The sequence below is a fragment of the Balaenoptera musculus genome, chromosome 7, assembly GCF_009873245.2.
Source record: "Balaenoptera musculus isolate JJ_BM4_2016_0621 chromosome 7, mBalMus1.pri.v3, whole genome shotgun sequence".
NCBI lineage: Eukaryota > Metazoa > Chordata > Mammalia > Artiodactyla > Balaenopteridae > Balaenoptera > Balaenoptera musculus.
Genome location: NC_045791.1, coordinates 90,768,461 through 90,912,639, shown reverse-complemented (window position 1 = coordinate 90,912,639; position 144,179 = coordinate 90,768,461). Strand labels below are relative to the sequence as shown.

At 38.1% G+C, this 144,179-nt stretch overlaps 1 protein-coding gene across 1 annotated transcript; it reads left to right on the top strand.

Moving 5' to 3' along the window:
- Nucleotides 1-54,466: 54,466 nt before the first annotated feature.
- BARD1 (BRCA1 associated RING domain 1) lies at nt 54,467-129,909 on the top strand. The gene is made up of 11 exons (XM_036856924.1): nt 54,467-54,748; nt 65,902-65,958; nt 69,834-69,982; nt 82,978-83,939; nt 93,516-93,596; nt 95,295-95,467; nt 110,358-110,466; nt 115,960-116,092; nt 116,698-116,790; nt 126,370-126,467; nt 127,507-129,909. The coding sequence occupies exons 1-11, from the start codon at nt 54,606-54,608 to the stop codon at nt 127,837-127,839; spliced, it is 2,331 nt and encodes a 776-aa protein (XP_036712819.1). The 5' UTR covers nt 54,467-54,605; the 3' UTR covers nt 127,840-129,909.
- Nucleotides 129,910-144,179: the final 14,270 nt, after the last annotated feature.

Genomic DNA, 144,179 nt, shown 5'->3' with positions numbered 1-144,179 from the left:
ACCCCACATCCAAAGACAAAGAAGAAGCTGCAATGAGATGTTAGGAGGGGTGCAATCACAATAAAATCAAATCCCATAACCGCTGGGTGGGTGACACACAAACTGGAGAACACTTATATCACAGAGGTCCACCCACTGGAGTGAAGGTTCTCAGCCCCATGTCAGGCTTCCCACCTGGGGGTCCAGCAACAGGACAAGGAATTCCCAGAGAATCAGACTTTGAAGGCTAGTGAGATTTGATTGCAGGACTTCAACAGGACTGGGGGAAACAGAGACTCCACTCTTGGAGGGCACACACAAAGTAGTGTGCGCATCAGGACTCAGGGGGAAGGAGCAGTGACCCCATAGGAGTCTGAACCAGACCTACCTGCTCGTGTTGGAGGGTCTCCTGTGGGGGAGGTGGGGTGTGGCTATGGTTCACCGAGGGGACAAGGACACTGGCAGCAGAAGTTCTGGGAAGAACTCCTTGGTGTGAGCCCTCCCAGAGTCCACCATTAGCCCCACCAAAGAGCCTGTAGGCTCCAGTGCTGGGTCACCTCAGGCCAAACAACCAACAGGGAGGGAACTCAGCCCCACCCATCAGCACAGAAGTGGACTAAAGTTTTACTGAGCACTGCCCACCAGAGCAACACCCAGCTCTACCCACCACCAGTCCCTCCCATCAGGAAGCTTGCATAAGCCTCTTAGATAGCCTTATCTAAGCCTTATCCACCAGAGGGCAGACAGCAGAAGCAAGAAGAACTACATTCCTGCAGCCTGTGGAACCAAAACCACATTCACAAAAAGATAGACAAAATGAAAAGGCAGAGGGCTATGTACCAGAAGAAGGAACAAGATAAAAACCCAGAAAAACAACTAAATGAAGTGGAGATAGGCAACCTTCCAGAAAAAGAATTCAGAATAATGATAGTGAAGATGATCCAGGACCTCGGAATAAGAATGGAGGCAAAGATGGAAAAGATGCAAGAAATGTTTAACAAAGACATAGAAGAATTAAAGAAAAAAGACCTAGAAGAATTAAAGAACAAACAGAGATGAACAATACAGTAACTGAAATGAAAACTACACTAGAAGGAATCAATAGCAGAATAACTGAAGCAGAAGAACCAATAAGTGACCTGGAAGACAAATTGGTGGAATTCACTGCCATGGAACAGAATAAAGAAAAAAGAATGAAAGGAAATGAAGACAACCTAAGAGACTTCTGGGACATTAAATGCACCAACATTCTCATTATAGGGGTTGCAGAAGGAGAAGAGAGAGAGAAAGGACCCGAGAAAATATTTGAAGACATTATAGTAGAAAACTTCCCTAACATGGGAAAGGAAATAGCCACCCAAGTCCAGGAAGTGCAGAGAGTCCCAGGCAGCATAAACCCAAGGAGACACACACCGAGACACACAGTAATCAAATCGACACAAATTAAAGACAAAGAAAAATTATTAAAAGCAGCAAGGAAAAACGACAAATAACATACAAAGGAACTCCCATAAGGTTAACAGCTGATTTCTCAGCAGAAACTCTACAAGTCAGAAGGGAGTGTCACGATATATTTAAAGTGGTGAAAGGGAAGAACCTACAACCAAGATGACTCTACCCAGCAAGGATCTCATTCAGATTCGACAGAGAAATCAGAAGCTTTACAGACAAGCAAAAGATAAGAGAATTCAGCACCACCAAACCAGCTCTACAACAAATGGCTAAAGGAACTTCTCTAAGTGGGAAACACAAGAGAAGAAAAGGACCTACAAAAACAAACCCAAAACAATTAAGAAAATGGTAATAGGGACATACATATTGATAATTACCTTAAATGAATATGAATGAATATGAAATGAATATGAATATGAATGGATTAAATGCCCCAACCAAAAGACACAGGCTCGCTGAATGGATACAAAAACAAGACCCATATATATGCTGTCTACAAGAGACCCACTTCAGACCTAGGGACACATACAGACTGAAAGTGAGGGGTGGAAAAAGATATTCCATGCAAATGGAAATCAAAAGAAAGCTGGAGTAGCAATATTCATATCAGATAATGTAGACTTTAAAGAATGTTACAAGAGACAAAGAAGGACACTATATAATGATCAAGGGATCAATCCAAGAAGAAGATATAACAATTATATATGTACCCAACATAGGAGCACCTCAATACATAAGGCAAATGCTAACAGCTATAAAAGAGGAAATCAACAGTAACACAATATTAGTGGGGGATTTAACACCTCACACCAATGGACAGATCATCCAGACAGAAAATCAATAAGGAAACACAAGCTTTAAATGACACAATAGACCAGGTAGATTTAATTGATGTTTATAGGACATTCCATCCGAAAACAGCAGATTACACTTTCTTCTCAAGTGCACACGGAACATTCTCCAGGATAGATCACATCTTGGGTCACAAATCAAGCCTCATTAAATTTAAGAAAATTTAAGTCATATCAAGCATCTTTTCTGACCACAATGCTATGAGATTAGAAATGAATTACAGGGAAAAAAACGTAAAAAACACAAACATGTGGAGGCCAAAAAATACATTACTAAATAACCAAGAGATCACTGAAGAAATCAAAAAATACCTAGAGACAAATGACAATGAAAACACGATGATCCAAAACCTATGGGACGCAGCAAAAGCCATTCTAAGAGGGAAGTTTATAGCAGTACAGTCCTACCTCAGAAACAAGAAAAATCTCAAATAAACAATCTAACCTGACACCTAAAGGAACTAGAGAAAGAAGAAAAAACAAAACCCAAAGTTAGTAGAAGGCAAGAAATCATAAAGATCAGACCAGAAATAAATGAAATAGAAACAAAGAAAACAATAGCAAAGATCAATAAAACTAAAAGCTGGTTCTCTGAGAAGATAAACAAAATTGATAAACCCTTAGCCAGACTCATCAAGAAAAAGAGGGAGAGGACTCAAATCAATACAATTAGAAATAAAAAAAAGGAGAAATCACAATGGGCACCACAGAAATACAAAGGTCATGAGACATTACTACAAGCAACTCTATGCCAATAAAATGGACAACCTGGAAGAAATGGACAAATTCTTAGAAAGGTATAACCTTCCAAGACTGAACCAGGAAGAAATAGAAAGTATGAACAGACCAATCACAAGTAATGAAATTGAAACTGTGATTAAAAGTCTTCCAACAAACAAAAGTCCAGGATCAGATGGCTTCACAGGTGAATTCTATCAAACATTTAGAGAAGAGCTAACACCCATCCTTCTCAAACTCTTCCAAAAAATTGCAGAGGAAGGAACACTCCCAAACTCATTCTATGAGACCACCATCACCCTGATACCAAAACCAGACAGAGAAACTACAAAAAAAGAAAATTACAGGCCAATATCACCGATGAATATAGACATAAGAATCCTTAACAAAATACTAGCAAACAGAATCCAACAACACATTAAAAGGATCATACACCATGATCAAGTGAGATTTGTCCCAGGGAATGCAAGGATTCTTCAATATATGCAAATCAATCAATGTGATACACCATATTAACAAATTGAAGAATAAAAAACTTATGATCATCTCAATAGATGCAGAAAAAGCTTTTGACAAAATTCAACACCCATTTATGATAAAAACTCTCCAGAAAGTGGGCATAGAGGGAGCTTACCTCAACATAATAAATGCCATATATGACAAACCCACAGCAAACACCATTCTCAATGGCGAAAAACTGAAAGCATTTCCTCTAAGATCAGGAACAGGACAAGGATGTCCACCTTGTATTCCTTGCCACTATTATTCAACATAGTTTTGGAAGTCCTAGCCACGGCAATCAGAGAAGAAAAAGAAAAGGAATACAAATTGGAAAAGAGGAAGTAAAACTGTCACTGTTTGCAGATGACATGATACTGTACATAGATAAACCTAAATATGCCACCAGAAAACTACTAGAGCTAATCAACTAATCTGGTAAAGTTGTAGGATACAAAATTAATGCACAGAAATCTCTTGCATTCCTATACACTAACAATGAAAGGTCAGAAAGAGAAATTAAGGAAACAGTCCCATTCGCCACTGTAACAAAAAGAATAAAATACCTAGGAATAAACCTACCTAAGGAGGTAAAATACCTGTACTCAGAAAACTGTAAGACACTGATGAAAGAAATCAAAGATGACACAAACAGATGGAGAGATATACCATGGTCTTGGATTGAAAGAATCAGTATTGTGAAAAAGACTGTACTACCCAAAGCAATCTACAGATTCAATGCAATCCCTATCAAATTGCCAATGGTGTTTTTTACCAAACTAGAACAAAAAATCTTTAGATTTGTATGGAGACACAAAAGACCCCAAATAGACAAAGCAATCTTGAGGGAAAAAACGGAGCTGGAGGGCTTCCCTGGTGGTGCAGTGGTTAAGAATCCACCTGCTAATGTAGGGGACATGGGTTCGATCCCTGGCCTGGAAAGATCCCACATGCCGCAGAGCAACTAAGCCCATGTGCCACAACAACTGAGCCTGTGCTCTAGAGCCCGCGAGCCACAAGTACTGAGCCTGTGTGCCACAACTACTGAGCCCATGTGCCTAGAGCCTGTGCTCTGCAACAAGAGAAGCCACCTCAATGAGAAGCCTGCACACAACAAAGAAGAGTAGCCCCCACTCATCGCAACTAGAGAAAGCCTGTGTGCAGCAGCAAAGACCCACTGCAGCCAAAAATAAATAAATTAAATAAATTAAAAAAAAAAAAAAACGGAGCTGGAGGAATCAGACTCCCTGACTTCAGCCTAAACTACAAAGCTACAGTAATCAAGACAATATGGTACTGGCACAAAAACAGAAATATAGATCAATGGAACAGGACAGAAAGCCCAGAGATAAACCCACGCACCTATGGTCAACTAATCTATGACAAAGGAGGCAAGGATGTACAATGGAGAAAAAGCAGTCTCTTCAATAAGTGGTGCTGGGAAAACTGGACAGCTACATGTAAAAGAATGAAACTAGAACACTCCCTAACACCATACACAAAAATAAACTCAAAATTGATTAAAGACCTAAATGTAAGACCGGACACTATAAAACTCTTAGAGGAAAACATAGGAAGAACATTCTTTGACATAAATCACAGCAAGATATTTTTGACCCACCCCCTCGAGTAATGGAAATAAAAACAAAAATAAACAAATGGGACCTAATGAAACTTCAAAGCTTTTGCACAGCAAAGGAAACCGTAAACAAGATGAAGACATAACCCTCAGAATGGGAGAAAATATTTGCAAGCGAAGCAACTGACAAAGGATTAATCTTCAAAATATATAAACAGCTCATGCAGCTCTATATTAAAAAAACAACCTAATCAAAAATGGGCAGAAAACTTAAACAGATATTTCTCCAAAGAAGACATACAGATGGCCAAGAGGCACATGAAACGCTGCTCAACCTCACTAATTATTAGAGAAATGCAAATCAAAACTACAATGAGGTATCACCTCACACCAGTCAGAATGGCCATCATCAGAAAATCTACAAACAACAAATGCTGGAGAGGGTGTGGAGAAAAGGGAACCCTCTTGCACTGTTGGTGGGAACGTAAATACAGCCACTATGGAGAACAGTATGGAAGTTCCTTTAAACACTAAATATAGAATTACCATATAAGTCAGCAATCCCACTACTGGGCATATACCCAGAGAAAACCATAATTCAGAAAGACACATGCACCCCAATGTTCATTACAGCACTATTTACAATAGCCAGTTCATGGAAGCAACCTAAATGCCCATTGACAGACGAATAGATAAAGAAGATGTGGTACATATATACAGTGGAATATTACTCAGCCATAAAAAGGAAGGAAATTTGGTCTTTTTTAGAGACGTGGATGGACCTAGAGACTGTCATACAGAATGAAGTAAGTCAGAAAGAGAAAAACAAATATTGTATATTAACGCATATATGTGGAATCTAGAAAAATGGTACAGATGAACCAGCTTGCAAGGCAGAAATAGAGACACAGATGTAGAGAGCAAACCTATGGACACCAAGGAGGGAAAGCGGTGAGGAGGGCGGGGGGTGAGATGAATTGGGAGATTGGGATTGACATATATACACTAATATGTGTAAAATAGATAACTAATAAGAACCTGCTATATAAAAAAATAAAGAGTCTTAAAAATAATAAAATAAAATAAACCAAAGCAGGTCAAGCATTTCTAATACATTCATTCTGGGGCATCTTTTGGTCCATGTTTCAGCCAACTAACAACAACAACAACAACAACAAAAAATCCTGGAAAGATATATATTAGCAGAACTGACCCAAAATCCATTAAAGAAATTGAATCCATAGTTAAAATCTTTCCACAAAGAAAACTCCAAGCCCTGATGGCTTCACTAGTGAATTCCTCCTAACATTTAAGGGAGGAATAATCCTAATCTCACATGAGCTCATTCAGAAAATAGAGGTGATAGGAGCACTTCTAATCCTGTATGATTGGACATATATACATCCATAAACAACTCATTTTATACAGCCACTATTACACTGATACCGAAAATATAAGGTAAAATAACATAAACCTCCTAATTCAGCTTTTTCAATCAAAAAGGAATTAAAGAACTTTCAGTAGATAATAATTAACTCTAAACTCAGTTCATTTTGACAATCATTGAGCTTTTCATGTGTACAAAACATTGTGCTAGATACTGGAAACATTCAGAGCCTCTAAAAAAGCTTCTCTCTCTCTCTCTCTTGCTCTTCCTTTCTTTCTCTCTCTCTCCCTCCCGTCTTGTTTTCGTTAACAGAAGTTCTCCATACTAGCTATGAAGATGAAAGTGATCACTGACTTTAAAATGTGGCATTACTGTTCTACTTCATGGACACTATTTGATTTTGTAACTGCGAGATCAAATGGAGGAGTTGCTATTGTTTGAATATTGAAGGAAGCATTAAAGTGGCCCAAAATAATTTAAAAAATGTAAGAACCACCTGGTGCAGTTTCTTTAGTATAGTTTTGTGACAAGATGTTGGTCATCATAGCCAGTAACCAATTTACTTATTTATTTTTTTTGCCAGTAACCAAATTTTTTAACAATCTGTCTTACAGGTATACTTAAACCTAACTGTAAGATTTAATAACCACTTCATTTTGCTTTTGCATAAATCTTATTAATAAAATCAAACATAAGACTGAAGAAAATAGAAGGGACTCTTCCTCTCTTTTGTGAACATTTCTGAGCAGCAGCAGACAGTCTGCAGAATGATGCCATTTGCTCAGAATTATTTACAATACATACAGCCTGTCTAAACTCATGCAAATGCTGCCATGCAATTTTCTTAGTTACAATTCCTATCCCTATAAATTAAAACCATAAAAAGTAATATAGCAGCTGATAATTGGGTAAATGAATAATTATTTTAATAAATCATATCAAATATATAAACTCTAGAAAAACCAGTAGAAATGTGGAATTAATACAGAAATAGCACTTTAGGGAGTAATTAAAACATGTACTTTTTATTCTATTTTTAAATTCTGTCTTAATTAATAATGTTGCCCTCAAGCAATGATTTGAAGTTAAATACAGGGTGTTGGGAGATGAATAAAAAGTGGCACACTTTATGCTACTGAATGTCACCAAGAGGAGAAAGGATTCCATAAGTCACTCTTTGACATCACAACTTCCCTTTTAAACCTGTAATTTCCCTATATTAGCGTCTCTTCTACTTACTGATGATAACAAAATCTAGGAGTTATGCACTTGTATGGGAGAAATCGTTGCTCTCACACCTCCAAGAAAGGCTGACGTGCCCCCTGAAACTTCAAAGCTGTCTGTAGTGAGTCATGTTCTGGCCTCATGCCTTTACCATTACTCTCCTTGGTCTGCCAGGTCCTGTCTCTTCTGCTACTGCATCTCCCAACACTGCCATTGTTTGGGTCTCAGCTACAGACTAAGAAAGTGGCAGTCTTAGTGTGTCATTAGTGCTGCTCACCAAATATTTTTATTTTTTCCTCCCAGGTATACTGTAGTATTGTACTTTCTCATCCCCCTGCAGTAATTAGTGGCCTTGGACTTGCTTTGGCAATAAAGTGTGAGCAAAAAGGATGTGTATTACCCTGGACGTAGCTTTAAAACCCAGTGTGCAGTTCATCACGCTCTCTGCTCACTTTGGGTGATTGGCAGTGTTTCAGGCAATGGTTTCTTATTCAGCTGGCGTCCTGGAGTCAGGACAATGGGGAGCAGAGACCACAGCCAACTTGCAGCGGGCGTATAATGTGAGCCAGAAATAAGCTTAGTGGTTTTAAGTCATTGAGATTTCCAGATTGTTTGTTTGTTTTAACTTCAGAACAACCTAGTCTGTTCTAACTGATATGTGTACTGATAGTTTTCACCACATCTCTCGCTTATATCCTCTGTGAACGATGTCGCTCCTCTGTCTTCGAACCGACGCTTATATTTTAAAAAAGGGTTGTTATTTTTCTTTCTGCATGTACTGATTTTCTGTGTCTCCAGGTCAGTGGTTTAACAAAATATTAGTCATGAATATTTATCTTTCTTTGATCAGTTTAGTAGAGGTTCAGTGGGTTACTTCTCTACTGAAGGAATGAAAACCAAATTCTCAGGCTTAGCATAATAAGAAGCAGCACAGCCTTCTTCTGACTCCACCCCCTCACCTACCTTTTTGAATCAGTTATATCAGCAATATTTGGATGCCCATACTCAATCAACATTACATGCTACAACCTTGGTATAACTTGGTATAATGAGTGTGTATTTCAGCCTATAAAAGTGATATGAGCTTGTCTATAAGTTCACAGTTTTGATCTCACCTAAAACTGCATGTAGGCATTTTGGGTTCTGCAAATGAGCCTGTTGATAGGGAAATCAAATGCCATAGCATACTACATTTGTCTTAGATTCTTTTTTATGACAGATGATAGCATGTTTTTGAACACTTTGGCATGGAAATTAAGTTATCTGTAACCTTTCCTGGCTCTACTTATAGCAATTGTATCTCAACTCTCACAAGAAAACTGATATAAAATACAGTTTCCAATTTCATCAAGATCCCCTAATGTGCCTTAAAGCAATAATATGTGACTTATATTCTTGCTTTGGAAGCTTAAATGTAAATGATATATCATTACCCAAAAGATTGTCTTTTGAATCTGACAGATATTACCTTTCTAAAATCTTATATGGCCTACATCAGTTTTAATAAAAATAGTAAATTTTCCCATGTAGAAGCTAATATGTAATTATTAGGTTGATCTATTTGAAATTGCCAGTATTTGACAGTTTGTGACCTATAAAAATGGCAATTTCATATGATTCAGCCTAATAACTTTATACATATTATATTGTTGGATTTTCCTTTATATACATGATGAAAATGTACCAGAAAAAATTGGTCATTTTCCCCCTCAAATTCTCTCCTATTTCTATATTCCTTATCTTGGTGAATGTACCACTGACTACCCAGTTGTCCAAGTAAACCTAGAAATTATAATTAAGTCTTCCATCTTCCCTTCCTTTTACATCCAATTGACAATGAACTCTATTTTTCCTTAAAATATTCTAAAATTGCTATGCAGGCTTTATTGCTATTGCAACTGCCTTGGCTCAATTTATAATCTGTCACAGATGGGGTTCCCGAGGAAGCAGACTGAGATAGAGGTTATATGCAAGCGATTTATTGGGGAGTGTTCTTGAGATTGCAAGGGCTGGAGAGAAGAGGTGGAAGTGATGGTAAATGGGCCACTCTGTTTCTTACTCATGGGTCTCAGACCAATGTAATTCAACTCCAGGGAAACTGCACCCTATAAAAGTCATCAATTTAAAGTAAGATTTCTCAGTGTTGGTACTGTTGTCGTTTGGGGCTGGATAGTATTTTGTGGAGCTATCCTGTGTAATATAAGATGTTTAAGAGTATCTTTGGCCTCCATCCACTAGATGCCAGTAGCAGCCCCCAATTGTGACAACTAAAATTGTCTCTAGACTTTGCCAAAGGTCTCTCAGGGGGAAAATTTGCCCCAGTTTGAGAAGCACTGATTAAAATACATACCGGAGGCATACACTGGAGGATGGTAGCCATCATTGCAAAGTATTGCCTCTGGGCTGCCGTTCAGCTGTGTTGTCAGCTTTCTGGGTGGTGTAGAGTGTGACATGCCCAGTGGATCCATTAGTCACGTACTCACTCCCACACTTTGTCATCAAATGGGTTCCTTAGTCTAGCACAGTGTATGTAGGATGCCACATGAATGGAGGAAACACTATATAAACCTGAGGCCTTGTGGGCAAGAAATGTAAATCAATACCTGAAATTATCTCTCTCTTTCTGTCAAAAAAACCAGCTGCTTCTTTCATGGTAAAGATGATCTTATGTAATCAACTTGCTATCAAATAACTGATTGTTCTCCTTGAGGGATGGTGTCATATTGAGGAACTCATTAGTTTCTGCTGCTGGAAAATTGGACATTTGGTAGCATCAGTAACTACATCAGTCTTAATAAGTGAGAGTCTGTGCAGTTGGGTCCATGCGTAGCCTCCAAGCTTGCCATCATAGCTGTTCATTCATATGCCCATTGAGACAGCACTGTTGAAGGTGAAGAAGAGACTGGCTGATATCAACTGGATGAGTTTTTGGTCTACGTGATTGTTTAATGCCTCTTCCTTGCTGAATGTTTGCTGAGTACATTACACGTGATGCAAATATTTTCACACTCTGTGCCTACATGCATATATCCACTCATACGTCTCTACTCCAGATCTTCCAGGTCCCTATCCAGTTAGCCAAGGCATGAGCTTGTATATGTTCTAGCTTCAGAATATGTCTCCTTTTACATAAAGTAATGACTCAGTGCACCATCCAAAGTTCCATTCATTAGAAGCATTTGCCTCACTGTTTTCTTTCAAGGCCCCCTCTGAGTGGGGCCCTGGTATAGCTGCCATCCATATCAGCTTGCATCTATATAACAACCCAACCCATCCATGAACCAAGATTGAATGTTTTTCTCTTCCGTTACCTGGTCATCGGGGAACCAGTATGCAGTCATAGGTGTGAACTGAGGGAGAGGTGCTGATGAAACTGTGATGGATGTTAAACAGATCTAGGCTTGTGCATCATACATGTGCTTCCAGTCTTTTCATGCTTAATATCGAATGTGCCACCTCCATCTTATCCTACACTACCTGATTTTTATCACGTGTAGAGTCTCTCAGCTCATGATGAGCAGCTCTGGCTACATGATCAATTGATACGACATGGTCAGGCATTTAGTACCCACAAGGGCCTAATAGCATGCCAGATATTATTTTTGAAAGGTGTATAATTCTCCACTGAAGATGCTATAGTTTTGCTCTAGGACCCTAGGGATCTATGTCGTGATTCTTCCATTGGGACTTGACATAAATGCCAAAGAGCATCTCTTCCTACCACCGATACCTCTAATACAATAGGAAACCCAAGGCTGTATGGCCAAAGAAGCAGGGCCACTTTCTGTCACCTGATACATAGCTTAGAGTAGTAGAATAGTATTCCTAAGTGTGGAATCTTCTGCCTCAAAAATAAAAAACCAGGCATTGTGTTGCCTTCTTCATCATAGCAAGTTCAAAATATGATCATTTGTCTTTGATGCCCCAGATGTCTGAACCTCTACCAAATGTACTGATGTGTTGGGTCCAAGAATCTTTGTATTGTAGATTTATTTCCCACATCTGGATGGCTTCTGTCTTACAAAGACCCCCTACCTGACAAGCTGGTATCCAGAGAGTGAGTGAATCAATGTGATGTTCTGTGGAAAATCCAGCCAGTCCTGGTCTGTTCTGACCGTATTATAACAGGAGACAGAAAAGTTGCCATAGTCCGAGGGCAAAGCTGTAAATGTATACATTTGTCTGTTCTAAGTGAATGAAAAGTTTTCTGATCCTGTTTTTGAAAGGGATGGAAAAATAATGCAATTGGCAGCTCATTGGCTATCTACCATTTACCTGTGGCCATGTTCATACACTCTGGTAAAGATCCCACAGATCTTTGATGCAGAAGCTGCAACTGGGAATACTATTTGGTTGAGTTTGTGGTAGACCACCATAACCTCCAGAATCTGTCTAGTTTCTGCAGGAGCCAAACTGGTGAACTAAGTGGAGATACGAAAGGGAGCATCACCCCTGCATCCTTTAGATCTTAGAGGGTTGCACTAATCTCTGCCATTTGTTTGGAATGCAGTATTGGTTTTAAGTTACTGTATTGCCTGGAGAAGGGAGCCGTTTCAGAGCATGTTCAATTCTCTGAGTCTTTTTAATCCTTTCTTCCACTGTCTGCTATGGCAATTCTGATACTTAATACCTCATTTATTGTGGGTTACCACTCTTTCCATGCTTCTAGGAAAAACACCATAACCTGTGGTCTTTTTCAAGTATTAAATGTGATAAAGAGAGCTCTCAAATCAATAAACAACACTGTGTTTTGCTCCCTTTGATCCAGCATTCTCAGAATCCAGTCCTGTGGGTACTCCCCAAATTTGCCAGTATATTTTGGCTAAGTCCTATAGCAATGTGTGGGTCGTATTAGTTTTTATTTGCTGCAGAACAAATTATTACCAGCTTAGTGGCTTAAAGCAATACCCATTTCTTAACGCATAGTTCTGCTGATCAGAAGTCCAGCGCGGTGTGGCTGGGTTTTCTGCTCAGAGTAGCACAAGTCTGAAATCAGGGTGTCAGCCAGGCTAGGTTCTCATCTGGAGGCTCTGAGGAAACTCAAGGCCTCCAAGATCATTCTTACTGTTGGCAGGGTTTAGTTCCTTGCAGTGATAGGATTGAGGTCCTGATTTTCTTACTGGCTGTCCAGCAGGATTTTCCCTTAGCAATTAGAGGCCTACTGCATTCCTACACATGTGGGCACCTACATCTTGCAAGCCAGCATCCTTCTGTGTCTGATCTCTCTCCTTCTTCAAATCTCTGGCTTCCTCTTCCCAAACCATGTTGGAGAAAAGATTCATCTGAATAGGTCAGACATATATAGATAATCTCACTACTTCAAGGTCAACTGCTGTAGCACCTTAATTATATCTGAAAAATCCCTTCATAGCAATACTTAGATTCATGTTTGATTGAGTAACTGGGAGAAAGTAGTAATATTTCTATTTTTTTGTATCCTTTAGATTGGGAGCTACTTAAAGGCAGAGAATTTTTTGTGTCCTCATCACATCTCTAAATCTTTTCATCCATCCCTGTGCTTGCTACTTATTAGACACTCATTAAGCACAAAGGTAAATAGATTTTCTATGATCCCATTTTTGTTTCAACAAATATCAGTAGAATACCCCCAAAAGACAAATATCAAGATATTAATACTGATTATCTCAAGATAGTGGGGTTATGTGATTTTTATTTTTGGCTTAAGTTGCATTTCCAAATTTATGAGTAGTAACCAGAAAACACTACTATAAAAATTAAGACCAATCACAACATCTACCCACCTTCCTGTCTAGGATTCTTTTACATAACAGAAAACATATCTTTTTGAAGGTATTTCCATCATGGTGCTAAAAAACAAGGGTGCCATCAGTGGAACAGAAAGTCCCAAGTTTTAGAAAACAGATAGGAGCATATCAACAGAAAAACAGACTGAAAGAAGGAAATGCACAAGAGGAAATGACTGGACAGATAAGAGAAAGTCCAGATATATCCCAAACTCAAAGAAACAAGAGAGACTGAGAGGTATCAAAATATCATCAGGGTATTAATTAATTGTGTTTGAAACATGAATATTGGTGCATGGATATTGCTCTCCAGCTAACACTTTGATAACTGCTTTTTTTTAAAAAATTTATTTATTTTACTTATTTATTTTTGGCTGCGTTGGGTCTGTTGCTGCATGTGGGCTTTCTCTAGTGCGGTGAGCGGGGGATACTCTTTGCTGTGGTGCACGGGCTTCTCACTGCGGTGGCTTCTCTTGTTGCAGAGCACGGGCTGTAGGCGTGTGGGCTTCAGTAGTTGTGGCACAGGGGCTCAGCAGTTGTGGCACATGGGCTTAGTTGGTCTGCAGCATGTGGCATCTTCCCCGACTAGGGCTCGAACCCGTGTCCCCTACATTGGCAGGTGGATTCTTAACCCACTGCGCCACCAGGGGAGTCCCTGATAACTGCTTTCTAAACCTAGGAAACTGTCTGCCTAGAAGTTCTCCTGACATGAGTGCTAGGGCTGGGGAGAGATGCAGAGCAGGCTCTGAGTTCTCTATAGATCCCCTTAAGAGCAGCAGGACTGAAGAAAAGGCAAGAGAGAATCTGACTCATCCCTAGACTGACCTGAACCATGAGTATTATTTTCTAAAGTAGAAATTCTCATATGGGAGGCACACAGAGTGGGTGCTTGAGCTGGAGGAGGCTGGCCAGCGCCCTAGTCACTTAAGTTCTCTGGGAGGAATGAGGACGCAAATGCCCTGATGCCAAACCATCCCATGTACCCTGGCTTCACGTACTCCCCCTCATGTAATTGCCAGGGACAAGCTGCTCTAAACAGAGCCTAGGGTCACCAAGAGAGAAAGAAGAATTTTCAAATAGTTACATGACAAAAAAACAAAATCACCAAACACTGAAGGAAAAGCTGTGAAATAGAGGCACCAAACTCAACAGAAAATTCACATCAAAGGAGACATTTAATAGAAAAACAAGAATAAGTGACTATGCAAAGAACAAGGAGGGATTATAGAAATGAAAAATATGACCCCTTCCCCAAAACAGTCAGTAGGTCGACGGACCAGGAACAAACCAAGGCTGACTTAGTGAGGGGCCAGCGGAGCTAAGTGGATTTCTGAGAATGCGGCTCAGGAGAAGACGCAGAAAGTACAACAGAAAAGATAAGACTGGATAATTCATTTAGACGTTCCCACAGGCAGTACGAAAGAGAGAGCAAAGGAAATGAGAGGAAGGAAATTATAAACAGAGGAGAAGGAAGAGGAAAGGAAGGAGACAGGAAGGTGAAGGAGGAAATTCACCAGAGCTAAAAGGCTCAACACGTGCTGAAGCTCTGATGTAAAAAGACCCACGTACAGACACATCCTACAAGTATTTCAGAGCCCTAAGAATAAAGAGAAAATCTCAAGACTTTCAGAAAGAAAACAAAAAACATATTCCTATGAAGGAATGAAAATCGAATAAGTGTCAGGCTCAGGGCCCCCAGGAATTTACATCCCCTGTGGGAACAGCTCTCACTGTGCCCCCGAGGGACCAGTCACATAAGACCGCGGCACAGACGGTGCTGCCTGCAGTTGGTAATACAGCACCCTGGCCAGGCCTGTCACTACTAGCAAGAAAAGCTAGAAAATGGTGAGGCAAGCACTTCAAAGTTCTGAGGGAATATTGGCTCAAATCTAGAATTCTATATCCAGTCGATTTAGTGTGAGAGCAAAATAAAGACATTTTTCAGACATGCAAGGCACAAAAAGTTACCATCTATGAGTTCTTTCTGAAAGAATTCCCAGGGATAAACTCCAGTGAAAGGAGAAAAAAATCCAATTAGCAGAAGGAAGCAGAGATATCTGACTTGTCAGTGTACAACATTTAAGAAAAGCTAATGTGACAATGGGAACTGCTGAGAAAGGAATGCAGGATGTAACCGAAAGCAAACTATTGTTGTCTTGTTCAGGGGAAGGCTATACAGTTAAGAAACGCATTCAGCTTCAAGTAATAGAGAAATCCAACTCACGGAGGGATATATTTTTCTCAGAACAATTCTGGGGGAAAGAAGCTGCTGGCTCTCAGTCCAGTGGCTTGACGATATGTCAGGCTAAAGCCTCTACAATTCTCTCAGCCTTTCCTTCAGATTAGCATCTCATGGTGGCAAAGATGCTGGCTGCAGCTTCTAGTGGTACAGCCATGTTGAGAGTAACAATGAGTAGAGTAGACGGCAAGTCATAGCTGTCCTCTTATTAAGTTAGAGGTTTCTAGTATGTCTTATTGACCACCCCCAGCTGGAGGGGAACCTGGGAAAAGAATATTTAGCTTTTACCACCCTTATATGGCAGAAGGCAAAGGAGAAAGCATTTGGGAATAGCAATGACTCATCTGACCGAGTGTTTGCCTCAGAGGCTGAAGATGCTGACTCACTATAGATGTTGATAGTGAAGGGGATTGGATATGACACCCCAAAATATGCCACATTGGCATAAAGATTATTTTGAGCTGAAGGCAATTAAGAATCAACAAATAAAGGAAGAGTTCTTTGCCCTCCCTTTATCTGCCTAAAAACAAGACATAAGTTTCCCACCATCCTATACCAGGATGAGTGACCCCTATCACCAGAGAACCAGCACCAAGATGAATCTGCATTTAAAAAGCTTACTAGGGCTTCCCTGGTGGCGCAGTGGTTGAGAATCTGCCTGCCAATGCAGGAGACACGGGTTCGAGCCCTGGTCTGGGAAGATCCCACATGCTGCGGAGCAACTGGGCCCGTGAGCCACAATTGCTGAGCCTGCGCGTCTGGAGCCTGTGCTCCACAACAAGAGAGGCCGCGACAGTGAGAGGCCCGCGCACCGCAATGAAGAGTGGCCCCCACTTGCCGCAACTAGAGAAAGCCCTCGCACAGAAACGAAGACCCAACACAGCCATAAATAAATAAATAAATAAATAAATAAAATTACAAAAAAAAAAAAAGGAAACATTTAAAAAAAAAAAAAAAAGCTTAGTAAAGTGACCCATATTGTCCATTAGTTTTCCCATATATTTCCTAATCACTTCCCCACAATTTATCATACCTTGAAGCTCAAACCATCTTTCCTTTGTTAAAAAGGGTACATAAGCTCCTGTGTCTAACTGCTTCTTTGAGTTTCACTTCTTTTCTGTGAACTCCCGTGAATATAAAAATATTAATAAATTTGTTCTTTTTCTCCTATTAATCTGTTTTTTGTCAGTTACATTTGCAGGCCCCCAGCACTGTATCCAAGAGTGTAGCGGGAAAGTTTTTCCTTCCTGACAATAGAAAAATATAAATTCAAACACTTGTATTTACAAATCAAGGATAACTACAAATGTAAACATATAGAAAAAATTTTACTAGCAACAGGATGCCAAATATCTACCTTCTAACCCCTAAAGAGGAGACTAAATAGTTTGCTTTGCCACTTGGAGGTGTGTATGAGATTCCGAAGATGCAGGAATATAGTCTCTGAACTAATTCTTCACTTGGGTAGAGTAATTTAAGTCTAGGACTTCTGTTTTGCTGAATGTCATACTCAGAGCTGAATTGTTCAGAATTTTGATAACCAGGAGGACAAGGGGAAAAAAAGATAAATTAGAAGTTGTTAAAAGACAAAACTCAACTGGAGATCTCTTAAGTATTTCACCATTCATCAAATAAATGTTTTCTGGTGCTCTAAACAAGTATACTCCAAATATGTGAGCAACAGTCCTATCTGTAAAAAATATATCAGCATGCACCCTTCATGTAGGTGTAGACCAGTGCTCTCGACACCAGATTTGGAAACAACTTTAATTTCCATTTGGAAAAATAGACCTGCCTGATGGAAAAGCCCAGGCATAGCACAATGCGCTCTGTCTGCTCCAAGGAGGTGTTCTGATCCCAGCAATACAAGGCATTAAGATGGTGAGGCTGCCTGAAAATAAGATTGCTTAGGGATTTCTTTGCACTGTGATTGTTCACCCTGGTGATTGTGAATAGAATTCAAATCATTTTAAGCAAGCAGAGGAGTTGCTGAATCACCTTGACTGTAGGCTTGTAAACCAGCAGCAACAACCAGAAGGGGCAAGAGTTTAAAAACTCTGTTGAAATTTTTAATTATAAAAATGCAAAATTATACTTAAAATCTTTAATCATAATGAATTATAAGTGAAAGAATTATTACTTGCTGTTCTTATGGCTTGTAATAATTCACAGGCAAAAATTATTAAAATCTATTTACAGTACTAATATGTTTAAAGAAAGAGCCCCTCTTTTTTTAACACATAAGATAAAAGCCCTTTTAATTTTCCCTATACGGTGTTATCATTTGAGTTTACCATTTTGGTAGCATGAAACAAACATATAACCTTTACCTGAAGCGTGTTTAAAGGATGTCAAAATCTAATAAAATTTACGGCCCAATTCTTTGCAATTGCTCCAATATATATTTCCTTTCTTAAACCAAAGTTATAAGTAAAAATACCATTTCTTTTTAAATGACTTCACATAATAAAAACATGAAGTCTAGATTAAATTGATCTTTTTACTACTGTTTATTCTGCTATATTCTCTTTACAAAATTGATATTTCGTGTTCAAATGTTTAATTTCAACTAAAATTAGAAGACCAAAGCAACTTAGGCTATATAATAACAAAATTGCCTCACACTGGTACAGTTTAATATTTTTCAAAGCACTTTCTTATTATTGAATTTTGTCTCACAACAAATCTAGTTATTATTTCCCTTTTGATATATGAGGGAAACGAGGCACCAAAAGGTTAAGTGACTTGTTTTTAGTTACACCATTTAATTAGTGGTGGAGCTAAGGCTGGCACCGAGTGTTCCTGTGTCTGCTACAGAGTTCTTTTCCACTCTGACTATTCCAAGAGTCTTGATATTTTCATGGAACTGAGCCAGGAGTGTACCCTCACCAGCGGAACCCTGACCTCTTCAAAATAGAGTTCAAGGAGATTGTCAGTTCTTGGAACACCCTTCGAAATTCTGCAAGAGAATGTGGAAACTATGATGACATTGGCAATCTAGTCTTTGGGGAGATGACAAGGTTCAAGATTATATGGATCCTACTGGGAATCAGATAAATGCAGGATCAGGTGAATGGGTCATGGTTAAGTGCAAGAAACAAGCTCATGAAGTAGCGGGCTAGAAATTAATAGTTAACCCGGTCTCCATGGAAGTTTTTTAGAAGGTGGGAGTGTTCCTGGAGAAAGATCAGAATCTGAAGCTATGAGAAATGGGCTAATTCAGATCCTTTTCCATCCTTCAGCAGCTGACGTCGGACTATGTAGCAAGTGCCTATCAAGTGAGAGCTACATGTTTCTAGAAAATATAAGCATTTTCAAGGTACTCAGTGCCAGGAACTGGAGGGGATGATTTGGGGATGAAAATTAGAATTTCTAGGCCTGGCATTCAGAATTATTCAGGAGTTTAAGGCCTCGAATGTCTCTTGTGACCTTAAAACAAGTATCTGGGAATATATCAATAGATATTCAGGAATATAGGGATTTACCAGGGCCGGCGTTGATAGGTCAATTCTGACCATACAATTATAAGAAGACAAGGCCTCAGCCCCTGTACCAGGACTGGAGAGACTGTGTCGATACGAATTTAAACTAGATGCTCTGGGACAAAGTCAGAAAGATTTCTGTGGGTAGGTACAGGAACAATTTACAGTCAGATTTTTCTGAAGGAGCTCAGACAGCTAAGAGACAGAGGAAAGGTCAGAAAGAAATTTGCCAAAATTGGTGAAGATAATTTAGAAGAAGAAAGAAAAGGAGAGATCTGGCTGCTGTCAGGTGACAGGTAAACCAAAAAGGGAGTTTGCCCAGGTAAGTCCCAGTTCAAACTTGGGGAACTAGAGTCACTTGTTACAATTCAGTCTCCCAGCCCCAGTCCAGTTCCCCACAGGAAGATTCTCAAAAAGAGGAAAACCCAGCCCTCCACAGAAGGATGCACAGAAAAGCTCAGGTCCTGGTTAAGCTCCACCCACTAATGTACAGGTGGTTTAGGCTACCTATTCCCTGACAGGATAGGCACGACCACCTGAGCACCAGTCCTCTGGTATTCCTGTTGCAGGAAAAAATGGGGCCTGAGAGGACGGTCATGTCCCAGGTTTCAGGTGAGTCCTTGGGACGGGCCGCCAAGTGACGGTCCTTGGCTTTGTGCAGGAAAGAATTCAAGAGCGAACCACAGTAAAGTGAAAGTGAGTTTATTTAGAGAGATATGCATTCCATAGGCAGAATGTGGTCCATCTCAGAAGGCGAGAGCGGGCCCTAAAATATGGGGTGGTTAGTTTTTATGGGCTGGGTAATTTTATAGGCTAGTGAATGGGAGGATTATTCCAACTCTTTTGGGGAAGGGGGTGGGGATTTCCAGGAATTGGGCCACTGCCCACTTTTTGGCCTTTTATGGTCAGCCTCGAACTGTCATGGCACCTGTGGGTGTGTCATTTAGCATATCCTAATGTATTGTAATAGCACATAATGAGGCTCAAGGACCCCTGGAAGTGGAATCTTCCACCATCTTGGGCCTGATTGGTTCTAACCAGTTTATGTCATATCATCAATGGCTATGTCATTCTTTTAAAATTAGTGCTCTGACCCCTTCCCTCCTGTTTCATTCTGAGGAAGACAAAGGAGTGCTGGGAACTCTGTTGAGAGAAACAATCAGCTTTCTTTTTCTTTTTTCTTTTTTTCTATTTTGAGAAGAGTAGGCATCTTTTTTTTTTTTTTTTTTTTTTAAATTTATTTATTTATTTTTAGTTTTGGCTGTGTTGGGTCTTCCTTTCTGTGCGAGGGCTTTCTCTAGTTGCGGTGAGCGGGGGCTACTCTTCATCGCGATGCGCGGGCCTCTCATTATCGCAGCCTCTCTTGTTGCGGAGCACAGGCTCCAGACGCGCAGGCTCAGTAGTTGTGGCTCACGGGCCTAGTTGCTCGGTGGCATGTGGGATCTTCCCAGACCAGGGCTCGAACCTGTGTCCCTTGCCTTAGCAGGCAGATTCTCAACCACTGCGCCACCAGGGAAGCCCAGAGAAGAGTAGGCATCTTGAAGGAGTACATCTATGAGGCAAATTTTACCCTGGTCCTCCAGAAACTGAGACAAGAAAATAAGGCAGGGATGTATTCCAGCTTGTTAGGTATTTGTGAAGGTATTCTAGCTTGTTAGACTTACTACCTTCTCAGCCCCCTTTCCTCCCACTAGAGGCAGGGAGCCTGAAGGTGAGGCTGACACAAGCCAGGTGTAGCCCTCAGAGACAATGGGAGTGGGGGTCAGGGATGAAAGGCCAGAGATGATCCCTGGGCTCTGGGGTAATTGAGGACCCAGCGTGGGCTTCCCAGCTACTTTCCCAGGCAAATTTATATCCCCAAGCTCCTGTAATGAACCAATGAAATCCACTTCTGCATGAAGAACAGAGAATTCTCCAGAGTGGGAGGTGGGCTAGCGTGGGGAAGATGCCCTATGGGAAGAGATGAAAACATTTCCTGTATCCTGTACCCTCGCCCATCCTAGCACGAGTGGCTGAACCCTAAGGCTTGAGAACCACGTATAAATCTTGTGTTTCTCTTCTGTTCATTCAGCCTAAAGAGACAGAGTCTCTATAAATGATTTGTCAGGGAGGAAATATTTTCTCAGGGGAATATGTAGTGCCTGGGGAAAAATGCTTTTTTCTTTGCAGCTGGTAGGAGAATTCCTTTGTGGGAAAAGACACAGATTTTTGAAGAGATGCCAGTAGTGGGGTCTAAGGAAGCTTCCAGTTGGCCCCTACATTTCTTGAAAAAGGAAGGTAATTTGAATAATATGAAGGGAGAGGGGGAGGGGAGGACATAAGGGCTGGGAGGGGCAAGTTTCTGGAAAAAAGAGGAGGACACAGTTGCCCAACCTAACAGGTTTCAGAGGAAAAGAGAAATTTTTAAGAAGATATTATTAAATCATTGGCTAAGTGACATATGGAGTAAAGTTCCTCTGCTTCTCCTCTGAAATTACTTGTAAATCCTGTGTTTCTTACTAATACCTTTGTGGGGGACGTTATTTTTTTTTTGTTTTTTGTGGGAGTAGCTCAGAGCAACAAGTTGTCTGCTAGACACTTGAGTTACCCCAGGAGAAATAAAATGCTTTGAAATACAGCCGTTGATCCCTGTTTCATCAAGTTTTTATAGGATGACTTGTAGTTTTAATATGTTCTTATAAAATCATTATTTTCTGTAAATAAGGCAGTATCATAGTTTCCATTTTTGTGAATGAGCAACTGGGCTTCAAAGAGAATAAGTAACTTGTCCGAGTGAAAAGTAACTTGAAATTTGATTCCCTTTTTTTTTTTTTTTTCCTTGTTTAAGGTATCCGCTGGTATATTTTTTAAGGACTTTATTTTTTAGAGCAGTTTTAGGTTCACAGCAAAACTGAGAGGAGGGTAGAGATTTCCCATATACCCCTGTCGGGGAGGAAGAAATTTTCCTCTACGCTTCTAGGTTCTTTCGGCTGGTCTAAGAATTAAATTGACATGAGACAGATTAACAGGAAAAAAAATCAAACAAAAGTTTAGTAACATGTATACGTGGGAGAGACCCAGGAAAACTGAGTAATTCACCAAAAGGGCTGAAACCCTCACCTTAAATACCATCCTTTGATAAGTTTCTAGGAAATTGGTCACCCTCCTTTTCCTGGTACAGCAAGAGAGACACCATTACAAAGGGAGATTTCCCTTATAAATGTAAATGTTTCTTAGGAAAAGGTAACTTCTACTTGGTTTTCAGAGTTTTTCCCATGTCTGCTGTTTCTTTAAAAATAACCAGCTTAACATACTATTCCAAAGAGACACATTTTGGGGTGGCAGATTCTGCCCCCCTAAACACATTGCCCCCATCTCCCATTTCTTATTTGCAGGAAAAAGACTTCAGCCTCCTAGACCTTCTGGAATACCAAAGGGCAGATTCAAACAGTTGCTAATCAGGGAAGGGAGGGAATGCAGAAACAAAGGAAGAGCAGTCAAGAGACAATACTGCAGTGTTGGGGCAGGGTCCTGGTTCCTCCTCAAGGAACATACATAACAGTATCTCTGAGTTCTTCTGCAAGAACTAAGGCCCCCACCCACGTGGAAGAAGGTAACTACATGCTCAGACCCCAGACTGGTTAAAATCTGAAGGCTGATGATTGAGATTCCTGGAGTACTACCCTGTTACCTCACCACCAACCAATCAGAAGAAAGTCAATCACCCTGCAGACCTCACCACAAATTTTGCCTGTAAAAACTTCTCCCTGAAAATCATCAGGGAGTTCAGGGGATTTTGAGCACAAGCCACCTGTTCTCCTTGCTTGGCTCTGCAATAAACCTTTCTCTGCTCCAAGCTCTGACGTTTCAGTTTGTATGGCCTCATCGTGCCTTGGACACATGAACTTGCGTCTTCTTTCCTGGCGAGGACTTGGCCAGTGAAAAGCTGTGGACTTTTTGTTTACTATAGCCCTCCCACCATCCTCTCTCTCTATAAAAGTGCTCTCCTTCCCTTGCCATAGGGAAACTTGCGCATGGCTCATCATGGTTGTATACCCCAAATTTAAATTCTCTGCTGGTCCTGAATAAATCCCATGTTTGCTGGAGAAATATCTGGCAGTCTATTTGCTTTAGGTCAGCAATATCATACAGAGCATTTTCACTGCCCTATAAATTCTCTGTGCCCTCCTATACATCCCCCTCCCCATATAACCACTGATCTTTTTACTGTTTCCATAGTTTTACCTTTTCCAGAATGTCATATAATTGAAATCATACAGTATGTAGCCTTTTCAGATTGGCTTCTTTTACTTAGGAATAAGTATTTATGGTACCTCCATGTCTTTTCATGGCTTTGAACTTTGATTCCTGTCAGTGAGTTTGGGTGCAAGGAACCATATACTTGTTAAATAAAGGGTCTCAGTGGTATGCTGGTAAATGTCTCCATGGGGAAAAAAGGCCAGGATTTGTAGCATTTGCTAGATTTCCATGATGTAAATGCATTTTACTTATGGTTGGTTTCAAACTACCAGTGGTGATGTCACCAAGTGCAGAGCTGGGAAGACATGGGTATGACCAGCAAGAGCAGGGAAGAACCAGCTCCAGCACACCACAGGGTGTTTTACAGTAAGGACACAACAGACAACCCCAGGGACATCCAAGGACAAGAAACAAATTATTGCTAGATCTTCTTTTAAAGCATTTGATGAGGAATCTTGTAACTTTTTTGCTTTTCTTGGGACAGATTCACTGATTTTAATCATGCCACTGACATGTTTACCTTACTAAAGTACAACTTTCAGAGTCCAAACCAATAAAGGGAGCTAGTGTGTAGAGTCATTTACAAAAGTATCTTTCTCTTTACAGAGACTGAGTAGGGCCAGTCTGTATGCTGTTCATGGAGTACAGAGGTGGGAAATACCAATGCTCTCCTGTATAACTCAGTGGTGTGCCACAGGGGACAACCATCTGATGAAACACAGCTCTGAAACATGCAGCAAGAAAAACTAAGATTTATAGCAGACTATTCTCTTTTCTACATCCTGGAACTTCTATCACAGCCCAGTGACAATTCTCTAGAAGGAGCCTTCTGTAATCCACTGAATGGACAGTTTCCCTATGAGAATGATGCTGAGAAGAAAAACCAGGAATGGGATTAACTACCTTGGAAACTTCCACTGACAGCGATTATGAGAATTAATATCTTGTCTCTAGCACACTTTGGGACAAATAGTAGATTCTCAATAAATATTTTTGAATTGATAATTTTTCAAATACTAGCACATACAAGTATAAAGTTTATTTCATTTGACAGGATTTTAATGTGATCAATTAAAATATTTTAAAATTTCACATATAACTTGAAACAAATGGTTTTGTCTTTGTAATAGTTACCTTCCCAAATCTTGGAGAATGATTAATTTCTCTGGCCAGTGGTGATGTCACCATGAACCAGGTGTAAGGCTAGCTGCTGCAAGGGCAAGGATTGATAGAACACAGTCCTTTAGGAGCTCTAGACTAACTCAAACTTTCCAATTAAAACCAAAAACAAGATTATGAGATTTTGTTTTCAAAAATAAATTCAAATAAATCCAAAAGCCATGTTTTAGTCATCTTAATTTTCTGGTTTTTTTTTTTTTTTTTTTTTTTGGCTGTGTTGGGTCTTTGTTTCTGTGCAAGGGCTTTCTCTAGTTGTGGCAAGCGGGATCCACTCTTCATTGCGGTGCGCGGGCCTCTCACTATCGCGGCCTCTCTTATTGCAGAGCACAGGCTCCAGACGCGCAGGCTCAGTAGTTGTGGCTCACGGGCCCAGTTGCTCTGCGGCATGTGGGATCTTCCCAGACCAGGGCTCAAACCCGTGTTCCCTTCATTAGCAGGCAGATTCTCAACCACTGCACCACCAGGGAAACCCTAATTTTCTGTTTTTAGGAGCAAACATCTGATAGTAATGCACTTTGTATGGGCTTTCCTCCCTTTCTTACAAGAACAATAGGAGTACTTCTTGTTAAATGATTAGCACAGATGCCTGGCCTGTTATGCATCTGTGTATCTTTTATTTAACATTATGATGAGCAGGTTACCACGGTCAGTGACCAGAGCTCAATCTTGCTGCAGACTTTTTAAGAGAATGTGTGGAATACACTTCAGAATTGTGCCACTGAGTTGTGAGTCCCAGGCAAGCCCCTTCCGCTATTTGTTGAGAGTTGGGTCTCTACTACTGGCACTAACCCTCCAGCATCTCTGGGTGGCATGAGCACCTCCTTCCCTCTAGCTTCCCATTGCCTGGGGCTCATGCAAAGACCTCTCCTGAGGCAGATGCCTCACAAAATGATGTTTCTTCTCCTCAAGATCTGCCTTCACCTCCCCTCTTGGCTTCTAGACTAGTGACTGGGGTCAGGTCTCAGCATGGATCAAATGGGGGAAATACTGTCCCTGTTTTGTAGAAAACAGCTAATTTCCCCAGAGTTCTTCAGAACCTGGCTAGTATATATCAGCAAGAACCAGGAGGTTTGTATGATATGAATTTTGAGGGGTTGAATGGGGGCTGGGGGTAAGGTGGGGACAGAATATTAACTTACTAGGGAAGAGTTTATCAATATGGGGTGCTCTCCTGTGACTTAGAGTGCAACACCTTGACAAGGATGCCTGGAGTCGGTCTCAGTACGCTGCTAGAATGACGCCTTGAACTTGGAGATAAGGACGTCTACAGTGGAGATGGAGATGCCAGCACTGCCTCAGCAAAATTTTGAGAATGGAGTCCTGATACTCAAAGGGATGGGTTTATTACTTAAGTCCAGGGAACCCACTAGCTGACTCTGTTATCTAGAAGGGCCTGGGCAGGCACTCTTCAGGAAAACTCGAAGCACGCACTAGTGAGGGGGTGCCGGCATCATTGAAAAACTAAGTGATGGATGTCATCTCTAGGTCAGGGTTGACAATAGGGGAGACTGCTATGAAACTGAGCTTCCTGGTGATGAGGGAGATGAAAAGATTCTGGAATAACAGAGGCCAGGTGGCATCACTTAACTATTTCTATAACAGGCACAGACTGTAGTGGTAACCAAGGAAACTTGATCCACAAGGATCTGTGATGATGGTTAATTGACCAGGGTGTGCCTTGGAACTAGATAAGTAGGCAACCAATAACAATTGTTGCTTGATTTGTATAAGCAAAAACAATCAAAGCTGGAAAGCAAATAGTTGATGTCAGCCATTGCAATAGCAAATTATGATCACTTAACTTGTGTTCACATCTGAGTCAGTTATCAGACCCACGACTCATTAATTAAGAAGAGGAGACCAGGTTCCCTTCAAAAAGGGACTTGTAATGTCATAGCAAGTATATAAAATAAATATTTCACCAAATCTTCTCCAAAAGAACCTCAGGCCTTTTATCACATTAACTGTCCACTAGAGAAAGGGTAACACCCAGACCTTTCAAGGATTGCTTGAAATAGAGTCAAAGATGACACTGATGCTGAGGGACACAAAATGTCATCATGGCCCCTGTTCAAGTGGGAATACATGGAGGCCAGATGACAAATAAGGGTCCTGTCCCATGTCTATCTCACACTGAGTCCAGTGAGTCCCCAGGTAATTGATCATTTCTCCATTATAAATGCAAAATTGGATATTCCTTGCAGCTAGCAGAAACCTCCTATTGGCTCCTTGACTTGCTAAATAAGTGCCATGGTGATAGGAAAAACCAACAACAAGTCTCAGAAACTGGCCCTGCAAAATAGTAAATCAAAATCAATCTATATCTCAGTTGGAATGCCAGAGATTTTTGCCATCCTCAAAGTCTTAAAAGATAGACTCCATTGCGTTCTCATTTAATCCATTGGTATAGCCCCTATAAAAATTAGGTTGATGACTGCACATAATAGTGGACTACCATAAAACTGACCTTATTCACAGCTACTGTCATATGTGATATTGCTACTAGAACAAATCAACACAGCTGCTATTGACCTGAAAAATGAATTTTTAAAAATCATTATCAGGAAGGAGAATCAAAAGCACTTTACATCCATCTGGATGGAGAGCAGTATACATTTAGAGTCCTGCCCCAGGTCTTTGTAAACTTTCTTGCTTTCTCTTGCAGTAGAAGCTAAAGGAGCACTCCACAGAACATCATGCTGGTCCACTAGGTGAATAACATCATATTAATCAAACTAGTGAGCATGAAGTGGCAAATGCTCTGGAAAGTCATGTGTGAACTGGAAATTAAATAAACCCTAGGGACATCCCTGGTGGCACAGTGGTTAAGAATCCGCCTGCCAATGTAGAGGACATGCGTTCGAGCCCTGGTTCAGGAAGATCCCACATGCCACAGAGCAATTAAGCCCGTGCGCCACAACTACTGAGCCTGCGTGCCACAACTACTGAAGTCTGCGCACCTAGAGTCCGTGCTCCACAATAAGAGAAGCCACCGCAATGAGAAGTCCGTGCACCACAGTGAAGAGTAGCCCCTGCTCACCGCAACTGTAGAAAGACAGCATGCAGCAACGAAGACCCAACTCAGCCAAAAATAAATAAATAAATTTATAAAATAAATAAATAAACCCTAAAAAAATTCATAGTACATTAGTGATATTTTTATGACCCAATGTTTTGAGGAATGCCAGGACATCCCTTCAATACTGAAAAACAAGTTATTATACCCTTACCACAAAGAAAGAGGCACAGCACTTTAGTTCTCTTTGGATTTGGGAGATATCCTATCAGTAGGGTTAACTATCTGACATTCCTTGCTCCTTCGTGGTAAAATTCAGAGATATGTTTTTCTCAGTCTCTCAGAAGATCCCCAGCAGGATTGAGCCCCAGTTGTCCACAGTGGTGACTTCTCATTAACAGTAAATCTTTTATTGGCTTTTCTCCTTATCCTTCTCTCAGCACCACATCCTACAATGCTTCTCAGGAATACTTCCTAAATAAATTACACCCAAATTCGTGCTCAGGATCTGCTATTGGAGGCACCCAAGCCAAGACAGTTTATAAGGGTAGAGACTGGGAAAATAGCTACAAAGTTATTGCCAGTAATCCAACAGGAGATGATGATGGTTCAGTCAGGGTGGTAGCCCTGGAGATAATTGGAGTCATCAGGAGAGATTGAATTCTGGATGTATTTTGAAGTTAGATGTGTATAGTTGGATGTATGATATGAGGTAATGAAGGGGCCCAGGATGTTTCTAAAGATTTTCCTGGATTAACTGGAATGACTGAGTTTCTTTCAAGTAAGATGGAAAAGACTTCAAGAAGAGCAATTTTTCTGGAGTAGATACAGAGCTCAGTTTTGGTCAGCTGCACTTTGAGATGCCTACTAAATATTCCAGAGAGGCTTTCAAGTAGTTAGTTGGAAACATGAGTCTAGAGTTCAGGAGGAAGCTCCACCAAAGGGATACAATGGCAGTCATTGGTATATAGATGATATTTCCAGCAATGAGATCATCAGGAGAGTGAATACAGAGGGAAAGAGAAGACAACCAAAGCCTGAGCACTGCATCCCTCCAGTGTTAAAAGGCTAGAGGGAAGAGAAGGAACAACAGAGATCAAAAAGAAGCTAGCAGTAGAATAGGAAGAAAACCCAGGAAATGGGATGTCCAAATGGGAGGCCAACGGGGCAAAGAAAAATGATGTATCAAGGAAGAGTTATCAAATGCTGCTGCTAAGTTAGGTCAAATAAGGACTAAGCATTTATGAGTGGATTTAGCAATGGGAAGGTCAATTCAATCCTGATGACAAATTTTGGTTGTCTAAACACTTCATAAATCCAGTGAGCTTCAGTGGATATCTGAGCCTTCCTGGGACTAGATACAATCCATGCTTTCTCAAGAAGATGAAGAGGGTATGCATGAAAAGAAGGAAGGACTCTTAAAATGTACTTCGGCTGCTTTGCCATTTTGCCTAGGGTCAGACATGTCACTGACAGTAAAACACTGGGAATAATATGAAGGGCAGATGAACAAACTCCCCTCGGTGCTCTGGGGGAAAAATACTGGAACATTAGAATCTCCTGGCAATCAAGCCAGATTAATTTACTCAATGCTTTGTGATAGATTTTGCTGTAAAATAAATTGGATAGTAGATTCTTTTGAGCAATTCTGTACCTAAAATTTCCAATTTCAGAGTATTTTGGCTTATTACAATCAATGGGAGGCCCCTAGATGCCTGGAAATGATGGCTGGATCCAGGATGGTGCAGCCTCCTAATGATAATGCTGGAAATCACCCAACAGTAAGCCTTCATTGTTCAATGAAAACTCAAGAGGGATAATGCCAAAAAGCCTTATATACAAAAAGCAACTGACTCCCAGAAAGGAGGGGGCAAAATAAGTTCACATAATCACATCATCCATCCTCTATGTGGCAAAAGTTGTTCTGTGTCTGGTTTTAACGTTGGTAAAAATAATAGATTATTTTTCTCTCTTGATCGTATTTGATTTTGATCCAGGAATTACCTTTAGCTTTACTTCATTGGTGCTCAATATCATCTTCTCTCCTGATGGAAAATCCTACCTAGTCAGTGTTTGCATTTCTTCATCCACCATCCTTCTCATGGCAATAGTCACACTTGGGATAAAAATAATACCTATCTATAGGGTTGTTGAGAGTATCATGCAACTTAATCTAGCTCATTCACTTAAAACAGTACTTGGAAAAGAGCTTGTGCTGTGTGTATGAGTGTTTCCTCTTATTTTTACCTTTATGTGGTAAATGTTCTACCTTTGCATGGCCTATGTTCATATTGGTTTCTGTTCTTTGTGACGGTGACAATTGTAAAATACAGAGTTTATTAAATCATTGTGAAAATGAATATCTCTAATTCTAAATGTATGAATGTGCTGGAAATGATGATCCTGAGACCTTCAGAAACCCCACAAACTCTGGAGACAAGAGTAAATATGAGCCACTCATATTCCAAAGGCCTGGATCAGACCTCAGAGTCTGAAGGTCTCTGAGTCTGAGATAAGCAATCGACATATCCTAAATGAGTATTTACAGCAATTACATACTTCTAAGAAAACTAACACACCTATCCCTCTGCCAACCCACTCCACCCCACCTCAGATTCAGTAGGTCTTGTCTTTGGCCCAAATAGGTCACAATTTATTGTCCAAGCCTGGACTTTTCTTTGTAAAGAGGTATTATTGATTACATAAGCACTGAGACCCTTGCAGAGGCTGGGAACTTTGGTGATTGGATCCAGCCATTCTTCAAGCTCCTAACACCTCCTTGGGATGCACTGAAGAGGTAGAGTGCAGGTCTGCTACTCCCAGGACCCCTAATCACCACCCTCCTAGGACCCTCTTTCAGTTTTGTCATGTTCAGTTCCTGATTCTAGGGCCTCAAAGCCCATCCCCTTTCTTGGACTATTTTCTTTCACAAAACAAAATTTTCTTAACTCTGCAAGATAAGGTCCAGTTCTCCATTCAACCAAGAGCCTAACTGGGACGGACGGGTTTGAGGAGGAGAGAAAATTCTTGTGCTTCTGCTCTATCTATAGCTGTGCAAACAAAACATAAATGAATTCCTCAGTGAATGATTCTGGCACATAGTAGTAAAGAGGGCTGTACCACCTCTTGCCTCTGACTTTCACACATGCGGCTTTCTCTGCCTGGAATATTGCTGCTTTTCCTTCCTCCTTACCTGGCTAACTCCTACTCACTCTTCCCATCTTAGTCTAAACATCACTTAGCAAATTTAAACTATGCCTTGATTCATTATTTTAAAAAATCAGCACAGCTGAACATTTTCAAGAACATTAATACACTTTCACACACAATGTTCAGTAGCACAGCTGAAAGTGAGGACAGGGTGGCCTGAGATGACCTGTGAATAAGGCCAGGTTTCTCTTCAAGGGCTCCTACTTCCTTCTGGCAACCTCCTCACTAAAGGACGTCCACATTTTCTGGAGCTGAGTGCTCCCAGACTCTTGCACCTTTTCCTAAAATCTTCCCGCAGAAAAGGATCTGTAATCAGTCATTTGCATCTTAATGGAAATGTAAATTGCTGTGTTAAGTCTCCCAGGGCAGCTGCAGCTTAAACCTAGGTACTTTTGTGGAATAAGAAGCTTTGTTCCCAAGTAAAATGAAGTTAAGCTGCAGGGAGGATTTTGCTTATTTCAGTGACTTTGGGCCTGCCCTAAACTCTCCCTATCAGTTAAATATCACCAAACTTATTCTGATTTTCCCAAGGGTTATTTTGAAAACCAAATGAGATAATGTATTTGAAAGTGTCCATAAACTATAAAGTATTACACAAATGTTAGTGCTATTATTAGTAAGTTATGAATTTGACATTCATTGGCATTCAAAGCAAGTCTAGAGATTCCTTATTCATAATTCCCAGACCTCAGACAAAGTTACTGTATTCTGTTCTGCATTCAGTAGAGTTTGTAATTCCATGTAGATTTAGGGAGAGGTTCTGAGTATTGTCATAAAGCAAGAAAGCATTTTTCTTTAAGAATAAAATGATACATGTGTCTTGCAATGATTTTTTTAATCTTTTTGAATTCTGTCTTTTGTCTCAGTGGGAATCTTCCAGCCTTCCTTACTTTTATCCCGGAAGAGCATTTTATTTTCCTATATGACTTGATTTTTTTTTTCTGTCTGATCCAAGAGCTAAACTTTAATATTTATTAAAATAACTCACTTTTTCATTTTCAATAAAAATGGATCAGATCCTCTCCTAACTCCTAGTTAATTAGGAGAAAATATTATATTTATTACTTCTTATAAGCGAGTTACACAGAGCTATAGAAACATATCTTTTAAAAAACTACTTTTTTCTGCCTACCAAATGTGTGCAGTTCAAACATTAGCATATATTTCATATTTCCTGCATATCACTAAGCCACTAAATTTTTCCTTTAATCAAATGTTTTGAATTTGCATGAATAAAAATGATCACTGTCTATTCATATTGAAAGTTTGTGTAAAGATTGGTCTCTGTTTAAAGTGGTCTTTGTGAATCTGTCTTTCTCTGAAGCCAGAAAATCGTTTCAGAAAATAGGCAGTGAGTTATCCTAGGAAAATAGAAACCAAAGAATCTGTTAGTTTATTTTCTGTTAAAGTGATATCTGCTAGGTAAGAGAATGGCTGCTCCTGTTGCTACATCAGAGGCAATGCCCTCTCAACCCAAATCAAATGAGCCACTGAGCTTTACTGACCCTGATGCACAGTAAACAAACAAAGAAATCCATCTAGCCATCCTCAAACTCAAGTACCTACCTCATGGGACCATTTATGTAGATACATAGCTCTGAGTGTCAGAAAAGCGAACTGCAATGTCATGAGTCACATTGAGACTCTGAGTGTGTTGGCCTTTTAAAAAATTTTTTTTCATTCAAGTATTCATTTACTTACGCATGCAACAAGTACTTTTGGCCAACTATGTGCCCGGCAACCATTTAGGTGAACAAGTGCCTGATCCAGGCATTCAGATGAGTAAGAGAGAGAGGATCCCCTGGCTTCATGGAGATTACGATCAAGTGGGTAGAAGGAGACCATAAACAAATACATAAAACAAGATCATGAAGCCCTGCAATGAGGGAGACGGATTGGCAAACAAAGGGAAGGTGACTCATTTAGATTGGGTGTCCAGGAAGCCCTCTCTGAGAACATGAAATCTGTTTGAAGATCTGAAGAGCAAGAGGGAGCCAAACCCACAAAGAACTAGGGAAGAATGTTCTTGGCCCAGGGGATAGAAATGCAAAGGCCCTGAAGAAGGAAGAGACTTGGCCTTTTTAGTATTTCTGCAAGGAGCCAGAGTGGCTGCAGCTTAGTGAGCAGAGTGGAGAGTGACAGGACATGAAGTTAGAGACGGAAGTGGGGCCCACATCGTCAAGCTTATGAAGATTACAGAAAGGGGTTTGAGTTTTACTCCACGTGGAAGAAGAAGCCACAGAAGAGCTTTAAGTACTGGAGTTACAGGGTCTGTTTACATTTACAGCATCACTCTGGCTGCTGTGCAGGGAATGAATTGCAAAATTACAAGAGCAGAAATGGGAAAACTAATAGCAAAGTAATTGCAGTAGACTAGGTGAGAGATGGTGGTGGATCAGGTGAGAGCAGAGGGGATGGAGATAAGTTAATGGGTTTGTGGTACCTTTGAAGGTAAAGCCAATAGTTATCAAAATACTAGATTAGATACTGAGGAGGAGATGAGAGAAATCAAGGATAACTCCTAAATTTTTGAAATGAGGCACTGTGTTGATGGCCATGCCATTTACTGAGATAGGAAGGCTAAGGGAGGGATAAGTTATTGATAAATCAAGAGTTCCATGAAGAGTATGAAACCGGGCAGGAGAAGCTAACATACCAGAATACTATATCAGGTTAGACAAAAAATAAACCAATCACTGGTAGCAGAACTGCAATTAGGGAGGCATGAAACATGGTTCTTCCAGACTTATCTTTTTTTCTGCTTCAAAGACTAGACAATGGGCACAAATAATTTAATGGGCTCTATCTTGGGAGGGCTGTGATTGCGTTTAGCTGCAGAACACATAGATTCACGGTTCTACAAAACATTGATATATTTAATTTCATCATATAAGCTAGAAATATTTTACTAGCAGAAATATACATATAGAACTAGAAAAGTGCCTGGTATATAGTATATGCTCAAGAAATATTTGTTGAATGAATGCAAATATGTATAAAATATAAAATAATTATGAGTATGTGTGTTCATGAAAAACTAGACTAAGAATCATCAACTATTTATAGATGCATTCAGCAAAGTGGTGAGCATAGAGAAAGCCCGAGTGGACACAGATTAAGTGCAATTGTACTGTTGCTGATTCCACAGTTCCTATCGTTTCATTTTTTTCAAATAGGGAAAATCACTCAAAGAACATGTAATTTTAAAAATCAGCTTTCACCTGATGATACGATGAAATCTGCATCCACAAGGAAACGTGAGGATGTGGCCAGATGAAGGATATTCCTTCCTGGAAGCTGTAAGAACTGATGCTATAATTGATTTGGCTGGATTCTAGGGATGATTAAGTGGCCATAGATCATTGGGAAATAGAAGATTAACTAGAGAATATGTTCTTTGCTTTAGAGTAATAAAGCTGGGAGTTTATGGTTTTTGATAATTTCACTATCCACTTTACATTTTTATTAAATCTGTGTTATCGGAGTACAAGTTAGCTGACTTTAGATGTAGCCTGTTATTCGTTGCAAAACATAGCTTTCAAGGAAATGCTGATATGGCTTCTAAAGGTTAAAGTTTCCAGTGTCAGATTTTCCTAGGCAACAGTTTAAAAGGCTTGACATTTGCTGAATAGCCGCTGAGAAAGGGCCTCTTACTAAAAGTGTTCTTCTTCTTGGCACATAGCATTTGTAGGAACTAGACTCATTCAACAAACATTAATCGAGGGTCTACTATACACTAGGCATGCTGGTCTGAGGCCTTGAGACAGACCTTCTATCTAATACAGAGATTAAATAGACCAACACCTACCCCCTTCCCTTCTCCACTGTTTAGTGGGGAAACAGCACAGCAAGGACAGGTACCCTGAGAGTCTAGAGGAGCAGCACCAGGCCCATTGCTGGAGCCTGGTGGCCCAGGAAGCCTTTCTGGAGGGGAATGACAAAGCAGCTGAGTTTTCAGAGATGAGTAAGATCTAAGGAGTTCACATTTCTAACATCTATCACCATTGTCTATTAACTGTCCGTTGTTCCTTACTTGTGGAATTTATATCATGTAAACTGTCATCTAAGGAACAATATTATCTTAACTGAAACTTTGCATATTCAAACTACAAGAGTTCCAACCAGTGTGAGTATGTAGTTACTCTGAAAACTATGCTTAACTCACCTAATTGTTGAATTCATTATAAAGATTGAATTTAGCAAATTACATCCCAGAGCAAAGGTATCTAGGAATATCTTTAACAATAAGGTGCACATGTGTATGGGTGCTGTAAGTTTTCTTAGGCTTTGAGAGATATACTCTATTCCTGGAAGTTTGTTGGGCAAGTATGGAGGAATAGAAAGCCATTGCCTAGCTAAGCCTCACAGAAACTTTGGATAATGTTTCTGAGTCAAGTAGCTTTTAAAATAGCTTTAAAAATAGTGGCTTTTAAAGGGAAAAAAAAGTTTCTGATACTGAGGTTGACTTATATATGTATATATGTATATATATACAAAGGTAAGACTAAGCCTAAACTCCTTAAGCTAATAGCTCTTATAAACTAAAATAAATACATAAATAAAAAATAAAATCAACAAAATTGCAAATTAAATATAAATCAAAGTATAAGTCTAATGCAATTTAAATTGAAAACATTGGGGCTTACCTGGTGGCGCAGTGGTTGAGAGTCTGCCTACCAATGCAGGGGACGCGGGTTCGAGCCCTGGTCTGGGAAGATCGCACATGCTGCGGAGCAACTGGGCCCGTGAGCCACAATTACTGAGCCTGCGCGTCTGGAGCCTGTGCTCCGCAACAAGAGAGACCACGATAGTGAGAGGCCCGCGCACCGTGATGAAGAGTGGCCCCCACTTGCTGCAACTAGAGAAAGCCCTCGCACAGAAATGAAGACCCAACACAGCCATAAATAAATAAATAAATAAAATTAAAAAAGAAAATTGAAAATGTTAACTATGTCTCATGCTACTATTTCAGTAAAATTAAATAGAAAACTAAAAGACTGGATAAAATAATTAAATAATAGAAAGATTTGAAGGATACAGACTCAGGTCTTATATTTATGTATACTTTTTTTTTAACCACTGTGACAATCAAGGACCTTTATTCTATTTTTCTGTTTTCTACCATCTTTACCTGCCGCTTCTTACAGTATTATTTCAACCCCATCTTATAATGTTAAAATATATGTACATTTTTTAACCTCAATAATACTAATACGAATAATGCTAATTCACATTAGTATTAATAATTTCAAGAATTTGCTTGCTATTTGAAGATAATCAGATCTTGTAATTAACTAAATTTTGTCCAGAGCAACCCTTGATTGTCAATTTATTGAAATTTGCATTAAATAGGTACCTAACTCCAGTTAGTGGTGAGGAAAAGAAAACAAATTTCTAATGTGTATCTATGATTCTATTTACCAAATACAAAGCCGGAATATGCCCATACATCTCTGTATTAGTTTCTTATGGTTGATGCACAAATTACTATAAACTTGGTGGCATAAAACAACACGTATTTATTATCTTGCAGTTCTTGGAGTCAAAAGTCCAAAATCGGTTTCACTGGGTTGGATTAAAGTGTCGGCAGGGCCACACTCCCCCAGGAGGCTCTAGGGGAGAATTTGTTTCCTTGCCTTTTCCAGCTTCTAGAGCTGCATTGCTTGTGTTCCTTGGCTTATGGCTCCTTCCTCCATCTTTAGATCTGTCTTTGCTTCACCATCACACCACCTTCTCCTTTTCTGTCTCTGTAGTCAAGTCTCCCTCTACCTCCCTCTTATAAGCCCGCCGCAACCTCCTTGCAAGTGTGGTTGTACTGTGGTGAAGACTTTTTTGAACTCAGCATGTTGTGTGGTCACTCAATATTTCCAACACTTTTCTCAAGTTCCATTCCTGGGAAACTCACACTGATTTTAGTTGGCCTTTACTTGGTACATAAAATGTAAATGCAGTGTAGACACAAGCATGAGATTGGTGGCCATCCCAGTGATCCATGCATGAATCGGCTTATTTTTTCAGACTATCACATTTTTCAGCACATAAAATCTCTCTGGTCTGTTTGTCTACCATCATGGCAATTTAGCTCCTCTGAGCCTGAGTTTTGACTTCCCCAGGGTGAGGATTCAATTGGTTTGCCCAGCAGCATTTATAATAGGTTATCTCCTTTGGACAGAGCTTTTGTGCCAGACTGCCTAGCCTGGGCTAACAGTTATGGGATAAGCATCAGCAGGTCCAGTTATGCATAAAGCACTTTCTCTGGGGAGGGTAGGCAGTTTCTCAGAAGTGGGCAATCTAAATGCGAGTTTAATTGCATAATTTCTTTAGTAAAATTGGAATGGATTCCGTGATTCTAGAGCCTATGCAGTAATGAGGGTCACTAAATTGCTACAGTTGAGGAGATATGATAAATTCAAGGAAGAATACCCAAATTTATGAAATCTTTTTCACTATCAGTTACAGCTATATACAAGGCTAAAAGGATTGCTAAGTGCTTAGGGTGAAGAGGAAGGTGGGTTAAATTTGAGAAAACTGTCCAAGAGTTGTTATATCTTTATTGATTTCTTGCACGAAGAAAGGTTCTTCTCTTTGGAAGAAAGGAAAGGAAAAATACTTTCAGTGCAGGAATAAATACAGAAGAAAGTAAAAGTGTGAGAAACACATAGGAAAGATCAAGGTGCAATTTGTTTGACTTCAGCAGACAAATTAAGTTGGAGCAAAGCAGATGAGGGGATGCAATAGAAGCTTAAATGTATGGGTATTATGACTTCTCTAGTGAGTGAGAGACCCACAATTTAGGGTTCTTCTACCATAATTTGATGTCTGTCATTTATTTTGTCATGAATTTGAAAGCTTCAGAGAGGTAGAGTAAAATGACAGATGATGTTTATAGTTTCCGTAGAGATTGTTCGGCAGAAAGGCACGGCAGTTAACCATGGTCTAGCATTTTTATAATCTATTTTTTCTCATTCACCTCTCACAGTAATATATAATTTTTAGACCTCCTTGGGAAATTTAAATCATTTGGTAATTTTTATGTACTGCTAAGTTTCTAGGAACTTACTAAATTTTGATATGCATGAACTAAAATTACTGTGTGATTGAGTTTATTGAAGAATTTTATTCAAAACAAGACTAACAATAATTGAGAATCATCCTAAGACATCATTGTTGTTTATATTATTTCCCTGACCTATTCTTATAGGATGCTACTTCTTTGTTACTCATTGGAAAGTGCGAGAAATAGTGTATATGAGACAGAGTTCTTTTGCTCCTGCCATGGACCAAATTCTAAAAACAAATCTTATGGCCATTGTCCTAGGGAAATTGGTTGGTCATTTCTAATAATTACTAGAGCATGTTTGTGGCTGACAATGGGGGAAAAGTGGAATCAACAGTGTATTGTCAGAAGTGGTCCTCATTGTTTAAAGCAATGAGACGGTTCACAGGATTCTAAATAAAGAAATGACTGAAAAAAAAGGATGTTTCAAAAAGGGCAAGATACAGACCAAATTACTAGAATAGACAAGCATTAAAGATGGCAGAAAGGGGGTGCATCTCTACTGAATCTTTGCATTTACTGAATATCTGTTGGCCAATAATGGCTTGGTTTCTAATGCAACCAAATGCAAAACAATTTGGGCACTGAAAGTGCTTCTTCCAAAAGCAAATCTTTTTTTTGGAAAGCCAAAAAAGTGAATTTTGTGATGCATTATGATGATTTTTCCTAAATCACTAGTACAAATAGAATGTGTGGAGATTTAAAATTATATGTGGAATTTTGCCAGAATGCCCATTCTTATTTATTTTTTGAAAAGGATTGGATAGATTTAAGCTTGATTTACATTTTTTATCATCTTAGTTTCTTATGTAAACCTGATTTGAAAATTCACATTTATCCAGAGAAACTTTCAAAATGAATCAATACATCACTTTAAGTGAAAATTTCCAGAAATGCTAATTGGTAGAGAGAGCTTCATTTCCTAGCAACAAGTCTCATTCCAACGTTGTATTTTTCTGACTGTGAATATGCATTGTATCATAAGATTATAATTGCATTTCAAATTGTCATCATTTACAGTTATCTTTTCCCTACATATACAACTTAACAAAGTTAAAGACAAACCTAACACTCTGACTAATCATTTTTCTTACCAGTTTAAACTGCCACAGAGAAAAGCAATTAAAATAGAGAATCTTTTGTTTGTTAACAGCTCACCGGTCAGACAGTGGGTAAGCAATTATTTTTCTGCTTTTTTTTAAGTTAAATTTTGAGATGAACAATTAACTTGTTAAAGACTAGGCATATATTCCCAAAATATATTATTATGACATGAGAATAGCATAACAAGATTTCTAAGGGTGAAATAATATTTCTCAATTTATTTCTCAATGATTTGAGAAATCATTTCTCAATGATTACATTTCATTTATATAAAATGATATTTCTCAATGATTACATTTCATTTATATAAAAATCAAGTCATTTATACGATGTTTGGGAAGACAGGCCATTCTTGATTATTTAGAGATCAGAGAGGTCTTTCTTCTGAATTTTCATAATCAAATTCCTGGATTTATACAAGATTGTATAGGAAAGAAAATACAAAATACTTACAAATACATAATACAAAACTGGCCATTTATAAAATTAGTACTCACTCAACACAGAATTCTCTATGCCTAACACTAGATTGTATATCCCTGTTGCTTAAAGCATCGGCATCTGGACAATGTGATATAAATACGATGCAAATCAAATTCAAAGTAAAAATACAAATATTGCATAAGATGCAAACTTTCTTGAAGTCACTGAAAGTGACAGTGGACAGTTTCTAGAATCTTGAGCAAATGAGAATTTCACCACTCAACCACTGGAGAAGAGAAAAGAAAGCAGTAGCAATGATGACAAGGTAGGAGCTTCAAAAGAGAATTATTTGACTATCAAAGGATTAAGAGAGGCCCTTGGGAAAAGGTGGATTAATAATGCCATGTCCAACTATCAAAAACATTTCTTTGCCATGTTATACCTCAAAGCAATGAAGTTTTGGCTCATTCTTGGTTCATTCTAAAAATGAACACAAGGGCTTCCCCCTGGTGGCTCAGTGGTTGGGAGTCCTCCTGCCAATGCAGGGGACACGGGATCGAGCCGTGGTCCGGGAGGATCCCACATTAGCGGAGCAGCTAAGCCCATGAGCCACAGCTGCTGAGCCTGCGCTCTGGAGCCCACGAGCCACAGCTACTGAAGCCTGCGCGCCTAGAGCCCGTGCTCCGCAACAGGAGAGACCACCGCGCTGAGAAGCCCGCCCACCGCAACGAAGAGCAGCCCCGGCTCGCGGCAACTAGAGGAAGCCCGCACGCAGCAACAAAGACCCAACACAACCAAAAACAAATAAATAAATAAATTTATTTTTTAAAGAATGAACACATAATTGCAGTTATAACCTAAATGTTAAATAAGATAATTTATTTTCACAATTTAAATTTCATTTTTTAAGCTAAAGATCCATCAAATCTCTTTTATCTTCCTCTTCGTTCTTCTCCATCGCCTCTTCCTTCTCTTTTTTTTTTTTCGTTCTCCTACTTTAATATTTGTTATGAAATTTTGCCCGGGGGTTAAGAGGGCCAACCTCAAGTGGACCTTCCCCAGTACGAAATAGTGTCAGATCCCAGGGACCTACTGGGCAAAAACAGAAAAAGGAATGAGCCAGAGGCATTTCAGATCTCAATATTCTGAAAAAGATGAAAGAGCAGGCATTTTGGGACATAGGTAACAACACTTGTTCTGGAATGCCATCATCTTTTGGGGGTAGAATATCCAAAATCGGTGGCCTTTTCCCAGTTCTCAACCCTTGACCTCTCAGCGCTGGAGGAGAGTTTTTTAAAAAGAAGAATGCGATCGCGATGTTTTTCAGTCTCTTCCTCCCTGCACCCACCTTATTCACGTACAATCCCAAACTCTTCTTCAAAATAAGTTTTTTCAAACTTAAGTGATGCTTCCTCTATACCTGAATTTTTTCTTTTAATCTGCATCATCTTGCTTCTCCTGCCTCCTGATGTCATCAGTTCCCTAAGGTTCTTGTCCCTCTTCCTCAATACTTTCTCCTTGAATGTCCTGGATATCGAGAATCGGGTTTTTGAAATGCTTTATTTACCATGTGGTAAACAGGGACATTTTAGAGATCTTTCTAAATACTTGTCTGACCAAAAAAATTTTTTTCTAATGGAAATCAAGTTTCAACAGATCGAACAGGTACAACATGCACAGTCTCAGGAGGAGGCCATTCTGGTTGCATGACTATTCTGCAACGTGTGGAAACAAATCTCTCACATCCTTCCCTTTCATTCTGGACTTGAAACGGAATCTCTTTCTATTCAATGTATTCTTTTTGTTAATTCTAAGTATCAGAGAATACCATCACCAGAATAAATTTTCAGTCTCTCCCCGGCTTGAGTAATTGAAAAAGGGGATATGACTGAACAGCTTTGCTCATTATGATTCAGCCAAGAGCATCCATACAAGTGAGGAATAAGAACCATGGGTACCTACCCTCCCAGTGCTTTCTAATGAACCATAGGTCATTAGTACTGGGTCTTTTGGTCACCCCTAGTTCTAGTATAGATGCCCAATAAAAATATTAAGCATAAATTTTAGGTTGAGTTTGAATCTTAAGAGGCTGTCCATATTTGCAATTTATTTTCTTCAGATACCTTACAACTGATCTTAATAGATTATTTTAAAGAAAATCTCACCAGTGACATAGCTCCAATATAAAATGTGAAATCATTATGCCTTATAAAAACATGATTTATACAGGATTTTATTATATTTCATGTAAATAGTTATTAAGTAAAATGTAGTTCATTGACTGATTATAAACTTTTATAAATTGTTTCATGATATTCTTCATTTCATTTATGCAGAATATGAATAATATATCATAGAAAGGAGCTGTTATCCCCTCCGAAGTCATGTTGGAAAACTACAAAAGAAAGTTTATTATTTTAAAAACAAATTCACAATTGTAAAGTTTTTCTTCCTATACTTCATTTCAGTGAGTTAAAATATTGATTTTCACAAACATGAATATTTTTAACTTTTACTGTATTAAAAAACATGCCAAACCTTGTAAAATAATGAGTACTGTATTTGTATTCAAATTTTCATTAGGAATTTTAATAAATATACTCTATGTATTAAGTAGTATACAAAGAAGATAACAAGTGAAGCTCCTTTAAAATACAGAGGCTGCAGTACAGTCAACTTGGAATAAGATTGTACTTCGCTTCCAAAGAGCTTGGTGCCATTTTTCTCCTTAAATGTTTCCTTTAAGAAGCGCATTGTTTGAAATTCATATTGCTCTCTCTTAGCAAGGTTAGGTCCTTTGTTGCCTTGACAGGATATGGATGTCTTGATTCATGTTTGCACAGAACTAAACCATCACGGTGTATCACATGACTACTGAAACTATTTTATTGTCTTTCTGTCACATTACAAATTGATTTTAAAATACATTTGCCTTATAAAGACAAAAACTGCATTGCTTGTGCTTAAATATTGCATAAACCAAATTTAGTGATCTGTTTATTCTTTATGCTTGCTTGGGCCCAGTTGTTAGCACTTTGGAATGTCCAACTGTCTGCAATAATTTACTGCAGAATAAACTCTTTCCTATATTTCTAGAGTCTGCAACTCTTTAACCTTATGAATTTAAGAATGAGTCAGTTTAATCTTATATCCTACTACAATAATATATTTGTATGTATGTACTATTACATTTATATGCATTTGATCTTAGTTGTATATGTAGTGGTTTGTTCTGTGTTTACTTGGTTGTAAATTTAAGTAAAGCACAACAGAGAAATGAATACACATACTGATTTATTGACAAAGGCTGCAAACGTAGTTCAGTTTGTAGGAAAGAAGGTGATGTATTTATCTATTTTATTGTCTTATGGTAACCTTTATTTTCAAAAGTTAGTGGCGTCTTTATTTAGAAGATCAGTGGATCAAATACTGTTTAAAGTAGGTATTACCACTATTTCAAAACTGGTATGCTTGTCAGCAAGTAATACTTAAAATACAAGAAATACTCATTTCAAGTAATACTTAATTTTTGAATAATTATAACACACTTAAGCAGAGCTGAGCTTGTCAAGATTGCTCGACCTGTGACCATGTTAGTGCTGTAATTTTATTTAAAGAGATATAGCGCATGAATGAGAATAAGAGAGGATGTGGGGCTATGGTTCTGTTTGATTTGATATTAAATTTATTCTCTGAGTAAGCAAATTAAATTGTTACTTTAATTCAGTATTTTAAAAAATGATCTTTAGATTTTCTTTTTAAACTATGTTGTACTAATGTTGTGTAATTAAATACTACCTAAGTCTGAGGATATCTCTATTCAAATTATAGGATTTTCTTTTTTGTCTGTGGTTCAAATATCAGAACAGAATGAGTGCGATTTTGTGATTCTCCCCCAATGCTTCAGTCATTTATTCTGGCACCCTATAATTCAAGAAAAGAAATTTAATTCCTACTTAGAAATGAAATGAAGAGGAGACATTTCAAAGCAAGCCACATTGTCTATTGATCATAATGGGAGTTGCACAAAATCTTGATAGATTTTTTTAAAAGAAGGTATTTTTTTTCGGCAGAGGCCATTGTGCACTGATGATTGAAGTTTAAAACATTTGTTTTAATTTTAACAAATGTAGGGTTCGCTGAGTACCTCTTATTTTGAGTTTGGATAAAGAGAAATATAATGATAATCATTCACGTGTATAGTTTACAAACTGCTTTTTTTTTTTTAACATCTTTATTGGAGTATAATTGCTTTACAATGGTGTGTTAGTTTCTGCTTTATAACAAAGTGAGTCAGTTATATATATACATATGTTCCCATATCTCTTCCCTCTTGCGTCTCCCTCCCTCCCACCCTCCCTATCCCACCCCTCTAGGTGGTCACAAACCACGGAGCTGATCTCCCTGTGCTATGCGGCTGCTTCCCACTAGCTATCTATTTTACAAACAACTGCTTTTACGTAAGGTATTCTCATTTGATCGTCACAGAAACACTATGAGAAGGCAATTATTATTTTTCCCATTGTAGAGTTAATAAAAGGGAAGCAGAGATTGTAAACTCTGTGATGAGGGGGTCAGGTTGGGCTTCCAACACCTAAGATAGTGACTGATACGTAAGCACTCAAGAACCATCTGATGCGTGAGATAATTGGAAGAATGCATTAAATGGCTTAGGTAAAACAAATTAGCAAATGGCAGGGCCAGGGCTTGACCATGTATCTTACAGTTTCAAGGACAATGTCCTGTCTTTGTTTTTGTTTTGCCTATTCATTAGTTGTCATCCCACCTCTCCTGCTTTTTCCTGCCTGCTCCTTCCCCAAGAGATGCTCATGAATTCTCTTAAAAATATGTATACTTTTAAAGTATATTTCTCCTTTTAGTTTTAAATACTCTTAACCATTAAAAAGAGCTGGAAAACAAAGGGTCTTTTTCCTTTTCCTGTTCTTTCTGGGTTTTGATAATTACTGCTATCACAGCATCCACATTCACCTAAAGTAATAAGCCAGAAAGATGTGAAAATCTTTGACATCAAGTCACTGAGTGTGAAAATAGAACTCTATTGAGAAGATAATATGATCAGAAAAAATTTCAGGTAATATATTTTACCCACACGGACTGTCGTTTCTTGCCTGTGGCAGGATAAGCCTTCATTTGCTGGGCTGTTTGGACAGTTTTGAGAGTGAGACGATAAAAGCCTGAAACATCTTCCAGCACCACGGCCTTTGTCCATCTTGTTCTGGTAGCAAACCGTTTCCCCTTGGGGGCAGGAAGTATCTGATATTTAAAAAAAACACAAAAACCAGAAGCTTCTTACCCAGCCCTACTGAGATAAAACAAAAGATTAGATTTCAAACCAGACTGGTGCAAATCTGAGCTCTCACCATCTTTGCTAACAATTTCATACTTTCCTCATCATTTCAAGGTCCCGGATTGCCAGCCAGCTCCTACCTTTTTTTTTGTCCACATGATGATGTGCTCTGACTCTGATCTGTAAGCAATAATGTGTTCACCCAGTTCACTTGCACAAGAGACCTACCTGTTCAGACATGAAATATTATCACCTCTACAATCAGTGTACACAGCATCCATAGCATTTTCCAGGGAGCCAGGCACCATAAATCCATAGATTTCCGGTTTGTTTCCACAGTAATCCTACATCCAGCTAAAAGAGTTCCATAATTTAGGACTTGTTCTTAAGGTTCTCAGTCACCCAACTCCTGGGACTCTTCACTGGCTGCCTTTTCTTTTTGCAGTTCCCATCTCGTGACAATCTTGTCGCCTCCTCCTTCTGTCCCTCTCCCTCTCTTCCCCTTCCTCCTTCCCAAGCCCCAAACCTAATTTCTCTTGTCCATGGAAAGTAGTTTAAACACTGCCTGTTGCTGCTTTGGCTTTTGCTAATATCCCTCTTAGCCAAGCACCTTATCAAGAATTTTCCCAAACCATCTCACAAAAGAAATTCCAATCTGAACCATTAAGAAAATGCTTTTTTTTTTTTTTTAACATTCTGATTTAACACACTCATAGGTTTTATTTCTCTTCATTCAGTTAGATTACATTACAACGTTCCAGTTACAACTTCATGTATGACTGGGGAATGGTGTGCGGAGAGGAATCTAAGCAATACCCACCAAGGAGAATTTAATCATCTTTAGAGAACTTGGAGGGCACAAATGATTTAGGAATGTCTAGAGAAAACAACAACAACAACAAACTTATCTTAATTAAAGAGAAAGTAGAGCAAGTTTGGTCCAGAAATAATGCCCCCAGCATCAAAGGGCCAAGCTGATTCTGACTACAGCGTATCTGTCGCTTTGTCCTCATTCATTCACTCACTCATTCATGTAAATACCTACTAAGCTCCTGGTGCTGTTCTGTGTGCTGTGGTTATAGCAATGAGTAGACAAAAATCCCTGCTTTCCTGGAGCTTACATTCCATGAGGAAACACAGATACTAAATTAGATAAATATAAGTTAAATATATAATGTATTAGCTAGTGATACCCGCCAGAAGCACACGGAGAAGGTAAAATAGGGTAGGAAGTGTTCCACCAGTCCGGCCCCTCACAGGCATGTGATGTGAACATAAAAGCACAGCAAAACCAGAAGCGTCAACTTCATACATCCTTTTTGGGAGATACTGAAGGCACTAGGCAACATAATTAGTACAGAGTAGGTACGAGATTGGGGAAAGGGAAATCTCCCTATTCTAATAAAGCAATGTTGACCCAGAGTACCTTCCAAAGACAGCAGCTAGAGATGATTTTGAGCTGGAGGGGTTGTGGAGCCCAAAGGAGTAAGAATCTCACCATCTCAGAGCGTATCAGGCTTCTGAGCCGAGGCAGCAGAAATCACTGCAGGGCTCAGAATCAAAGCCTAGGAAGAGGGAAAATCTAGATGCCAATACTGTAGCCGATAGCACTGTGTGTGTGAGTAAACGTGAAATATAGCCTGAAGACTTCCACTGGGTTGGGGGTGGGGGGTGCGGGGGAGACACCAGATCCAACACAGCAGGAAGATGCGCTGGTGTACGGGTAAATGTTGAACAACTGGCTTTCTGAGAGTAATTCCCACACACGTTCACTGATATTTGTGTTCAATTCATGAGTAACATAAAAGTGAAACTTGTTTGTCAGTGATGTGAGTGAACTGTTTGCTCAATCAGTTTTGAATACTGGAAAAATAAATCATCAGTTTTTTGTACCTATTCACGATACAAGAGCTATAGACATGACATATTAACCTGTATTATTAACATAGATTTCGAGCTACCAAGGTGATGTTACTGAACGTGGAGTTGGCAAGAAATGTGCAAGGGCATACCATTATATACTATGGCATGTCCATTATAGACATTTTTTTAAAATGTAATTCACATTAAGAGGCTAGATAATAAAAAAAAAATGTAGTAAAACATTTAGGAAGTGATGAGTTTTAAATATTTATTACTTTTGTTTTAAGAAATTATTTAATTCTAAGTTTACACAATATGGTTTTTAATAATGGCTGTGTTTAACAAATAGCTAGTAAATTTCCTACAAATATAAGGTTGGCTCCTATGAGCCTGTATAAACCAGCTAGCACACATCACTGGTAGATGCCAAAACTATGTAAATGTAGATTGTTATTATTAATAATGTGACAATTTTTATTCTCAGGCTCAAGTTGCCCTGAAAGGGCAAGTTAAAAAAAAAATTCAGTCCTTTAATTTTACTCTATTTGCTTTGATTGGACTGGGGTTTTTCTTTGAATCTCTAAGCAACCTATTTCCAAATCTCTCTTACAATGCATAAATGAGCAAATAATAATCTCAACCATTATTTGTTGATTCCTGCTAGCTTCCCTCTCAAGAAGGTGACTTTTCACTAATTCCTCTCCAAATTCCAGAAGTTCCTTTTTGCGTTCAGCTATGTACTATATGTAATCACTACTATCTTATATGCATTAGGTTGAGCCAGATGAAATTGCTGTTATCTGACCATTTCTGACCTACAAAAACAGTAATTTCATATGCTTCAGTCTAATGTCTTTGCTGTAGTCAAACTGGTGCCGATGTTCCCCCATCATTTGTGTCTCTGTGTTTATATCATTTTGCCCATTTGAAATAATCTTCCTCCACCCTTCTACTACTTTAAACCTCTCTGTCTCTAAGACTTAACTTCTGCTTTCACTTCTTCCACAAAGATATCCACGATCACCCCAGTCTTCTTTTTTAATAAATAAATTTATTTATTTTAGGATCTGTTGGGTCTTTGTTGCTGCATGCAGGCTTTCTCTAGTTGCGGCGAGCGGGGGCTACTCTTCATTGCGGTACGCAGGCTTCTCATTGCGGTGGCTTGTCTTGTTGCGGAGCACCGGCTCTAGGCGTGTGGGCTTCAGTAGTTGCAGCACGCAGGCTCAGTAGTTGTGGCTCACGGGCTCCAGAGCGCAGGCTCAGTAGTTGTGGCATGCAGGCTTAGTTGCTCCACGGCATGTGGGATCTTCCCGGACCAGGGCTCAAAGCTGTGTCCCCTGCATTGGCAGGTGGATTCTTAACCACTGTGCCACCAGGGAAGTCCTCCCCAGTCTTCTGTAAGCAATTTTTTTTTTTTTTTTTTGGCCGGGCCACAAGGCTTGCAGAGTCTTAGTTCCCTGACGACCAGGGATCGAACCTGGGCCACAGCAGTGAAAGCGCTAAGTCCTAACCACTGGACCAACAGGACCCTGTAAGCAATTTTAAGCATTCTCTTCCCTGACCTTTTGTGATACTTACATGTGCACCACATAATTGAACACTTAATTATAACCTGTCTCATATCATATTATTTGTATTGTTTCTTATATTAATCTTGTCTGTAGACAGTAAATTCTCTGAGAGGAAAGACTATAAGTTAAACTTCTTCTGTAATCGTACAATGCATAGTTGTGCTGAAAATCAGTACGCACCCTCATATTTAAACTGACTTGGACTTAAAGTCCTTGGAAGTTAATTAAAACTAGGTTATGCAGGTGCTTAAAATCTGGGCTTTGAAGTCAGGCAGACCTGAATCTATTTCCCTACTCTGCCGCTTATAACCTGTGTGTCCTTGGGATGATTACTAAACAACCTGAAGCCCCTTTCCCCCTTCTGTCGATTGGATAGATAATGACCTCTTTACCTTCAGGTGATGGTTAGGATTATATGGTAAGTCTAAATTATATAGACTCTTTGTGGAAACTTAAAACCAACGGATACAGTTGACCCATGAACAACAGGGGTTTGAACTGCACAGGTCCACTTATACGTGGACTTTTTTCAATAAACACAGTTGGCCCTCCATATCTGTAGTTTCTGCATCCACGGATTCAACCAACCATGGATCCCAAACTTAATACATGATCTAAGGTTGGTTTAACCCTTGGATATGGAACCCCAGATACAGAGGGCTTACATGGGACTTGAGCAACCTTGGATTTTGGTATCGTGATAGGTCATGGAACCAACACCCCCTCCATACCCCCTGACCCCTGTCCCATTCTGAGGAATGACTGTATATTTTTCTCAATGATTTGATTAATTCATGTAAAGGAAAGACTATCATTGTGTATGTCTGGCTTAACAATGAAAAGTGTTGTTATAGTTATTTTTAAGATAAGGTTTATTCGTTGAGGTAACGTCCCAATCTCCCAATTAACACCTAAAACTTGCATATATATATATATGCAATTTATATATATATATTATTATATTATTTTGAGGCTGGGGGGAACAGATATTTTTAAAAGTTGAAATATACTGGATTGCAGTCTACCTGACTATCCAAGAGGATATTGTTCTTATTATCTAAGAATAAATTTCTTATCATTTTCTTTTTCTTTTTTTTTTTAATTTATTTTATTTATTTATTTTTGGCTGTGTTGGGTCTTCATTGCTGCACATGGGCTTTCTCTAGTTGCAGTGAGCAGGGGCTACTCGTCGTTGCAGTGCGCAGACTTCTCACTGCGGTGGCTTCTCTTGTCGTGGAGCATGGGCTCTAGGCGCTTGGGCTTCCGTAGTTGTGGCGCACGGGCTGAGTTGCTCCGCGGCATGTGGGATCTTCCTGGACCAGGGCTCGAACCCCTGTCCCCTGCATTGGCAGGCAGAATCTTAACCACTGCACCACCAGGGAAGCCCCATTTTATTATTCTTGAACCTAGAGTAGAGTAGGTTTGTAGAGTAATAAGTGACAGCATTTATTAAGAACTTACTGTGTGTCAAGAACTTTGCTAAGGTTATTAGCTTATTTTATCCATGCAACAGCAATGAGGTATTTTCTATTATCCCTACTTCACAGATGAAAAAATATATAAGCTATCTTTTGAGATAGCGAGAAAAGCAACTATAAATGAAGGCAATGCAAAAATATTGAGGAGAGATTTAATAAACTTTCTGTCACAGAGAGTGACTTTACAACAGTAGCTAAATTTTAATTCAATATTCTAAACTCCAAAATGTATTTCTAAAGGCCTATTAAGGGGTATTATCAATACTAGCAAAATGAATCCAGTATGAACAAGGCATAATTTCCAAAACAGTATATGTGAATGGAAAAAAAATAAAGCTGAAATGCACTTGGTAACTGGCCATTGCTTTCAGGGACAATGGTATACAGTCACTCACTCATTTCCCTATTTATCGAACATATACCGTGTCCAAGGCATACTTAAATATACTGGTTACCTTTTACGTGTCCTTGGAAAGAAATTTAAATTATTGTATGAATTTTGATTGCACTGATTACAAAATTTTGAAACACAGTGGAACCCAAACTAGGGTCAATGCTCATTTCCTAAATGAACATTTTATGTGCAAACAAACAGCTGCTGGAATTCAACAGAATTTAAAACAAGCTGTTTGTAAATTTTACAAACAGCTGTTTTTGGTGATTTTTGTCAACAGAATCTTCCTGCTTTGCATCACAACATTCTTTCATTATGGTGTCCCGTCAAAGAATAACTTGTTGGCTTTAATCACATTTACAGAGATTTATGACTTAATACTTATTCAGTGGTAGAGCTTCTCAACACAAAATGTCAGTGAGCCTGTTATAAATTGCTTCTGGCATTCCTACTCTATCTTTTATTTGGCTGGGAGTATTTCCACCTGAAAGTGATAAATTCCTGCTATAACCACTTTATGTGCTTCAGTAATTACACTGTACAGAAAAAGGGGGTTTCTACTGAGATCTCTCCTTAAAAACAGCAAGTGATAAAAGGCAGTGGAATGAGCTGAACTCTGAAGTCTGTTGAACCAGAAACAATGACCAGTGAAATATCTGTGTCAGACTGAATTTGATAAATGATCAGGAAATACAGAAGATACCAAAACCTTTAAAACCATTGCTGAAGGGACATAATAATATATCTATGTCCTTAGACTACATACTTTTGATTCTGTAACAGAAATTTGGCAGGTCAAGAATGGGGTTAACATCCTTTCAAAAACCATTTCAAAATATCTAGATGCTTCTAGTGACTTAGGTAATTTTTCAGTAAATGCCAAGGTCTACATGACACTGAGACTGTGTCTATATGTGCAACTCAGAGAGACTGTAGCCACTAACTTGATCAATACATGTATATACAACTACTGCCCAAGTAGGGGTCCACATTCATCATATGGTGTCTGTGGGTGGTAGGTACTGATTAGTTTTGGCCATACTGTTTTGTTTGCTTCATATAAGCTGTCTATAGTACATAGGGCAAAATTACTGTTTTTAATTGTTGAGGTTTCCTTGCTCTTAAAGGAAGAACAAAATAAATAAAAGATCTCCAAGTTAACTGAACAAAACTATAAGGGTTTGCCAAGGATGGTGTTAGGAATTCAGTAGATAACTTCATTTGCGATGATACTAAGAGAGATTATGGTCATTAAGCAAAATTCAAGCTTCCTTTCAGAGTTATTGCACCATATTTGCAAAGGAACTGCTACGGCAAGTATCTCTGTTCCATAGTCACGGAATTGAGCAGCTCCCTCTAGCTCAGAAGATGTACTCTTTCGTAAGAGAATTTTAAAGCAAGCATAACTGGCTTAGTGCAACTCAACAATGCTAAAACCAGTTCTAAAGATGGGAAAATGTGTTGTGCGCTGTGACTTAAGCTTCACTATATGTGTTAAAGTTCAGGACAGTCCATTGTGAAGGGATTTGCACTGGTTGTGCTGCATTCCTGGTTTAGACCAGTTTCATAGTTTGTAATTCCTTTCTCACAGCAACCCTGTGAGAGGTCAGTATACATTGATCTGACATATACAAAAGATGAAACTAAGTTCCAAGATAGGTTAAACAACGGGCCCATGGGCGCAATTCTAGGAAGTGGCAGGGGTCGGTTTATAACCCAGTTCTGCTTGACTCCAGAGCTCTATGGCACTTAATCATTATACCACATTGGATTCCAGAAAAAATGGCACAGAGCTTATGACTTTAACTTAGGTTAATGGCATTTTCACGTAGGAAGGCTAGCTCAGTCAAACGCAGAGAGCAGACACCACACTCCTCGATGCTGTGGAGGTTTGTTCCACTCCATCAATTACCACATTCAATTGTTCTTTATCAATTGTTTTCAAACTGCATTTTCTGGGGGTAACTCTAGGTTTCATAGAGGTCCTTGCAAACAAAATTTATATCTGTCAAAGAGAGTGCACTCAAAAGAATTGAGGTGGTCGATTTCACTGCATGACACCATAATTCAAAGCCAGAGAAGAATTAGTGTACGTGCTGAATTTGTGAGATAGCTTCACATTCCACGGGCTGAGAGTCTGGGTGTTACTCCTGTCCCATTTTGCTTGTTCTATATGTTTATCCAAGTGAATATGAGGAAGATTTACTACTTGTAAAATACTTCACAACACAACAGAAGAAAAAATAGCATTTAGACTGTTTTTAACAAACTGTTATATTGAGCCTAAAGATTGGGAAAGAGATCCAGGCTGGAGATGCCTTTGGAGTACAGTAGAATTACAGATGGTAATCAAAGTGATGCAGGGCAGGACATGGAAAGAGAAGAATGGGTAAATAGGCTAAAGCAAGCCAATTTGTATGCCTCAGAATCCCCCCTGGGACCAGAGAGTTACACTGGGGTAGGATGAATCATTTTGGAAGGGTTGAAGGTTCTAAGGTTCTGGGGAATACTGCTTAACTGGAAGAAGAGGAGGATAGACTAGGAGTGAAATGGAGCAACAAACCTAAACTTGATGGACTCAGGAGGTCCTTGCAGGGAAACGGAAAGGGAAATAGGATACCATTTATCCCTTTTTAAAGTGGAGAGGGGATATTATTAATGCCCTAAGCTAAGGCTTTACCAGGACCCTATAGCTGGACTGCATTTCCCTGGGGAACTTTTTTCTGGGAACAGAATTTCAGGATTTCACACATTGTTGGTGTACCTCATCCTGGGTAGGTCACCCATCTTTTACCTGCACACATAATGGACATGGGAGAAAGAATTGGCTCTTGAAATTCAGGATCCAGGCCTGCGAGGAAGAGTTGGTTCAAAAACACATACCCCATCTCCACTAAAAGCTAAGCATCAGTCACCTGAGCTGTAGCACTGCAGGGCTGGGAGGAAGCAAATGGAAGGGGAAGTGGCAGATGGAAGAGTAACCTTGCTTATTCTCTTGACCAGTGTACTATGGCCACCATGAAACAGCTGCCGAGAATTTCGTGAGTTTGAGGAGCGCTAATGGAGCAGTGGTAGAAGGAAGGAAGAGGAAACTAATAGGAGAAAGAAGTCATTGCACCTGCATCATAATTCATTTAATAGCCCTGTACGAACAGGCCAGTAACAATTGTTTGGTCCTCAAAGCATTTGACCAAAATGTGAAATTTTCATTTACTCTGATCACAGTTAAATTATGCCCTAATAAAAAAAAGCATCTGATAAAAATATTCAATGTCATTCTGTGGTAAGTAAAGCATTCACAGTACTGATCATCTTCACATTAGTTTTGAGTACTTATGATGTAGGTGCTTTTACATTTACTGTAATCCCACAAATCTACAGGATAAATACTATTATCCCGGTTTTGCAGATAAGGAAACAAATGCTCAGAGAACTTAAGGCTTGACTTAAATCACACAATTATTCAGTGGAGGAAGTGGGATTAGAAGTAGGACTTCCGGCTCCTGAAGTCTCCAGCTAACTCCATTATACACCATAGCATCTCTCCAAGTTCATTTAACATTTTAAGTTCTCTAGAGTTTGATTTCTCTGCAAAGGGTAAGCAATGGCTTAAAAAAATCAAGGATTAACTTCTTGGCTACCTGTGAGGTTAAATATATATATTTATATATATTTGGTTAATTTCATGTGCTATCATAGGTCAGGTAAAACACTCTGTAAGATCTTATTTAGTTTTACTCGTTCTGCCTCTACTAACCACGTGTTTATTTGGAAATGTTTTAGATGGCTGCCGTGTAGCTTAAAGACTGAGCGGGACTTGGGTGGACACCGGGTTATCAGCTAGAAGGCTATGGGAACACTCCAGGTGAAAATGATACAACTGGGCCTGTTGTGAAGGCAGAGAGAAGTGGAAAGATTTGAGAGTAAGGGGGAAAAAATGCAAGGGTTTGGCAGCGGACTGAATGGGGAGGGTGAAGGGGTGCGTAGTAGGTGTATCTGTATATATGGCCATCAATGAAAAGCCGGGGGTGGCGTGGGGAGAGAAAAGAAAGTTACTTTCTTAGGAATTAAGAGTGTCAATGTTACGAGCAAAGCGTTTCCAAGCTCAGCAGTAGTCGAAACAGCACTCCTTATAGACCATGCTCAACTAAAAAGTTTCTCGGTTTGTGACTTTCCATTGATTAAATTCGGCCAAGGGTCCCTAGAATCCGCGCTCTGGGAAAGCAAGGACTTGCTCATATTCTTACTTTTACGCCTCAGGGCAGCCTGTGGCCCCGCCCCCTTTCCCGCCGACAGCGGGGGTCCTACCGCAGCCGCGCCCGGCGCCGAGGCCCCGCCCCGCGCCGAGGCCCCGCCCTCCGGCCCGCGCGCCGGGACTTTTGGCGCGTTTTGGCCGTGCCCCGCCCACCCCGCGCGCCCCGTCCCCCTAGGCGTCCAGCCGGCACAGAAGCGGGAACAGCTGGGGCGGGGGGCCCGGGAATCAGGTCGCAGGCCTGCGCTGTCTGGGTGGTTGCCCGAGTTCGCCCTGCCTCCCGCTCTCCCAGGAGCCTTCTCCGCGAGGGCGGGGCGATGCGGGGGAACCGGCAGCCGAGGATCCGCTCCGGGAACGAGCCTCATCCCGCGCCCGCCATGGAGCCGGCAGGTCGCGGGGCCTGGGCCCACAGCCGCGCCGCGCTCTACCGGTTGGAGAAGCTGCTGCGCTGCTCGCGTTGGTAAAGACCGACCCTCGAGGGGGCTGCCGGGAGGGCCTCGGCGGGGGCAGGCGTCTTTTCAAACCTCCGGTTTCCTCCGTTCATTCCCGTCTCCCCACCTCCCCCAGCAGTTGGGCCGCCGAGCAGAGTTAGTACCTGACCAGGGATCTGGTGTTATTTATCCCCACTCCGGGCCCCCATTCAACCCTTTCTGGGCGGCTTTCTAGCCTTTCTTGCACCAAACCCAACTAAGATGGTAGTTTTCGAACTTTAGCGGGCCTAAGAGTCTAGAGGCGTGGCTGAAGATGCGGATCCCTGTTCCCGCCTCCAGAGTTTGAATCTGTAGCCCTGGGGCATCTGCACTGTTCACCGGACCCGCGATTCTTGTGACCAGGGTAATTCCAGAACCTTAGGCCGAGGGCTGTTAAGTTTGAAGAGGCCCACTAAATTTGAAGCAGCTGTCACTGTTTGCTGAGCTGGCCCCTTTGACCTTTTCTCCGTCGCAGCCTTATTTGGGGAGGGAGGAGAGTTTGGGGGACTTTTTTGGGGGGTAGATTGAAGATGGAGGTGTGATGGACACCGCCAATTTCTCATTCAATATCACATTTCCTTGGTTTGATCAAAGACTGTATGGCTTGGGGTTCCAGCTCTTAAGAGATGCTGTTTATTATTACTTTTTGCTTCTTATTTTCTTCATGCTGTTACACCATGGGAATCCTTTAAGTTCAAGGTTTTCCTTCCATCTGAAGACATCACTTTCTTGACTGGTCCTCCTTGCTTCTTCTTTTCCTGTAGCTCCTCCTAGTATAGAAATAAAGAAGATTTATAAAACCCAAGAAGGGCTTATCTCACTTTTCATTTCTTCCAAAAGCGTTTATTGAGCGCCTGCTGTGTGCACAGCTCAGTATTTCTGCATCAGTATCACTCTGGCAGGTTTTCTCTCTGCTCGTAGCCGTTCTACCCTATTTCTTTTTTGGACTTTGTTTTGATTTCTTTTTCCCCCCTCTGATGTCCAACTTGCGGAGCTTTGTTGTACGTAAAGCATAAGTAACATAGCAACTCTTTCTTTAAAAATGGAAAGGACGTAACTGTCAGAGTTTTGCACTTATATTTTGTTTTACAAAAACTTTAAACCTTGTGACAAAATGACATCATTACCCTCCTTAGAAAAGTGGCACTTTTGTCCATGAAGACATTCTGATGTTGTGTGTGTTTTCCCATAGCACAAGGGTCATCCATCAGAGACTAAGAAATTTAAAACTGGCTCTGCTGGTTGCTATAATAGAAGCAATTGTAGTCACACCTTAATAGGTCAACGAAAGTTAGACGTTCAGATGGCACATTTCTGTATGGAAGGCACTAGGGCGGCAGCGGGATGCCTCACGTAGACCGTAGCGTCAGACCGCTGGGGTCAGGTTCCAGCTTTGCTACTGCTGAATGGCCCTAGTCATCCAACATCTCTGTGCCTCAGTTTCCTTATCTGAGTGACGATAGTGCTCAGCTCATCCTCCTGTGAGGATTCATTAATAATAAAAAAAATATATTATTGAACACCTACCAAGTGCCAGACTACTCTAGGCATTGGAGATTCATTAGTAAGCAAAGCAGACAGAAACCCCAACCCTTATGAAGCTAACGTTCTATGGGAGGGAAGAAACTAAATGAAATTATACACGTAAAGTGGTGAATGTGGTGATTGTTATAGAATAAGTGATTAGCAGCAGGTGTTTTATGAAAATACAAAAATACAGTCTGCTTGCTGAATGGTTTGGGGGAGACAAAAGAGGAATAATTTATGGCTCGTCCTGAAATCTAATAAAGCCAGTTTCACTTTTATCCCCTACCAGTATTTTTCCAGTTTCTAACTGAAGTGAGCAGACAGTAAGAGCCAAAAGACTGAAAGTAGACATCAGTAACTAGGTCCAGACTTTTAATACAACCCGTTTTGGATGGTTAATGATACTGAACTCCAGTGATTTGTTTATTTATGAAAAAACATTTTTTTTTTTGGTCCGCAGCTCGCCATGCGGCTTGTGGGATCTTAGTTCCCCAACCAGGGATTGAATCCGGGCCCTTGGCAGTGAATGCGAGGAGTCCTAACCACTGGCCTGCCAGGGAATTCCCTCCAGTGATTAAAAAAAAAAAAATTAATATACGAACCACTGATGGGTTAACTAAATCTCAGCTGTTTCTTTTAGTGCGTATTTTAACATAGGGCTCTGCAAACTTTCTCTGTTAAGGGTCATATAGTATATATTTTAGGCTTTGCTGTCACAAACAGTGTCTGTTCTTGTTTTTTTTTACAACCCTTAAAAACATAAAAAAAAAATTCTTAGCTCAAGGGCTGTACAAAAACAGGCTACTGGCTTGATTTGGTGCATAGGCAGTAGTTTGCAAAACTGTTTTAACAGGTAAAACATCTTAAGGTTAAAAATCCTTTTTGGTGTAAAATTTAATGTCCCATGGGGTTTAGTGTTTAGAAATGATTAGTGTTCCTCTCCCTGTCACTGCACGTTTGGCATTGTCTGTAGTGAGTAAAGCATAGGAAAAAACCAACCCATTCTTCCCTCCTGTGCTTTGCCTAGTAGCTGCCTGACATCATTACTCCAAAGGAGCAACTCAGGATGGCCTGCTTCTTGCTTTTGCTACCCGTCGTTCAACACAGTGTCATATCATTTGAAATTGTGTGTCAGTGTGTCTGTCCTTTTTACAGAGCTTCCAAGTTTTCCCCAGTGGGCTAGTGACTACCCCAATTACCCTCACATTCAGCTTGCAGCTGTCACCCATCTCTCGCTCCCAGCTGTCAGCTGTCCTGTGTAGCACATTGGATCTGTTTTGCAGCAAGCGTTACTTGTGAGTGAGGGCGGATTGGCTCCATTCCAGGGCATCTTTTCTTGACCTTTAACATAAGTATGACTCCAAGGTGAAGCTGATGAAATTGTTCAAGAGGCCAGATGTGACATATGTGTTAGGTCCAAGCCTCACAACCAGATAGAAGCTATTTAAAGATTTGGGAAAATGAGACCGGAAGCATGAGAATAATGGGTTCCTAAAGGAAGCAGGAAATGGGAGCTGTAGTGAAAAAGCCCAGGTGTCGCATGACACTGTTTTGGGAATTTAAATAATTAGATACCTCTTGATCTGTTTTTTGGTGGGTGCTGGGGTTTAGCATCTACCACAATTTTAATTCGGAGTTCTGGTGACTTTTATTTATTTATTATTATTATTATTATTTTTTTTTTAATTTTTATTTATTTATTTATTTTTGGCTGCATTGGGTCCTCGTTGCTGCGCGTGGGCTTTCTCTAGTTGTGGTGAGTGGGGGCCATTCTTCATCGCGGTGGGCGGGCCTGTCACTATCGTGGCCTCTCTTATTGCGGAGCACAGGCTCCAGACGCGCAGGCTCAGTAGTTGTGGCTCACAGACCTAGTTGCTCCGTGGCATGTGGGATCCTCCCGGACCAGGGCGCGAACCCGTGTCCCCTGCATTAGCAGGCAGATTCTCAACCACTGCGCCACCAGGGAAGCCCCTGGCAGGCGTATTCTTAACCACTGCACCACCAGGGAAGTCCTCTAGTGACTTTTAAAATTGTAGTTGATTTACAATGTTGTGTTAGCTTCCGGTGTACAGCAAAGTGATTCAGTTATACATATATGTACATTTTTTTATATTGTTTTCCATTATGGTTTATTACAGGATATTGAATATTCTCTGTGCTATATTGTAGGACCTTGTTGTTCTAGTGATTTTTTAATCAACTTTTAGTAAAAAGTCAAAAAGCAGTCTTGTGATTTTTAAGATAGGTGATTTTATTTTTCTAAATTATCTCTTGTCGTTTTAGTAAAGGTGATTGAGATTGTTTTCTCTTATATTTTGAGGCTGCATAGTTTAGTGGTTAAGAGAATGGATTTTGGACCCTGGCTTCAAATCCTGGCTCAGTGATTTTGGGCAAATTATTTCATCTTTGTATGCTTCCTTTTCTTGACCTGCCGATGAGTTAGTAGTAGTTTACTACCAGTTAGTAGTAGTTTCTACTTTATAAGTTTGTTAGGGGAATTAAAAGAGTTAATTTGTAAGGTACTCAGAGCAGTGTGTGCTGTGTTCTAAGTGCTATATGAATGCTTGTAAAATAAAGGGTAGATTTCCTGACTCCAGCATTAGCCTTTGTCTTTCTTCATTAGTTTGGAATGTTGAGAGGCATTCTTATAGGCCATTCATCCTTTGATGGGATGATTGCTCCCTTCATTGTTAGGATGGCAAACAATCCCTGAGGCACTGTAAGTGGTGGAAGTGGTGATGCAGAGAGGCTTTCCACCCTGAAGGAGCGATCCTTAGTTATAAGGGATGAAGTGTACACACAGTTCAGGGTAAATCAGGATGACCAGTGGAGGAAAGATTCCTGGACTTTTGAATTGGGGCTTGGAGAGATTTTTATAGGGTTAGAGGGGTAGAGGGTTATAGCAAATAAAAATATGCTAAAAAGTATGTAGAATACAGGGGGAGTGAGTCAGGTGGGCAGTGTTAAAGACAAGGTCAGATCCTAGGGATTAGAAGTTTAACATTGTTTCACATAGTTACTCCCTGAGGAGAGCAATTTGTGTAACTTTCCCAGGACTCCGGTGTCCTCATATGTAAAATGAGGAAAATGGATGAATTGATTTTTCAGGCTGTCTCCAATTCACAGGTTCTGGAATTATTAGTGTCTTTTGGATGCAAAATATTGTTTAAAACTTTTTAGTGAAGTTTGACATACACATAGAAAAGGGCACAAATCATTGGTGTTCACGTATCATATGCCCTCCAAATTATGGGATTTATTTACTTTTGTGGTATTTTGATTCTTTGACACCTGTCTCCTTCAGTTATACTGTGCATTTCATAAAGACAGGCTCACATTTGCAGTCACAGTGCTGGACACATAGTTTCTTAGTGTTTGTTAGATTAAGACATGAAAATTTAGGTTAAGTTAGGATCACATTGCAGGTGGAAATACCAGAGGACCTGGTTAATTCATTTGAATTGCCAAGAATCCTCCATAGGTTCCTGGTAGTAAACAGTGAGTAAAGTTTCAGGGCAGATGTAGAAGGTGCAGGTCTTTCCCCCTGGGATTTAGAGCTAGAACCACGACATGCACAGTCCTGTTACAGGCTACACATGCCTGGTGTTATATAGGGCTTGTGACTGCCAGGGAGACTTAGCAGACACATTGAGCACCCTTTAGTACTGTTCTCCATAGCAGAGGAGATGGAATTACAAGTGAAGTTACTGTTATGCAGGTCTGGGGCCCAGAGGACAGTTTTCAGGCCGAGAGTACAAATTTGAAAGTTATCTGCGTATATGTGGCAATTGAAGGCATACTTCTGGAAGTGAGCTGGGAAGAGGGTATAAAGGTGAGTTCCTATGTCTAAGCCTGGAAACTCAATATTTGAACATCGGGTGGAGGAAGTGATGCTTTAAGGACAGGAATATCAGCAGTTACTTAGATACTGTTTTGCTTTGGAGGAAAGGGAATGTAGAAGACAAAATAACCAAAACTGTTTGAGCTGGGTATACATGATATTCTCTGTGGCTTATGTGTCTCCTAATAGTAGATTCTATTATAAATAGTCATTAATAGATAGAATTCTATTACCCCTTTGATTTTGGGGATATTTGACTCATTGATTTATTCAGTATTTATTGACACTGAACAATTAGACATGAGTTACTCTTTTTCCCATGTGATTTACTTTAATATGGCATACAAAATAACTATACAAAATAAGATACTTTCATGTCATTATCCATATCCCTTACTTGTTAACAAGTTTATTTATTCTCCTCAAGAAAAATAAAGCCAATTGTTTAATTGGCTTGGGGATCCTCTGCATTTTGGTGTTAAATGTGTTGGTCCACACCTAAAAATAGCATGGGAATTTTCTAAAACGCAAGAGCACTGTAGTAGCTATCTTGCCTAATATTAAATAGCAGTTGCTATCTCACGGAAGCTTAGGGAGTCATTCAGTTAAGAAATAGGTCTGCCTCTGTATTGTAATCTCAACTGAATTTACTTTCCTTTTCTTCTTTGCAAAGAAAATTTTCTCTCAATAGGACCTTTAAAAAGAAAAAAAAAAAGTTTGTTTTCCCTACTTAGTTCTTCCCTAAGTTATAATCCTCTGACTGTACCGGTCTTTCCAAATCAACTACATATAAAGTAGCAGACGTATGACTGCAGATGGAAAAAAATAAAGCAGCTGAATTTTCAAGGTACAGAAGTCCTGTTACCATGCAAATGTCTTTTGTTATTCTTCTGGATTTTTTTTCCTTCTAATATATATGTATATCAAACAAAAAATAGGGTAAGGATAAAATAGAATTGTTAATATAAATGCATTTTGTATGTAGTCTTCCACTTAGTTCGTTCACTAAGGATTTATTGAAATCCTGCTGTTCACATAGCACCATGCTAGGTAGGTAATGGTGTGTTGGGGAGCTCAGAAGAATTGAAAGTCAAGATCTCTTGTCTGTAGGACTACAATCTATTTGGAGACTTAAAAAAAAAAAAAAAAAGAAAAGAAAGAATCAGGCAGATAAAATACAAAATACTTAGTTTTCAATATTGATTTCCAGAGCCCCAGCTTGATGCCATCTCTGGAACTTTAGAGCATTTTATACTTAAGTCATATGTTAACTTGGCTTATAAAACTACCCAGCTAGATTATAAGCCCCTTAGGAAAGAGTGTAATGCAGTCAACTTTGTGTCCTTTGTATGTGTGTGCTGCAGGGTACAGATTCTGCACAAGTGATGGCATGGAAACTAAATTCCAAGAAATTCTGTGCTTCTTTGTTTAGTGTCATTTTTACTGTATCATCCTGGATGGTATTTGGAAAATGTGTTCAGCTTGAATAGTTTTGTGGGAGGAGGAAGTATATTCTAGGCTGGGGACAGTCTGAGCAGTACTAGGCTTGGAATTGGTCATAAGGTGTTTGACAAATGTTACAGACACTGACTGGCCTGATAAGAGCAGTTTTTGTTGAGGAGCAGTGAGAACAAAGGTTGCCTGGCTTTGGAGTAACCAGACTGTGAAGAACTTTTTAATATTAAGTTTTTAAAAATTGAAAGTAATACATCTATATGCCAAAGAATTAAAATGACATGGTATACGGTTATTAAATATTTGTTAAATGAATGACAAGTAAGTCTGAATCTTCTTCAAGAACCCACTCTGATCAGTTTCTTGTGTATCCTTTAAGAGATTCTCTGTGTTTGTACCTCAGATGAGAGGGTACCAGTCATCAGGTAGATGTATCATGATTTATTTAACCATTTCCTTGGTAGAAATTTAGATTGTTTCCAGTCTTGTGCTGTAATAAACACAAGACTTATGCTGGAGTGAATATCCTTGTCCATGTGCCTTTACATTAAAAATTTTTTATTAGAATTATACGTGAACACAGTTGACAAAGTCAGTAGGACAGAGATTATAATGAAAACATTCTTTTGCCTCATCCCTTATCATACCCTTGAGTTCTATACTCCAGATACAACCTCTTTCATCTCTTTAATTCTTTAATTTCCACATTACCAAATGTGTTTCTATTGCTAGTTCTAGATTTTTTTTTTCCATTTTAGACATTTTTTGTTAACTTCCTAACTTCCTACTCTGAGAGATGAGTTTTTTTTAATTACCAATGATCAACTTTCTACTATGGAAGATGACTGGATATAGAATTCAAAGTACAAAATAATTTTCAGTCATTACTGTGAAGGCCAAGTGTTTGTTCCTTGTCACCCATGAGATGTTTTATGCTATTCTGAATCCTTTAAAAAAATATATATATTTATATTTATATATATATATATATATATTTATATACACACACACACACATATGTATCTGACATTTTATTATTTCTTAGTTCCTGGAAGCTTTTGGTATTTTGTTTCGATAGATATCTTTAGTGTTCTGAAATTTCAATTTTTCAAGCACCTGAGATTATCTGAAGAATAAATTCCTTGCAGTAGGATAGTTGAGTTAAAGTTTGGTACATTTAAAATTTTGATAGATACTGTCTGGTTGTAATAATTCTTTTATTCCAGACTGTCTTCTCAGCTAAGCTCTAGACATTTTCAGAAAGTCTCGCTTTGACAAAGATCCGTGCCACCCTCTGTGCAGTGTATCTATTCTTTGAGCTGTTCCATTAAAATTCTTTTGAACTTGGCACTACCGTCTCCCACCTTTGGCTATAACACTCCTCTCTCTGCTCCTTCCCCCAACACATGCGTGCACATACTTTTCATTCCCTCTCCCAGTGTCTTTTCTCATCTATTAACAGCAATAAAAAGTATTTTCTTGGTCACTAATTAGAATAATTAGTACAGTTGATCAATTATTTGTAGTACTAGATTCATTGCTACTTGCACTGTAGCATCTTGTTGCTAGGGTGAAGGGTAAGAACTATAGATCAAGGGGTACAGAGTCATCTTAGGATGGAAATTTAAGTTTAGAAGTAGAATCAAGGCACTGAGTCAGGTATTGGCAGAGAAAGCCAGAAGGCTGTGGACTGCATCCTGGGGGTAAACCTACATGGAGAGATGGGAAAAGAAGCAGCTAAGGACGAGCTGAAATCAGCACATAAATGTGCTATAAGGAAATTAAAACTCAGTGGAAGGGAAGGTTTCAGGAAAGAAGGTGGGGTCGATGTTATTTCACAGAGGGTCAGGGAGAAAGAGGACCGCAAGATGCTTTGGTGAGCAGTTTGAGCAGAGTGGTGGGAATTAAAGCTAGGAAGAAAAGGAGATGGAGTTAGCTGGTACAGAGCACCTACAGAGAACTTACAAGAACTTACATCCGCAAGAAAGGGAGGAGCTGGGGCAGACGGTAGAGTGGGCGGCAGGGTATAAAGCAGGGGTCCCCAAGCCCCGGTCCGCGGCCTGTTAGGAACCAGGCCGCACAGCAGGAGCAAATGTTCATCTGCCTCGCTCCCCATCGCCTGCATTACCACCTGTACCATCGCCCCCATCACTGGCCTTACTGCCTGATTCTGTCCTGCCATGCCCACCCCGCCCCCCGTCCATGGAAAAATTGTGTTCCATGAAACCAGTCCCTGGTGCCAAAAAGGTTGGGGACTGCTGGTCTAAAGGGTTTTTTGTGTGTTTTAGTTTGCAGGAGAGATTACCTTTGCATGTTTAGATGCAGATGGAAGATGAAAGGTGACTGTAATTATGAGAATAGACTCTTAGAAAGCAGAGAAGGTAAGGGGTCTAAGGACAATAGAGCAGCACATTTTATGAAGGAAGAATGACTGAAGGAGTTCTTTTCCTCTGAGCCTGGAGGGAGGGGTAAGATTATGGGTGGAGAGGTAGGAATGAGTCTGGTGGTGAAAAGCTCACACTGCTTGGCTTCAGTTAATGGGATTTAGGGCCTGGGGATTGTTTTGTATAGCCGTCTATTCATTTGTTTACCCATAGAACATCTACTACATCACTTTGGTAGAGATACAGAGGTGAGGAAACTACCAAATGAGTTTATAGAGACAAGTTTGTGTATCTTCCTGTCTTTTTGTAATGGTTATTCAGAGCCTGAGAGCAGGCATGGGAGTGGACTGGGGAGCCTGTCTAGCATTGTATCAATAGATTGGCATCCTTGAGTGTCTAAGAGGTTAGTAGAATTAGGGTGGTGGTGAAGATGGCCCAGAACAAGTTAGCTCTGTGGCCTGGGCTGGTAGGGAATCCAAGGAGCTAATACTGAATGGAAGTCTTTCCATGTGGAAAGCAAACTGAATACGGAGGTTTGGTCAGGGTGATGGGATAAAAGAGAAGGGGGATATTATGATAGGAGGAAGTGAGATCACACCACTTTTGGAATCTTAGGGGCAGAGCTCGTAATGAAGTAGAATTCAGCACACTTGATTCGAGATCAGAGGTTAGGTTTGGTAGGTCAAGTAATGAACAAAAATTACAGGACCAGCATGAGCATTGTAGTAAGGATCCTCTGAACTGCCAGAGTCACAGAAGTGGCTGGCACATCGCAAGTCATAATTTTATCACCATGTTCTATGTAGTGTGATAGAAAAATCAGATATTCTGAGTTTTTAAAAAGTGATGGGTTTTATAATGTCAGTGAGCCCCATTTTCGATATCTTGAGTATAACATTGTGGGTGTGCTCTGTTTTTAGCACTCTTTCTGAAAGCTCAATTTCACTTTAATGTTCATATCTATTAAAATGTGCAGTGTGATACTTTTGATCTTTCAAGAAGTGTGGAAAACTGTTTTTATTGATATATGGTATGTGTACAGAGGTAATTGGATAATAATGGTGTAAATACCTACAGGTCCTAGGGTTAGTATAATAAACCAAGCACAAAAAATGTTCGTTCTTTAAAAGCTTTACTTCTCCTGTTTGCTCGTGCCTCATTACGCCCTCTGAATATAATGACTTGATATGTGTTTATTAGTTAAGTAGCATTACCTTCTTAGGATTATCAAACTTGGCAGGTGTTTTTTGATGGAAACGTTGGGAATACTTAATTGTCTGCAGACAGCCAACGTGATGATTCATTTCCATTTGCAGTTGCTTTAAAGAAAACAAACAACTTCATATAAAATGAAAGAATGGCTGCATTTTTGATAAGACATCTGTAAAAAAATTGGTGGGTACTTGGCAACAACCGGAAACCAAATTTTTAAAATTCTTCTGGTCAAAGTGACCAGATGTCCTATTTTTCTGTGGCAGCCCTGCTGTTCTATCTAGTTATCATTCCCCTTCACTCTCAGAAGTGTTCTCATTTGGACAATACACTACATAGTCATTCTACTTGTGGGTCTCATTTTGAGATTTACGGTCTACACTTTGAATCATTAGTTGAAAGAAGCAGCCAGTGGTTGGTTTTGCCTGTAAGAGGTTCAGAGATATTGAACAATGTTGCTTCTTTCTATGATTTCACAGTATATGCATTATAAAAAGTGTTACAATTTGAACTGAGTTTGGTAGTTGCTATTTGAATTCAGCAGGTGTGTGATGATACAATATTTAATCAGGGAGTAACGACCTTTCAAATGAATACATCCTTAATGTCTTCTGTTTTGAGAAAGAAATATGGTAGTGTGAGGCCTTGGACTTGTGAAATGTTGAGTAAAAAATGTTTATCTAACAACGACCTAAGTCTTGATTATTTTTCTTTCTTCAAACAGCACTAATATTCTGAGGGAGCCTGTGTGTTTAGGAGGGTGTGAGCACATCTTCTGTAGGTAAGTAATTATGGTTTATGATAGATACACACACATACACACAAATTTAGTGTAACTATGTTTTTTACTAGGTAATAGTCATGTAATCATGTTGATACTAGTATTACCTTATGTTGTGTAACTCTCATAGATTGCAAAGTGACTTACTGTACATTATCTCATTTTGGTCCTTTCAACTGTCTTAATTTACAAATCAGAAACTAAAAGCTCAAAGAGGGTGACTTGTTGACAGTTACAAAGCTTAGTAAGTGGCTTTGCTAAGTTTTGGGGAAAAATTAATATCTGTTGTATAATTCAAATATGTCTCTTATTTTTCCAGTTAGTTTTGAATCCAGACTTTGCAAATTGTGAAACTTTAGTTCTTATCGTTACTGGATTAGTTTCCTAGGGCTGCCATAACAAAGTACCAAAAACTGGGTGGCTTAGAGCAACAGAAATTATTGTCTCACAGTTCTGGAGGCTAGAAGTGTGACAGCGAGGTGTCAGGTAGGTTGGTTTCTTCTGAGGGCGATGAGAGAAAATCTGTGCCATGCCTCTCTCCTACCTTCTGGTGGAGAATCTTTGGATTCTGGCATTCTTTCCTTGGCTTATATAGATACATCACTCTGATCTTAGCCTTCATGTTCACATGGCAGTCTCCCTTGTATGCGTGTTTGTCTTTGTGTCCAAATTTCCTCTTTTTATAAAATACCAATTATATTGGATTAGGGTACTCACCCTGATGATCTCACCTTAACTTGATCATTTACAAAGACCCTATTTCCAAATAAGGTCACATTCACAGGTCCTAGGGTTTAAGACTTCAGCATCTTTTGGTGGGACACAATTTAAGCCATAACAGTTATTATAAAATTATATCCATTAAAGCCCTGGCTGAGAGGTTAGAATATTAGGTTTTCATCTCATCTTATTTCTTATTCAGGAGGAATCAATTAAAGGAGTGAATGTCATAGTTTAATTGTCTGAGACAGGGTTGATATATCCTCCTTTGAAACTTTTAATTATTTCAAGTTATGACTGTGATTATCTGGCATGCACAGACTGCAATATGAAGTTTAAGCACATGTGGAAGTAATTTACTGTATGACTTCAGTGGGCTGGGGATGTGTGGAGGGCAGCTATGCTTGGGGTCCCAATTTTGTTTCTAGAAACATAGGTCTGTTACATAGGGCATATCCAGCAGGAGGATGGGGTAGGAAATAGTATCTATTGCCTACCTGATGTCTCCATCTGGATGACGAAATGGATTTCAGACTTGATATGTTCAGAGCAGATCTGTTGATCATCCTCCCCTTTACCCTGTTCCTGCCTCGGTAATCTTCATAGCAGTAACTGGTGCCACTGGAATAAATGGAATAAATGGTATCAAAGTTGCTCAAAGCAAAAACCAGTAGTCATACCTGGTTGCTATTTTTCTTCCTTATCCCACGTCATTAAGTTCTGTCAGTTTCACCTCAAAATGTGCCCTAAATCTTGAATTTTCCCACTTTTCTCTATATTTACTACTGTTTATACTTTGGTCCAAGCCACCATCAAATTATCTCTCCTCAGACTATTGTCAAAAGTTCATAGCTGGTTCGCTTCCCCATTTTCTACGTTCTTGTGAGTGATCTCACAAGAGATCTTTTGGAAATGTAAATCACGTTCCTATCATTACGGCTCTTAAAGTCCTTCAGTGACTTCCTATTACAATCAGAGTGAAATCCAAACTCTGCACTGAGGCCCACGAGACCCTGCGCAGGGCCCAGTCCTTGCCTGCCTCTCGGACCGCACGTCCCTCTGGCTCACACTGTTCAGCCGCCTTCTCCTTTTAGTGCATTAACACATCAAACTCACTCCTGCCCCAGGACTTTTGCACTTACTATTCCTTCCATCTAGAATGTACTTCTGCCAGATTTTTGGGAGGCTAGCTTTTCATCAGTTCCATTTCAGCTCAAATATTACCTCCTCCAAGAGGCCTCCCATTATTCCTGTATAAAATTTTGGCCACTCCCTGTCTTCACTCTGGAGCAAGCAGATTTGTTTCAGGGGTTGTACTCACTGTATATGACAGATTAGTGACAAATCTGGAACATAACAAACTTGAAATTGTATGTAATGAAATTGTATGTAAAGCTTGTGTATGTGTGTGTGTTTCATACATTTAATTGGATTCTAAAGGGGTCTGTGACTTAAAATGGCCAATGAAAGATTAAGAGAGGCATGAGAACATCTTAAAAGAGAAAATGGTCATCTGTATATGAACAGAGGAAAGAATTGATTCAGTGTAGTTTTGGTTCATTTTCATTATATGATGCCAAGAATTAGGGTAGCTGTTTGTATTCTTTGCAGATTTGGAGATAACGTAAAGCTGCTGAGCAGTGCTATAAATGCCATGAAGTTTTGTTTTTATTCTTTTTTTGGGGGGGGGGGGGGCGCCGCGCTGTGCGGCTTGCGGGATCTCAGTTCCCCAACCAGGGATTGAACCCGGGCCATGGCAGTGAAAGCCCAGAATCCTAACTACTAGGCCACCAGGGAACTCCTGCCATGCAGTTTTAAAAGATGGTTTTGATATGTCGCAGTGCAACTGAAGCATTGGAGTCAAGGGGAGGTTGGAGGGAACACAGTTTTTTATCTTACTGACATGTTCTGCTAGCTTCAGAATACTTTCATGCCAATCCCTAATAAAAGTAGTCCATGAACTCTCTTTAAGACGTAAGTTTAAAAAAAGAAAGTCTTTAAGTCATGTGGCAGGGGGACCCAAACTTTTTGGTCTCAGACCACTTTACACTCTTGAAAATTGATGACCCCAAAGAGATTTTGTTTACTTGTGTGTGTATTTCCCATATAAAACTGAGACATTTAAAAAATACTAATTCATTTAAAAATAACAGTAAAAAACCCATTACATAATAACATAAATAACACTTTTTAAGGAGGAATAACTATTTTGCAAACTAAAAAAAAATAGAAGAGTGGCACTGTTTTTACATTTTTGCAGATTTCTTTATTTTGCTGAGTAGAAGACACGTTACATATTTGGAAGGGCGCTCCATTGTAAGAATCCTCTGGCCCTACAAACGAGAGGGTCACATGAAAAGGGATGTAGTGTTTGGAGTAGATGTGGCTTTTACGACTATTATATTACCCAGTCCTGCTAGAGCCCATCTGGTGAAGCTAAGGGAGGTGTGGATTTAGAGCTTTCTTATTTCAGGATTCACAGATAGGCTTCAGGGGGGATTGTGAACAAACGCTTGTGCACATCTTCATCAGAGTCACAAAGCGTTTGTAACCCCCAAAGTTAGGAGAAACCTTTCTAACTATGAGACTGTAACTCTTGGACATATAACCCAAGGTAATTTAATTGAGTCTACAGGTTATAAAAGTACCTGAAGGAACCAAACATCTTTTCTCAAAAACTAAAGCCTTTAGACACTTGTACAAAAATAAAAGAAAAAACACCTTTCCCCATTTCTTTGCAGTAATTTTAGGTATCTCCATGAAGCACAGTGTTAGGTTTAGAGTAGGAAAGGTTGAGATGCATGGCTTACATGCATTAGGTACTAAATATTTTTTTTATATCTCCCTCTGTACTCTCACTCTTTAGAAACTATAGATTTATTTGCAGGGAAAAATTATGCAGACTGTTGTCTGGCCAAGTGTAGTCTCTACATAGCAAATTACATAAGCAACTTTAGATTTAGATAGGGTGTGTGTGTGTTTGTGTGTCAGTGTCATACTCTTTCAAAAACACTGTTTTAACTAATATTTTATAATTGACCATTGTTTATTAGAACAGCCTCTGCTTCATTTACTTCAGTTCAAACTGTTTATTCTTTTCAATTCAGATCCTGCTGAATGTATTGATCTCTATATATTTTTTGATCCTTTTTAAGTAATTGTGTAAGTGACTGCATTGGAACCGCATGTCCAGTGTGTTACACCCCAGCCTGGATACAAGATGTGAAGATAAATAGACAATTGGACAGCATGATCCAGCTTTGCAGTAAGCTTCGAAATTTGCTACATGGCACTGATTTTTCAGGTGAGAAATTTCACTGTCTCTCTTAGTTAAATAACTGACAAATTCATATTGATTTCATAAAGTATGTAAAATATGAATGACATATTTCAGATGTTAAGATTTATAGTGTTAGGAATCATTTTGAGAGGTGACAGATACCTTAGAGGTAATTAGGTCTGACTCCCTTATTTTATAGATGAGAAACCAGGGTCCAGAGAGGTTAAATGATCTTGCCTGAAGTCACACATGCAGTTAGTACCAGGAGCAGGAGAAATAGAGCCCGTTTCTTCTGATTGTCAGTCCAGAGACTTTTTCACCACCTATACTACCTGCTTTTTACAGTTATAATAATTTCTGTATAATATCTATGGAATAGTGATTTTGTCCTTAAACTCAGTTAACTATTATTTCACAAGATAGAATACAACCTTTGGGGTATCACTTTTCTACAAATTAGTTAGATTAATTTTGCACATTTTTGAAAGAGCAAAAATCTAATATTCATTTTCTTTTCTATTTAAATGGAGGTTAATGTTTTTCAAATTGTTCTTACACTCTGTGTATTAACTATATATTTTCCCATTGTGCTTTCTGCTGAGAACTAATTAGCTGTGGAAAGCAAGTAAAGTGTTTTGAATCTTCATAATCAGATATTGAAATTGTCTTTTTGTTGACCAGATAACATCATTTTAGCTTGTGTTTATGGGAGAACCTTTTCTTGACTGGCAGGATGCCATGAATGATTGATAAAGCTTATATAAAATGGTTGAATTTCTGTTTTGAAAACTTTTGATCTTAGTTTTCCAACATGATGTGTTATTGTCAGCTACTAAAGGTGAAGTTGATTGGGCAAAATAAAGAAATAAGGCAACTACTTTGAGTCTTATTGACAAGGTCCATATTTCTGAGAAGAATTTAAATCGCAGTTTACCTAAGAAATGTTTTCTTCGTCTAGTTTTCTGATTATTGTATTAGACTCCATTCTTCCATGACAAAATGTGCTATGGTGATAAAGTTTTACTGATTTTCAGATGTAATTATATATGCACATGTTTTAAAAAGTACTTTAAAAAAATGATATGTAGTAAACCTCTTTAACAGCACAGTGAGGAAAAGTTTTATTAGTTCCTCTGTATTGTTTTCCTTCTTTATCAAAGACAGTGCTGATAGTGTTTTATTTTCTGTTTAAAACAGATTAGTGTATGATCCGTTCCCCCTCCCCGCACCCCCTTACCATCGATTAAAACAGGAGTTCTTAATTAAGAGTCCATGCATCTTTAGCAGTGAATTAGCTAAAGTCGGGGGGAATTAGCGAGTCTCTTGAGTTAAGTGTACAATATGAAAAATGTTCATGTCTATGTGAAAGTGGCTTTCCTCAGATTCTTTTTTTTTTTTTAACTTTTTTTTTTTTAATTATTATTTATTTATTTATTTTGGCTGTGTTGGGTCTTCGTCTCTGTGCGAGGGCCCTCTCCAGTTGCGGCAAGCGGGGACCACTCTTCATTGCCGTGCGCGGGCCCCTCACCATCGTGGCCTCTCTTGTTGCGGAGCACAGGCTCCAGATGCGCAGGCTCAGTAGTTGTGGCTCACGGGCCCAGTCGCTCCGCGGCATGTGGGATCCTCCCAGACCAGGGCTCGAACCCGCGTCCCCTCCACTAGCAGGCAGGTTCTCAACCACTGCGCCACCAGGGAAGCCCTTTCCTCAGATTCTTAAAGATGTGTGGTCTGTTAGGAATGTTGGCCATGCATTGACATTTGGGTGTTATCTATATTTTTTCTGTGGCTGTCATGATGTTTGATTCTTCTTCAGTTGCTGTAGAGTAATACATTAGCTTGCTAGGGCTGCTGTAAGAAAGTACCACAGACTGGGTAGCTTATCAACAGAAATTTATTGTCTCACAGTTCTGAAGGCGAGAAGTTCTAAATCAAGGGCTAGGTGAGTTTGGTTACTTTGAGGTCTGTGAGGGAGGCGTGTGTTCCAGACCTCTCCTTGACTTGTAGAAGGCGGTCTTCATGTTCACATGGCGTTCTCCATGTATGCGTGTTTGTGTCAAATTTCCCTTTTTTGTAGGAACACCATTCATATTGCATAGAGCCCCACTTTCCTCATCTTTACCAATTATATCTGTAATGACCCTGTTTCCAAATAAGGTCATGTTCTGAGGTAATGGGATTAGGACTTCAATATATGAATTTTGGGAGGGGCACAGTTTAACCCATAAACAAGTAATGTGACATTTTTAATGGTGATAATGGGGGAGCAGAATAACCTTCAGTGGGTTGATTGTAGTCAGTTACCACATGCCGGGGTACTGCGTACCATGTGGTGCAAAGAATTAGATGACTCCTCAAGAAATTTTGCTGTAGTTAGTGATGTTTGAATTATCAGTATGGTTTTCATATTTTGTGGACCATGGAATATGAAATGCCTTAATATTTCATCATTAAAAAAGATATTTAGGAAAATTGCTGAGTTGAGAACAAGTTTTTGTGTGGGACCTGAGGCCTTTTGGAATGCTGTCTTTCTCATCTCAGAGGAGAGGTGGAGTTTGGGGAGAGAATTATGGTGATTCACTTTCCAAAGGCCATTTTGTGTTCATTTTCCTTATTATAATGAATAATAATTACATTAGTCATTACCAGACTTTAGCTGTGCTGGCTTTAATATTTTACTTATTTTAAGATGAATTGAAATTTCACTGATTGCCTAACCTATAATCAGAATTTTAGGATCTTTATTCTGTAGGTGAGGAAATTGAGGGCCTAGGTTAAGCAGGGTGGTCATGCTGTCAGTTTCTTGCTTATTGTTTTATCATTTAACACGGTGCTTTTGTTAGAATTGTGGGCATTTGTTTTATTTGTTGAATTGTGTTGGAGAAAAATTGGCAGTGTTAAGACTAATTCGTATCCTAGAGACTAGACTTAATTAAAACAATTTTAAAACAAACTCTTAGGTTTTGGTTTCAGTAATCCATTTTATAATGGTGACATCATCCTTTGCTACATTTAGAGAAGATGAAATAAGTCTAGAGTATAAACATACACTCTTCTATCTGGATCTGTAATTTCCATGGTGCAAAGCGTTTTCTACTCGTTGTAAGTTGCATTGTTATCAACTTTTCCTCCTAAGGTCCCCCAAAACAAATTTAGCCTTGAAGGGCATTGGAGGTGTTTTCTTTCAGTATATCCCTTGGTTCCTTATAGTTTATCTGTTCAATATATTTCATGTATATATACCTTTATGTTAGTTTATTATCTAGCAAGTACTTCTAAAATTAAAGTATAAGGCAAACTAGGTGAATACGTAGAGGGAACTAATAGTTGGGGACGAATAACGGTTGATCCTCTTTATAATGAGGAAATTGGAAAATGATATCATTATAAAATAAAGGTATTAGATTAAGTGATTCCTGAGTTCTAGCTCCAAAATCATATGGTTCTGTTAAATAGTCAAGTGCTGAAGATGATGAATTAAGCGGAATGGTTGGACATCTCCCACATTTTCTATATTTATTTTTTTAAACCTGTAGTTCACAATTCGTCTTCCAAATGAACCTTGTTACTTTCATTTACTATAAAATATATAATTACTATAATTAAGATGGGTAATTAGGAAGAACTTGTTAAATCGTGGGCATAGTATATAGTATATTGGAGATAAAGAAGCTTGATTTATAGTAATACTTTCTCAAATGAACTTCTAAATACTTGAAGAAATTTTTGTTGGTTCAGTGTACTTTAAAGAGAAGAGGTTGTCTGTCATAAATTTTTCTGACAACCGTTCATGGATAATTTTACCTTATTCTTTAAAACGTAGTCTGCTTTCTACCAGTGGCGTTAAATTTAGAAGTTTTTATTTTCTCTTGCCCCCTATCATATTAAATCAGACCTTGCAGGTGCTGGTTAGGTTTTGTGAAGCATATGTTGGTGTTGGTGACATTAAAAAAAATGCTTTGATTATGCTTTCATAGGATCCCAACTTTCCTTTCTGTTTTCTGGTTTTGGGAGAGATCCTGGTCTTTCTGTAGCGAATTACATAGTGTTTCATATATGCTATGACTTTTTTATAATAGATGAAGATGAGCATTTGAATAGCTGTGTGGCTGTTGTTTTGTTTTAAATAGAACTGAATACTTCTTAACTTACAAAATAATCATTCTTTAGTGAAGGCGTTAATGTTGCACAGATGGTAGCAAAGTACTTTCCTTTGATTTTTAATAAGGGACTAGTCTGTCAAAGAGATTTCTCAACTTCTGTTGTGAAACCTATAATAGAGAATAATTTGAAAGGCACACAGTGTACATCATTATAATCCTTTGATGTAGATTAATGATAGCTAAATCACATTTTCTAATTGCCTCCCTTTTCTGTAGTTTATTACTAAATTTTAAGAAAAACACTTGGCCAAGCAGCTCCTTAGCAACATGTGTGTGTGTGTTCCTCGAAATTTTGTGGTATACTCAGAAATATTTAAATTCAGAGAGTAGAATTCTTTTAAAAATGTCATCATTAAGAAATTTACTATGTAGAGGAGGGACCAATATTTTTCTTCATGAAATGAGTATGATAATTTATCATGCTTAGAAGCATTCACCCGTAAAAACGGTTGTAGCTGTTAGTAGTATGATTTATGTTCCAGCAGTGGGGGTGTTTTTGCTTTTTACAGTCTTAACTTAGCTATACTGTGCAAAATCCAGAACTTAAAATCATGCTTGCTGTAGTGGTTCTTGCTAAGTTAGGACAAGATGCATAATCAAAATCTTCTTAAGTAAATTTATTACTGGATGATTAGTGAGATTATTGTGTACATGTAAACTACATAAATATATGCTCTCTGCATTTACTCCTTTGTAAGTTAGGAAATATGTGCTCCTGAGTTTGAAGTTTTGTTGTCTTTTTAGATTTAGATTTTTTAGTTGATTGAGTGTGTTGTTACTACCTACAAGCCTTAATTTTCCTTTAAAATGCCTAATTCTGCATTTTGAAAGTTTTATAAGTGTGGAGGACTTCAGAATTCGACATTGTTTTTAAATGAAAATGTCATCAGCTATGTTTAATAATAAATTTTAAAAAATCAAGTACGAGTTTTTACAGACTACCAGAGGATTAACCTTTAAGTCTTTGTAATCCTGAGTCTTTCTTAAAAAGTAATCCTGATAACATTTCATTTTGACCTTTTCTCTAGTCTCGAGATTATGTCGGAAAGGACTTGGTTTTGAAATCTACTTGTCACTGCAGAGAAAAGACCTTGTTGAATTTAGACATAAAGTCTGTGTGAATGGATCCTCATTCTGATTGTTTTTATTTCCAAGATCCTGTCCTAACAGCACTTTTCTGAGCAGGTGGTGTTCAGTTCGGATGTAAAAGGGTGACAGAGGGTCTGCTCTTATTCGGATACCCACTCCTCCTTCCAGCTGGGTTTATCATTTACTGACTTTTCAGTGCAGTGCTTTCCTTTTCCATTTCCAGGAGGAAGGGATAGCTTCTTTGAAGTGGAGTGGAGTTTGAATTCTTTTGCTTAGCAGGGATCATATCCCTGAAATTTCTACAGAGATAAATGCTAATTGTTTTTCAAAATCCACTGTTTCATTTTTTTCTTGTCTGTTTAAAGTGCTGTCTTTTACTTGGCAGATCTATTTATAAAGATAGGACTTTTGTACTTAAGAAACATGAGGTGAAAGAATAGGCAAAAGAGATTTTGAATTTTAGAGAAGACCTGAGATTTTAGTTTATTAATCTTCTTGTGTATTAATAATTTTAAACTGATAAAATAATAAAGTGTTCTGTGTGAATAAAGAATATCTAAAAGGAATTCAAAAAATAATATTTCATAACTTCCTTTTCTTTTGCTAATATTTTAAGACATGAGAAATGTTGAAATGTATTCCCAGAAACAATAAGAAAAATGAAATTAAAATTATGTTGTCTCTTTTAAGTATGAAAGCTTTGTAGGAAGAGCACACTTGACAATTTTATATAACACTGTAGTAACGTCAGACACGCTTATTCCCTACACAGTGGCTGTTACCAGTACTTAGGCGAAAGATGCACCGGTGGCTGTTGGTTTTCTTCTTAAAGTAACTTAGTGTTAGAACTTGGTTCATTAAGATTTTCCTCTTGATTCCATAATGTAAGAAAACTGTTATACAGAGTTCTCTTCAGCTTCAATGAGGAGTGACCTCTCAGGAGAAAAACATGATGCAAATAATGTCCTTTTTCCTTCTTTTTTAAAAAATAAGACAAATAAAACATATTTCAGTTGTCCTAGTTGGTTATAGGAGATTCAGTCTGTGTTAATTTGGAGAATGAGTATCAGGCAATATGAAATTATTTGTTAGTCACTGTCAATCCTGTCAGGTGGTGGTGGTCGTGGTGATGGAGTTTTTTCCAGTTTCCCTGCCTTTCTGGTGTTCTTTTTTGTACCTGAAATGGCCTCTTGATAATCCAGTTTGTGTGGAGAGAAGAGCACTGGATTGGGAGTTCGGAGACTCCCTTCCTCTCCTTTTTTAACTTTAATGCCTCATATTTAAAATGAGAGAATTGGACAGGTGATCCTCAAGATTTCTTCTAGCCCTTAAATTGAATTCTAACCTCCCTTGTATAAATACCTGTCAAGATTTAAGAGAGGATATCAGATAATTTATTCATCAGTTCATCAATGTTTTCTGAGCACGATTTATGTGCACACCTCTGTGCTGGGCTGACCTGGGTTGGTTTTACCTGCCTGTATGGGGCGAGAGAAGAGAATTTTAAGGGAATATTTTTTAAAGAAAAGTGAATGGGCTTAAAGGCAAAAACAAAGCAAGAGAACCTGAAGAGGGATCACTGCCAGAATCAGAAAGGGAAAACTGTACAGTTCAGCACTATTTCTGGAGCGTCTGTTAACAGGCAAGATCGGTAGGTCTGAAAAAATACAGTACATACAAAGATTATACTATATGTGTGTAGAGAAAGACTCACTTCTCCTTTGTGCCTCCTCTACTCACACTACTGTGTTACATACAGTACCATTTCACTTATGACACCAGATGTGTGGGTTTTCCACACATCATGCCATTCTGTGACATCAGCTGGGTGTCCTACAGTTTACTCAATTCTGACACTGTCCACCTGGAGATAGTGTCAGATCTTACAGGTTAAGAGTCCCACAAGACCGCCCCCCCCCCCCCCCCCCGCCTCCACTCCCCACCCCCACCCCCACCCCCAGGTGCAAATCTCAAGTCCAGGTTGTGCTTCTGACCAACTGGCTATAGATTGGAAGCTCCCATCAACTCCCCAGGTTTGAATAATTTGCTAGAGTGACTCACAGAATTCAGGAAAACGTTTTACTTACCAGATCACTGGTTTATTATAAAAGGCTATACCTCAGGAACAGCCAGACGGAAGAGATGCACAGGGCTAGGTGTGTTGAAGGCGCAAGGGGCTTCCATGCCCCCTCTGGGTGTGCCGCTCTCCCAGCAGCTTCGCACGTTCATCAACATGGACGCTCTCCAACCCTGTTTTGGGGGTTTTTTAATGGAGACTTCTTTACATAGGTATGATTGATTAAATCATTGGCCATTGGTGATTGGCTCAACCTCAATCCCTCCTCTCTTCCTGGAGGTCAGAGCTGGGACTGCAAGTTCTAACCCTATAATCCGGGTTGGTTCCCTTGGCAACAAGCCCCCATCATTAGGGGCTTTCCAAAAGTCACCTCATTAACATAAACTCAGGTGTGGTTGAAACGGGGCTTGTTCTGAATAATAAAAGACACCCATTTCACCTTTTTCATTGGAGCTATTTTGGGAACTGGGAACACAACTAAGTATAACAAAAGATGCCCCTGTGGTTCATAAAGGAAATTACAAGGGTTTTAGGAACTATGTGCCTGGGACAGTGGACAAAGACCAAATATATATTTCTTGTAAATCACAATATCACATATAGTGTGTACTTAGTGAAACTTTTGAATGTTTACTTAGTGAAAACATGTGAATTCAGTTCATATGAATTGCCAGCTCTATCACCAATTAGGTATATAACTTCATGAAAGTTTTATTTTCTATTTGTTTAATTTACCTAAGAAATATAAGAGAACATTCTCTTAGCAACTGATTAAGCAATATAAAAGTGTATAAAGTGTGAAAGTCCCCCCATCACCCTTTATCCCCCACCAAAAAACACAAAATCTTTTTCAGAGGTACTGTTTTCATTGTTTAACCTTCCTAGTCTTTCTTTTACGAATTTATGAAAATATTTGGACATAAACACAATAGAATTTTTAAAATGTAAATAGGGTTGTGCTACACTTAAAGTGTCTTGGGGATGTTTGCATGTTAATTGACATGTATCACGGCTACATAAGATTTTGTAATATAAATGCTCCGTAGTTAACTGATTTCCAGTGAGTGAACACTGACTTTTTTCCTAATCTGGGCTATTACAAATATGGCTGCAATTAACACACATCTATGTTTGCAGGCAGGCACATGTATGAATATTTTGTATATTTTGTAAGATAGGTTACTGGAGGTAAAGTTGCTTTGTGAAAGAGCATGTGCATGTAAAATTTGCAAATATTTTATCACATTGCCCCTGAAATTCCTTAGTGCAGTGCTGCATCTTTGATGATACTTGGCAAAGAGCCTATCATGGCTTCCTGCACGTACAGGGGGTTGCAATACAGGAAAGGAGCTCTGAGCTTTGGGGAACTGACTGTTTTTATAGTAAGCAGAAATAGGCGTGCTTTTTTTCCCCTGGGGAGACGCTACTGCATCCCTCACGGTGGCTTGCTGCAAACACAGCCCTGAGAAATGGCCTGGGTAAAAAGCAGCCAGGGCCTTGCCTTCTTGGTACATCCTGCAAGAGTGTGTAAGGATGTTTAGGAGCCCGGGCGGCCTGTCTCTTCCAGCATCAGTGTTTTTTCTCTAGGTGCCTTCAGTGGTGTAAGCCAGAAACATATGAATTGTTTTTGTCACCTTCTCCTTTATTCATTTCATCACCAAATCCTGTAAATCTTATCTCCTAAATATTTTTCAAATAATTCTACTTCTTTCTTTTTCTACTATCACCTCCCCAGGCTGTCATCTTCTACTTAGACTCCTATTTCGGCCTCTTAATGATTATTCTTGCATCCACTCTTGCCTTCTTCCGACCTATTCTCCCACACTCAAGCCAAGCGGGATCTTTTAAAAACACAGGTGTAGTCATGCCACCTGATTCATATAAAGCAATTTATTGGTTTTGTATTGCTCTTAGCATAGGATCGAAGTCTTTAACATTGCCAGCAAGAACCTGCACGGTCTGGCTATTGCTTTATAGTCTTCATCTTTAAACCACTTTCTTCCTTGGTCTCTCTGCAAGGCCAGTATACTGGTTGTCTTTTAGTTACTGAAATATATCATACGCCCTCTTGCTACTGGGCTTTAAGCATTTTATCATCTCTCCCCTGCCTATTTGTTTAGTTAATTAGTAGCCTTTTAGGTTTTGTATTTTACCATTTCTACTGCTACAGTGCTTGTTAGAGCCACTGTGATCTTTCTAGTGGATGATAGCTATGTAATTGGTCACTGTGTCCATTCTTTTCTTCTAAAGTTCCTTCTCAGTAGCAGCCAGAGTGATCATTCTAAAGCATAAAACATTATTCTCCCTGAATTGAGCCTGAATGAGATCCATCTTGCTTTAGCTGGATTATATGATCCCATTAATTTCATTCGTTTAGCAGGAGGTATTAATTGAACATCTACTATGTGTTAGACATTGAGTAGACACTGGGGAATGGCAGGGTAGAGATACAAACTTCTGCCTTCCTAGAGCTTATATTCTGATAGGACGAGACAGACAAGACACAAAAAGAGATGTAAAATAAGTAGGAGGTGAGAATTTGTAAATTTAAATAGAGTGTCAGGGATGATCTCACAAAAAATGTGACATTTGAGCAATGACCTGTAGTTGGTGAGAGAGTGAGCCATGCAGATATTTGGGGAAGAGGTCTCCAGGCAAAGGGTCAGCAAATGTGAAGGCTTTGAGGCAGAAGCATACCTCGTGTGTTTGAGGAACAACAGGGAGGCCCAGTGGCTGGAATGGTGAGGAAGGAAAGAACAGGAGGTGAGATCAGGAAGGAAATGGAGAGTCTGGTTATTTCTGACCTTTTAGACTAAAATTATGGCTTTTATTAAGAGTCAGTTTGACGGTCTTTGGTGGGTTTTAGTGACAGGATCTGACCAGTTATAAAAGGACCACAGACTGCTGTGTTGAGAATCGACTTAGAGCAGAGGAGGCAAAGACATCGTCAGGGAGAGGACAAAGGAGGGTGGGGCAGTAATCTAGTGAGACAGTATGGTACCGTGGTGGTAAGAGTGGAGGTGCAAAAAGTAGTCAGATTTTGGATGTATTTTTCAGGTAGAGCTGGTAGAACTTGCAATTTGCATATGGGATGTGAGAGAGAGAACAGAGACAAGTTTGACTCTTAAGGGTTTTGTCCTAAGGCATCTGAACTGATGGATGTGCCATTTACTGAGATGGAAAAATTGTAGGAGGAGCAAGTTTGGGAGGATGTGGACCAGGAGCCCAGTTTTGGTCATGTTTGGTGTGAGATACTTACTAGGAGTAGACATGCAGGTAGAGTCGTTAAGTAGGCAGTTGAATAGTGGAGCCTGGAGTCCAGGGGAGAGGTCTGGGCCGCACTTACACATTTGGAGTTGCCAGTGTATACATAAATAACTGCGTGTATGTTATATATATATACGATTATTAAGGGAGAGACGGCAGATAAAGTCCTGATCCCTCCCACTTCAGAGGTCAGTGGAATGAGGAGTACCAGCAAAAAAACCCGAGACTGAGCTTTTTATAGAATGCTTCTGCTTACCTGCCTGACTTCATTTCCCTCCATTTTCTGCTCCTTCTCCAAGTTCCAGCCACAATGGCATGCTATCCATTGAATATGCTAAACTTGTTCCCATCTTAGGACCTTGGCACTTACTCTTCCTTCTGCTTGGGAAACACTTTCCTAGATCCTTAAGTGGCTGCTTCCCTCTTGTCATTTAGGTCTCAGCTTAAAAGTGAGCTCCTCAGAGAGGCCTTTCTTCATGACCTTAGCTGAAGCAGCAGGTGTTTGTGCAGAAGAGTGCTCACTCACAAAATGTCACACCTTGTCTACTTAGGGACAATGGTTATTTTCTTTTTTAAAATTCTACCGAATCTTTGTGTTTTAATTCCTGATTATAAATACATATTTTTTTAAAAAAACTTTCTTTTATAGTATATAACACATACATCGTAAGTGTATAACTTGATGAATTTTCACAAACTGAACTTACCCAGAAGAATAAACAGTACTCTAGAAGCCCCTCTCATTGCCTGTTTCCAGTCACTGCCTCCTTTCCCCATAGGGATGATCACTGTTCTGACTTAACACGTTAGGTTAGTTACAGCTGTTTCTATGTTCTCTTTTATATCTGGCTTCTTTTGCTCAAGAGTATGTTTGAGTATATAGTTATAGTTCATTCATTCTTGTTACTTTTTCGTTTATATAGCTCGAGGTTATATTAGATGGTACCTGAAGAGTTGTGACTATTATCTTTAATTCCCTAGATTCATTTTGTCTGAAGTAAGTTGAAATCAGGTAGCGTAGTCCTTTCAACTTTGTTCTTCTTCAGTGTTGTGTTGGCCATCCAGGTCTTTTGCTTTTCCACATTATAGTTACTTTGCTTTTCCATGCAAATTTTAGGATTAGCTTGTCTGTTATTTTTTTTTAAAAACATACTGGAATTTTCCTTGGGATTATGTTACAGTCTATAAATCTGTCTGGGAGAATTGACATCTTAACAATAATGAGTATTCCAGTTCATGAACACGGTATGTCTTTCCAATTGTATAGGATTTCTTTCATAAATATTGTTAATTTTCAGCAAGCAGAGCTTGTACATATCTTGTTAGACTTGTACTTAAGTATTTTTTTGGTACTATTACAAACAGTACCAGATTTTTAAAAAATTTCAGTTTACATGTTCATTGTTAGTATACAGAAATACAGTTGCAGTTGAACTTGGTACATTGACCTTGCATTCTATGACCTTGTTACAGTCACCTGTTTTATTAATTTTTTTTAAAAGATTCTCTGGGATATTCTATATAGCCAATCAAGTCAGCTGTGAATAGATACAGTTTTATATCTTCCTTTACAATCTGTGTATTATCTTTTATTATCTTTTTCTTACCTTGGTGTGCTATCCAGGACTTTCAGTATGATGTTGAATAGGGATGGTGAGAGCAGACATCTTCACCTTGTTCTTGATGACAAGAACAAGATAATAGGAACAAAACAGTAGTTCCAGTCTTTCTTCATTAAGGATGGTACTAGCGGTGTGTAGTTTTGTAGATGTCCTTTATCAGGTTGAAGAAGTTTCCTTTTATCCCTAATGCTGAACCTTTTTAAAAATAATGAATGGATGTCGGATTTTGCCAGATTTTTTTTTTTTCTATATCTGTTGAAAAAAGTCACATGGTTTTCTTTTAGTTTGTTGATACAGTGAATTATATTGATTGATTTTCAAGTCTTTTTTTTAAATTAAGCATCAGTTAATAAGTCTTAATTTTTTTTGACTACTGCTTATTAAATCTCATACCTGCTTATCAGTCTGTTTATTTATTTAGTATAGCTTTTCTCCATGGCTCTTATCACTACCATACAGCAGACTGTATGTTCTACTTATTTATTTGTATATTTTATCTTTCCCAGTGGAATAAATATACAAATATTTATTTGTATATTTTGTCTTTCCCATGTTTCGTTCCCTGCTGTATCTCCAGCCACTAGAACATTGTCTGAAATAAAGTAGGATTCTGTAAATATTTGTTGAATGAGGATATCTGCTTTCAAGGAGTTCAAAATCTAGGAGGGAAGGAAGAAGTACACAAATAAAAGGTGATACACCTTAGGAGAACTATCAACAAAATTCTTTGGGAGCTCAAGATGGGAGAGATTAAGTCGTAGAGATTAAGTCGTGTAACAGATTTCTTTTCCTTTTTCCTATCAGATTTGAAAGAAGAAACATCTAGGAAAAGTTTATTTAGTGATGCAGAATATAAGAAGAATTCAATAAAAATGTGGTTTAGTCCTCGAAGTAAGAAGGTCAGGTATGTTGTGAGTAAAGTTTCAGTGCAAACTCAGCCTCCTGTGATAAGCGATGAAAATGCTCAGCAGGCCTCCATGTACGAATTTGTCTCTACAAGCCCTCCAGTGGATGTTTCTGAGAGGGCTAAGAAGGCTTCCACAAAATCTGGAAAAAAACAGAAAAAGAAAACTTTGGCTGAAATCAACCAAAAATGGAATTTAGAGGCAGAAAAAGAAGATGGTAAACTTGACTCCAAAGAGGAATTTAAGGAAAAGCTAGTATCCTTCTGTAGCCAACCATCTGTTATTGCTAGTCCGCAGATAAATGGTAAAATAGACTTACTAGCAAGCGGCTCCGTAACAGAATCTGAATGTTTTAGAAGCTTAACTGAAGTCTCTTTACCATTGGCTGAGCAAATAGAGTCTCCAGAAATTGAGAGCAGGAATGAAGAAGTGACTCCTGAGAAGACTCTCTGTGAAAACGATCTTACATCTAAGAAATCCTTGCCATCAGGTCATAATGGGAAACATGGGCGTCGCAACAGACGTTCCAGTCCTGTTTCTAAGAGATGTAGAAGCAGCAGTCCGAGCACCAGTGGAAATTCAGTTAAGCAAACAGTGCTCTCAAAAAACGTGCCATTGCCTGGATGTTCTTCACCACCTTCAAAGAAACTTACAGTTGGTGACACACTGAGGAGGAAAAGCAGTAATATATTAGATGAATCCATTAGCCTCTCACCAGGTACGCCCCCTTCTACACTGAATAGTCCAAGTTACAGACGAATGATGTGTAGTCCCTCAGCAATGAAGCTCTCGCCCAGTAGTCTTATGGCTATGAAAAGAAATCATCGAGGAGAGACTTTGCTCCATATTGCTTCAATTAAGGTAGGATGTTTACTCGAAAATACAACTTCAGAATGAGACCCAGTGTAAAACAGTTTCTTTGGAGTTTGTGGAAAATGATATAAGATTACTAGGCTAATTAACCTAACCAGATGTGATACTCCCTGTGAACCAGAGAAGCAAAAATTCATAAGGACTGTATCCCTACCTCAGAGCAGTGGCCCCTGGTCCTGAGGAGCGTGATCTTGCAGGAGAAAACCAGTATTTCCGTATTTTAGCTTCAGCTTTGCCAAGCGCTTTTATTTTCGTCTATTCCATAATGTTTTTTTTCAGTTTTCACCATTTTGTTTACCCATTCTTCTCATGTTTTATGGATATAGACAGACAACTGCCAAGTTACTGCTGGCAACACATCTTTATTACCTAACTTCAGAGCTCAGGGGCAGTGTGAGAGGGGATGAGCTTCTGTATTGTTGACACTCCTAGTGGGTACTGCCGGGATCTGGGAGGTTGCAAGACGTGGTCTGTACATTTCTCCAATGACCTGAAAATTTGATTGTCAGAAATGACTCCTGTGGTTCACCATAAAGGGGCTTCTCTGGGGCCCACAGTCAGCCCATTCCTTTTACTAGCCTATTCACTGAGTTACCTTTATTGCCTCTACACCTGGGATGCGGCAGTGTTCGTTTTCCGGAACCTGGCTAGTTGGCCGAGCATGTGGTGTACGTACTTGCAGTGGTTAATCTTTGAAATTGACGCAAGTGCTGCACGTAGAGGGGAGCAGTTAGCATCATAGCTTTATAGACTTTGGTCTGTGAATTCGTGCAAGTGTTATGAAAATACAGTATGGGAGAGATTACTACTAAATTAGCATAGCTTTTATGATCTTTCAGTAAATTTACGGGGAAACCCTTGGGTCCTTTGCATGGATAAGGAACTTTGGGAGGTCTGGAAAGAGCCCCTTGAGACCCTGAACATGAAGCTGGTGAGCAACATAAAGTGTCTGGGAAGAACATGGAGTAGGCATTGAGTCCAGGGATTTCTGTATTTTTCTGTGGAGAAAGGGAAAAGCACAAAAGTGAGTTTCTTCCAACGCTTTTTTTTTTCTTGCTTTATCTTCCAATAAATGATGAATGTAGGATCTCTACGCCTGATGCCAGTAAGGGGAGAACCTGCAACATGACTACTTTCTAGGCATTTCGTATCCTTTGAACAACTTGAATTTTTGGAGTTGGCTCTGGTTACGGTTTAGTCTGATTTTTGCAAAGCATGATTTTAAAAAGCAGACTATATTTTTTGTCCTCTTTGTTTTATTTATATATATGTGTTTGTGTGTGTATTATATAATATATAAGGTATAATAATCCTAACATTATAATGTTATTAATGCTTTATAGATGTAAGTAGCTAGCATAATAATAAATATTTTTTGTTCATTTTTCTGGCTAATACATACATGTAGACTGCTTTAGTTTCTACATTTTGCTTACTGGGAATTATTTTCAGACCAGCAGTTAAGCATCTGCTTTCATTGGTAGAGAATTTTTCACTCAATCATAAGAATCATTTATCTTTATTAGTGAGGATCTCTAGGACCTAGAGTCTAGGCCATGGTTTGGCAAATCTTTCTTAAAGGGGCAATTAGAGTAAATATTTTCGGCTTTTTAGGAATATAGTCTTAACTATTCAACTCTGTTTTAGTGCAAAAGTAGTCATAGATAATATGTAAACCAATAAAACTTTACACATGAAATTAGGTGTCGGGCCTACAGGCTATAGTTTATCTGTGCTTGGCGTAGGGTGTGGAAAAAAGCCCAGTGGAATCTTAAGACAGGAAAAAATGGTGGCATGATGCCATCTTGGTGAATTTTCTCCATTGATATGTTCAAGATTGCTTCAATACAAGTTTTGTCAGATTGTCATTTTACTTAGCAATTGTCTTGCCAGAATTAGAATTACTCATTTTGATTCTCTTGAACTTATCAAATACTATACTGTCATTCATTGGCAGATTCTGATATAGTACATTTAAGAAAAGTTAATTGATTTCTATTGTTTTTTAAAATGCCTATTTAACAATAATGTTCTCTTTTACAAATTTATTATAAGTTGAATGCATGTCCCCATCTCAGCTTGATTTTAATAATCAAACAAATACTTGAAGAAAAATCAAAGGATTTATCAGTATATTTATCCTTTTATAAATAGTATTCATTTCATTTTCTATCCTAATTTTTTTGTTTGCAACCGAGAATGAATAATCTGTGCCTACTTGAAAACCAAATGCTGCAATCCTGCTGTCTTGTTTATGCTTTGTATCCACCTACTTCAAAAAAGGATTTGAGGTGGCTCTAAAGTTAAAGCTACAGTTGGCCTCTGAACAAGGCAGGGGTCAGGAGTGCTGACCTCCACATAGTTGAAATCTTCGTGTAACTTTTGACTCTTAAAAAAGTTAACTACTAATAACCTACTGTTGACTGGAAGCATTATTGATAAAACAAAGTCGATTAACACATATTTTGTATATTATATGTATTATATACTGTATTCTTACAGTAAAGGAAGCTAGAGAAAAATGTTATTAAGAAAATCATAAGGAAGAGAAAATACATTTATGGTACTGTACTGCATTAATTAATTAATTAATTAATTAATTAATTAATTAATTAATTAATTAATTAGGGCTGTGTTGGGTCTTCGTTTCTGTGCAAGGGCTTTCTCCAGTTGTGGCGAGCGGGGGCCACTCTTCATCGCGGTGCGCGGGCCTCTCACTGTCGCGGCCTCTCCCGTTGCGGAGCACAGGCTCCAGACGCGCAGGCTCAGTAGTTGTGGCTCACGGGCCCAGTTGCTCTGCGGCATGTGGGATCTTCCCAGACCAGGGCTCGAACCCATGTCCCCTGCATTGGCAGGCAGACTCCCAACCACTGCGCCACCAGGGAAGCCCTGTACTGCATTTAGATAGCTTAAGTTTACGTCATCTGTTCATAAAATGAATTATCTGTCAGTACATGCATCAATGTTGTCTTATATGATACAAAACACTGTAGTTGGTATATGTATTACTAACACTAGACATCAAAAATGAAAAGCTATTGTGAAAGAGAAATTCATATTTATTTACAGGTATAATGATTCATGCATTGATAAGAAGCAGCAATATGATTGCTTTATGGTAGACTAGTGTAATTGATAGAGTTGCATCACTGTAGCCTAGCTATACACTATAAATGAATCATAAAATTTTATGGCCTAAGTATTACAGTCATATTCATATTACAGTATTGGAAACATTGTTACGTTTTTTTAAAAACCACTTACCTGTGATGATAGGCTGATGGGCAGTTTCTCCAATTACAAGAGAGAGGCATGCTGTACAGAGAGGCATCTTGTATGGTAACGTAATTCTGTGAGAGCCAAGGTATAAAACAGTAAGAAGACTAACACATTATTAATTTTATATTAAATATCACCTTATGTCTATGTAAGGATAAACTATTATCTACATATATTTTATGCATTCATGACATACCTAACGTTTCTTCATTTTTTTGATAGTTCTGTGCTACCTGGATTGTCTGCAAGTTTTTTCAAATTGTCGCAAATCTTCCAAAAACTTTCCGATATATTTATTGAAAAAAATGTGTGTATAAGCAGACCCGCACAGTTCAAATCTGTGTTGTTCAAGGGTCAGCTGTACTATAACATGGAACGAGGAGCAGGGAAAAGGAAAGAGTTACTGCAGCTGAGTCATGAATACAGACCTGATGACTTTGCAGGTAGCCAGAACAAATGAGTTTTTTTGCTGTCAGAGGTAGATTTTGTTGTTGTTATTGTAGTTGTTATTTTCCCCTGAAACATCTTGTAGACATGCAATGTCCACATTTTCCATGTTTCCCCCAGATCCTAAGTGTGCACTGTTGCACTGTGCGTGCCTGGTGGATGCGCTGAGGGCAGAGAGCCCCACGGTAGTTTTACTCTTCTGTTGGGCTAGTTAGCTTCCCTTGCTACAGTGATGGCTTTATAGAATGATCTTTGAACTTGGTCACGTCATTAATAAAAGTCTTTAATATCTTGCCCCAGACCTACCTCTGGGCATCTTTGTTGGCCATAGCTATCACCCTAGTGGAAGCTACCTGTATTTTCTTGTCCTGACCACTTGAAATAGCTTCCTATTGCTGTCATAACAAATTTCCACAAATTTAGGGAGTTAAAACAAGGCAAATTTATTTTCTTACAGTTTTGTAGGCCAGAAGTCTGGTATGAGTCTCACCACACTAAAATCAGTTCGTTGGCTATGCTACTTTCTGGAGACACTAGGAGAGAACCTGTTTCCTTGCTTACTTGGGTTGTTGGCAGGAACTGTGTACTTCCTTCTGGTTGTAGGACTGAGATCCTGTTTTCTTGCTGGCTTATAGCTGAGGGCCCTTCTCAGGTTCTAGAGACTGTCACATTCCTTGGTGTGTGGACCTCTTCCTCTGGATTCAGAGCGGGCAGCAGCAGGTGGAGTCCTGGCATTCCATCCTTCTGCCCCAGCCAGGAAGAGTTCACTGCTTTTAAGGACTCACGTGATTAGATGGGAGCCACTAGGACAGTGCAGGATAATCTTCCCCACCTCCAGGTCTCTACACTTAATCACGTTGCAGAGTTCCTTTTGTTGTGTAAGGTAACATAGTCACACGTCCCTGGGGATTAGAACGTGGACATTGTTGGTGGCAGTGTGGGTGTTGTCAGTTTTCATCCACATCACTGAACTACCTTCTCTGCTTTTCCTCTGTACTTAGTGCACTCAGTGCTCTGTATAACAGCCAGAGTCATCTGACCAAAGTCATAACTTGTCTTTTCTGTGCTGCCCTACCAATAACTTCCCGGCTCACTTAAAATAAAATCCACAGTCCTCCTTATGGCCTATACAGACCTCTGCTCAGATGCCACCTCTTCAGAGAGACTTTTCTAAACTTACCTAAAATAACAGTCTCTGCCATATGCTTAGCTTGTTTTGTTTTTCTTCCTATTATTATTTCTTGGCATCATTATTGTAGATCTCTTTGTTTCCTGTCTTTCTCTTTAGAAGGAGAGCAAGAGTTGTTTGTTCAGTGTTCTGTCTTCAGTGTCTAGAACATTGCCTGGTATGTAATAGATTGATATTTGTTGAATAACTGAGTGATCTTCCCACTTAGCCATGATCTGAACCCTCTTCTTCTGACACTGAACTTTAATGCTACCCATACTTGGCACATGTTCTTTTTTCTGCCTCTTATATCCTTTCCTCCGCATCTTTCCCTTTTCCCTAATGATCCTTTGTATCTAACCTTCAAAATCTAGCTTATAGCCTGCCTTCTGAATCAGTCTTTTTCACAATTCCCAGAGTTGGTTTTTCCTCTATGGTGACATTGCTTTGTTTGCATTTACATGTTTTTAGCTTTCTGTTTATTATATGACTCCTCAATTTGACTTTGTGGTTATGTGGAGTTTATTCCCCATTTAAAATGTAATTTCAAAATGTGAGTAATAACTTCATGCTTCAAACATAAGGATAAAAGTACTTACAGTGGGAAGGCTCACTCCCACTTCTGTCCTCAGCCGCCCTCTTGCTGAACAAGCCCTTTCTTGCTTTCTTGTGTATCTTCTGTGAATTTCTTTACACAAATATAAGTAAATGCTTTCCATATTAGTACACACTTTCTGTACATTCTGTTGTAGCATAGCGTTCCATGAATTTTTATTATTCTACTGGTCCCTTACTGATGGATGCCTGTGTTTCCATTGTTTTGCTTTTATAAACTGTGCTGCAGTGAGCAATCTTTGTTTCACATGTGAGCAGGTATATCCTTAGGATAAGTTCCTAGAAGTGGGACTTTTGGGTTAATGTAAAGCATCTGTTAACCTTATTTATCTTGAAACGGTCCATACTTGGCAGTAGAAGGCTCTTATTAAATATCCAGACTGCCTAAATATCAGGCTGCCTGAATGTAGACAGTTACTATATCATCAGCAGATAATGTTTATGTTCTCAGTTCTCAGATCCTTTTCTCCTCAGGATCATGGGCTTATAGGCCAGCCAGCTAGTTTTTGGACATTCAGTGACATTTGAATGCATACCTTAGACAGGATTATTTTTGAATTCTTTATTTATACATTTATTTTCTTACACTATGGAATTTCAAGCAGTATATTTATTAATACTGTGTCTGGGATGTTGTGAGTATCCTTATTCAACCAGAACAAAAGTTGAGATTCACTGTGCTCTCTTCATGCCCCCATGTTTGTACTTGAATATCTATGTCATCTATGGCTAAAGTGATTTTGAGAACATGATGTTATAAACAAGAGATTTTACGAGGAAACGTTATGCCTACATAGAAACTAAGATAAACACTCATTGTTTATTCTTCTGATTTAATAAGAAGAATCTTAGTATTTGACATTTCATTATACAGAGAGAAAAATTTGGTTTGTTATTCTGTCTTTTCACCTTTGCTTGAGAATCTGTTGATGCTGGAATAAACCGCCCCAAAGTTCTCTAGCACAGATTCTTCAAATGGTAATGATTACTCATAATTCATTGCCATAGCAGTGAATGTCTTAGAAATAGAAGAAAGGCTTGAAGTTGACATGCCATGATGTATTTAAGGTGCAGACATAATAGATAATATTTTGAAGGCAACTTACAAGGCATGGTATGCCTAACATAACAAAGGTGATGAGGATCTTTTAGGTAGAGAGAAAATCCCCTGTGAGGCATCTCCTTTAGGGTTTGACTTAGTAACCATTCATTATACCTTAAGGTAGTCATGTTATATTGTGTGTAAAATCATGTTATTACTTATCCTCCATACTGGCTTCCTCAGACAATAACAAAGGACTCAAAAGCAAACTGGCATCTGTGATATTTTCAAGATTTCAATTTCTAGAGCACCTCTTGGAGTCAGTCTCCATTTTTCCCTTTGTCACCCACCATCTTTGTAATACCAATAACTTACTGTCACGATGGCTAGGTTGTCCAAGTCATCTGTGAAATTATTTTATTCAGTAAATAACTAAGACACCCAGAAAATGTTTAATAAACTTTAGAGCTCCGTTCCAGACGACTAAACTTTTTTTTTTTTTTTAACAACACCTAGTTGCTAAAAGGAGAAATTTTAGGTACCTGGTTAGTTCATTTATGTGGAAAAGCTTAACTGTTTGGGTAAGTCATCATTATTGTACTTAATTGTAATGTCCTGTACTATTTTTATAAAAATATTTATTCTTAATAGTATTTTAGAAGAGCTAACCTTCATAAGGAAAAAGAGTTTTATTTGTGTGTGTGTGTATTTGTTTTTGGAGAGTTAACATACTACTGCCATATGCATGTATGAAGAATATTTCCTTTGAATGAAAGGTTAGCAATAAGAAAATTCAATGTGACACTCATGTTCCCTTATTTTCAGCCTTTAAGGTTTTATTTGAAAACACCGAGTCTGTTTAAAATTTTTTATAAGCCTTGGTAAATACTTTTTTCTTAGATGTTTTTTTCCCCCCCTGTGGTTTTAAGAGAATCTCAATTATTCTTTTAAGTTGTGAGAAGCCTAAAAGTGAGTGCTTATTACTCAGAAAATATTCTGTTTGAGAAGAAAGTAATTTAAAGAAATCAGAAGCAGAAGTTAATTTGTTTCCTGGAAACTTTATATTGGTTCAAGCTTATGCAGTTACTGTGGACCCTATCTAATTATCATAATTTTATTTATGTGCATGACATTAAATTTACATAAAGTAGAAGGAGAAAATATGACAAACTTTTAAGTACTAGGGAGGAAAAAGCAGATCGGGTATAAAAAGCAAGCAATTTGCAAATCAGCTATACATTTCAGGGAAGTATAGGGGTAAAATGTTAACAGAAGACACCTTTGATAATATGAAGAGGTGACATGAAAGAAAAATACCACTGGCTAGCAACCTGAAAAGAGATTCTGCTTTTAGCTTCTAAATTGTCACTAATTGTCTCTGTGACTCTTCCATGGGACTCTTCCATTCCACAGTTGTGTTTATATTATTTTACAGGCTTCTTTAGGTTAATATGTTTTTTTTTTTTTTTTAATTTATGTATTTATGGCTGTGTTGGGTCCTCGTTTCTGTGTGAGGGCTTTCTCTAGTTGTGGCAAGCGGGGGCCACTCTTCATCGCGGTGCGCGGGCCTCTCACTGTCGCGGCCTCTGTTGTTGCGGAGCACAGGCTTCAGACGCGCAGGCTCAGTAGTTGTGGCTCACGGGCCCAGCTGCTCTGCGGCATGTGGGATCTTCCCAGACCAGGGCTCGAACCCGTGTCCCCTGCATTGGCAGGCAGACTCTCAACCACTGCGCCACCAGGGAAGCCCGGTTAATATGTTTTTGTGATTGCCATGTAGAATTAGACTGAGGACATTTTTGAGAAAGTTTACATGTATTTTTTTGTGGATACTTTCATTTTGAAGGTCAGGAATGTGCATGGTTCTGGCAGTTCATCTGCCCCAATATTCATGGGATCGTTTAAAAAAAATCAAATTTGTATCTTGACAGATTTTCCTGAGCTCATTTGGAACTGACTTGAATATAGTGCAAAAGTTGCTAAGTGTATGTTAACTTGCTCTAGAGGTGTAGAATTTGTACCTCTAAGGAACTATGGGAAATATTTTTTTTATTGGAAGTGGGCCAATTGGTTTGAAACATATAGAATACTTGTTTTTTTAGGCCCATTTAATATTTAAGGTCATTTTGCTAATTTAGGATCTTAAAAATATATGTTGTATGCAGGTTTGTTTTTTTTAGAAAACTGAGTAAGCTACCATCTTAAGATTTGCTGTATTTGAGAGGTAGTCTGAAACAATCCAATAAAAGCAAATGTTACTGTATTTAGGGGACTTAGTGACTTCTACATTTTTCAAACCAATAGAGAAAAACTCATTTCAGAGGAGTGCTGGGGCTGGGAGTGGTAGGAGAGAGGAGATGTCCTTCTCCCTAAAGAAGCTCTTCTCAAAACACAACATTGGCATGTATAACTTTTGTCATATGTAACTTTTATTTATTCAGCCTTTTTCAGAGTAAGCTGTCGGTTATTTTGGAGAAAATAAGCTTTGCTTTTGCCTAAAAAATATCTTTGAGCAAATAAGGTGAATATAAACTAAATTAATATCTTGAGGGTAAGTGGATTAACTGCCAATAAGACAACAGTTTTTGGCTTTCTAACATTGGTTTCACTGAGCAGCCCTCTTGGCTTTAATTTTGTTTTAAACAGAAATCAGAAACCATTTTCATGTATGCTCAGAAAGGATGTTTTTCACAAACGAAATGGTGACTTTAAAAACTTCATTTTGATCAGGTGATCTTTGGCTAGTGTCCTTGGTATTTTGAAATGAATTTTGATACAGGTTGCTAATAGCAGAGATTTTGTACTCTGTATTCAGTGATGGACCACATGGCTTTGACGAGTTGGCACCTCAGAACAATCCATGCATACATAGCTTACTAGTTATTGACTCATGAGCAATAGGCATAGAACAGAGAAGATTTAAATTTTATCTTGAAGATAAAATCTTAAATCTTAATTTTTTTTTTCTTTCCTTGATGATTTTTAATTTCTTTCTACCTTTTCATTTTTCTACTAGGGCGACATACCTTCTGTTGAATACCTCTTACAAAATGGAAGTGACCCGAATGTTAAAGACCATGCTGGATGGACACCATTGGTAGTTTTCTAGTTGTTTGTTTTTATTATCATTCTGTTTATGTTTTATAGTTATTATAGTTTATAGTTATGTAGTCATCTATATATCATCCTCTACCACATATACAATCTCTTTTTAATCTGAAGAACTTACATTTTCAACAAGAGTAAATGATTATGTTTTATCTAGCTTTTCTGTTGTGACGGGCGAAAAATTGGCTACCTTTTGACTGACTACATTTAGATTTAAGAATCCAATTACACCATATTGCTGAATTTAGCTCATTTATGGAGAGGTAACTGCTACAGCTGACGTCAGGCTCCATTCTGCAGCATTGCATGTCATTGGAACCACATTTCTTGGAACAAAGAGAGGTCAGAGGAACTGGGTGTAGGAATGTATCACAAGGCAGTGATTCTTATTGAGGATCTGTCTTAGGCTCACTTATACCCTATCCAGGGTATAACACACAGAGGCAGTAGAAATCTTTGCTCATGTTAAACATTTTTTAAAGTCTTTGCTTATTATTACTAAAAAAAAAAGTGTGAAGGATAGTCTGGAAAAAGAATGGTACAAATACATGGGAACAAGTGCTATATCGGCTAATTACATTAGGACACTAGCATGTGGCTTGAATGCAGCCATAGAAGTGTTAAGAGATGAGGTGGATGCCCTTATTCTGTGAACTGTAAATTCACAGAAATTGAGAGAGTCTCATTAGAACAGGTGCAAAAAGGTTTTAAAGTTGTGTATAATGACTTCTCCTTGCCAATTTTTTAAGCTGGGAGTGTTTAGTCTGGATCAGAGTCACTTTGTTGTTTGGACTCCACAGGCTGGCTAACCTTTTCAAAGAATGGTTAATTTTTCTTTTAAGCCACTAAGGCAAACTGTAGTAGAAGTTGGTGAGTGATTTAGAGGTCCTGATGCCTTATTTGGATCCCTTTCTCCTAGAAATAGACCTACAGACATTTGATGTGGTGTATCGCCTATTAAGATTTCAATGTATGTACTTAAAAAGTATGGCATGCCAGAGGTTTATTAGAATAATACAACATAGTGGCATTGTTAGCAGATCATTAAACATAAGGAAAGATGTGCATGTAAAGCATCTTTGAACATTCATTCAGTAAGCTCTTTTTGAGTGCCTACTCTGTGTTTTTTCTGTTATCATTGGCACCAGCCATACAGTATCTGTAGCTTCAGCAGTTGGAGAAACTTTTCTTATAAATACTCACTCTAGGATATTCACTTTGTTAGGCGCTTATATATACATGCAGGTGCACCGCTTCGCTTATGGCTAAGCCCTTGATTTGGTGAGTTCTATTCAGCCTTGGAGGATTTCAGATTTTATGCATGATCTGGTTGTTAAATATTTTCTATGGTTTTTTTTTTTGTCTTGTTTTAAATTTCTTACTGTAGAACAATTTAGGAGCCATAATTGGCCCAAAGCTATATTTTCTTCCAAATTAAGAGAGCTTGACCCAAGGCTCAAATGAAAAAAATCTTTTTCCGTGAATTGCATAAATCTTGATCGCCATGCATCTTACCATAAAGACTATTAATAGTGGCTTTTACTCTGTCAACAACTTATGGTTTAGTACGAGTATTTAGGTAAGAACCAATTTACTGATTGAGGTTCACATTTATTTTTCTGAAGTGTGGTTTTGTTATGATACTGTTCATTGCTCTTCCTCATCACTCTTCTTTTTCTTTAATTAGCACGAAGCCTGCAATCACGGGCACCTGAAGGTGGTGGAATTGCTGCTCCAGCACAAGGCGTTGGTGAACACCACTGGGTATCAGAACGACTCACCTCTTCACGACGCAGCCAAGAACGGGCATGTGGATATAGTCAAGCTGTTACTCTCCTATGGAGCCTCCAGGAACGCCGTGTAAGTAGTTCAACTTAAAAACTGTTTTTTTCACTGACTTATTCTTGAGTCAAGGTCTGTGATGAAACAGACTTTACTACCCAAGTTGATGGCTCTGTTTTCTTTCACAACTAAATTTATATGTGGCCATTATATTCTGGATTTAAAATCAACATTCATGCCCTTTTACTTTATGATACTTACATATTTGAGGGAGATTTGCTCTTTTAATTCAGAAACAGTTGTCAAGTTAACTTTGACTTTCTGGAAAAATTCACTTAGCTTTTATATTATATAAAGTGATTCATACTTATTAATAAGGCAAGAATTAGAAGCATATAACTACTTTGTATGCTTCCTAATACTTTAGAATTGTTTTAAATATTCTGTGCCTTTTCTCCTTTTTTTTTTTGCATATTTAGTGTAACCACAGTTAAAATATGTAAGAATTCAGATGTTAGGCAAGTGCAGTCAAATTATTTCTTAGATTTTTTTACATCATTCAAATGAGCTCTGGGTAAATTGTTTTGCAGTGTTAGGGCAGAGACACACATTAGTGAATGCTGGCGGCTGCATTTTAAAATTGCTGTTGTCAAGAGTGTCACAAGCAAATGCTGTATGTGGATTTTATATCTTTAATCTCTAACTTGGTTCATGTCTCCCTATATATTATTTTACTCTTTTCAGTTAATGAGGTAGTTGAAATGAAAATGCAAGAATTGCCTCTCTGTGCCAGCATTACTTCTACAGGTTTGGAAGGAGCACACAGAAGTCAGGACTTAACGCTGGTTACAGAGGCAAATAAGGATTACAAAATGCAGAGCTTCTAGGTTGTAATTTTTTTATAGGTAATCATATAATGTAATTGAAAAACAAGTTAATAGCACAGGAATGTACCATACCTTGGTGCTGTTAGTTTTGGTAAGTGTTTTTAATATCCTTTATTTCCCATCACATGTAATAAGATAGGGCAAGCTCAGGGAATACATATCTTATATTTTTAAATTTTTCTGTTTTTTTTACGTACACACACATACACGTACATGGTATGTGTTCATGTATGTGTGTGTGTGTGTGTATATACATATATATACATATCTAACAGATATGACCCTCCTGTGGGCATAGCAGTCCATTTGATAGAGCAAGTGGTTGCTTGGGTCAGGTGAAACAGAATAGTTTCTATTCATGGGTTCTTAAATCAGCCATGACTACTCTAATGAATGGAGCACTGGTCAGGGCATTAGGGATTCCAGCTTTTATTTGTGACTCCATTATTGACTTTATAGCCTCAGGCAGGTTAGTTTCTGTGCCTTGGTGTCCTTACCTATAAAACATGGGTGATGCCGGCTGCTTTTCTATTTCTTCAGAGCACAGTGAGGATTAATGAGCCAAAACACAGGGCCTGTCTTATGGTGTGTACACCATGATTCTTCACTACGTTGTGAAGCTCATTAATACACAAGGCGAGGGCCTGAGACAGTGAGCGGGTCTGCCTTCACAGGTGCCTTCTCAGATAGCTGTGTTGTTCTCAGTAGGCTTAACATAGTGAAATGCCAGTTTTAGGTACATCGATAGCCCAGCACTGTCCAGTAGATCTTTCTACACTCATGAAAATGCTCCATATCTGTGCTGGGCACTCAGTAGCTACTAGACATCTGTTACTATTCAACACTTGAAATGTGGCTATTGCTACTGAGGAAATAAATTTTAAAATGTATTTTAATTAATTTAAATAGTCACATGTGCCAAGTGGCTACTGCATTCCAGAGAGCTGGTTGATATAGTTAGGATAGTAGGGAAGGAAGGTTTATTTGGTGACAGAAGTTGGGAATGATGTTGGATAGAGGATAGTAAGGCAACTATAGGGCAAATGCAAGAGTCGATTTAATCTAGGGTATAACAGGGTGGGAGCTGTTTCTAAACATCCTTATTTTGTGGACTATTGGTCATTATACTTAAGTATTTTCTGTGTTTTCTGCTTTCTGTTTCATTTTGTGGTAGTTGTTGTTGACCTGATTGGCTTTGCCATTTACTAACTGGTTTCCTTTTCAGATTACTTTTCATAAAGCAGCCCAAGAACTTTAAAAATATGCACTTCTGGTCAAATGACTTACTTGCTTAAAACCCTTCACTGGCACCTGTTAATGTTTTTAAAATAGAAGTCAGACTTCAGAACATGGTTTGTGGGGCCCCAGACGGTCTGGCTCTCCTCATCCCTCCAGCCCCGTCTCTCCGCAGTTCCTCCTGTTCCCCTTCTCCTTCAGCTTTTTTTTGCACTAGCGTTTCTAAAGTTTTATTTCCTTAAAATGTGCCAAGCTGTTTTGCTTCCTAACCTTTAAATATGCTTTCCCTTTTTCTGGAGTATTCGTTTTTGGTGGTCAGTTTCTCATTCTTTGGGTTTCATCTTAGGTATCATTTCTTTTTGGCCGGCTTTCCCGAATCCTTTGTCTGTCTGTGACGCTTCCTCGCAGTCACAGACCAGAGGTGGTGGTGCCTCTGCCTCTTACTATCTTCTCATTAGGTAGTATGCGCTAGGTACCAGGGATCGTGCCTGCTGTGCCAGGCCCTGCCGAGTGCCTAACGTAGTCCGTACCCACATTTATTTGTAGAGTGAATTGGTAAGTGTTCCAATGCATAAAAAGATGGTATATTTTTTCCTCTCTTGATAAAAGGGGCTGATGAGCTGAAAATAGGAATTGCTTCCCTCTGCTCCCAACTTGACTATAATTGTGAAGAGAATGTCTAAAACCAGGTTTCCGTAAGCTGCACCTTGTCTAGGCCGGTAGAATGGGTTCCTGGTAGATGTCAGGGTAAATGATGTGAGCTCCCTGAGCAGAATTGTTAGTCTCTTGCCCATTAGGCATCCATGTTACCTTTTGTGGGATCACAGAATAATTTCCCAAAGTAATTCCTCCAGCCTTGGCATTTTTAAGGTCTATTTTTCTTTCTGCCAGTGTTCTGTCTGTTGTCTTTCTAGAGTTAAGTACTTCCAGGTGAGAATAGGTGAAGGTTGTTCCTGTGCCTTCCTCCATCCCTTAAGCGGGGCATGGGGAGCGGGGCATGGGGACTATATAGGGTTCCTACTACTCTTTTTTTTTTTTGCCTGAAGTTCTTGTTCCTTTTTTTTTTTTTTTAATTAATTAATTTATTTATTTATTTATGGCTGTGTTGGGTCTTCGTTTCTGTGCCAGGGCTTTCTCCAGTTGCGGCGAGTGGGGGCCACTCTTCATCGCGGTGCGCGGGCCTCTCACTATCGCGGCCTCTCCCGTTGCGGAGCACAGGCTCCAGACGCGCAGGCTCAGTAGCTGTGGCTCACGGGCCTAGTTGCTCCGCGGCATGTGGGATCTTCCCAGACCAGGGCTCGAACCCGTGTCCCCTGCATTGGCAGGCAGATTCTCAACCACTGCGCCACCAGGGAAGCCCTCTTGTTCCTTTTAAGCCATTAATATCTCAGACTCCAGACTCTGAGTTGGCAAACATGCTTTTCTTTTTTTTTTCTTTTTCTTTTTTTTTTTTTTTTTTTTTTTTTTAGAAATTCACGTTCTTTTATTTATTTATTTATGACTGTGTTGGGTCTTCGTTTCTGTGTGAGGGCTTTCTCTAGTTGCGGCAAGTGGGGGCCACTCTTCATCGCGGTGCGCGGGCCTCTCACCATCGCGGCCTCTCTTGTTGCGGAGCACAGGCTCCAGACGCGCAGGCTCAGTAATTGTGGCTCACGGGCCCAGTTGCTCCGTGGCATGTGGGATCTTCCCAGACCAGGGCTCGAACCCGTGTCCCCTGCATTGGCAGGCAGATTCTCAACCACTGCGCCACCAGGGAAGCCCTCTGTTACTCTTAATGTATCTCTTTTCTCAATAACCAGGACTAGACTCTTTCCATCCCTGGGAGAAGAGTAGGGAACTTCTCCCTACTCTTAGAGTAGAAGAAAGAGTAGAAGAAAGGGCAAAAACTATTCTTTTATCTTTCCTTCGTTAGGGCTTGGTACTTTGACTAACTGAAGTTGTAGATAAGTAGGGTCCTTTTGCTTATTCTAAATTTCTAAATGGCATTCTTTAGCTCTAGAACAGACATTTTGGCAATCTTTATTATCTCAAAGTTGAAGTCTTCTTTCTACTTAGATGCCTTCTTTTCCTGGGTTTCCAGTGAAATGCTGTTAGGTTTTCTCATTCTCTTCTCCATCACTCCCTTTACTTCTTCATCTCCCCAGTTGTTTTATCTGCTACTTGTATTCTAGTAGGAGTGAACAGACAGTTATATTAGTGGTTACATAACAGTATGATACAGGCCTTCATAGCTCAATGCCCCAAGATTCTATGAAAATCCAGGGTAGGGGCTAGAAATATGACTAGAGGACGTCATGAAAGGCTTTCTAGAGGAAGTAGCACTTCAACTGAATTTGAAGAAAAAGACTAGGAGGATGGGCTTTTCAGAAAGAGGATGATGGGTGCTAAGGTACTACGGCCAGACTGCTTGTTGGTTCACTTCTAGGAGCTGATACGAGACTGGAATGAAGGGAGGGAGGAGGATGAGATGAGAGGCCAGAGAAGGTGGGCAGAAGCAGTGAAAGGCCTTGTGTGCTAAAGAGTTCAAATTTTAAGTTGAAAACTTTCACCTCCACACTGGGCAGGAAGTTCAGTGAAGAGGTGTGTCCAGTAATCTAGGGGACAAGTGAATGAGAGTCTGAATTAAAGTGGTGACAGTAGCAGTGGGGGGTGGAGGGGGAATTGGCTGTTTTTATCAGTTTATTCCTTCACATGAAGTTTGATTTACTATGTTAAGTTTCAAAAATATCCTATTATGATTTTGATTAAAATTGGGTAAGTGTATAGATTATAGTGGATTAATAAAGTTGATTTCTCACTCAGGGCCATGGTATGTTTCTCTGTTTATTTAAGTCTTCTGTTATACATCTTAGTCAAGTTTTTAATCTGTTTTATATATGTGTGTTTGTATACACGTGCAACTAACTATTTATTGAGATTTTCCTAGGTATTTGAGCCTTTTGTTGCCCTGGTGAAGTGGATATTCTGTTAATAAATATAACTTGTTATTCCTGATACAGAGGAAAGCTGTTGATTTTAGTGTGTTTCTCTTATACCTAGCCAACACCTAATTTGAAGGATTTAATGGTCATTTATTAACTTTTATTTCTTACTGCCTTTGTCACAGTTTCCAGAACAATATTATAAAATAATATTGATAGTTGGCATGCTTATTTTATTCTCATTTTTAAAAGATATTGACTGTAGGTTTATAAGTCACTATTAAAATCAATATTAAAAGTAAAGATCTTCTCATACAGATGGCCAACAGGCACATGAAAAGGTCCTCATATCACTAATTATTAGAGAAATGCAGATCAAAACCACAGTGAGGTACCTACCACCTCACACTGGTCAGAATGGCCACCATCAAAAAGTCTACAAGTAATAAATGCTGGAGAGGGTGTGGAGAAAAGGGAACCCTCCTACACTGTTGATGGGAATGTAAATTGGTGCAACTGCTATGGAAAACAGTATGGAGACTCCTTAAAAAACTAAAAATAAAGCTGCCATATAATCCAGGGATCCCACTCCTGGGCCTACACCCGGAGAAAACCATAATTCGAAAGGATGCATGCACCCTGATGTTCATTGCAGCACTGTTTACAATAGCCAAGACATGGAAGCAACCTAAACGTCCATTGACAGGAATTGATAAAGAAGAGGTGGTATACATATAAATATAATGGAATATTACTCAGCCATGAAAAAGAATGAAATAATGCCATTTGCAGCAACATGGATGGACCTAGAGATTATCATACTAAGTGAAGTAAGTCAGACAGAGAAAGACAAATACCATATAATAGCACTTTTATGTGGATTCTAAAATATGATACAAATGAACTTATTTACAAAACTGAAACAGACTCACAGACATAGAAAACAAACTTATAGTTACCAAAGGGGAAAGGGGATGGGGGAGGGATAAATTAGGAGTTTGGGATTAGCAGATACAAACTACTATAAATAAAATAGATAAGCAACAAGGTCCTACTGTATAGCACAGGGAACTGTATTCATATCCTATAATAAACCATGGTGGAAAAGAATATGAAAAATATATATATATATATGTGTGTGTATATATGTATGTATAACTCAATCACTTTGCTATATACCAGAAAATAGCACAACATTGTAAAGCAACTATACTTCAATAAAAAAAAAAAAAAAAGATCTTCCTCCCAGTTATTTTACCATTTTTAAACAAGACTGTATTTTATTTTATTAAATGATTTTGAGATGATCTTAGAGTTTTTGCCTGTTGATGTCATTAACACATTTAAAAATATTACACCATGTTGCATGCCTGGGATAAACTTGACTTTGTGTATTGTGTTATTCTTTAAACAAATACATTAGTTTGCTAGGGTTTTATTTAAGACTTTTGCATCTATAGGTATAAGTTAGAATGGTTTGTTGTTTTAGGTTTCATTTTTTGCCCTCAGATTTTGATATGAAAATCATACTTATAGCTTCTTAAAAATAATCAGGATGCTTTCCACCTTCTCTGGTCTGGGGGATGTGAATGGAGTATCTTACAGAAATAATTCCCACCCTACCTCCTGTTTTCCATCCCCTGTCCCTTGTCTCCAACCTGATATAACATTATTTAGATAGCTTTCATACTGTATAATATTTGGAGATCTCTCTCAATTTGGTTACTAGTTGTTATCACTCTGAAATACTAATGTATTAATAATAGAGTACAGGAACTAAAGAGAAACGGACTTTTTGTTATCCCATTAAATTTATTCTGAAATCGTCCCTGTGGACTATAATACAAAGTTTACCTATTTTATAATTTTATCTGAGGCCATATATGTACTTCTGACTTTATCTTTTATTTTGATTTAATTTTAATATTCTAATACTTTACTGTTTTCTTTAAGTCACATTTTGCTTAGAGTACTTTCTTACGTGCTTTGAGCTTTTGCTGCGCAAACTTTGGCATTTTTTAAATGCCTCTTACATTTGAATACAGTGTTAATTCATTTAACTCTGAATTTACTTGTGTTTTGCATGAGAAATTTACTTCTTAAGGACTAAAATAAGAGTCCATTACCTAAGAAGGAAAATTCGTTCTATATTAACTTCAGATATGAGAATAAGGTTCTCATATCTTCTATACTTCTGTGTTGCTCAAGAATATTCATATTGATAACTGTTCAGAACCTCATTGGCTATCCATCTGCACTGCCTTCTGTGCATCCCAGTGTGAACTTAAAACCAGCGCTATTCCAGTCACATCAGAACTATTTTTTTTTTTTTCAGAACTATTTTGAGTGTTTGGAGAATATTATATGCTTTTTTTTTTTTTTACAGAAATACAGAGTTTAGGATTTGGTACTTTGTCTGCTATTAACAGAGTTTTCCTTGCAAGGATGTAGAATTCTTAATTAGAATAGTATATAGACCATTGGACTTATTAATTATTCCACTGCCCTAGTTAATGTTTAAAAAATTAATCTATAACAGAGATAATTTATGTTTTATAGCTTTTAGAAAAACATGTTGCTCTTTTGAATTTCTCTGCTTTTTCTTGCTTCACCGTAATTCAAGTGACTTGAAAGCTTAAAATCTATGTTTGCAATTTCATAGTTGTTCATAAAGGATTTCATCATGGACCGTCTTGGTATTCTGTCATGCATGATAGGTTTAGCATTAGTAAAAAAGCCTTTTTGCATGTGTGTTTGGGATTGAATGATCTATATGTGCAAGTGCAAGTTTAAATTTTCCCATCTCTCCTTCTCCCCTTCTACTAGTGGTAAAACTCATCTTGGGCACAGTTGTAGGTGGGTGTCTATTCTATCATTCTTGAGGGGAAAAGGACATTGAAGTGCTATACTATATTCTGAACTCTACCTTTGGGGTAAAGCCAAAATGTTAAACACCTGAAGAAAAGCTGAAGTGTTAAACTTCCTTTTTATTAGCCTTAGTGGTTAAAAAGAATCCTAGTGAGGAAAGGAATTTTCAGAGTCATCTAGTTTATACTTTTTTTAAAAAATCAATTAATTAATTAATTAATTAATTTGGCTGTGTTGGGTCTTCGTTTCTGTGCGAGGGTTTTCTCTAGTTGTGGCGAGCGGGGGCCACTCTTCATCGCGGTGCGCGGGCCTCTCACTGTCGCGGCCTCTCTTGTTGCGGAGCACAAGCTCCAGATGCGCAGGCTCAGTAGTTGTGGCGCACGGGCCCAGTTGCTCCGCGGCATGTGGGATCTTCCCGGACCAGGGCTCGAACCCGTGTCCCCTGCATTGGCAGGCAGATTCTCAACCACTGCGCCACCAGGGAAGCCCCTAGTTTATACTTTTTATCTTTACATTGTACCATTCATACTTTTTATCTTTATGTTGTACCATATAGGAAAACATAAATCTATTCCTATTTTAATGTTGCTAAGAAACCAGGCTTCTGTCCTTCCCTTTAGCGTACATCTAAATTGTCATTACAAAGCATACATGAAGTATGTCATAAAATTGGAGAAAATGAAGAGAAGAGGTCAACACTGGAGATGTAACTTATGTTCCTATATCTTCATTTTGTATCTGTCTCCCCAAAAATGCCAATCTGATAATATTAATAGCAAGCAATTATTGAGCACTTACTATCTGCCAGGCACTGTTTTAAGTGCTTTTGATACATTAATTCATTTGATCCTTACGTATATTAATCCTGCAAAGTAGGTTTTATTCTCATTTTACAGATGAGGAAACAGAGGCATAGGAGGTTAAATACCTCTAAAGTCATACAACTATTGAGTGGCAGAGCTGGAATCTAAATTCAGGCCGTCTGATTGTGTAACCCTAGCTCTTAGCTACCCTGCTCTGTTGATGATATCCCTTCTGCTTGCAACCGTCTAGGGAGCTGTTCAGGGTTTCTTGTGCCCTAAGGAGACAGTCCACCTCTTCAGTACCATCCTTTTTGTTTCTGGTCACAGCTTACATTTCCAGAACACCCCATTCTTCTGTGCATTCTCTCTCTTCTCTCTCTGTCTTTCTCCCCCTTCTTCTCTTCTGTCTTTCTTGCTCTTCTCTTTGTTTTTAAATTTTTTGGTGTTTCTCATTTGCCACACTAGCTCACTTCAGCGCCTTCGCACAAGCTTTTCTCTCTGCTGGGAGACTTATTCTACTTCTGTACCTCCTTTTATTCTACTTCTGTACCTCCTTTTATTCTTTCTCCTTTCACATCTAAGCAGCTTCACCAGGCTTTTAAGTTCTTCCTATTTTCTTTCCTCTGCTTTTGCCCCACTGAGCTCTGTGCAGACCTTATATCTCATTGGTTCTTTAGTGACTAAAAGAGTCGTTAGAAGTACTTGAATGAACGACTGTTTGTCAAACTGAGTACAAAGTGATGTTTGTAGCTTTTCCCCTATATGTACACAATTACCACTTGGTACCCACAGAGGACTGGTTCCAGGGCCCCCCACAGGTACCAAAATCTATGGATGCTCAAGTCCCTTATATAAAATGGCATAGTGTTTGCGTATAACCTATGCACAACCTCCCGTATACTTTTTTTTTTTTTAATAAATTTTTTATATTTTATTTATTTATTTTTGGCTGCATTGGGTCTTCGTTGCTGCACATGGGCTTTCTCTAATTGTGGTGAGCGGGGGCTACTCTTTGTTCCAGTGGCTTCTTGTTGTGGAGTACGGGCTCTAGGCACATGGTCTTCAGTAGTTGTGGCACGTGGGCTCAGTAGTTGTGGCTCGCAGGCTTTAGAGTGTAGGCTCAACAGTGGTGGCACGCAGGCTTAGTTGCTCCGCGGCATGTGGGATCTTCCCGGACCAGGGATCAAACCTGTGTCCCCTACATTGGCAGGCGGATTCTTAACTACTGCGCCACCAGGGAAGTCCCCTCCCATATACTTTAAATCATCTCTAGATTACTTATAATACCTAATACAATGTAATGCTATGTAAATAGTTGCTGGCACATGACAAATTCAAGTTTTGCTTTTTGGGAACTTCCTAAAGAAGAAAATTTTTTTTTTTTAATGTTTCGACTGCTCTTGGTGAATCCGTGGACATGGAACCCATGGAAACGGAGGGCTGACTGTATGCACATATACTCATTCTGTGTGTGTTGAATAAATAAATGATTATTACTAGTTGTGATATATGTATATTATGCATATTAATATATACATGCATTTTTATGTTGAATCCATTAATCTGTATCAGTAACGATGATCCTTCAATATTTCTTAGTTACATTTTGATAGTAAAAAGCAATAACTTATGGGCACTTAGATCTTCAAAAGTCATATCTTCAAAAATTTTATATGAAATATTTTTAAAATTATGATTTAAAATCACAGCTAAAGGAATAAAGCACGAATATATCAGATGGAAAAAAACTGGTAAAATCTGCCAATGTACTGTGTTGTGAAGGAACAGAAATAAAAATTTGGAATCAGAGATACCTTCTTGGTTAGTGACTATATAAAATGTTTCAATTACCAATTTTTATGATTTAGGATTGATAAAGTATATCTGTATGTAATCATTTGCAATTCACTGAATTATAAAGGGCTTTTTTTGATAAGGTCATTAAGAGAACTGAATTGTCAAAAGTGGTGCATTTGAAAGCTATTAATATACTGTCGTGTACTATATGTAAATTCAGCAGTGAAGATGTTGATGTTTTCCTGTGTTCTGAAAATAGTTTTAATTATATTGGTGTTGCATTGACCCGTATAGTTTAGCCAGTAGACAATTATGCTTCTCTGTTTTCACAGCTACATACTATCTTTGTCTCTAATGACTATTGCTTTATGCCTGATTATTTCATCAATTCTCCATATTGTGTTTGGCTCAGACACATGAGCATACAGTAATTAAACTCTTCAGCCTTGATAGAAGGCTTTCTTCCATTAATTCCATCCATTTCAACAATCACATCGCTTATTCCCTTTACAGGCCTTTCACATTCATCTACCAAATTCTAGTTTCTAGTCCTAGGTTTGAGGTCATTTTATTTGCTAATGTGTATCTTTTTTTTTTTTTTTTACCTCCTTTGAAATCCATCTCACATTTTGCCTCATTACTTGTGCCTTGGTTTATACCTTATCAGTTTTATACTTATCTCTTGAATGAGTATTTGTCCTCAGTAGGATTACAGGCAAAGACAGTGTTTTCTAAGTTTTATGTATCCCTCCAAAATACCTAGTTTAAGGTTAAGGTTTTAGGTTAAAGTATGTCAGAAAATAGGGAACATGCTCTATTTAAGAACATTTAGAAAAAAATCATTCTATAAGCTCCCTTAGTAACCCATTCTAATAAAATAGCAAGTTAAATTATTGATGTTTATCCTGAGTCCATGGTGTTGCAATAAATCTAAAACAAACAAAACACACTTCTTCCTTATGTAGAGATGGGGAATAATTGATATATCACTGTCTTCAATTAATAGTCACATTGAGGGCTTCCCTGGTGGCGCAGTGGTTAAGAATCCGCCTGCCAATGCAGGGGACACGGGTTCGAGCCCTGGTCCGGGAAGATCCCACATGCCATGCGGAGCAACTGAGCCCGTGCGCCACAACTACCGAGCCTGAGCTCTAGAGCCCACGAGCCACAACTACTGAGCCCACGTGCCACAACTACTGAAGCCCATGTGCCTAGAGCCTGTGCTCTGCAACAAGAGAAGCCACCACAATGAGAAGCCTGCACACTGCAACGAAGAGTAGCCCCCTCTCACCGCAACTAGAGAAAGCCCACAGGCAGCAACAAAGACCCAACACAGCCAAAAATAAATAAAAGATAAATAAATAAAAAAAATAGTCACATTGATAGTCCCTTGTGACTTGTCCTCCATGTATTACCTATTTTTTTAAAAAGAATAAATGTAATTATATATATTTTAAACTGATTTTTCACATAAATCTGTAAGCAAAGTATTATTCCATTCAAATATATCATTATGAGAAAAGAAAGTTTAATGACTTTCTTGTGCTCACATAATAAAGGAGAAGTCTTACGTATGCTCTGTCTTCTCTTGCTATGGTTTTCGAAGGTGTCACAAAATATTTTGTCTAATTCCAAATTTCAGTGGTCCACGGCAGAGCAGAATCATGACAGGATTTAATAGGCTCCATCTCTCACAATGCAGGACTAAGGGTTAACTGATTATTTCAATCTGTAGCTGTTTTTTTTTTTTTAATTTATTTATTTTTGGCCGTGGTGGGTCTTTGTTTCTGTGCGAGGGCTTTCTCTAGTTGTGGCAAGCGGGGGCCACTCTTCATCGCGGTGCGCGGGCCTCTCACTGTCGTGGCCTCTCTTGTTGCGGAGCACAGGCTCCAGACGCGCAGGCTCGGTCGTTGTGGCTCACGGACCCAGCCGCTCCGTGGCATGTGGGGTCCTCCCAGACCAGGGCTCGAGCCCTTGTCCCCTGCATTGGCAGGCAGACTCTCTACCACTGCGCCACCAGGGAAGCCCCAATCTGTAGCATTTTTAATGTGCCATTCTCCAGTTCATTAGCAATGCAGGAGGGCTAAGGGTTTAGCAAATTGTGTATAAGCAGAAGCCATCCATAATCCAAGTGGAGAAACCACATGGTTAAAAGCCATATCAGATAGTAAGCTTTTGTATCAAGGACTCTAAATGTAAATTAGGATCTTGCTAGTCATTTTATGAAGCAGTTCTTTAGATGGTGAAAGCATCTTGTTTAAAGACAATTGTTTCATTGGTTATTTTTTGATTTAAAGTCCTTGTTAGCTGATAGTCGTTCTTTGGGAAGTAGTTTCACTTAACATTTTAAAATGTTGTCATAGTGGACTTTTATTTGTATTTGTGTAAAATATCTATGCTGTAGTTACTGTGCATTAAGTACACTGATTGGGCTCTTAAATTTTATTTCCTTGGAGAAATCTACATTTGTCTTCGTGAAAAAGTCCTTATGTGTGCATTGATTGTTTGGTTTTTTTTTTTGATGCATGTAGTGACTTTTTTTGGTTTGTTTATTCATTTTTGCACTTGGTGATTTAAGATCTAGAGTATTGATTCCTTTTTGATGCATACTTACAACATATGTATGTGAGGAGTTTGTATATTTGGTACCTGGGCATAATAGAGAATGAAATTGCAAGTATCAAGTGTAGTGGATGAGATCAGCTACCTTTTGAAATAAGGTGAGCTTGTCTGCTTTAATGTATGGGAATTTGGGAAGACCCAATTTCCAGTACAGTAACTTGTGTCACTTTGCTGTAAATCAGAAAGTTGAAATACAATTGATTGTATTGTACTTCAGTTCGAGAAAAACTGTTGCCAGAAGAAAGTTACAGGTTATAGGACCTGGGCATATAGGTGAATCTGAGAATACACGTTGACCAGTGTTTTTTTTTTTTTTTTTTAACATCTTTATTGGAGTATAATTGCTTTACAATGGTGTGTTAGTTTCTGCTTTATAACAAAGTGAATCAGCTATACATATACATATATCACCATATCTCTTCCCTCTTGTGTCTTCCTCCCTCCCACCCTCCCTATCCCACCACTAGGTGGTCACAAAGCATTGATCAGTGTTTACGTAGCATTTTCCCAAGAAGGAAGAGTGACTGAACCTGATAGTCATGAATAGCAGTCATTAGGGAAACATTTGCTGTGGTTCATTTCTTAATCTGTTAGCTTTCTTTTCCTACTCTGCCATCAAAACAGCTTTCTCCAAGGTCATTAATGACCTTATCTCTAAACCCGGTAGATGCTCGCATCCCTCATCCCTGTGCCCTCCAGGCAGCATCAGAGTTGACACCTTCTTCCTTCTTCCCCTTATGTTTCCCTCTGTTTCCTTCCAGATCTGTTTCTATACATTTAATACAAATTTAAAAACTAGTATTGTACCAGGTTTATCATTTTATATCCTGTTTAACACATTGCATTTTTTTACATGAACATTAATGACCATTATATAGATATCCTGTAATCTTAAAAAGCCATAGAAGATTTTAAAAGAAATGTTCATTTTAGAAAATTTTTCTGCCATGGTATAATAAATTAAAGTCATTTTGAAACCATATGTAAGGAAGTGGAATAAAGGACAAAGTGCTGTAGTTGTAACAATTTATTTATGATTGGAAGACTAGTCATGGGCAATATGGAATATTGTTGGAATGAATAGAAGGAAAATGTGACCTTTGTCAAGTCATTGGAACCTTTCTGTCTGTTTTCTAATCTATGAAATAACCATTGTACCATGTTTCTGAGGTCTCTTCCAGTATAATATTCTGTGACTCGTGAATTAGTGCCTGCTGGGAATTCTGCGTCAGTATGTTCTCTGCATCACATCAGTTTGCTCTGTGATGGCTGTGATTATTATAGATTATAGTGTACATACATAGTAAAATTAATTTTAAAAGTGCCCTGTTTACTACTTTATTAAATTGTTTGTCATGTGGCATAGTTTTCCTTCTAGTGGATCTAAATTCCTATCTTGTGAATTTATCTAATTTCTGTATTTGTTTATATAGACTATGGAGCCTATAGTAGCTACAGTAAATGATTTTTATTTGCATTTGAAAGCATCTCACCCCATAGTGATTAATGATTATGAAGCTATATTTTAAAATATGAGTATGAATACACAAGAATACAGAGTTGTGAAAAAATTCATGTGTAAGTAACAATATATCCAGTTAGAAATACTCCCTATAATGGTCTGGTGTCAAATTGAAATTTTGTATCTTTTTTCTATTCAGCAGCTTGTGGTACTTGATCCTTATGCCTTATGTGAATTCTTGAGTCATTTATTTTAGTAAAAATTGTATATTATTAAGGAAGTTGAAAAAGTTGTGCCACTAGTGTATTCATTTAGTTAAGAATCAGATCACACATTTTATTTACCTAAACCCATCTGCGCTTATTTTACCAGTAACATATTTGGTCTGCGGCCTGTGGATTATACAGACAGTGAAAATATGAAATCGCTGTTGCTGCTACCAGAGAAGAATGAATCATCATCAACTAGCCATTGTTCAGTAGTGAGTATGGTTTTAGCTTTGGGAAATTTATGTATTTTATTGAAATCAGCTATAAAATGAGCATAATGCCAAAATTTCCAGTTAGCGAACTGCTTTCATTCACCAATTATTGAGCACTTTCTGTGTAGTAGCTATTGTGAATTCAAATTCAAAGACATAATCAGAATAAATCAACAAATACTTATTGATCTGCCCCCTCTATATTTTAGGCAGCACTCATACAGCAATAAATATGACTGATAGAACTCTTATTCTCAAGAAGCTTACATTCTAGTGAGAGCTAGGAAGGAAGAAGACTGTAAATATGTAAACTAATATAAATAAAATAATTTCGGGAACTTGTAAATGAGTGCTTTGAAGAAGATTTTATAGAGTGTAGCGGAGTGGAGAAAGTGGGCTCCAGAAAAGGCACTGTTTCAGCTGGGTCATCGAGGAGGGCCGTTGAAGAGCCGATACTTGGTCTGAAACCTGAATGAGGATGAGGGGGCATCCAGGTGAATATCTGGAGGACGAGTGTCCAAACAGAGGGAACAGCAAGTATGTAGGCCCTTCAGTGGATGACCTTGGTGTATCTGAAGATTAAAGAGAAAGTCATTATTGCTAGTGAATAGGGCATGTCTAAGAGTAATGGGAAACCATTGATAGGATTTAAAGCAAGGAATGGTATGATTTGATTTATGCTTTAGAAAGTTCACTCTAGCTGCTTTCTAATCAAGAGACATGGGGTGGCAGCAAGAGTGGAAGCAGGGAGATCACTTAGGACTGTTTCCTTGTGACAGGAGAAAGATACTGTCCTGGATTAAGGTAACAGCAGTGGAGATTATGAGAAGTAATGAGATTAGTATGTATATTTTTTAAATTAATTAATTAACTTATTTATTTATTTTTGGCTGTGTTGGGTCTTCGTTTCTGTGTGAGGGCTTTCTCTAGTTGCGGCAAGCGGGGGCCACTCTTCATCGCGGTGCGCGGGCCTCTCACTATCGCAGCCTCTCTTGTTGCGGAGCACAGGCTCCAGACGCGCAGGCTCAGTAATAGTGGCACACGGGCCTAGTCGCTCCGCAGCATGTGGGATCTTCCCAGACCAGGGCTCGAACCCGTGTCCCCTGTATTGGCAGGCAGATTCTCAACCACTGCACCACCAGGGAAGCCCGGCAGCGTATTATCTTATATAAAGATAATCCCAATAGAGGATAGCTCTTAATTTGGTTAGTTTAGCAATTACGTGGCTGCACCAAAGACCCAAATTCTTTCTGTTGTTCTACTTTGCCATCCTCCGCTTGGTGGCTTTGTCCTCACTAATCTCCCTCCTAGTGGCTGCAGGATAATTGCCACAATTCCAGATGTGACAGTGTCCAGCGTTACGACTAAAACCTTTCCCAGAAGCCTTCCAGTGGACTTCCCCTTTATGTCTTACTGGTCAGAACTGGTCACACAATTGTTTTTGGCATACATCACGGTTGAAGATAGGGTCAGTCCTTGAAGAGTGGGTGTCTGAACAAAATTAGGATTCTCTTAGTGTGGAGGGAGTGAGGAATGGATTTTGATTGCCTGCTGCAATCAGGTGTACGAAGCAGGGATGGCAAGCCAAATCTAAGGGACAGCTGGTCAGAGAAACAGAGACACGAAGGACCTTAGAAATTTGAGAAACTAGAGTTTAGTGTGAGAGGAGCATGAGGTGCGTTAAAGAGGAATTGGAGGTAAGGAGATTGTGAAAGAGCTTGAGTTCCCTGTGGAGTTTACACTTTATTCCCCAGTTAGTGGGGCACCTTCAGCGTGTCTCTAAGTGGAATGGGGCTCTGCAGGGGATAGCTGGGGGCAGGCCGGGACTGAAGACTGGTTAGGAGGCTACTGAAGTGGGGTCCAGGTGTGAAATGGTGAGGACTGCAGCTACACGTGGCGGGGGAAGGAGCAGGTGTGTGGAGAGGAGGTGAGGGGTTTTAGAGAGAGAGGGATGGTGGACACACTGTATCTTAGCAACTGCTCAGAGGGGGGAAAATGAGAGGAAAGGATGAGCTGAGATCTAGAACTGTTCAGAGAAGACTTCTTGTCTAGTGAGGGCAGTGGAGTAGTGATTGACCCCATTGTGTAAGATAAGGAGGTAACCGAAAGTGTTTATAATTTGAGGTGGTCATAGGTGCTGTCACAGCCTGGTTACCCTTATACTTTGCAGACTCTTAATGTCCTGCTCTAGACTTCAGCCTTTTAAGTGTGCCCCATATATAGAATTGGAAGAGAACCTAGATATTAGCAGTTTAATTTCCTCATTTTATAAATGAGAAAACTGAGATGTAGTGTGATTTGCCCAGGGTTAACCAGCCATAGGAAAAAAAACTTTTTTAATGGATCAATTAGAACTTAAATTTCTTAAATCTTAGGTCAGTATTCATTCAGTCCCATCATACTTAACTATAAATTGGCACTTACTTTATTCATTTGGACTTGAACTCTGCTGGCAGAACGTAACATAACTAAGTTGTCATTTGCCAATGTTTCTTTTATGTAAAAGCTGGGAAAGGATTATTTTAGATATGTCAAAAATAAAGATATCTTTATGGTATTATCGGAATCTGAGAGTGGCAATCTTCCTTTTAATTCAACTATCCAATTACTATCGTGTTTTTATTAAATGTAAGAAACCTATACTTTCTTCATGTCACATGGACATAGCCTGTGAATGTCGTTATTTACTATCTTAATGGTAGATCCTTGGCTAAGGAAGCGATAATGAATGGTAACAAGTCCTTAAGTTGAAAGGGTTGTTTCTTTACGTGCACTCATTAAAATCAAGCTCTGGGATCTGCTTCCCCAGCCACTATCAGACTCCCTTTCACTCATCGTTTTCAGCCACATAGGCTGCCTTGCTGTTTCTTGAATCCCCCCCGAACACGGTCCCATTTCAGGTCCTTAGCATGAGCTGTTTTCTCCACCAGGAACAGATGTAGGGAGCCAGATGTACACATGGCATGCTTCCTCACTCCCTTTGACTCTTTGTGTAGTTTTTCAGGTCCTATTATTGATAGACTCATTAATTTTGATAAATTCAGAGTAACTAATTTTTCCAAGAAAAAGTTTCATATCTAATTATTCCTTAAATAAGAGTGTATTTAATGCCAGTGTACATAATATCTAATCTCTCTAAAAGCAGAGTATTGAAACTTTTGGATGTTTTCTGAACATCTTCTGAACCTCCTGGTTCTGAGACCTCTGCTTACTCTCAAATCAGATGCCTTCCCCACTCCCACCTCCCACCCCACATCAGATATGTGGCTTTGATAGCTGTTTGCTTTATTTTATTCATTTTTTAAAGACCTTTCCTTAACTATGAAAAATTAGTGCCAGTTTCTATTTTTTATTCTAATTTAGAAACTGGATAGGAAAATGCTTGACCCACTTTGGTGCTTTCCTGAGGTTGGTGGAAATAGTATCATATGCTATATTTAGAATTGATATCTTTTCATTTTTTATTTCGTGCAGAGAACTACTTTAGCTGAAGTGGAGTTATAGAAATTGAAAAGTAATGTGTTCCATTTAGAGCTATTTTATGGCACTTATTTGTATAAGTGACAAGAATATTTGTAATGCTGTTTTTTAATATTATCATTGTATAGCAATTGAATGATTGATAAAGTAGACTGAACTATTTTCACCTTATGGAGTGTTTACAGTGTTTAGGTTAGGCATGGTTACCTCATCTTATAATTTAGTGAATAGGAAAGGTAAGTGGACAGAAATGTGATGTCAGTATGTGTGTGGTGTGTGCACAGCACATCCAGGAAAACCTTTGCAACTTGAACCTTAGAGAAAGAAGTAATTCAGGAAGCCGAACTTTTAAGTGTTGAATATTGCCATTAAAAAAACTTTTTATAGAAATCTTTTTTAAAATGTCTTGAATACACACTTAAATACATAGTAGAATCTTACTTAATGTATTTTGAGTGAATGAATTATTGAGATCAGTCTGTTTACAGTTGTAGCCAACAATTTATGTCTAATATTGTACGGCATCAGACTGGATAAATTATCGCTACTCAGGTATGTGAAGTGAATATTTAAATATCAATTTTCTCCCATCTACTTGCTGAACTATACTGGTAATTATACCTGCAGTGTTTCATTCATGTTCTGTGGAACTTTTGAGAGCCCAGATGTCCAGAATACATATACACTCATACATGTAGGAGGACCCTTTGTATGGTGTTTGAAAATTAAAGTATTGTGTTTGGCTTTTTATCTTGTAACACAGTAGTGCTGACTTACGTTTTCTTTCTTATCTGCTGGGTCATTGCTTTTCTTTTATCAGGTAGCTTTTGGCTAACTCTCACTCCAATTTCATTTATTAAATTTCTGTTGGTTGCTATTGAAAACACTGTCCCGTTGCTTCTTTGAATCTTTCATGTCTAATCTTTAATGGTGTCCATTGGTCCTCCTTTTTATTCTTGTCTTTTTTGTCTTCTGTAAGTTCTAAGCCTTTCTATTAAAATGAAAATATTAGTCTTTGTTAGTTCACTTCCCTTTTCATAAGCTGCATTGACTTACTACTGTTGGTGGATCTGATGTAACTTTGGTATTCCTTTGTCTGTTTTCACTTTCTTGGTTTCGAGAGGTCACTGTTTTAGTGTTAAAATTTTGTTTTCTGTCTTTGAGATCAGTGCTGTTCTAGAAGCCTTAGTTTTCTTTAATTTTTTATGTAATCTCAGTTTAAATTAAAAAGACCAAGTTGAGTTTAATTCTATTGGAATAAGTTAGTGGGGGGGAGATAGAGAATTGATCATTTTAAGTGGGTATTTTGGGTTACTTTAAAAAAAGGGAGGAGTGCTTACTGGTGACAGAATGAAGTTGTAAAACCCTAGAGAGACCCAATTTAGCATCAAGGAGGGACTTCCTAGTGGCACAGTGGTTAAGAATCCGCCTGCCAGTGCAGAGGACACAGGTTCGATCCCTGGTCCCGGAAGATCCCACATGCCGCGGAGCAACTGAGCTCGTGTGCCACAACTACTGAGCCTGCGTTCTAGAGCCCACGAGCCGCAACTGCTGAGCCCGCGCACCGCAACTACTGAAGCCCCCGCGCCTAGCGCCCGTGCTCCGCAACAGGAGAAGCCACCACAATGACAAGCATGCGTACCGCAGTAAAGAGTAGCCCCCCACTCGCCGCAACTAGAGAAAGCCCCCATGCAGCAACAAGGACCTGGTGCAGCCAAAAATAAATAAATAAAAAATAAAATAAAATTATTAAAAAAAAAAAAAGAATCAAGGAAACAAGACATCCTGGGTATAGACAGCTAGCCCAAGTAGTGTTTTATTGGGAGAAGGGGGTAAAGAAATAGAAAAACAGTTATTCAAATGCTTTGAGCATTAAGGTTCAATGGAAATTTTTGGGAATTACTAGATAAACTAAGGAATGAAATCCAAGCTTGTATCAATTGAAAGTCAGTTTAATTTTTCTCTAATCTTTAAATGTTTTTAACACTGTGGCATCTCCTCTTCCATTGACAGGTAAACACTGGTCAGCGCAGGGATGGGCCTCTTGTACTTATAGGCAGTGGACTTTCTTCAGAACAACAGAAAATGCTCAGTGAGCTTGCAGCAATTCTTAAGGCTAAAAAATGTGCTGAGTTTGACAGTACAGGTGAGGATTATTTATTTATTTATTTATTTTTGGGTGAAGAAATTTTTAAATGGGTAATTCCATTGTAGAGCTCCCTTTGATAATTTATATGTTTTAACCATTGGGATCTGACTATATACTTTGAATCTGGTAATAATTCTAAAATGTTTTTATAGTTATAAACTACTTACAAGTCTTAATTTAGTTAGGAAATATAAAGTTTAAAGCTTTGCACCTATTTTAAGACAGAACAACATGTCAGAGCAATTTTATGAGTTTGCTAATGACAAATAAATTGTAATGCAGCATAATGCTTTAATTCCTTAGTTATAATTTGAAATAGAAAAGAAAAATTTGTGTTGGCTACTGTGGCTTTAAGATATATGGTTTATAAAAAAAAAAAAAAAGTTATATGGTTTATGATCTGGTTTTTCATGTTGGTAGCCAGAATAGAGAATGAAACTAAATAAAAGAAGTCTTATACCTAAGTATAAAAATTGTTGCCTTTCAAGAAAATTCAGGTATAAGTTTATAAAATGTAGACTAACTGGTTATAAAAAGCAGACTGGTTAAAAAATTATTTCGGTTTATATTTTGTTTCTCTTATTGCTTTTTTTGTTTTCCAGTAACTCACGTCATTGTTCCTGGTGATACAGTTCAAAGCACCCTGAAATGTATGCTTGGGATTCTCAGTGGTTGCTGGATCCTAAAATTTGAATGCAAGTATTGGATTTGGGAGAGTTACAAAAGGAATTAAGTAATGAAATAAAATGATATTGACTAATTTCATTTTTATAATGCACTACTGCCAATAATTATTTAAGGACCTTATGCTAATTTTTTTACCCCTGGTTAGTCACTGCATTTTGAAAAAGCATCTCATATTAATGGTATCATTTAGATGTTCTTAGTAAATATCCACAAGTATGTCCTGGTTTCAAAATCTTTTATTCTACAGTACCAACTATTTTAATCAAGAGTAAATGGATTATGTAATAGACCTATAAGCTTAAACAATCTGTATTACCATTACATGATATATTTAACTTAATAAATGCATGTTTTAAATATACAACTATGAAATGAAAATAGTTTATTGCTTTCCCTTTTTGATTCCTAAAAACTTAACTGTATAACTCTCTTTTGCTCTCTTAGCTAATATGGTATATTTTAGGAAGCTGTTTGGCAATTTAGACTGCCCTGTACTACCTGGTTTGGGGCGAATACACTAGGTAGTCTCTAAACCTCTGATGACAATGTGTCCCCATTACCCCTTTCTAGTTACGTAGTCAAACACCACTACCTTTGGAGCTGCCTCTCACCTTCCCAGCTCTCACTTGTCTGTTTTTCTTAACCTTGGATTCACCTAGGACTTAACAAAATAAAAAGAAAGCTCACGCAAGGTTATTTTCTACTCCTCAATCACTAAAGTATCTACTTGTGATATGATGGCTAACACAGGACGGTGAAATGACCTTTTTTGCTAGCTAGTTGTTTATAAAAGAGTAGTGGCTATAAAGGGGGTACACAGGGAATCTTGTTATGATGCAGTTGAGTATCTTGATCCTAGTGGTACTTACGTTACACAGTCTACACATGTGATTAAATGTCAGATGTACGTGCGCATGCGCGCACACATACACAAAAGAGAGCGTGTATAATTGATGAAATCTGAATAAGTTCTTTGGATTGTATCGGTGTCAAATTCTTGCTTTTGATAATTGTGCTGTTGTTGTGTAAGATGTTAACATTGGAGATAGGGTGCATGGAACCTCCCTGTATGTTTCTTTGCAACCGCCTGTGAATCTATAATTATTTCAAATTAAAAAGTTAAAAAAGAATAGTGAGTATTTTTAATGAAACTTTCCTTTTAAGGAGCAAATGATGGATTAGTTTTGAAAAATCTTTTGTTTTATCGCTTTGTGTTTTGAAGGTTTTATGGCAGAGATGCTTGATTTAATCAAAATCTTTATATTATTAATTTAATCTGTTGTTTGAAATTAACTTGGTTTGTAAAAAAGTTTCCTTTTAGCAACTGATATTCACATCTTTATAAAATACAGCTACCACTTTTCTTGTGATGGTAGTCTCCACTGATTTGGTCTGAGTTGGCTGTGACTAGCAATGCTACTCTATCTGTTCTCATCAATATCTGTTACTAGACTCTGCCAGTCAACCAGTTAAACAGGTATGATAAACAATTGGACTGATTGGCCATTTACATAGAAAAAAAAGTTTCTCTTTATGTCTCTTATTTTTGAACTTTCATTTCCTTTTCTAATCTGTGGCAAGCCTTATTGGGCCTCAGTATTTAAAAAAATGACTTAAAATGGTTCCAGGATTATAGATGTTTTTGTACTGAACTTGTGCCAGAAACCTTGCCTGTGGTTATAGGAAGGAATGGATTTTCATAATAATAAGGTCTCAGTAATAAAGAAGCCATGTGAAATTTTGAATATTAAGACAGTTACCACCTACCCAGTAAGTCTAGTTCTTGTGAATTTGCCAAACTTGCATCTGGTTACGTATACAGACTACATGATTCATTTCCATAATATCTGCCTTCTTTAAGAAATGGAAGTTTTGTCACTTTAATGGCTTGGTCATGTCATTTTTATAGAATCACTGATGGACTCAAGCTGACCTAATAGCGTGCTGCTTGGTAATTTTCACAGTAGTGAATAATATACTCTAATATCAATCGTTCTTTTAGGATAAAAGATGGATGGAATCTCTTACTGAAGTTCATATCCCCATATTGTCTAATACAAAGTTCAAATAGGTTTGAGAAATAGGTTTAGGGTTTGAGACAATTACTTTAAATAGCCGCTGGGTTTATAAAAAGAAAGCAAGAACCCTCAAATACTTTCTATCCTAATACATTTTTCTATGGTTTCTGTGTTGTTCTTAATGTCAGGCAACTTAGTGTGATTTTTAAAAAAATGTTCACAGCTATTCAAAATTAGTTGAAAACCATCTATATTAAGGAAAGATGTGGTGGACCAAAGCTTTCAAAATTAATCATAAAGATTTATGACTTATTAAAATTAGATCTTGTGTTTGAGTATATCCACCAGCTTGCCTGGTAGACAGAAGCTTTACTGGCTGAACTATATAGAAAGTTTAGTATCAACTTTTTATGGCATTTTCCACAAACCAAGTAGATTAAAGAGGAAATTTCATCTAAATTTTCTCTGTAGAGAACTGTCTTATTTAAAAACTTAAGCAAATTTAAACAAATTAACAAAAAGAATTATACAAAACAGTCTGGATCCATTGGATCCAAATTTAACTATTGGAAGTCTTCTGTTGAAACTTACTTTGTCTTAATTGGTTCATATCTCTTATTTTTTTATATTATATATATAGAGCATCTTACAGTGTCATAGTTAATGAACTTTGAATGAACATTCTAAGAATAGGGCATAATTATACTATTGTACTAGCCATTCTGTCTCATCATATTTATTTTACAGATACTTTATCAAATGGTATTTATCTTTATTTTACAGAAACGGGAGACACAGCTAAGAAAGTTCATTCTTCAAGATTAAATTTGTGCCTGAGATTCTGCTTTAGTCCTAGTTTTGGTGCTAATTCCTCACAGGCAACTAATAACCATCCCCGTACAGGGTGAATTTTGGTAATTAAAGAGGTGACTAGAATGAAGATTAGAAGATATATAAATATGCCATTTTATTCATCTCTTAGAGAATGAAAAAGATGGAATTGCATCCTAAGGATGTAAACTAGCCTTCAGAAAGTGAAAATGTATTTTACTGACCTGTTCTTTCAGTACACTGCTTTCAAAATCTCCTCTAGCCTAACCTTTTTTAAAAAAAAATTTAATTCTGCCTCTTCATTTCTCATCTCATTGTGAAGGGGAGAGTAGATGACTGTCCTCTTTTCTTTCATAATCTCTTCCTCTTCTCCACTCTCATCTAAGATTAAATAAAATTGCTGCTATAGAAGTTCTGAAAGACCTCAGCACCTAAGGGAATTGCTGTGGGAATGTGCCAGACATTTTGCACTGGACTTGTGTCTGTGAGGAGAGGAAGGGCCAGATACGGTGTTTCTTTGTTTTTGTTTTAGATGAGGAAGATGGAGCCTAAGAGGCAATCATTATATCATCATTTTATAAATGACTTCATGATCAGATTAATAAACTTATACTTTTCTATTAAAATTTATTTCTTCAAATGGATGTTGAGTGAGCTGTGGAATTTTAAAAATACAGGTAGTTTTTCCTAGTCATATTTTGCTAATTATCAAAAAATAAGTATACCAAAGCATTTCTGTCAGCTAAGATTGATTAGGCAACTTCATGCTTAGAGAAATATTTTACAAAGATTGTCTAAGAATAAAAAAAAATTAACATCTGTTGATATAACTCTGTCCTACTTCTGAGAATATACTCCAAGCAAGTAATACAAAAGAAAGAAAAAAAACTATTTGCATTGTTATTTCTTATAACAAGAAGTAGGGGGGAATAACCGGAATATGAAAAAATAAAGAACATTCTGGAGTGCTTAAAGGTGTTTTCTGAAAAAAATTTTATTTTTATATGATAACTAGTAGGAGTGAAATATGAAAAAACATTTGTTTAAATTTTTTAAAGAGCATAAAACAATTATATCTTCACTGTCAGTATATAAATGTGTGAATATGTACAGGGAAAGAAACAATCAAAACAGTTGTAGATTGGTAGGTAGAGGTCTGTTTGTTTATAACAGTTTTAAAATCAATGTATGTCCCTTAAATTCAAGTTTTTTACGAAGAAGTTCAAATTCTCAAGTTCTAATAACAATTAGATCTTCTTTTTGATCTTTTCTAAAAATTAATTGGGTAGGTAAGGGTTTCTCATTCTTAATCAGGGAAATTAGAACCTGTGCATGTATATTGCTCCCGTCTGGTGCACCAGATTGTTGACACCTGCTGTGCAGACCGAGCAGATACATTTTAACATGGTTGTTGTCCAAGAAAAATGGAAGTCTTACATAAATATTTCAGTTTTAAATATATGACTAAAAAAGAACACCAAGTATGAGTTTTTAAATTATTGAGAAAAATTTTGGACATTAGGCTGAGTTTGGTCTTTAACCACATTTATAAAGAGAAGGATTGTTTTGATATTATTATTCATAATACAAGGTTTTAGAATTGATACCCAAATTTTGCCCAAACAAATTTTATGATACAGTAATATATTTTTGTGATAGAATTTCACCTGCTTCTCAATATGCATTAAATAAAATAAATAAATTTAGCAAACTATCCTATGAGGAAATGGATTTTTATGTATGAATAGGCTTATAATTAGAATATTGGCTTAAAAAGTAGCCAAAAATAAACAGTTGTTCAATGGTATTTATTTGAAAACACAAAATCTAATGATCTGTGACAGGTGATTTCCTAAATCTAAATGTTTATGATGGCACGAGAGGAGCATTTACTTCTTATTTTACATTTTCAGCCTTCATTTTATTGTCCTTCCACTCTTCCCTGTGGAATATCATAGTATTGGGCTTAGCTCTTCTTTTACTTGCCATCCAATTTTTAAAAAATTACAGTGAGAGTGAAAGTTGTTTTTCCATTTTTGTCATTGTTGTAAAAAGTTTCCTCTTAAAAACCATTTCCTTTTGTCTGCAGTTTAGTGATATCATACCGTGTTTGACTAAAAAGCCTACTAGAAAAGCATCTAAAAGTAATTTTTTTTGTTTTTACAACTTGGGTGTTCATTTTCAATACAATCAGAAAGGAAATTCTTCAGTGTTTATTTTACTAATATGCGGTTTTCTTGAGTTACATAAGTGCCCAGTTTGGATCTAATGACATATATTTATTCGGATTTTTGATTTTGACATAAAATATTTGATTCTTTATTTTCTTTTTTTTTTAGGATAACATTTAGTGTTGACTAAGGGTAATATTTAATTCTGATTTTCAGTGCTATTTCAGTTACAAATAGCCAGTGGCTCCAGAAGAATAACAATTCTTTAAATTAGGAATTTATTTATTGCTCTAGCTTTTGAAGAGAGTAAGCACATTCTGTGGTCTTCATGGAGGGATACTTTCCCCTTTGGACATTTGGAATTTTGGGCATTTAACAGATCTCCATTTTAACGCTTCCTTCTGTCTTCATTGTATTCTATAATCATTTGTATGTAGCTGTAGATTCAGAAGCCCTTTTTTCTACTCCCTCCTGTTTGTGCAATCCTTTTTTTCTTTCTAAAACTAGGAAAAGTGACTAAGCTTAATACAGATTAATGAACATCATCAGTGGTTCATGCAGCTGAAATGAAAATACACATCCATGGATATATGTGCTTTTATGAGGTAGGAGGCAAGAGTGGCTACTAGAGATTCAGAATAAAGGAATACATTTCTGGATGGTACAAGCTTCTTTTAAAAAAAAAAATCATATCCCAGAATTCATAAGCTGCATTAGTATACAGATTCTAGACTTTGCTTAGGTAGCCAGAGCTACCTTAATGACTTTGAGTTAATGACTTTGAGTTAAGCAGTACTTTGGGAATTGGGCTGCTTACCTCTATATAAAAAAGTAATAAAATCAGGGCAAAAGGAAAGCTTACCTGAAATGGTAGACATGATCCGGAATACATCTGCGCTGAAAAGAATCTTAGTTTTAATAAGATAGGTAGTTGATTCCTGTATTTCTGAAAAATGATAGCTTTGGCCAAAATCTTAAAATATAATAGAACATGTGAAAAGTAAGAAAGATGATATAAAGCATACATTTTACAAGGATAGTGGCTTGATGCATTTTAAAGTATATATCATTCTGGCATATTCAGAAATCTCCTGTGTTTACATAAACAATATAAATTATTCATGTATAGTCATTTCAGTTTGGATTCAGATCCTCCTATTTAGCTGAGAAAGTTAACTAGTGATCTTGCATATGCATATTTCTTCACAAGAATCCATTTCTGCTAAACTATTTTATTGGCAGATAATGGAATAATATGGACTTTATTAAGTACAAATACAAAATATAATTTGGTTGAGTTTTAGGACGTATTTTTTAATTGAAGTATAGTTGATTTACAGTGTATTCATTAGTGCTGTACAGCAAAGCGATTCAGTTATACATATATATACATTCTTTTTTATATTCTTTTCCATTATAGTTTATCATAGAGTATTGGATATAGTTCTGTGTGCTATACAGTAAGGAAGTATCTTTAAATTGGTGGAAAATGACCTGTTTTAAAATCTTTATAGAGATTAAGGATTACAATATATATTATACTTTAGATGAGTTTATGACTAGGAATGTTGTGAAAGTTCTGATTGTTTAACATGGAAAATAGATTTAACAATTCTTGCTGCAGTTTGCTTAACTAACTTATATTGAGTAATTAAAACCTTAAAATATTATCTATTATTTAAGTTTGTTAATTAGGTAGTATTTTGGCTTGTAGATTCTTCCATTTCATTGATGATGTTAATATATCAGCATTTAGGTTGCTGAAAGTTTAAAGCATTTCATTCTTGTTTTGGTAAATCAGTTCAATTGGTTTATCTCAAAAGAAATCTACTAGGAAGTTGATATGAAATGTAATTGTCGTAAATGTCTACTGAGAAGTATGAACGTTCTGAAACTCATAGGGTACAAATGAGAGAGTGGCAGCTTTGGCATCAGTCAGATTAAACAAACTCATTGATTCACTGAAAACAAAGCCAAATGCATTGTTCTCCCCCCTCCAACCCCCCCACTCCCAGGTAGTCAGCAGTTTTTGACATTTTGGTATACTTTTTGGCTAATCTCTTAAAATTAAGGATCCTCCTATTTAGTCATCTGTTAAGTGGTTATGTCATTTATTTTGAGATACAGTATATTAAATCTGAGTAGACAGTACCTGGCATTTCCTAAGATGCTTTATTTTTTTAATAAAATAAAGATAAAGAAACACTGATCTAGAAGTTGGAGGATATCTGAGTTCTCATCTCACATGTATCACTGGGAAAGCTGTTTAAATCTCTTAGGATTTAAGTTTCCTTATCTATGAAATGAAGAGGTTGATTAGACAAGCATCAAGAGTTTCAAATTGGCAATCTAAGTCCAAAACAGATACAATTTATGTGGTTTAGTTCAGCATAATCATTTAATTTTTGTGTCTTTAGGTAGGATGTACATTTTCCTATTTGTTACAGTCTCCATAACTCCCTACCACTTAACACAAGGTTCCCCACATGATTATGTAATTTGAATGGCCCTTGTAGGCATTCGAGTTACAGTCTTTGGACTAGATGTCACACCCGAGTTTCAAAAAATTCTCCATGTTTTCTGTTCTACAATGGCAATTCTAACGGGTTGTTATAGACCTAGAAACTGTTCCTTAGTTTTCAGGGGGAAGCCATATTTTCCTTCTTTAGCTGATATTAAGTGGTAGAGAGAGTTGGCAAATTGTTACTTGGAATAAAAGGATATCAGAAGAACACATTCTTCATTTACTCAGTAATTGTAATTAGAACATTGGATTTTTCTACCTGCCTTTACAGAAATTTACTGAACAATCGCTATAAGGCTGAAAGTTTTGTGACTTGAGGCATATTTACACTGAAAGAGTACTGGCATCTTCCTCTGGTAGTGCCATGCTGCCCTCTTGGTGTCTGCCATCTCATTTCTCTTGATGCCATGCTTATCTCCTTCTGGTATCTGTTAAGACTACATTCTGTTGATTGACTAACGCTGGCATCTTGCCCAGATCAATTGAAACCATTTTAGTATGCTTTTTTGATAGTTTAAATAACCAGTCAAATAAACCCATAAAATGGATAAGCAGCCAGCATAGGCACAGCCCATTTATTTATTTCTGTAGTAAGACATTAGCTGTTTACTTGTTACAGTTACTTGATATTATAGCAGTATTCAATGTTCCGTCCTTGGCTTTATATGCCGGCATATACAGTTCATCTAAAGATACTGGTATAAATGCTCTTCAGATATCATCAGGAAAGGAGGTTTAGGAAGGGGGTTACATGCTTAAGTGATAAAAAGTAAAAGTAATAATTTATATGTGAAATAATGAGCTTGAGGTAAGTCAATGATTTGGCTAGATTGGTAATGTTTTTTGCATTGGTGTTTAATGTAGAACCAATATGTGATGTCATGTAAGCACACTGTCAGTGTTTCTCTTATGATTTTGACCTTGTCAAAAATTTTATTTTGAGACTCATTTTCAGTATACAGTAAAGTTAATATTTTAGTATTAGCTTCATTGGAAAGATAGTTTTTTATACCCTGTGAGTAGTTATTAAAAATTCTATTTTTAAAATATAATTTTTACTACATGCAAAAAACCAACAATTTTTTATAAAAAACCATCATATTGATAAGTTAGTGAGAAGAGTAGAATTCAGCGTAGCAAACTTAGCTAGATATGATCCTTGTATTGAAAACACTGGGGACTAAAACACAGGCAAAACTAGCAAAAAATTAAGAATCACATAATAGGGAATTATAGATATGCCAGGGTTGAGTGTTCAACTGGAATATGCATTAATAGTCCCAAGTTAAAAAATTCAGTCCCTTGACAAAGCTCTGCTTTTGGCGAGATAGATGTATTCAGTCATTAAGATATTCTAACTTTTATATGTTACGCAGTGTCTTGGAATATCTCAGTTGAAGCAGCTCTAAAACATTTGAAATATTCACCAAGTCATCTCTAGACTGGTGACTTCAGTGTGTACCTGTCAATTCCAAACACATCCCAGACTCTGCTTTACTGTTTATTTTAACAAGAGCTGTAGAGCCCCTGTTATTTGACCAGCTTAATAAGCGAGGTGTTCTGGACTCAAGTACTTTCCTTAATGTCAGATCACTTTTAGTCTAACAGGAGGTTAGGCATAGGACTGCCAGAATGAGTGGGGTAGATGATAAGACCTCAGGGTCAGATCATTGTGGGCTGAAGTAAATGAGAGACTTTTTATTCACCTTAATTTTGATAATGGTTATAAATTAAAATTTAGATTTTTATTCTTGTACATGAAATAATGTACTGATTTAGGTTTTTCAGAAAGAAAACTAAAATTTGTATTCAGTACTACTTCATTGCTCAGTCCTCTGAAGGGAAGATTTCTTACATTTTCTTTATGTGGAAAACCAGTTTTATTACATTTTGTTTTGGCATAAGTAAGGTTTCTTTTTCTGTTTCAGAGCAATATTTAACCATGAAGAAGAAAAATCACTTCGGTAAATGGCATAATTTCAATGTGAAAGAAATAATGCTCACTTGATATTTATTTTGCTTTTATCCTCATTTTTTTCCCAGGGGTGAAAGCATGTCTACAAAGAAAAGAATGTGAACAGGAAGAAGAGTATGAAATTCCTGAAGGACCACATAGAAGCAGGCTCAACAGAGAACAGCTGGTATTTTCCTTTTGATACTACTTTTATTGTTCTTATTATAACTTAATACTATTATTACCGTCAGGAAAAACTTCTCCTGCCCTTTCAACAAGTACAGGTGACTGATTAAAATTTTAACTGTGCTTATTTCAAGCACTTGATTCTGAGAGATGATCACAATGAGCAGTAAAAACCAGAAGGTAATAATTTCATACTGTTACTAGATTTTGGGCATCTTGAACATTCCCATAAACATTTCAGAATCTGAGGTGAGTCTCAGATATAGGAAGTAGCTTGAGAGAAGACTTAGAGCTACTGCTCGGATTTAGTTAACCATGTCTTTATTACCACATATTGTAGTTTTAATGGCTAAAATTCCATTACCCTGTTGACATATAGGTATATTAAAAATGCCAGAGAAAAGTTTTTGTAGAAGGGACTTGTGAAACTTTTTCTGTAAAGCTCACAGAAGTGTGTTTCATATCTAATTGGATCCCTAGCCATGGCCTTATAATGTATTGTGTTCTAAGGAAAACATCTCTAGAATCCTGGAGGCCACACTCCCACGTCACTGCCCTGGGGACCTTAGATTGGTAGTATATAGGAACCTAAATATGGATGGGCAGAATTGGAAAACTCCATAGAAAAGCTGTTACTCTTACAATTAAGTTTAGCTTGGTATCCGTGAAGCATGTTTCAGATACCCTAGGAAGGAATTCTTGGGGCTTTAAGTCCCACGAAATATGAATAAATATTCTGATATAAGAGGCTGGATGAACAGGTTTTATGTGTATGTATACCACACACACACACAGAGCACACCTAAAATGTGAGAAGAGTGAAAAGCACCAGAGTCTTAAGGAAAAAATTGTATAGGAAACCTTTATTTGCATGAGTATTTTTTTTGACCTAAATGGTTTATTTGAAATACAGCTTGTCCTAGCACCTCATTAAGTAGCTTCTTAACTGCTTGTGACTTTTATTTTTATTTCCCTATTCATATGCAGTGTTTTTAAATATTTTGGTCTGCTTTTAATGAGCTTTTTTTCTGTTTTTTCAGTTGCCAAAGCTGTTCGATGGATGCTATTTCTATTTTGGGGGAACCTTCAAACACCATCCAAAGGACAACCTTATTAAGCTTGTCACTGCAGCTGGGGGACAGATCCTCAGTAGAAAGCCCAAGCCAGACAGTGACGTGACTCAAACCATCAATACAGTCGCGTACCATGCCAAACCTGATTCTGATCAGCACTTCTGCACACAGTATATCATCTATGAGGATTTGTCTAATCATCGCCCAGAGAGAGTTAGGCAGGGCAAAGTCTGGATGGCTCCTTCCAGCTGGTTTATAGATTGTGTGATGTCCTTTGAGTTGCTCCCTCTTGACAGCTGAATCCTATAGCCGATGTACATTTCAAATTGAACTTACACAGTGTGAGAGCCCAGTGACTGCACTGTTTTGATCATTCACATTTTTACAAATAGGTAGACTCATTCATACATTTTTTTTTTCCCTTGAATTAAAAAAAAAAATTGTTTGCCAGATTATGAATTCATTCTGTGTTTACCATTTAGATGAGGAGATTGCTTTAAGGGATTTTTCTTTTTAAAACTGGCATATGTGTTGATTCATCATGTCTTTCTATTCACATTATCAGCTGTCAGAGATTAATGAGGGGATCAGAACTGTTGGTTAAACATACAAGTGGTATCACTATGTCTCGCTCTTTTAATGTTCTTTGATGAAAAATATCCACACCTGCCACCAGCAAAAATACTTGCCTTCGTTTAGTAAGCAAATAATATTGTCAAATAATTTATTCTGGCTTTGTTATAATGAAAATAGATTACCTGGTCTAAATGTGCCACCATAGGTGTTAAATTCTTCTCCTGTCTACAGTTGTATTTATTTTGCTACTTATAATTTACTTGTTCCTACATTTTTGTTCCCTTTTTTAAAAAAAATCTTGTCTCTTGATCAGGAAATCATGATTTGAATCTAAACATTACTGTTCTCTGTTGGTGAAAGTCAACATTGGGCTCATGATATATATTTTTATTGTATATATTTGCTTATTGTTAATCAACTTATAACTGTTAATAATATATATATATGTGTAGAACATTTTCTCTAACACATTTTAGAGACATTGTCAGTCAAATGTAAATAAATTAGGGAGCAGTCTTTCTGGTAGACCTTACGTATTGCTAAAATAATTTTTTCTGTAGGTCTTAATTTCTTTCTTCATAAATTGTTTTTCATTTTTGGATTGCTGGGGAGGCAGAAGTTGGTGATTACTTGATTTAGAACAGATTTTTGTCCAGGTGATACAAAAGGCTATGACAGTAAGTTTAACGGTAGTAGTGAAAAGGACTTATTCATAATACCAGGACCATCAAGGCTGCAGAATAGTAGACAGGACGTCACCTGAGAATGGGGAGACCTGGGAAGGTTACTGTGGTCTGAGTGTTCTTATTTGTGAATCAGTAAGGTAGATTAGATCATTTTAAAACATTTTCTGAGAAGTAGAATTCTTTAATAAGTCTTTCTAGAAATTTAGTGTACTTATAATATTAAAGACATGGAAAGGGTGTTACTGTTGAGACTTGCCAGTTTGGTCCCTTTTGGGCCAAAGGGAATGAATAGTTTGGTAACCACTAGATTAGAATACTGAGATTCTGAAGTTCATGAACATTTTAAGATCCATTTATTTGAAGTTTGAGATTCGGCTGATTATTTCAAAATAAAATTTACTTTAATCCCTTCTTTGACATGTTATTTTTCCATATCAAGAAATAAATTATGTGAACACAATAATACTGCTGACCCTGACCTTCAAGGGTGAATTTGCTCTGAAACACTCTCTCCAACCAGTATTGTGTTTGTTCCACATTTCATTCAAATGGAGAATGATGAACAACATAGCACCAAGCAAATCTGAGGGGTTAGATAATGTCTGGATTAAATAATTTAATAAGACTCTGGGATTTTGGTTGTCATTTTTGATTTATAACTGACTTGTAGTCACTTTCTATTGCCTCATTGGTCATATTCCTAGACAGGTTTGTGTTTGTTCCTCTGATCTGAATCCCCGTTTGTAAAAACACTTTGGGGAGTTGCTACTCGCTCTCCTTCATTCACTTTCTTGGTTTGTCCTCCTCCCTCTTTGTTGTATTTTGTGTCCCACTATTAAGCAGTTTTGTTTTTGGTTTCTTTCTTTATTTTGGCAGCAGTTAATTGATGTTAAGCCCTTGAAACTTGTATTTTCTGTATAGATATACTTGTAATTATTTTCATTTTTCAGTCATAGATTCAAGCTTCCTTTTTATTTACCATAAATCACTAAAGTTCTTTGTGCTTCCACATCTCTGTTTCTTCTATAGAGGTGACTTACTCTGCACTGTTGAAGAACGAGCCTCTGCAAGACTTGTGAGGAAATCTTTCAGCTGACAAAAGCTTGTCTTTTTGACCACTGTATTTCTGAAGTATATTAGGTACTTTATTACTTAAATAAACTTTTTTGAATTCAGTGTAACCTTGGTAGTTTGGAATCATCATTAAGACTGTCATTTATTACACAGTGGTTCCCTTGTGGTTCATTTTTTTTAAACTGAAGTGTAATAGATGTAGTACTGTATCAGTCTCATATGTGCGTCATAGTGATTCAATGTTTTATATACATTTCAAAATGGTCACCTTGTTAACTAGTTACCATTTATCACCACACAAAGTTATTACAATATTATTGACTATATTTCCTATGCTTCGTATTACATCCCCATGACTTTATTTTATAACTGGAAGTCTGTATCTCTTAATCCCCTTCACTGACTCTGCCTGAACCCAACCCACCAACACCTTTCCCCTCTGGCAACCACCAGTTTGTTTTCTGTATCTGTGAGACTGCTTCTGTTTTGTTTTTTAGGTTCCACATATAAGTGAAATCAGAGAGAAATTGTATTTCTCCGTCTTATTTCACTTAGCATAATACCCTTTATGTCCTTCCATGTTGTCGCAAATGGCAAGATTTCATTCTTTTTTATGGCTGAATTTGTTGATATTGTATATAAACATTGTACATATAAGTCACATCTTCTTTTTCCGTTTTCTCTTGATGGGCTCTTAGGTTGTTTCTGTATCTTGGCTATTGTAAATAATGCTGCAGTGAACATTGGGGTGCACATATCTTTTCAACTTAGAGTTTTTGTTTTCTTCAGATAAATACCCAGAAGTAGGATTGCTGGATCATATGGTAGTTCTATTTTTAACTTTTTGAGGAACCTCCATATTGTTTTCCGTAGTGGCTGCATGAATTACATTCCCACCAACAGTGTACAAGGGTTTCTTTTTCTTCACATTCTCTCCAACACTTGTTATTTTTTGTCTTTTTGATCATTGCCATTCTGACAGGTGTAAGGTGATAAACACTGTGCTTTGATTTGCATTTCCCTGATGATTAGTGATGTTGAGCATCTTTTCATGTGTTTGTTGGCCATCTGTATGTCTTTGGAAAATGTCTCTTCAGGTCCTCTGTCCATTTTTAAATAGGGTTTTTCTGGGGTTTTTTTGGGGGGGGGTTTGTTTGTTTTATTTTTGGATATTAAGTTGTAAAAATTCTTTATATAGTTTTGATATTAGCTCCTTATGGAATGTATGATTTATGAATTCAGTAGGTTACCTTTTTATTTTGTTGATGGTTTCTTTTGCTATGCAAAAGCATTTTAGTTTGATGTAGTCCCATTTGTTTAATTTTGCTTTTGTGTCCCTTCCTTGCCTGAAGAGACAGGTTCAAAAAAATATTGATAAGACCAGTGCCAAAGAGCTTACTGCCTATGTTTTCTTCTAGGAGTTTTATGGTTTGCCTCCAGCTTTGTTCTTTCTCAAGATTGTTTTGGCTATTTGGGTCTTTTGTGATTCCATACAAAGTTTAGGATTCTTTGCTCTAGGTCAGTGAAAAATGCCATTGGTATTTTGATAGGGATTGCATAGTATCTGTAGATTGCCTGGGGTAATGTAGACATTTTAACAGTGGTAATTCTTCCAATCTATGAGTATGGTATATTTTTCCATGTATTTGTGTTGTCTTCAAATTCTTTCAGAGTACAGGTCTTTCACCTCATTGGTTAAATGTATTCCTAGGTGTTTTATTCTCTTTTTATGCAATTGTAAATGAGACTGTTTTCTTAACTTCCTGATAGCTTGTTTTTGGTATATAGAAATGCAACTGATTTCTATAAAGTTTGTATCCTGCAATTTTACTAAATTTATGTATTCCAGTAATTTTTTCATGGCGTGTTGGATTTTCTGTATATAGTATCATGTCATCTGCAAACAGTGACATTTTTACTTCTTTTCCAGTTTGGATTCCTTTTATTTCTTTTTTTGTCAGATTGCTGTGGCTATAGCTTTCAATACTACACTGAATGAAAGCAGTGAGAGTGGGCATCTTTGTCTTGTTCCTATCTTAGAGGAAAAGCTTTTAACTTTTCCCCAGTGAGTATGTTGTTAGCTGTATATTTGTCATATATAGTTTTTATTATGTTGAGGTACATTTCCTATACCCACGTTGTTGAGTTTTTATCAAGAATGGATGTTGAATGTTGTCAGATGTTTTTTTCTGCATCTGTTGAGTTGATCGTATGATTTTTATCCTTTGTTTTTGTTAATGTTAATGTGGTATATCACACTGATGGATTTGCAGGTATTGAACCCTCCTTGCATTCCTGGAATAAATCCTATTTCATTATGATTCTCGTGATGTATGATCCTTCAATGTATTGTTGATGACTTTGGTTTGCCTTTTTTTTTTTTTTTTTTTTGGTGTCTGGTTTTGGTATCAGGGTAATGCTGGCTTCAAAAATGAGTTTGGAAGTGTTCCTTCCTTTTCAACTTTTGGGAACAGTTTGAGAAGGATAAGTATTAACTTTAAAAAATTTTGGTAGAATTCCCATGGGAGTTTTTAAATTCCTGTTTCAATTTCACTACTAGTAATTAATCTATTCAGATTTTATCTTTCTTCATGATTCAGTTTTGGAAGATTGTGTGTTTCTAGGAATTTAGCCATTCTAAGTTGTCTGATTTTTTTGGCATATGATTGTTCATAGTAATTTCTTATCCTTGGCATTTTTATGGTATCAATTGTAACTTCTCTTTCATTTCTGACTTTATTTGGCTTCTCTTTCTCTCTCCACTCCCCCCACCCCCACACACACCCTTATGAGTCTGGTTAATGATTTATCAATTTTGTTTATCTTTTCAAAGAACCAGCACTTACTTTCATTGATCTTTTCTATTGTTTTTTATTTTTCTAGTCTCTGTTTCAGTTATTTTTGTTCTGATCTTTATTGGTTCCTTCCTTCTACTAACTTTAAGCTTTGTTTGTTCTTCTTTTTCTAGTTCCTTTAGGTGTAAAGTTAGATTGTTTATTTGTAAATTTTCTTTTTATTTTTTTAATTTTTATTTTTTAAAAATTTATTAAGGTATAGTTGATTTACAATATTGTGTTAGTTTCAAGTGTACATTTTCTTATTCACATAGTCTTGTCTCTCTGAACTTCCCTCTTAGAGCTACTTTTGCTACATTCCACAGATGTGGGAAAGTTGTGTTTCCACTTTTATTTGTTCGATATATTTTGATTTCCTCTTTGATTTCTTCATTGGCTGATTGTTTAGTAGCATGTTGTTTAGTCTCCACGTGTTTGTGTTTTTTTTCAGTTTTCTTTTTGTAATTGATTTCTAGTTTCATACTGTTGTAGTTGGAAAAGATGCTTGATGATGATTTCAGTGTTATTAAATTTACTGAGACTTGTTTCGTGGCATAACATGTGATCTGTCCTGGAGAATGTTTCATATGCACTTGAAAAGAATGTGTGTTCTGCAGTTTTTGGATGGGATGTTTTGTGTGTATCTCTTAAGTTCATCTGGTCTAATGTGTCATTTAAGGTCAACGTTTCCTTATTAATTTTCTGTCTGGGTGATCTATTCATTGATGTAAGTGTGGTATTAAAGTCCCCTACTATTATTGTATTACTGTCAGTTCCTCCCTTTATGTTCGCTAATATTTGCTTTATGTATCTAGGTGCTCCTCTGTTGAATGCATAAATATTTTCAAATGTCATATCCTCTTGTTGGGTTGACCCCTTTATCATAATGTATTGTCTTTTGTCTTTTGTTACAGTTTTGGTTAAAGTCTGTTTCATCTGATATAAGTATTGCTACCCAAGCTTTAGTTTTGTTTTCATCTGCGTGGAATACCTTTTTCCATCCCTTCATTCTCATCCTGTTTGTGTCCTTAGATCTGAAGTGAGTATCTTGTAGGCAGCGTGTAGACAGGTCTTCTTTTTTTTTTTTTTTTTTTTTTTTATCCATTCACTCACCCTATGTCTTTTGATTGGAGCATTTAGTTAATTTACATTTAAAGTAATTGTTAATAGGAACTTACTGCCATTTGGTCAATTGTTTTCTGGGTTTTTTGTAATTCTCTGTTCCTATTTTCTTTTCCTATTCTTTTTCCTTGTGGTTTAATGATTTTCTTTAATGTTATGTTTGGATTCCTTTCTCTTTATTTTTTGATATATCAGAAATTTTGGTTTGTAGTTACCATGAGGTTCATATATAACAGTCTATATATAAATCAATCTATTTTAAGTGGATAGTTGCTTAAGTTTGAGCACAGTTTAAAACACTAGGGACTTCCCTGGTGGCATAGTGGTTAAGAATACACCTGCCACTGCAGGGGACACGGGTTCAATCCCTGGTCCAGGAAGATCCCACATGCCGCAGGGCAGCTAAGCCCATGCGCCACAATTACTGAGCATGTGCTCTAGAGCCCGCAAGACACAACTGCTGAGCCCATGTGCCTAGAGCCCATGCTCCACAACAAGAGAAGCCACTGCAATGAGAAGCCTGCACACCTCAACGAAGAGTAGCCCCCACTCACCGCAACTAGAGAAAGCCCGTGCACAGCAATGAAGACCCAACGCAGCCAAAAATAAATAAATTTATAAAAGTAAAAACGCCACACCCCCCCAAGGTTTATGTTTTTTACATCATATTTTACATCTTTTTGGTGCTTATTCTTTTATTACTTATTGTAGTTATAGTTGATTTACTACTTTTGTCTTTTTATCTTCATACTAGCTTTGTAAGTGGTTAATTCACTACCTTTACTATATATTTGCCTTTACCAGTGAGATTTATGTTTTTCATATATCAATATTTTCTTATTTCTATTTATGGTCTTTTGTGCTTAAAGAATTCCCTTTAACATTTCTTGTAAGGCCAGTTTAGTAGTGATGACTTCCTTTAATTTTTGCTTATCTGCAACACTCTTTATCTCTCCTTATATTCGGAATGACACCCTTGTCAGAGTGTTCTTGGTTGTAAGTTTTTTCCTTTCAGTGTTTTGAATATTGCATGCCACTCCTTTCTGGCCTGCAAAATTTCTGCTGAAAAGTCTGCTGATAGTCTTGTGGGGGTTCTCTTATATGTAATTAGATGTTTTTTTCTTCCTGCTTTTAAAATTCTCTCTTTAATTTTTGACATTTTAATTATAATGTGTCTTGGTGTGGACCTCTTTGGGTTCATCCTCTTTGGGACTCTGTCCTTCCTGGACCTGGATGTCTCTTTTCTTCCCCATGCTAGGGAAGTTTTCAGCCATCATTTCTTCAAATAAATTTTCTGCCCCATTCTCTTTTCTCCTTCTGGAATCCCTATAATGTGAACGTTAGCACGCTCGATGTTGTTCTAGAGCCCCTTAAGCTATTCTCATTTTTTTAAATTCGTTTTTTCTTTTCGCTGTTCTTTTTCTTTTGCTGATCTCTGTAGTTTTAATCTCAGTTATGGTATTCTTCAAGTCTGAGTGGTTCCCTCTTATATTTTCTAACTCTGTTGAAGTTCTCACTGTGTTCATTCATTCTTTTGAGTTCACTGAGCGTATTTCTGACCATTACTTTTAATTTTTATCAGGTAGATTACTTATTTCTGTATCATTAAGGTCTTTTTCTGAGGTCTTGTCTTGTTCTTCCAGTTGGAACATATTTCTCTGTTTCCTCACTCTTCTTGGCTCTCCGTATTTTTTCTATGTATTAGGCAAAACTTCTACTTCTCTTAGTCTTGAAGGAGTAGCCTCGTATAGGTGCTGATTCTTCTCATTCAACCCTGCACTAGCTCTTGGTTGTCTCTTGGGTCTTTGTGGTTGTCTATACTGCCTAATTTATTTTTGATAGGCCTCTGTTGTTCAGGGTGTGCTAATACCTGTCAATGTTCCAAGGGGATCTAGAGGTGTTCCTTGAGCAACAGTTGCAAAAATTAGGGCTCCTGATGAGTGTATAAGCTCTTTTATGGGGAGTCTCCTTGAGCTGTAGGAAGACCAAGGAGGTGCATAAGGGTGGTGTCCCCTGCTTACATTCCCTGTGGGTGCCCCCTAACCCCTACATCTGTGGAAATCCTGAAGCCTGCCCCTCAGGATCAAGCTCCAGGCTAAGTAAATAGGCTTTTCACAAGGAAGATGGGTTGTGTTTCAGTCTCCTGTCTGTGTAGTTTCTTTGGGCGGGTTGGCTCACCTGTGCTAGCAGGTTAGGTGGGGAGTGCAACAATGGCCTCTCCCAGCAGCTCAATCTCTGGGTAGTGTTTCCACCATCCCAGCCCCTCCAGCTGATGCTTTCAGATTTGCAAATATCTCTCTTTCACACAGTCTTAGCACATTTCAAACTGGTGTTATTTAGCTGGGTCTTGATTCGAGAGAGACCACATATGTGCCATTTAAGAGGGAAGTCTTAGTTTCCTATAGCACTTTGGGACCTTTTCTAAGCCAGACATTTTTGAGGCTGGTCTCTCTGGTATAGATCCTAGGGGCTGGGGTGCTTGATGTGGAGCCCCAACCCCACGCTCCTCCAGGAGAAGCACCTGCCTGGTGTAATCCCTCCTTATTGTGTGCCACCAGGTGTGGGTGGGATTTTTTGTCAAGAGTGTTTCTCTACCACTCCTACCCATCTTGATGTCCTTTTATCTTTTCTTGTGGAGCAAGTATTCAGTTCTCAGGTTCTATTCAGAAGGAATTGATCCAAATGTAGTTTTGTATTTGTCGTGTTTGTGGGAGGAGGTAAGTTCAGCCTCTTCCTATGCCGCCATCTTGAATCACCTCTGTCAGAGTCTTATGGTTCTACTGAAGTCAGGGTTGGGAGCTTTTCTACAGTGTTACACATGGCTGTTTTCTAGTTCTAGTTCTACCTGTATCTTGCAGTTTTCCCCTTGACAGCTGCTATTTTATAGCTACTTATCTATTTCCATGAATACATTACCCTATCTAATTTGTTAATTTTTTTTTCTTTTGACTTTCTGGGAAGTGGAAACCAAATAGGAAGTATATTAGAATTATGGATGAAATAAGGATAAATAAACAATGTGTGAGAGTTTTAATGATTCACCTAAGAGTTAGATACTTAAATTTTCATAGGTAAGACTGATCATTTATCTCATCTTTCTTGATTTCTTTTGAGCCTTCTTTGTGAATTCAGCAATTAAGTGACCTCTGCATAGATGAAGATTGTGTTTTGGAAGGTTTGATGTTTCCTGTGGAAATAAGATGCAGAGAGGGGGACCACATTACACGTTAGCTCTTACTGCCTCCATGAGTTGGGGTAGAAAAAAGAGTCAGTGATGTTCTAAAGGTTTGTGGACCTCATCATAGTCACAAATGTCTCTTCTCTAAATGTGGCAGGAAATAATGTTTTTATTTGATAACAATAAGCCACTATTTTATTTGAAGACGGAGTGAACTACAAATTGTGAACTTAATGTATATCTCTTTAAGTCAGCCCTTTTCAAGAATTTGCACATCAAAGCAACTAATAAATGAAAACTAAGCAGTTCTAATTTTTTTTCCCAGTCAACTGATATGTATTATGTTTGGCTACTTAGCTGCATACTCTCTTATGAATTAGGGATTGTTGATTATTTGTATAGCTTTCTAAGGCTCTGAGTGCACCTTTCTATACCTGGAAGTTTCTATTAGAATGGTGATATGGGAGAAGTGAGGAAAACACTGAACTGTTCTGACTCTGACCTGGCTTAAAGGGTTTGTGACTAACACCCTAGCACTTATAAGGATTCCTTTGGTCCCAGTGCTCCAGTTTGCCTGCGCAAGCCACTCTGAGAAGGTCAGTGAGCCTAACATCAGGCTTGAAGGTTGGATTAAAGACCCAGGAAGGGCATGCCTCCTGCACAAGCTTTGAAGTCAATTGGACTTGGGTTTGTTTACCATCTCTTTACTAGTTTAGTTAACCTGTGTGTACAGTTATAAAGTTGGGCTAATACTGTCTGTCTCACATGGATGTCAAGGTGGATGAAAGCACTGAGCACCTTGTAGGCACTCACAGGGTCACCTTTCATTCCTATGTGAGCCAGGTGGATCAGAGACACCTCTAAAAGCAGCTCTTGAAAAGTGGCTTTGGGTAGCACAGCTCGTCTTGGTCCTGAATCATCCTGGCTATTTCCCCCATCCCCAGCTCAGCTGCTGGCTGTCCTACCTTCACTTTACTTCACTTGACATTAGCCTTAACGACATCAAGGACCTGGCTTGTCTGGCTAATTTCTCACGTCTGACTTCTCTCCCCAGCTATGAGTGAAGTTTCCCCAGCTATGTAGCCTCTCCTACCCATTCATTCAGGTAAGATTTTGTTCGGCTTTCATCCCCTGAATGCAGGTACTTTGGGTACCAAGACTACTCACCTTCCATACTTAATATATGCCCCTTAGAAAGCACTGGCCAAACTTCTCCTGTCAGCATTGTGTCACAATCCCTTTTGGACACCTCAACCCTTCTGCTGTATGACTTTGGGATAAACTTACTTTACACATCTCTTAAAAAAAAAAAAAAAAAGGTTGATTTTTTGCTGCCTTTGGTTTATAACTTGTGAAACTCATATTTTCATTATGAATACTACAGAATTTTCAAAATCACTCCCCATTGCCTGCTGGCTAAAATAATATTGCCAAAATATTCTTCCATCAGTGAAATATATAGGTCTTTTTCTAAATTTTACTAATGTGGCTATCTTCAAGTTTTTTAATAACTCTTCTTACAGAAGTATTACATAGTTACTGTAGAAAATTTGCAACGTACAAAAACACAAGGAAGAAAATAATAGCCAAATTCAGGGACCATAAACTGACAAATTGGTTTTTGGCTTTCATAATGTAAAAAAATAGATTGAATGCTATTGAAAGGTCACGTATGCTTCGGGTTTCCACAGTCCCCATCACTCCTTACTGTCTTACCCTGGTTCCACTTTATTCATTTACTTGGGCCCTGGAAATATTGAGTTAATCCACAACTCAGAATAACGACTATTAACATTCTTATCTTTTCTTCTATGCAAGCACACATACATATAGCTTTTATAACTAAGGATTTAAACCCTGAAAATACTTCCCGTATTTTTCCATGTATTAAATGTAATTTCCTGTAGTTGTATAGTAACCTATCAACAACATGTAGTATAATTTATCAGATCTGTGCTATTGAATACTTGGGTTATTTCCATTACAGATAAAGCTGTATAAACATCTTTATAATACATTTTGGTCCTGGGGGAAGGGAGAGATTTTCTTTAAAATGTCAAGCCAAGTCAGTATCTACCATTACCATCTCTATAAAATGCAGTGCACACCCTACATATTTAAATTAAGACCTATAGTTATGCTTAAAATATAAAAATTAGAAAATGAGCCTTCGTTGATTGCTATGATTTTCATGAGTTGATGAGGCTTTACATGTAAGGTTCAGAACACTCCAGCTCTTATGGGTTAGAAGCTAATTAGAAAAAGAAGCAGAAAAGGAATTTTTGGCTGTTTGGCAGAGATCTTACGGGTCATCTTGCCAGTGAGGAGCTCTTGTGTTAAGATGAGGAAACGGGCCTGGAGACCTTTAGATCACATACCTCGTTGTTGGCTGGGCCCAGATTAAAAGCATGCATTCCTCTATTTCTGCCACGTCACCTTCCAGGGTACATTGCTTCTTTAAGAAATGCAAAGCACTCGCTGTTATAGAGCCTATAATCTGACTTCTACTTAAAAGAACTTATTAAGCTGATAATAGAGCATCTAGAAGAGTAGATGGCATCCATCCCCTGCATGCTGTGACCCCCACCCGCCTCTACCTCAGCAGATGTTACTAATCATTACTTCTGTTTTTGAGACCAAAAAGGGTCTTAAAATCTTTCTCAACTCGTACTTCAGGCAGCCACAACCAACTGGTCAAGTTGGTTTATCAGTTTGGATGTATTTACCATCACTAAACTGAGCCATGCTTGAAAAACTTAAGGAATCTTTATATGTGCATTGCTTTCCCCACAGCATACGGGAAGTATAGGACCTATTCCAGTCAATAATTGTGGCTCAGTATAGAAGTGATTCTTAACTGGGAGGCCATGCCCTCCTAGTTGAGGGTTGAAGGAGGATAAAAGCTCAAAGACAGGGAGAAAGTGGGAAGGAGGAATATGGTTTGAAAAAGCTCTCTAGGTGATTTTAATGCCTGCACTTCCCACAGTACAAGTTACATCTTTGGTACTATTTATTGTTGGAAATGTATTTGTGATGTGGTCACACCATTTAGAGATTGTATTCTGATTCAGGCACCTATTGCAATGCAAAATGTGCATGTGTGTATTTGACTAGATGTAACTCTATATTGTGTATGTAATATATCTGATTCCTCAAGATATGCATTTCTAAAGCTAAGGTATGCGGTTTTTGCTATAGAATGTGGTTGATGCATGTGCCTTAAAACCATCATTCTCACTATAATAATCATTTCTTTTTTCTGTGAGTGCTGGAGTTCTGATACCTGGTGGTAAATTCATATTATTTTTCTGGGCTGTGGAAGTAATGATTAATAAGTATCATGTTTACTTTAAAAAGGAATTAATACATTGTGAAAAGTAAATGAAGTGTGAAGCTATTTTTCATTGACTTTTTTTTTTTGCAGATATGACAGAAGCACAAAGGGCAGGCAATTGACTTTTTCAGTAAGTATCCTCTTCAAGTGCTATGCAAAGATTCACTAGTAATTACACATAGCATTTTATCCTTTTCCATTTGAAAAATATAGATCTGATGTACGTTTTCAAAGGAGGTTGAACAAGAGTCTGATACTGATTCCCTCACTACTTTGTACATTGATTCATCAAATATTTATCTGGAAACTGCTGGATATCAGGCTTTGTTGCTCACTTGGAGCAATGAGGGTGAATAAGACATGGCCGTAGCCCTCGAGGGGCTTACACTCCAGCAGGAGAGCCAACAAATAGAGAGATGACTGCACAGGTGGTATTGTTTCTGGCAAGGCTGGCGCCTGTCACCTGTGCAGGAAGAACGCCTTGGTGGAGACCTGTACCCTAGTGGGCATTTCTATGTCGGAGCATCAAGAAGGCTTCCTCACACACAGCCATATATGACTGACTTGGCAGAAGGACCAACCAGCGTTTGCTCTGGATAGACAGGTATGTTTTGAAAAGGTTTCTAGGACTCATTCTTAGGACCAGATGAATTAATATTCACCATAAAACATTTTTTGATTTCCCTTGAGTGATATTTCTAAGAATGACATTTTATCAATATGTTATTAGGACATGTGTATATGTGTAGCTGATTCACTTTGTTATAAAGCAGAAACTAACACACACACACACACAAAATAAATAAAATTAAAAAAATATATATGTTATTAGGTTTTTTTTTTTTAATTAGAAAGTCAAGTCAGAAATAGGAAGTGTAGCTTGCTGAAGCCATGAATAGGAAATGAGGTTTTTTTTTTTTTTTTTTGGCTATCAGTGTTCAATTTGCTAAGTTATCACATTTAATCTCAAGATAATTTAAACAGTAGTTAAAGCTATCCAGATTATGTCATCTACCTTTTTTCCAAAAAAATGCATGTTTTTAATATTCATGCTGGTTTTCTATGAATTCAGATGTAGTCATTAAGAAGGGATTTTTTTTTTAATGTAAGAAAGGCTTTTTATATGGATTGTTGGCGTTTAAAATAATTTCCATTTTGTAGCAAAGTAATTTGTGTACATAGTTTAAAAAGTCAAATAATACTAAAATATTTAGATGAAAAAGCATCAGTCTTCTGAATCTCTCTCTCAGTCTCTCCCCAGAAACAATCATTTTGCACCCTTTCAGCAGTTTACTTTGGTATTTGCCTTCTCCATTAGTATGTATGTGTGCCCTGCATTCTCTTGATTCATCAATTCTAGACACCTACTGATTTCCTCTTACGGTACATGGTCATCTTGTCAGTCTGAGATTCTGTCTCCTTTCCTCTCCAAATCTTCCTAATAAGTGACTTAAATCTCTCTTCAGGGTTTTCACCGTGATGACTGTGGAAATATTCCCTGCTCTTTCAAGTTATTTGCAGTGATTGCATTTCCTTTGTGCAAACCTTTTTGTTTTTCTTGAATTTTTGTTAGTTTTAAAAATTTACGTTCAAATGTTTGAAACTATGTCTACATCTTCCACTACTTCCTGGCATCTTTGAGAAAGGTCTCACAATATAATTTTTCTCCAAGATGAACCTGTTTGGGTAATAGACTGGTTTCAGTGTTTTTCTGGACACTTCCCTCCTAAGCCCTCTGTTTTCCCCTCTCCAGTGTGGACTGCTCACCGGTAATATCTGCTGCATAGCTTTCATCCTGCGACTTCTCTTCTCTCCCAGGTCCTGGGAAACCCCTCTGCTTCTCTTCTCTATTGGAATCCCTGTTTTCTGCTTTACACCGATATTTTGATGGAGGATATCCTCCAGTAGCTTCATGAGAAGCAATACAATCTCTAAATATTTTGTCTGAAAAATGTTTTTAGTCTCCCATCACCACTGACATTTGGCTTGGTAAATAATTCTTAGGTGGTAATGGTTTTCCCTCAGAGTGGGGTTTTAAGGGGTGAGTCAACTTCTTCCTCCTCGTCTGTGTTCCCTCTGGAGGCACTGGGGTTTGACCTTCCTCCCATCTACGAAGTCATTTTCATCTACTGTATACTGTTTTCATCCACCGTATATTGGGTTCTGCAGTGTGGTTTCCAGGCAGAGAAAGGGGCAAGCAATGGAACAATGCCTTTAACATCTGTACTCATTCTTCTGAAAACCAGAAATTTTTACCTTTTATATATAGTTAATAAAACAGTGCTTTGGACTACTTTGTCATTTGGAAATAACTGGGCATAGTTTGTTTAAAATGGTGTTCTCTGGCCCTCTTAGAGTAATGTTTGACAAAATAAGGCAGGCTAGTCATGTGGGGCTTGGAGCAACTTGCTAACCGAACTTAGTTAAACAGTTCCAAATGAGATTTGGGCCCTTGAATGGTGATTTTAAATGGCTGAATCATTCTTTGCCCAGAAAAGCCCACTGATTCCATCTGTAGTATTCTGTATACAAACTATCATGATATTCATGGTTAATCTTTTTAGCAGCAAGCCTTCGCACCTAATGTTTCCTGACCAGGCATGTTTTTCTTTAGGTAGTACTATTGAGATGTATAAATCTTAGAGCCTAAAAGTAAAGGCAGTATTCACAGGAGATCTGCTGAAATGAAATGAAAGTCATCTAGATGTAGGGGAGGTGATGGGGATTTTAAAAGGGCATAAGAGGAGAATGCTATCAGGTAATGATGACACAAAAAGATAAGGCCAATTGATGATGACCAACTGGACATTTTGGAGGGTGGAATACCAAGTAGAAAGTCTATCAATCTCCTAGAACTATGGTTGAGGAAAGAGGAAGAAAGAATAAACAAAATGAAGCATACATAATAATTGCTTTAATAAATACACAAATTACGCTATAATTTCTTAAGAATTGGCAGATAAGCTACACCTCTTCATTCAAAGGTAAGCTTGTGGTTTTGTGGCTTTTCATCTGTTAGAAAATATAGTCATTCAATTATCAATATATCTGTATATTGTGGGAGTTTAGGGCAATAAACCTCTTACCCTGCTATGAGTGGTAAATAATCCATAGAAATATCATATTCAGGTGGTTATCTCTGGAGAATATCTTAATATTATATAATAATTTTTGAAGGAAAGGAATCCATAGAACAAAAAAAAAAAAATTCAGAGTTCAACATGTCCTTGATGGGATCATCCCTAGTAATACTGTCAACTTCTGTTGAGTTTCAGGAAATTGTGAATTAGAATCTCGATCCTGAGCCATTTTCTTCTCTTGTTTTGAACCTGTTCCAAAATTTTGTTCCATTATAAATCATTTCCATTTGTAGGTGATCTAAGGATCACTAAATATAGCATGTTGCTTCAGTTGTCTCGTTTAAAATGTTACATCAGGGCTTCCCTGGTGGCGCAGTGGTTGAGAATCTGCCTGCCAATGCAGGGCAGACGGGTTCGAGCCCTGGTCTGGGAAGATCCCACATGCCACGGAGCGACTGGGCCCGTGAGCCACAATTACTGAGCCTGCGCGTCTGGAGCCTGTGGTCCGCAACAAGAGAGGCCGCGACGGTGAGAGGCCCGCGCACCGCGATGAAGAGTGGCCCCCGCTCGCCGCAACTAGAGAAAGCCCTCGCACAGAAACGAAGACTCAACACAGTCATAAATAAATAAATAAATAAATAAAAGAACGTGAATTTCTTTAAAAAAAAAAAAAAGCAAACTGCGCTATTCATTAAAAAAATAAAAAAATAAAAAAAAAATAAAATGTTACATCACATATAAACTAAAAGGCTACAG

What these genes read in the sequence shown, in the direction of transcription:
- BARD1 (XM_036856924.1), top strand. Translation starts at nt 54,606, where the DNA reads ATGCGGGGGAACCGGCAGCCGAGGATCCGCTCCGGGAACGAGCCTCAT. An exon ending in TCCATATTGCTTCAATTAAG is followed by an intron (nt 83,940 to 93,515) that starts GTAGGATGTTTA and finishes TTTTTCTACTAG; the next exon opens with GGCGACATACCTTCTGTTGA. An exon ending in GGCTCAACAGAGAACAGCTG is followed by an intron (nt 126,468 to 127,506) that starts GTATTTTCCTTT and finishes CTGTTTTTTCAG; the next exon opens with TTGCCAAAGCTGTTCGATGG.